This window comes from Felis catus, chromosome A1 (genome assembly GCF_018350175.1).
Source record: "Felis catus isolate Fca126 chromosome A1, F.catus_Fca126_mat1.0, whole genome shotgun sequence".
NCBI lineage: Eukaryota > Metazoa > Chordata > Mammalia > Carnivora > Felidae > Felis > Felis catus.
Genome location: NC_058368.1, coordinates 121,669,217 through 121,813,395, shown reverse-complemented (window position 1 = coordinate 121,813,395; position 144,179 = coordinate 121,669,217). Strand labels below are relative to the sequence as shown.

At 39.9% G+C, this 144,179-nt stretch overlaps 2 protein-coding genes, 1 long non-coding RNA gene and 1 other non-coding gene across 10 annotated transcripts; 1 reads left to right on the top strand and 3 right to left on the bottom strand.

The window, feature by feature from the left end:
- Nucleotides 1-56,379: 56,379 nt before the first annotated feature.
- On the top strand, nucleotides 56,380-57,639 carry GPR151 (G protein-coupled receptor 151). Its single transcript, XM_003980946.3, has one exon. The coding sequence runs from the start codon at nucleotides 56,380-56,382 to the stop codon at nucleotides 57,637-57,639; it is 1,260 nt and encodes a 419-aa protein (XP_003980995.1).
- A 3,045-nt stretch (nucleotides 57,640-60,684) lies between these two features.
- On the bottom strand, nucleotides 60,685-121,652 carry TCERG1 (transcription elongation regulator 1). Of its 6 annotated transcripts, XR_006600025.1 has the most exons (24): nucleotides 121,500-121,651; nucleotides 114,527-114,752; nucleotides 112,130-112,282; nucleotides 110,785-111,226; nucleotides 105,946-106,188; nucleotides 101,555-101,617; nucleotides 100,203-100,403; nucleotides 99,118-99,230; nucleotides 98,264-98,352; nucleotides 90,336-90,496; nucleotides 89,036-89,092; nucleotides 88,819-88,885; nucleotides 87,668-87,718; nucleotides 86,188-86,323; nucleotides 85,243-85,332; nucleotides 76,689-76,807; nucleotides 71,989-72,139; nucleotides 67,729-67,893; nucleotides 67,287-67,469; nucleotides 65,134-65,313; nucleotides 64,387-64,470; nucleotides 62,954-63,054; nucleotides 62,034-62,127; nucleotides 61,613-61,756 (listed from the first exon to the last, which is right to left on the bottom strand). XR_006600025.1 is itself a non-coding variant. In XM_045060560.1 (23 exons), the coding sequence occupies exons 1-23, from the start codon at nucleotides 121,556-121,558 to the stop codon at nucleotides 61,555-61,557; spliced, it is 3,252 nt and encodes a 1,083-aa protein (XP_044916495.1). In that variant the 5' UTR covers nucleotides 121,559-121,652; the 3' UTR covers nucleotides 60,685-61,554. The 6 variants fall into 6 exon arrangements, 5 of the variants coding, with proteins under 5 accessions (XP_044916495.1, XP_044916477.1, XP_004001552.2 ...); XM_045060560.1 differs by lacking the exon at nucleotides 62,034-62,127 and having other exon boundaries at nucleotides 60,685-61,756; nucleotides 105,946-106,104; nucleotides 121,500-121,652; XM_045060542.1 differs by lacking the exon at nucleotides 62,034-62,127 and having other exon boundaries at nucleotides 60,685-61,756.
- A 1,748-nt stretch (nucleotides 121,653-123,400) lies between these two features.
- LOC123384772 lies at nucleotides 123,401-133,726 on the bottom strand. 2 transcript variants are annotated; one of them, XR_006596306.1, is made up of 3 exons: nucleotides 133,598-133,726; nucleotides 131,434-131,640; nucleotides 123,401-125,110 (listed from the first exon to the last, which is right to left on the bottom strand). It is a non-coding gene; the product is annotated as an uncharacterized LOC123384772 (long non-coding RNA). The 2 variants fall into 2 exon arrangements; XR_006596326.1 differs by having other exon boundaries at nucleotides 133,602-133,725.
- A 9,133-nt stretch (nucleotides 133,727-142,859) lies between these two features.
- Nucleotides 142,860-142,963, bottom strand: LOC111556771. The gene has a single exon (XR_002736503.1). It is a non-coding gene; the product is annotated as a U6 spliceosomal RNA (small nuclear RNA).
- Nucleotides 142,964-144,179: the final 1,216 nt, after the last annotated feature.

Sequence of the window (144,179 nt, the reverse complement as noted above, 5' to 3'; positions counted from 1 at the left end):
TGAAGGAGCGCTGTTGTGCCTTCTTTTTCACAAGTAGCCCATGAAACAGCTCCAGCTGGGGCATAAAAACTCAGGTGTATAGGCACATAAACCATTTTCCTCACACATGTATTTGCCATTGAGTCAGTATTCCTGCTCCCAGTCTAAGCCTCAGCATGGCATATCAAGAGTCCTTGGGCCCTGTATGACAAGTGCCCACTTTTTTTCGTATGGCAGATGCATCTGGGCCAATACTTATAACCGCACATACATCAAACAGCATTGACACCAGTTATTTGGGCTTGGTAATTTGTGCCCAGCTGACCAAAGCCCCACTCTCTTGGTAGGATCGGACTTCTAACCAATCTTCATTGGGAGAGTACTGTGGGTCAAAGCAAGTGTAATGACTTTCCCGTTGGCAGATAGAATAGGTGGTCTTATTGTGTCTGCAGGTCCCCAGGACCTTACCCTGGCATGAGAAGTGGATATGGTATAGTAAGGTCCAAGTGACTCCCTGACCTGACCTGGTTATGCAAATACATGGGTCACATGATGAGGAATCTAGGTCTCCAGAATGGGTCCAGATTAGAAGCAATCAATACCAATGAAGCATCCTATCCACAAAGGGAAGATGAGTGCTGGGCAGTCAGGGAGGTACAGGAATTCACAGATGACTTCATGGCCGCCTAAATTGCATCGCCGAGGCAGCAGGAAGGGACAGCATGACCGACTGCCTGTGGCCCCACAATGGTGGCTTGTGAGAGGGGGCCACGGGTTGGGTCACCACTGAGTGTTCTGCCCCAGTATCTACCATGAACTCGATGGGCCAGCCCCCCACATTCATTCAGACCATAGGCTCTTGGGGGCCTAACAAAACAGAGCCTGGTCTGTCCTAGTCCTCCTCAGACTCCTCCATGGCAGTTAGCCCCACAAAATCACCTTTGGGGCCCCATGAGGCTGTGATGCTCGTTGGTACTGGCCCTGGACCACACGGCGTCTTTCTTTCTGCTTGGGGCCTTGCTGAGAATTACCCAGCTGCAGGGGGCACTCATTTTTCCAGTGGCCCTCCTGACGACACTGAGCACACTGGTTCCACCCTAACTTTGGTCCTGGGCAAGATGATCCTCCCCACCATTCCCCTTTTTGGCCCAGCCCCATTCCTGTGAGGTACCTTTCCAGGAGCATTCCAACTGCTCCACCAAGGCAGCAGCTTACAAGTCTGCCTTTTTCTGCATCTTCCAGCATTCTTCCCTCCATCCACCTGGTCACGGTTGACAAACACCTGAGTTGCTACATCCAGTGACTGACTGGCATTCATGCCAGTGAAACCCTCTAGTTTTTGCAGCTTGTGCCTGATGTCCCTTTGGTCCTGACCTATAAAAGCCACATTGACCATCCACTGGTTAATGGGCACCTCTGGATCAAAAGGGGTATAGAGACAAAATGCCTCACATAGTCTCTCATAGACCTGGCTCTGGCTCTCCTCGGGTCCCTGGAGCACTTCTGATGTTTTACTCATATTTATGGCCTTCCCCCCCCCCCCTTCATGTCATTTAGAAGGGCTTCTTCATACCGTTCAGTCCTTCCAAGCCCTCCATCTACACTTGAGTCATTTGGGTCCCACTGGGGTCCTCCCTAGGGAAGTTAGCCTGAGCATAAGCCTGGGTGTCTAGCATCCCAGCCGGGGCATTCCCCTCTAACCATTTTAGGGCCGCCTGGGTAATTTGGTAATGCTCCTCCGTGTTGAAGAGGGTCATAAGGAGCCTCTGTGATGGCAGCAGTCCATCTGGGTAGGTTTATAGGTTTGAATTAGGGACTGCATTAGTTCAATCATAGCCTGGGGCTTCTCCATATAGGAGGAAGTATGGTGCTTCCAATTTAGGAGGTCTATAGTGGTAAAGGGTTGGTACACAAAAACACACTGACCTCCTCAGATCTAGCCTTCATAATCATAATAGAGGGGTCCCCTAATTTCCCTCAGTGGCATTTGTAGGGCTCCCCGGTGTTGCTGCAGGGAGGGACTGTCTCTGCTGACCTGATCTTCTAATCACTTTCTGGGAGGGGCATATGGGGTTAGAACTGGTGGTCCGGGTAAGCCGGTCACATCCAGAGAGGCCAGAAGTGATGAGGCCTTGGGACTAGGGGCAGGATCCCATAGGGTTTTGGCAGCCAGAGTGGCTGGAGGTGCAGGTGGCAGTGAGGGGCATAGTGTCACAAATATGGTGGTGGGGTCCCCTCAGCCTCTCCCCACAGTATGGGTTTTTCAGTTTGGGGCCAGCATCTGGAAGAAGCCGTGACATGAGCCATCATAACTTTACAGTTCTCTTCAATACAGACTTTTAGCCAAGGCAGCCAGGATAGGACCAGGTCTTGCCAACAGTTAATGTAAGGAAATTGGTCAGGGTGGCCTGGATCCCCCACAATGACCCTGAATACTCAGCCAACTAGTTCCTTATCAAGTGAGCCCTGGGAGGGCCAGTCCACCCCGAACAATGGCCAATCAATCTCACAGAATGTCCAGAGCTTTCTGGGAGTTAATTTCACACCATAATCTCCTGTATATCCCCTTTTGAAATTCCTCAACATACACTCTAGTGTGGTTGGTTTACTCTACTTTCCACCCATTTCCTTCCCCTAACAGACAACTTTCACACACAAGAGAGGGAAAAGGGGGAAGGAAGGGACTAATTTGGAGAGGACGCACACTCACTTTGGCCATTTCTGGCCACTCTCCTCTCGGAGATATTTCAGACACCTCTTATCATTGGCAGGTTCAGTATCAAGCCCTGACCTGAATCAGACTCACAAAGAAGTCTGAAGCCACCCTAAGCCGTATGAGGTCACCATGGAACTGTGGATCAGGACTCTACACTTGCTTTGGCCCATTGGGCAGTTCCCATTTGTGTCTCATTCACAGTCACACAGCGACTCTAACCTACTGCCGAGCACCCAGCACCTTAGAGTTGGGTTTCTTTCCTTATGAAACTACTAGGGCAACTCTGGGAGGTGATCAGGCTCCCCTTCTGCTTCTTAGGAGCAGATCTACCAAAATGAACCAGGGTTCTTACCGGCCTGATGGGCAGTGCTCCCTGAGCTGGTCCCCAGGCCTCACCGTGTTCCTTTGTGCATGCCAGGGCCCTCCCGGTGCACGGAAAGGGGCTAATCTCCTACAGATCAAGAGATCTCCTGGCGCCAGGTGAGGTCACCTCTCCCAGTGCCCCGAGATTCATACCCCAGCGACAAGGGAGGTGAAACACCATCTCCACCTCCCAGGTGAGCGCCCACGAAATGTAGCAGTGCATCACACACAGAGAGTCAGTACACCAAGGCTTTTCTTTCCAGGAAGCAGCTTTATTCATGTTAGCATAGGTTTAGCAGGCTAAGACCAAAGGCTGAGCCCCAAGCGCAGCGGGGTGGGGGGGGGGGGGTTGCCTTCTATACAATTTTTGCTCCTTTGTCTTCCATATATGGTAATATACAGTCTTAATGGGCGGTCTATGTTACAGAGTCATGAGGAACTTCATTCACACACACAAAGCCAGGTTGTCTTCCCTTATCTTGAGGTTTTCACTGCGTTCCTTAGGGAGGGGCTGTACCACAATAGCTGCAGTATAGTAATGTTTGGGGGGTTTTAAAAAGAGAAGAAGAGGAATGCCTGGGTGGCTCAGTTGGTTAAGCGTCTAACTTCAGCTCAGGTCATGATCTCACCGTTCATGGGTTCAAACCCCACATCAGGCTCTGTGTTGACAGCTTAGAGCCTGGAGCCTGCTTCAGATTCTGTCTCCCTCTCTCTCTGCCCCTCCCCCACTCACCCTGTCTCTCTCTTTCAAAAATAAACACTAAAAATTAAAAAAAAGAGAGAAGAAATCCTACATATATATGCATTTATATGCTTATAATACCTCTGAAACTAGCTACCTCTAGGAAAGAAAACTGAGGTACTGGGGTCCTAGAGAAGACATTATTTTTTTACAGATTACCTATTCATAGTATTTAAATTTTTACCATGTATATATATTTATTTTTCAAAATTGTTTAAGGTAATCAGAAATAATTCTTTAGTTCAAGCATATTCTTCTCAATGAAGCAGTCCCAGTCTACTCCAGAACCTGGTTGTCTCTCCTTCTCTAAGCTTCCAGAGCCTTGTAGGCTCCCTTACACGCTCTCCCAATGCCCTGACCAACCACAAGGTACCAACCAATCAAGCCAACTTGATTACTGCTTGTAAAATCCTAACACAAAATTACAATGTCATATGGAAAATACTACAACATAAGCTCATGAATTTTTAAGTGTGCTTTCTAGAAAGCTGAAAAGCTGAAAAGCCTTTGGATTAATCACCCGTGATTTAAATTCTTGTGCCCTCAAGCTCAAATATTTGACATTCACTCTAAGACCTCATGAAGCAAAAGTAAATGATGCTTCTGGAGGTATCAGGTCCCTCTACCTTCCTTAATGGGACATTAGCTTCAAGGGCTTCAAGGGTCACTGGGATGACCCTCTCTTGCCTGTTCTACATTACTGACTCACAATATATCCATGCAGTGAGAAGAGAAAAAGAAAGAATTTCCTGCATCGCAAGACCTCTCTTGTTGGTAAACTAATGAGAATGAACAAGGATCCTTTCCTGGGGTATTAGCCTCTTTCCTGCTGCCGTGCTATGAAACAAAAACTCCAAGGGAAGTTCTCTAAGAAAACAAGAAAGTGACACCCAATCTGCCAGATCATTATTATCAAGACAGTTTTTTTTGTTTCTCTCTCAAACTATTCTTTGAGTTTTGTTTTTTAAAAAGGAAATTCCAGAACACCTGGTGGCTCAGTTCAGTTAGGCGTCTGACTCTTGATTTCAGCTCAGGTCATCATCTCACACTTCCTGAGATTGAGTCCCACGTCAGGCTCTGCACTGGCAGTGCGGAGCCTGCTTGGGATCCTCTCTCTCCCTCTCTCTCTCTCTGCCCCTCCCCAACTCGCTCTCTCTCTCTGTCTCTCTCAAAATAAATCAACTAAAAAAAAAAGGAAATTCCATTTTTTATCCTATTTCCACAGTTTTTGGTCTTATTTTTCAGCTCCATCCAAACTTCCCCCCAGCCCCCACCTCCCAACCACATGCTGATTCAGAGGACAAATTTCTCCAGGACCAGGGTGGGAGAATACAAGAAGGGTGCAGGATGAAGTGCAATTCATTTAGATCTGAAGTTCACCAATCAACCCTGTCTACCTTAAAAATAAAATAGCCAAAGAGCGCCTGGGTGGCTCAGTCAGTTAAGCATCTGACTTCGGCTCGGGTCACGATCTCACAGTTTGTGAAGTCAAGCCCCACATCGGGCTCTGTGCTGACAGCTCAGAATGGAGCCTGCCTTCAGTTTCTGTGTCTCCCTCTCTCTCTCTCTCTCTCTCTCTGCCCCTCCCCCACTCGCACTGTCTCTCTCAAAAATAACAAAATAAGCATTAAAAAATAAAATAACATAAATAAAACAGCCAGTTATTTTATTAGCAAAATGAGTTTACTTGGCAGCAAAGGAATTGCAGTTTGGGGCATGCACGCTATGGTGAACAATAGCCAAGTCCGAAGAGACAAATGAAGGTCAGATTTTTTTGAGGTTTCAGGAGGAAACTAGAGAGTTTAAGCCAAAGTTTACTGGAGAAGAACAAGACTTGGAGGTTGTGGTGGTTTCTCATTTGGCTGCAAGCAGTGGTTAGTGTGTAGTTACCGGGCAGGGAGGGATCTTCCTTCTTTTTCCTAAGAGCAGGAGACGAAGTTCACATGTGAAAGATATCCTTCCTTGTCAATGTAAGAGTGACCTTCTCTCCTCCTGCTAGTTGTGCAGGCTGCAAAGAGTGGTATGTGCTTCAGAGCTCCCTCCAGGGCTCCCCAGCTTCATTTTAAATGAGGTTTCTGGTATTTTCACAACCTTCATGGGCAGATGGTGCCTCCTCATTTGCAAAATTTCTCGAGTCCCAAGGGGTTCTTTTTCCTAAAATCCCTGCTGTTCAGAGCTTGATGAGAATGACCATGTCCCAGGTAAGTAGATGTTTGAAGTCTTAGGGGACCCAGGTGCTGCTGAGGAAGGGGAGGAGCGATCCTCAAACACTAATTGTCTCTCGGCACCAGGCTCTAGGCAGGAGAGGTTGCTGACATTTCTGCTTCTTCGAAATGTCTCAGCAAACCAAACCTGTTTGAAATGTGGCTTCCTTTCGCTGAACTAATGTCTCCAAGGGTGCACTAAGAAGGAACACATTCTACAGGATGAACTGGCTTATGGAAGAAAGATTTTTGTAGTCAAAGCCTAAAGTGGGAAGTGCTGTAATAAACAAGGACTGGCAGATTTCTTGATTACAGGACTCAGAGCCTTTATTATGCAGTTTATGAATCTACAAGAAGCAAATGTCACACGCAATATGTCTTGCCTATTGGGCCATGAAGTCTCTGAGCAGATCCTTGCATGGCTCGTATGACTCAAAACACCCTCTGAGAAGGATGCAGCCTCAAGAAATCAAAGGATCTTTCAAATGTGTCTGTCTAGTTACATCAAGGGACTGAGGAAAATGTTGTCTCAAGTCCTTGTCATCTCTGATTCTATGGCCAGCTGAACACGGCAAAATATTAGAATCCAGCATTTGGTGTTTCATTATAATGGGTCCAGGACTTCTTTATTCAAGTCAATAAAAATAGTAGGAATAACAGCAGCAGTAACCAGCTAATTTCCTTTGTACTGAGCGTGAATCTGCCAGGTCCTATATAGTGTCTTCTAAAATCTTCCTCAGTGCCCTAGGAAGGGGGTTTCCTGTTTTACAGATATGAAAGTAAACTTTCAAGATGTGAAGCAGCTTGCTCCAGCTCACAAAACCAAGTGGTGGCAGAGCCAAGAAACTGAGCCTAGAGCTCCTAATCAGCATGTGTTATGCAAAACCAGCACTGTGTCCAAGGAAACACAAGTCCCTCAGAGAAAGTCCTGGTGGCAAAGAGGAGGAGTTGTTCTTCCAAGGGGCATTAGCATAATGGATATAAGCATAATAACGGCCTTCAGAAGCCTTTCCACATTTCTATAGGGATTAGTACAGGTTTGGGCGCTCAGTAGACTATCTATAAAAAGCTCTAAATAATGTCACCTTCTGCTCAAAAATATTTCAGCCCTCAGAACAGAGCACACACAGAGAGAGAAGGAGAAAACCAGGGAGAAGGAAGAGAGGGACAGGAGGCCAGGGTCTATACATACACATAACCAGTGAAAAACTCCCCCAGGCAGGGAAAGACTGATCCATTTTGTGAGCCAAAATTGCTTTTTTTTTTGTAGGCTTGGGAACAGCCAAAACCTAAACCCTACAAAACACTTCAGAGTCATCCTCTCTCTCCCTCACTGGACCCTTGCTCACATTCAGTCCATCGGTAGAGTCTCTCAATATTCACAGGAACTGGTACCAAATTCCAGAGTCACCAGAGTAGCTCCTGAGCCCATTTATTTACTGACACCTCCCCACTGATACTACCCTTCTCCAAGCCACAATCATCTCCTGCCTCACCTACCACAGAGCCTATAACTACTCTTCCGTAACACATCCCTGCCTCACAATCTATTCCACACATAGCTACTGGAGTGACCTCCCCACCACAACCACAAATAAAAATATGCCATGCTCTCCTTAAAATCCTCCAGATGTACTAAATGCAATTCAAATTCCTTAATATGGCCTCCAAGTTCTAGACCTGCCTACTGCTCTTATCATCTCAGATCGCACTTTCCCGTCACACAGTCTTCCTTTCTGTTTCTAAAATGTCCACCTGTTTTGCTCATGTCAGGCTCAAACCTGCAGCCCCCTCTGCCTGAACAATGTTCCCTGAAGTGCCCACTAAACCAGCTCCCTCCTATACCTCAGGTTGTAGCTTTTCTCCCATCTCCTTAAAGGGGCCTTCCTTGAGCTCATATCCCACTGCACTCTCCATCACCTTCTCAGCACCTGTTACTACCTGAATTCCCTGTGCACTTTCTGGTGACTCACTTTTGGCACATCATTCCCCCTGGGATGTAGGCTCCAGCGAGCAAAGCCACTCATCTTGCTCACAACTGCTGCTCCATAGCACCTTCTAGGAACTCAAGGAGTATCTACTGAGTGGAAATAGACTGGAAGGATGGTCGCTGTGTTGGTATTTCTCTGAGAGAGTGAAATGAGGGATTTGTATCTAGTGGTGGGAACGAGGTTGGCAATGGGGAGCAGTGCCTCCAGGAGAAGGTGTGCACAGCATAGACCCCTACACAGGCATAAATGCGTCACCCCAGGAATCTTCAGAGACTCTGCAGAATGACTTAGTGGACCTTTCACAAAACATGGCATCAAGGAATGGCAGCTTCATGAGGTTGGGGGATTTGTAATTATGGGAGTTAGCTTATCTAATTTAATCTGAACTTGGTGTGATCCCTAAACTCACAAAATGAGTCTTTGGAAATGTTGAATCATATCATAGCCTAGTGGCAGAGTCCTTGAACCCTCACATTCTCTCTGTCCCCTGCTCTCTATGTTATGTGGATTCCTATTTACCTGTGGCATTTGCCACCTTCTCAGACACCCATTATTGATAGCATCTAAGAGTAGAGCAAATGCTTTACTGAGGAGTCAACAGAGAGAAAAATCTCATTTTTCTAACATATCAGAGTCTTGGTGGAGTCAGAATTCAAAAGAAGCTTAGGAGGATTATATTTATAGAGTTATCCAGCCCTTCTCCAGTTATGGGAAGTTGCCTCTTTGCTGGTGGGAAGTAAAGCTGGAAAAGAAACCTCTCTAAAAAGAAGCCTAACTCTCCTGCAGGCCAACAAGACCCCCCACAGAAGAGCTGGCACTGAATTCCAGAGCTGCCAGAAACTATGCCGGGTAGGAATTTATGACCTTTAGTTTTCCTGGCTCCTCCTAATATGATTTTTCCCTGCAATGATATCTCTGAGTGATGAATAATTGACATAATATTCAACACATTTGAAGATCGATGTGATCTTAAGGCTATCAATCTATCCATTTTAATGCTTCCTTTGCCCACATCCCTGATGGGCCCAGAGATGAATGGGGGAGGGGAGATCCTGCAAAGCCTGGGGGTGAAGGTGACAGAACAGCCTCAAATTATCGTGTTCCCAGGATTGTTTGGGGGAGGGGAGAAGAACTTGGACTCGGCAGCACCTTGTTAAGACTCCCTGGGGAGCCACTAGTCAGGCGGAGAGCAGACCCCAGTGATGAATGGACTTCTCATGCCCTTATTCTTAGTGTCTTTTCTCTTCTGAGCCACAAGATGACTGGAAAAGAATACAAATGCAGAAACATACACAAAATGCATTCGCACAGGCATGCACACACACACACACACACACACACACACACACACACACACACACGCAGAGGCTTGGCAAAATCCTACTTAGGTTCAGAAGCCCTGCTAAACTATTCACTGTTTAGGTTAAAAAACAATAAATGACTGTAGGATGACTTTTGTCTTTGGAGTAAGAAAGATAGGGAGAATGTGTCAAATTTGGGAAACATGGTTATTTTCAACAAATCTTGAGTGAATATGAATACTTGTAAGCTTTCTTTTAATTCTCAGGAATCATAAGACCAACCCAAGGACAAGCGTATTTTATAAAGTTAGGCAGTTTATCAGCTTGCTTTTATGAATGGGATCCCATTAACTGGTTTAACAGTAATAATAAAAAGCTTCTTAGGCTTGAGAAGACCAACATGTATAAATACAAGATGCTGAGGTTACTATTACAGTAATTATTCTGTTCCATAAACTTTAACATTTCTAGTAACCCTATGAAACCCATTTCCCCCCAGTGGCCAGTGGAACTCCAAGCACGTTTCTAACTATAATTGTGCCATTTGGCAATCATGATCTTGAACTCCTCAGCTAGTCTCAAGGTGATTAGATCACTTATCTTTCAAAATAATCATGAATAAGATAGAGATTCATCTGATACAATTCTGAAATATTAAGAATCTCAGTCATTGGGGCAGAATTGACAGAAAATACGTGATCTCTTATTCACACCAGACACTGTGCTTCATGCATTATCTCATGGAACCCTCACACCAAGCCAAAAGGTACACTGTTAACCTTACTTTATAGATTTAAAAGGCTAACAAGTATCAATTGTCCTATACTAAGTAAGTGGCAGAACACAGTTTAGATCTTACTCCCTTGTCCTCTGTCATTCTGACATAAAGCTCATGTCCTTGACAACCATATTTTTGCATATAATTTCCAAGTAGCCTAACATAAACCCATTATTTTAAAGGAAATGATGGAAGGAAATCATCTGTAAGTTTATACATTCTAACTTCTGCCCCCAAAAAGTTTCCATCAGCTTTTTTATTTACTACAGTTCCTAACATAATAAAAATGATAGGCTCGGTGCTAACAATCCTGAGGGATGGACAATTGATGAACACAATCTTCCTTTATTCCCCAGCTATATCAGAACTGACTGCTTCAAGAGATTTGGACCAATTAGCTTTGGGGATTCTATGACCCCTATCAAGTTAAAGTCAAATTTATCTATACCTACATGGAATTTTCTGGGATAAAAGGCCACAGCTTCGACCAGTTTCCAAAGGGCCTAGACACTAGAGACAGACAGTATTCAGATCCAGAACCAAGAAAAGATGCCTAGAATTCCATCTTCCTCAGAATGAAGGAGATAACCCACCAACAAAGTAACATTTTAGGGAATTAAAAAAGAAATTATATGAAACCTGCATGATTTCTAATTTAGTAATAACTGCACACTTTTACTCATTAAACAAGACAGCTCTTCCTTCTTGATTCCCTTCAAGCAATGCTTGAGACTTAGCCTTGTTCATAAAGATTCTTCTGTTAACACTTTTGGCCTTGGGCAATCTTGTAGCAACACTTAGCTTGCGCTAACCCACATTTATATTCTTGACCCCTTTGTTACTACTTCAGGAATAGGAGTAAAATTTCAAAGTAAATCCAAGTATATTGTGAAGTAGGAAAAGCATAGTACGGAACAGCACGCCTCCTGTGTTTCCATTTGTCTGCTTTAAAGAAAGAAGAAAAGGAGGGGGACCAGCTAGGAGCAAGGGAAGATAGACATATTTCCCTATTTTTGTATAGAACATCTCCTGAAGTTCACACAAGAAACTGTGGGGCGCCTGGGTGGCGCAGTCAGTTAAGCGTCCGACTTCAGCCAGGTCACGATCTTGCGGTCCGTGAGTTCGAGCCCCGCGTCAGGCTCTGGGCTGATGGCTCGGAGCCTGGAGCCTGTTTCCGATTCTGTGTCTCCCTCTCTCTCTGCCCCTCCCCCGTTCATGCTCTGTCTCTCTCTGTCCCAAAGATAAATAAATAAACGTTGAAAAAAAAAAAGAAAGGAAAAAAGAAACTGCTAAGAGTGGCCTCTCCCGAGGAAGAGAAATAAAGGACATATTTTACTATTTACTTTCAAAACTTGAATTTTACACCATGTACATGTGTACCTTAAAAAATACTTTCAAGGCAAATCAAAGAGCAGTAAAGTTTATCTTCATTTCCTATTCAGTTAAACTCTTATTTATGGTTTTCTTAACTGAAATACATGCCACTGGAGTCTAACTAAAACCCAGTCAGAGGAAGTTCAGGCACATGAACTATTATACCTGCTTCTTTGAGCTGAGAAAACTCCAATAAAGGACTCCAAAGCATTTAGAAAGTTCTGCCGTTGGTTGCAATGGGCGGCAATCTGTATATAAAACACCTTTTGTTTCAATGTTACAGGATAGTCTGATCTTTTTAAGACATTTTCACCAATAAAGAGATAGCCACATTTAATTTAGATTTACCCGAAATAGTGCTACCAAACAAATCTCTCAAGCAAGCTTACAATTGAACAGATTCCTTCTGTACACTCTAGGTTTGAATTTGAGGAGTCAGAGACAATTCTGATCTGTCATGACTCATTCATCTGCCAGGTAAATGTCTTTCTTTTGATATTAATTCTAAAAAGCATCTCAAATTCAGAAGTGTTAAAAGGGAGGTAAAGAGAAGAAGACAACATACCCACCAGAATAAAAAAGAATTTTTTTGAACATAGACAGAATCAAGTGTGGTCAAGGATACAGAGTAATTGGAACTCTCACATATTTCCAGTGGGAAAGTAAAACGGTACAATCACTGTAAAAACAGTTTGGCAGCTTCCAATCAAGTTAACTAACACCTACCCACTGACTCACAAATTTCACTCCAGGGTATATTCCTAAAAGAAATGAGTATATATGTTCACAAAAACACATGTACGTGAATGTCCACAGCATCATTATGCATAATAACCAAAGACAAAATGATTCAAATATCCACCAGCAAGAGAATAAAAGAACTATGGAATATCTGTACAAGAGAACACTTCTCAACAATAAAAAAGGACTTCTACAGGCAACTATTTGAGGATCAAAAACGTTATATTGAGTTAAAGAAATCAGTCACCAAAAAAAGAAGTGTAAAGCATATGTTTCTATTTATATGCGATTCAAATCTAGGCCAAAATCATTTCCAGTGATAGGTATCATAGTAGCAATTGCCTCTAGTGGAAAGGAGGGGGTGCCTGCAAAGGCAAATAAGTGAAGATTCTGAAGTGATGGAAAAATTCTGCATCTAAATCTGGGTGATGATTACTGAGATGTACTCATTTGTCAAAATTCATCAAGTAGTACATTTAAAATTTGTGCATTTTACTCTATGAAAATTATTCCTCAATAAAGTATTACTAGCATTGAAAAATCCAAAGAAATCTCACTTTACAATTGAGAGAATGTGTTATATAGTTATATAGTTTATGAATACCTAATCCCCCAAAAGTGAGACTGAAAAAGAGAGATCTGAGCAAACTTAAAAGCAATGAAATACGAATTCAGTAAATGCAATTATCACCTCAGTTATGAATTTACTTGACTCTGGCAAATTTCCTTCTTTTCTGTCTTTTGGAACAGCTGGACTACATTAGTAAGTTTGTCTGGAGATCCTAATCTTTGAGAATCTGATTCAAGTGATGACCCAAAGTCTAGAAAAATAACTATACATACACTACTTTGCAAAGGAGGGTCATAAATGATCTGAAGGCCATTTACAGATGTCAAGGTAGGCTAGAGAGATGTTTTTCAGACTCTTCAAAATTCAGAGGTTCTTTGTTAAAGCTCTTATCTTCTTTTTTTTTCAATATTTGTAATGTTTATGTTTTTTAATTTTTTTTAATGTTTATTTATTTTTGAGGGAGAGAAAGAGTGCGAGTGGGAAGGGGCAGAGAGAGAGGGAGACACAGAATCCAAAGCAGGCGCCAGGCTCCCAGCTGTCAGCACAAAGCCCAGTGCGGGGCTCAAACTTGTGAACCACGAGATTGTGACCTGAGCTGAAGTCAGTTGCCCAACTAACTGGGCCACCCAGGCACCCCTTAATGTTTATTTATTTTTGAAAGAGAGACAGAACATGAGCGGGGGAGGGGCAGAGAGAGAGGGAGACATAGAATCCAAAGCAGGCTCCAGGTTCAGAGCTGTCAGCACAGAGCCCGACACAGGGCTCAAACTCACAGACCGTGAGATCATGACCTGAGCTGAAGTCAGTCACTTAACCAATTGAGTCACCCAGGTGTCCCGAAGCTCTTATCTTCTAAACCGAACCAATGCCCTCTAAAATCCAAAATGGTCCATTGAAGTATGGAAATACATATTATTTTAGTTAAAAAAAAAAAAAACAGGCATTTGTGCCTTACTAATATTTGACCTATATGGAATCAGTACAAGACATACAGTTTATAAATAAATACATATAAGCTACAGTTTCCTGCTCAAACTTTTCGTATAAAAATATATGTCTAAAAGTATGGAACTTTTAGATCTTTGAATTTTTCAGACCTTTGAATTTCATGAAATGTACCAATCTAACTCCAAAATGGAGATCCACATGTTTGGAGGGATTTTTGTTGTTATTGTTGTGGGTTTTTTTTTTTTTTCTTTTCTGCATAATCCCTTACCTTTACTACAATTTTATTAAAACGGTAATAAGGGGCACCTGGCTGGCTCAGTTGGTAGAGAATTCTTGATCTCATGGATCATGAGTTTAATTTTTTTTTTTCAACGTTTATTTATTTTTGGGACAGAGAGAGACAGAGCATGAACGGGGGAGGGGCAGAGAGAGAGGGAGACACAGAATCAGAAACAGGCTCCAGGCTCTGAGCCATCAGCCCAGAGCCTGACGCGGGGCTCGAACTCACGGACCGCGAGATCGTGACCTGGCTGAAGTCGGACGCTTAACCGACTGCACCACCCAGGCGCCCCTCATGGATCATGAGCTTAAGCCCCACATTGGGCTTACTTAAAAATAATAATAAAATAAAATAAAATATAAAATAAGGTAGGAAGGACATAGTCTCTGTAATAAAGATATTTGCATGATATAGAGGAGCCTGGGAAGATGGCCAAGTAGGAGGATACTAAGCGAGTTTATTTATTTTTGAGGGAGAGAGAGACAGAGTGCGAGTGGGAAGGGGCAAAGAGAGAAGGAGACACAGAATCCAAAGCAGGCGCCAGGCTCCCAGCTGTCCAAGGTGCCGCAGGTGTCCAAGCTTACCTCCTCCCATGGATATATCTAGATAAAAGCCACATCAGGGCAACTAACCCAGAAAACTGCAAGACTGGCAGAACAGAGTCTCCACAGTTAACTGTGGAGAGAAGGCCAGATTGAAAATGGTATGAGAGGTGGAGATTCTATTGGAAACCAAACTCCCAGCAAGACTAACCACAAATGGGAAGGACACCACAAGCATGGAGAAGGAAGAGGAACAGACCTCATACCAGGCACCCCAGACACAGGGAATCTGCACTGGGAAGACAAGTCCCCATAGTATTTGGCTTTGAAAACCAGTGGGTCTTAACTTCTTGAGTTAATACAACCAATGGAGCTTACTAAATTCCAGGTACTTTAAAAATCAGCCAGCTTGGCTCTGGAAGAGCTATAGGGAGATAGGAAATGGAGTTTCTACCCTGAAAAAGACAGCATAACAAACAACTCCACTGAGATAGAGCATAGAAACAGTAGTATTAAAAGCACCTGGAGAATTCAGGAAAAATATTTATTTATTAATCTTGGAACATGTGCTGGAAGGTCAAGGATCTTTAGGAGCCTTCTCCAAGAACAAAAGAGTTGTCAGGTGCCATTCTCCCCACCCCCACAACCTAGATAAGGAGATACCTACAAGAGCCAGCTGAAACATTCTACCTAGCTTGCTAATGCCATATCACACCCCCATATTCTCCTGCAATCAACACCCTCCAACCCCTCCAAATCAATGCCCGACATAACTCATTCTACAAGCAACCATTACAGCAACCAGTGCCCCAAAGTGACTCCTACCCTGGGGAGAAAGGAAGGTAACCATACACACCAGTTCCTACTGCAACCACAGCAGCAGGGTGGAGGCAGACATCTGGTCTGATTGCAGGCCCCACCCACCAACAAAAGCCTTTCAGGAGATAATGCAGGGGAGAGTCATACAGTGGGTGTGACCACAGCCCCCACAAATGGGTTAAGGGCAAGCACCTGGTCTGACCCAACTATAAGCCCAAGGAGACCCAGACTGCCACCTTGACAGCATAGGGATCAAATTACAACCCTCAAGAGGCAAAGAGCCTTTGCAGGTGACCAGACCAAAGGCAAATGTGGCTCAGCCACAACAATAGAGTGCATGAAACACACATAGGAGACACCACTGAAGTAGCTGGTTTTGGTCAACAGGGGGCATTGTCTTACAGAGCACTACCAGATCTCTTCTTAATAAGGCCAGTACTTTCAAGATCAGGAGACATAGCTGACATTTCTAACACATAGAAACAAAAACAGAGTTAGACAAAATGAGGAGACAGAGGATTATGTCTCAAATGAAAGGAACAGGACAAAATCACAGCAAAGGAGCTAAACAAAATGAAGATAAGTAACATTCTCTGATAGAGAATACAAATAATAGTCACAAGGATACATACAGTCTTGAAAAAATAGTGGTGTCAGTGAGATCTTCAAACAAAAGATAAAAAATATAAAAAAGAATCCAAGATTAAGAACGCTAACCAGAGGGAATCAATAGTAGATTAAAGGAAGGAGAAAGTCATATTAGTGTTTGGAAGACAGTAATGAAAAGCAACCAAGCTGAACAGCAAAAAGAAAAAAGAATAATAAAAAATGAGAACAGGTTGAGGGAATTCAGTGACATCATCAAGTGGAAAAACATTCACATTATAGGGATCCTAGAAGAAGAGAGAGAAAAGGGGGCACAAAAATGATTTGAAGAAATAATAGCTGAAAATGTCCCTAATCTGGAGAAGGAAACAGACATCCAGATCAAGGAGTCACAGAAAGCCCCCCAAAAAATCAACCCAAGGAGGACCACATGAAGACACGTAATAACTAAAATGGCAAGAAGTTGTAAAAAAGAGGGAATTTTTAAAGCAGCAAGAGAAAGAATAGTTAAATACAAGAGAACTCCTATAAGGCTACCTGCTAGTTTTCAACAGAAACTTTGCAGGCCAGAAGGAAGCGTCATGATATATTCAAAGTGTCAAAATGAAAAAAACCTGCAATCAAAAATACTCTAGTCAGCAAGGCAATCATTCAGAATAGAAGGAGAGATAGAGTTCCTCAAATAGAAGCTGAAGGAGTTCATTACCACCAAACCACCTTACATGAAACATTAAAGGGAATTCTTTGAGTAGGAAAAAAAAAAAAAAACAGAATTAGGAATAAGAAAATAAGGAAAGGGAAAATTTCACAGGTAAATACTAATATAATAAAAGTAGTAGATTAACCACTTATAAAACCAGTACAGGGATTAAAGGACAAAAGGCATAAAATCAATTATGCCTACAAAAATCAGTCAAAGAATTCACAAAATGAAAGGATGTAAAGTATGGGGTGCCTGGCTGGCTCACTCACTAGAGCATGCAACTCTTGATCTCAGGATCCTGACTTTAGGGCCCACGTTGGGTATAGAGCTTACTTTAAAAAAAAGAAAGGAAAACAAAAGATGCAAAGTATGACATCATGTACATAAAACCTGGGGTTGGGGGAGGGAGTGAAAATTTAATGCTTTTACAATGGGTTCAAACTTGAGCAATCATCAACTTAATATAGACGGCTATATGCAAAGGATGTTATATATAAACTTAATGGTAACCACAAATCAAAAATCTGTAACATATATGGGAAAAAATAAAGAAAAAAAGCCTATCACTAAAGAAAGCCATCAAACCACAAGGCAAGAGAGCAAAAGAAAAAAATAACAGAACTACAAAAGCAACTATAAAATAAGTAACAAAATGGCATTAAGTACATAACTATCAATAATTACATTAAACGTAACTGAACTAAATGCTCCAATAAAACAACAAAGTGTGACTACATAGGTTTAAAAAAAAAACAGACTCATCCATATGCTGCCAACAAGAGATTCACTTCAGACATAGACAAATGAAGATTGAAATTGAGGGGATGGAAAAACATTTATCATGCAAAGTGAGGCTAAACTAAAGATAGGGTAGCCATACTTATGTAAGACAAAATAGACTTTAAATCAAAGACTGTAACAAACTGAATTCAAGAATACATTTAAAAAAGTTACAAACCATGATAAAATGAGGTTTATTCCAAGGATGCAAGAATGATTCAAAATTCACCAATCAGGGTCATCTGACTTGGTCAGTCCATAGAGCGTCGTGAGTTCAAGCTCCACCCACATTGGATGCAGAGATTACTTAAAAAAAATAAATCAAATAAATTAATTTTAAAAAACCCTCACAAATCAATGTGATACATGACATTAACAAAACCAAGGATAAAAACATGATGACCTCATTAGATGCAGAAAATGCATTTGACAAAGTACAACATCCATTCAGATTTAAAAAAAAAAAAACCCTCAACAAAGTAGGTTTAGAGGGAACATATCTAAACACAATAAAAGCCATATAGGAAAACCCACAACTAACATCATATTGAAAGGTGAAACAGGGGCGCCTGGGTGGCTTGGTTGGTTAAGCGTCCGACTTCGGCTCAGGTCATGATCTCGCGGTCCGTGAGTTCGAGCCCCGCGTCGGGCTCTGTGCTGACAGCTCAGAGCCTGAAGCCTGTTTCGGATTCTGTGTCTCCCTCTCTCTCTGCTCCTCCCCTGTTCATGCTCTGTCTCTCTCTGTCTCAAAAATAAATAAACGTTAAAAAAAAAATTAAAAAAAAAAAAGAAAGGTGAAACACTGAGAGCTTATCCCCTAAGATCAGGAACAAGACAAGGATATCCTCTTGCACCACTTTTATTTAGCCTAGTACTAGAAGTCCTAGCCACAGCAATCAGACAAGAAATAAAAATCATCCAAATTGGTAAGGAAAAAGGAAAACTTTTCCTATTTGCAGATGACATAACACTATATTTAAAAACCCTTGGGGCGCCTGGGTGGCACAGTCAGTTAAGCGTCTGACTTCAGCCAGGTCACGATCTCGCGGTCCGTGAGTTCGAGCCCCGCGTCAGGCTCTGGGCTGATGGCTCGGAGCCTGGAGCCTGTTTCTGATTCTGTGTCTCCCTCTCTCTCTGCCCCTCCCCCGTTCATGCTCTGTCTCTCTCTGTCCCAAAAATAAATAAACGTTGAAAAAAAATTTAAAAAAAAAAACCCTAAATACTCTATCGAAAACTACTAGAACTGATAAATGAATTTAGAAAAGTCACAGGATACAAAATCAATGTACAGAAATTCGTTCCATTTCTATACACTAATAATGAAGCAGCAGAAAGAGAAATTAAGAAAACAATCCCAATTGTAATCACACCAAAAATAATAAAATACGTAGGGATAAACTTAACCAAGGTGGTAAAAGACCAGTACTCAAAAAACTATACAATACTGATGAAGGAAACTGAAGATGACACAAACAAATGGAAAGAAATTCCATGGTCATGAATTACAGGAAAAAATATCGTTAAACTCCCCAAAGCAATCTATAGATTCAATACAATGTCTATTAAAATGCCAAAAGCATTTTTCATAGAACAAGAGCAAATAATCTTAAAATTTGTGTGGAACCACAAAAGACCCTGACAGCCAAAGCAATCTTGAGAAAGAACAACAAAGCTGGAGTTATCACAATCTCAGATTTCAAGATATACTACAAAGCCATAGTAATCAAAACAGTATGTACTGGCAGAAAAATAGACACAGAGGTAAAGAGAACAGAATATAGAGTCCAAAAATACACCAATACACCCACAATTATATGGTCAGTTAACCTCAACAAAAGAGGCAAGAATATGCAGTGGGAGAAAGTTTCTTCAACAAATGGTGCCAGGAAAACTGGACAGGTACATGACAAAGAAGGAAACTGGACCACTTTATTGCACCATACACAAAAATAAACTCAAAATAGATTAAAGTCCTAAATGTGAGACCCAAAACCGTCAAATTCCTAGAAGAAAACAAAGACAGAAATTTCTTTGACATCAACTGTAGAAATGTTTTTTGGATATGTTTCCTCTGGCAAGAGAAATAAAAGCAAAATCAAACTATTGTGGCTGTACTAAAATAAAAAGCTTTTGCATAAGAAACCAGCTGTAACAAACCATCAAAAAATGAAAAGGCAACGTAGTGAGTGAGAGAAAATATATGCAGATGATAGACCTGATTAGGGGTTAATACCCAAAATATATAAAGTCTTTATACACCTCAACACAAAAATAATCCTATTAAAAAACAGGCAGAGGACATGAATAGATATTTCTCCAAAGAAGATATACAGATGGCCAACAGACACATGAAAAGATGCTCAACATCACTCATTATCAGGGAAATGCAAATCAAAATACAGTGAGTTATCACCTCACACCTATCACAATGGCTAAAATCAAAAACACAAGAAATAACAAGTGTTGGCAAGGATGTGGAGAAAAAGGAACCCTCATGGACTGTTGGTGGGAGTGTAAACTGATGCAGCCCCTGTGGAAAACAGTTTCCTCAAAAAATTAAAAATTTAATACCCTGCAATCCCTATCAAAATACCAACAGCATTTTTCACAGAGCTAGAGCAAACAATCCCAAAATTTGTATGGAACCACAAAAGATCCCAAAAAACCAAAGTAACCCTAAGGAAAAAAAAAAAAGGCAGGAGACATCATAATTCTGGACTTCAAGTTACATTACAAAGCTGTAGTTAACATAACAGTATGGTACTGGCACAAAAATAGACACATAGATCAACAGAACAGAATAGAAAGCCCAGAAGTGAACCCACAACTATATGGTCAATTAATCTTCAGCAAAACAGGAAATAATATCCAATAGAAAAAAGATAGTCTCTTCCACAAATGGTGTTGGGAAAACTGGATAGCAACATGCAGAAGATTTAAACTGAACCACTTTCTCACACGATACACAAAAATAAATTCAAAATGGATGAAAGACCGAAATGTGAAACCTGAAAGATAAATATCCTAGAGAACACAGGCAGTGACTCCTTTGACAATGGCCAAAGCAACTTCTGTCTAGATAGGTCTCCTAAAGTAAGAGAAATAAAAGCAAAAAAAAAAAAAAAAATCCATTGAGACTACATCAGAATAAAAAGCTTCTGCAGAGTGAAGGAAACAGTCAACAAACCCAAAAGGAAACCTAAGGAAGGGGACAAGATATTTGCAAATGACATATCCAATAAAGGCTTAGTACCCAAAATATATAAAGAACTTATAAAACTCAACACCTCACAAAATGGATAATCCAACTTAAAAAAGGGCAGAAGACATGAACAGACATTGTTCCAAAGAAGACATCCAGATGGCAAACAGACACATGAAAAGTCACTCAACACCGCTCATCATCAGGGAAATGCAAATCAAAACCACAATGAGATATCACCTAACACCTGTCAGAATGGCTAAAATCAACAACACAAGAAACAAAAGGTGTTGGCAAGGATGTGGAGAAAGGGGGATCCTCTTACACTGTTGGTCAGAATGCAAACTGGGGCAGCCACTGCGGAAAACAGTATGGAAATTCCTCAAAAAGTTACAAGTAGAACTACTCTATTATCCAGCAATTGCACTTCTGGATATTTACCCAAAGATAAAGTCCACTGATTGATGACTGGATAAAGAAGATATGGTTACACACACACAGACACACACACACACACACACACACACACACACACACACACACACATATACTGACACTGGAATATTATTCAGCCCTAAAAAAGAATGAAATCTTGCCATTTGCAATGACATGGATGGAGCTGGAGAGTATTATGCTAAGTGAAATAAGTCAGTAAGAAAAAGACAAATACCATATGATTTCACTCATATGTGGAATTTAAGAAACAAAACAAACAAACAAAGGGGGAAGAAAGGAACAAACCAAAAAAACAGACTCTTAAGTGTGGAGAACAAACAGATGGTCACCAGAGGGGAAGCGGGTGGGGGGATGGGTGATATATGTGAAGGAGATTAAGAGCACACTTACCTTGATGAGCACTGAGAAACGCATAGAATTGTTGAATCACTATATTGTACACCTGAAACACGATTATACTATACATTAACTATACTTGAATTTTTTTACAAAGGTATTTTCAAGGTTCTTCTCCGGACTTGACTAGAGAAAGAAAAACATTGCAAAGCAGCTCTAGTGCATAGTCTTAAGTGCTGATCTTCGGGAAATCTCAGCACTTTTCATTTGCCTGCAACAATCTCACACACGTGGAAGAGAAAGAGCTCAAAGTTGTCAATGTAAAATATTATTTTTTTTTCTTGCAGAGTACCAAGAACTTTACTTTGACTATAGTTAAGAGTTGGAGAAGGAGTAGATCAAAGCATTCTTGCCTTCTTTCTGACTCCTGTGGTGATTTAGAAGACTGATCCGAAAGCAAGAAAATACTTGGTGATTGATTAAAGAGCCCTCCAGGACTTACAAAGCAGAGAAAATTAATAAGTGTGTCCAAAATAATATTCTGGACTGGCCACAAAAGCCCATTAAATACAAAACTGCTCACTGATACTTGGAAGTGAGTACCGCCACCCACTACTGGAGTAAATGCTCCTCACCTGGACTGCCCTACTTCCCCCTGCTACAGGTGATACAAGAGATAAATAAATCTGGCAATGGGGGGAAATGGGAGGACCTGGAAAATTTTTGTTTTTAACCTGTAGATCAGGGGTTAACCAAATGTAGCCTGCTGCCTGTTCTTATATGATCCGTGAGCTAGGAAATGGTTTTTACATTTTTCATCAGTTCAAGAAAAGCAAAAGAATATTCCATGACACATGAAAAATATACAATTCAAATCCATGTCCGCAAATAAAGTTTTCTTGGAAAGCAGCCATGCTCATTCATTTACCAATTGCCTAGGACTGTTTTATGCTCTAACAGCAGAGTGGAGTAGTGACCACATGGCCTAAAAAACATTTACTACCTGGACCTTTCCAGAGTATGCTGATCCCTACACCAGACTCTAAGTATCAGAAGGACAGAGACTATGTACTTGTTATCAACATTTGTTATTTGGCTGCTCGGCCTCCATCTACTTCCTTTGGAAGGTCCAGTCTGGTTCCTTTCAGAGTCAGGGGGTGGGGAGCCTTTCCTCACTCCCAGCACAGTCCTTTGGGTGGGGCTCACCTCTGTGAGACCAATCAGTAATGCCAGTCCCCTCAGGCTCAACAGTAGGGTTGGAGGCACTTGACTCAGATGGTCCAGAGTGAATCCTAGGACTTTAAAGAGTTCCCTCCCTTTTCCCAAGGACATCAACCTGAGAGGTAGAATCAGCATCACTGCTTTCATGTACAAATTGAGTTAACACAGAGTGAAAGAAACAACAGACATAGAAACAGATAGACATGCCAGGTGCCTGCAATATGATCTGAACCTGGATCGTGCAAAGTCTGAAGCCAAATCCACTCTTCAGTTCCAAGACAGTTTTGTTCATGTTTGTTTGAACTTGATTTCCTGTCACATGCAATAAGAAAAAAAAAAGAAGTAGTAGTCTTAGCCAATAATTCCATTTCCATTTGATTCCTGACAGCATCGAGGTCCACAACATTAATACCGGAAGGCTCTGTAAATGCCCATGAGTTGGAATGACAGTTTGAACAATTTAGAGCTAAGAAAAGGAATCCCTGCAGTTCTTTAGATATACAGAGGTAAATAAACACAAAGAATATAGAACCCTCAAAGGCAAGACAAGTTAAAAATAACAGCAGCAATATCAATGCCCACTGATTGTCAACACGTGCCCCACATTGGTTCAATCTTAACATGTCTTACAACAATGTATTAAAACCCCATGTAACAAAGACACAGACGCTGGGAAGTCTTTATCAGATGTTACACAGTTAGTTAGAGGAGACTGCAACCAGGTCTGCCTGATTTGAAAGCCCACACTCACAAATCCTTTGCCAATTAGAGCTCTTCTTCCTCAGACACAGGTCCTGTGAGGTAAGGCGGCCTGCCAAGGTCAACTTAAAAATCGGGTTCAAGTTGTACTGATCCCTTCCTATGTGACCTCCTGCAAGTGACCTTTCTGAATCCCCATTTCCTCACTTATAAAATGGGGTTATTGGGGCACCTGGATGACTCAGTTGGTTAAGTGTCTGACTTCAACTCAGGTCATGATCTCAACGATTCAAGAGTGTAAGCCCTACATCGGGCTCTCTGATGTCAGCACAGAGCTGATTTAGGATCTTCTGTCTCCCTGTGTCTCTGCCCCCATGTGCTTTCTCTCTCTCTCTCTCTTAAAAATAAAATAAAAACAAAAATTTAAAAAAATAATAAAACGGTGTTATTATCTGCCTGTATCTGCCTTGGGGCACTTGGGTGACTCAGTCAGTTAAGTGTCCTACTTTGACTCAGGTCATGATCTCACTTTCTGTGCTTCAAGCCCCACACTGGGCTCTGTGCTGACAGCTGGAGCCTGCTTCGAATTCTGTTGTCTCCCGCTCTCTCTGCCCCTCCCCTGCTTGTGCTCTCTCTCTCTCTCCTTCTCTCAAAAATAAATGAAGTATTAAAACAAAACTTAAAAGAAAAAGTTGCCTTGAGGATTCGTTGACCAAAACAAACCATAAAGCTCCTGGCACGTCAATTGACACATACTAGGAGCCTCAAAAGAGCTCATCTTCAGTTTCCATGCCTGGGCTAGGTCAGGGTGGCCCTGTAGAGCAGAAGTCTCTTCACAACCACGGTCTAGGAGAATTCATTCCAAGGGAACATGCACATGCTCAGCTGCTCTTATGGGACCCAGAAGCAGGCACTAAACGCTGTGAATGTACCCTTCACTGGCTCCTGGTAATGAATTGTGCTTTTAACCAGCCGGATGCAGCCAGACCTCACGTTCCCAAGCTGAAGCCCATTAGCATACACAGCCCCATTTACTGATAAATGCAAGTAATTTGTTTCTAGCGTGTCACTGTTTTATGGCTCCTTCCTGTCTTGGGGCTCAAGTGATGAAGTTTTATGCAGTTGTAGCTTTTTTTCCTTTTAATTGGAACTTCAGATTTCAAGAAACAAAAAATTCGTGTTTGATCTGAAATCTCTCACAGGTTTACAATCCTTTGGAGCATTTAAAGGGGAAAATGAAGGGGGAAAGAATGAGGGGGACGTCTAATTGATCAACCCAAGTAAAGAAAATCAAGGCAGCTTATCTTGTTAAATAAAGGAAATACCTAGTCACATGTCTTTTGTGAAAACTAGGCCATTCTGTTGTCTTTCCCAGCTGCTGTGACCATCTCTAGTTGACCAGGCAAGCAGAGGTACGAGTACCTTTTAACCTACACAATGGGTGTCAATGGAAGCAGCTACTCTGACACCCAACCCTTCACCATACTTGTTTGTACAGGACCTTGGTTAATGATTTGTGCAAGTTTCAGCTTCCTGTTCTATAAAGCAAGCATAAAAGTTCTCAATTCACAGATATGACCAGAAATGTGGTTGCAGTCAAGGAGACTGTATGAGAATCTACACAAGTACAGATGGGCACACAATGGAAGATCAGCAGGAGCCCCCAGTGCTCCGCAGACAGGGCAGGAAGTCTGTCCAAAATGATACTGCCAGCAGCTCAAACAGATTTCATCAGCCCCATCGCTGCCCTCTTGTCTCTTAGCTCACGCTAACATCCAGATAATCCAGCCTGAGGGTCTGCTTACCTAATTTGCTTGGTGGAGGCAGAGAGATTGAAAGTGTGGCAACCCTGAAGGGAGGCACTGCCCCACACCAGGGAGAGTCCCGTGAAGATACCCACCAAGGTAGCTCTCCCCCAGATGAGACATGTCTATGACAATAGGACGGTTTAAGAAGAATAAACAACCTAACACACAGAAAGCTCTTAGCAATCTCCTAGAATATAACAGATGGCCAATAAATGGCAGCTATTATTATTGCTGTAATTAGCATTATTTTTAGCTACTACCACTCTGGCCACCAGGGGTGATACAGGCAGGTGATAAAAATAGACTCATTTTTGATGAATTCATGATGAGGGATCATGGGGAGAAGGCAGAACTATAGACATAAAACATACAGGCCAATGCTTCTGAGAAATAATACCTAAGAATATCAAGGCCACTCATGAACTATTCTTTTTTTTTTTAGTTTATTTATTTATTTTGAGAAAGAGAGAGAGAATGTGCACACAAGCACAAGCAGGGGAGGCAGAGAGAGAGAGCGAGAGAGAATCCCAGCAGGCTCTGCACTGTCAGCACAGAGACCAACATCCGGCTTGATATCATGAACTGTGAGATCATGACCTGAGCCGAGATCAGGAGTTGAACACTTAACTAAAGGAGGCACACAGGAGTCCAAATGATCCTTGTTGGTATCACAATCCACCTGGACACTGGGTTATCATCTCCACCTCCACAGGAAAACTGGTGTTGTTATGCCAGGGCCCCCCTTCCATTTTGCATATTCCAGCACACCATGAGCAGGGTCTTCAGCTCTGCTCGTCAACTTTCTTCCATTTTAATGAACTGCCTCAAGTCCCACATGTAGGCAAGATAAACCTGAGGTCCTCCTAAGGTTAACATGTGGGCTCAAATTTTGTAATTTAAAAAGAACATGGGTATGCTTGCACATTGTTTGCATACAAAATACAGTTGAAGTCTAATTATGAGCCCCGTGGAACTAGGAAGAAAATGCAAGGTTGACATGGCAATTAATTCTTTGCATCTCTCTGCAGTGTACAATGGGGATTTTTATTTTTTAAGGAGAGAATTCTCACCAGGGGCTCAAGTCCTACTTGTCAGTGGCTTTGAACTAAAATCACAACTGAAGTAATACCTTGCAAATGGTCTATAAGTCATTCTGTTATTACAAGAAAGGGAATTATTTTCTGAAATGTATGATTTGAGTTGCTTCTGGGAATGCTAAGGAAACTTCGCACTGCTTGGTTCTTCTACATAGACAGGGTACATGATGGTGTATTAAAGATGTATCTGAGGACTTAGAGGGCTCAGAAGGGACACGGCACTTGAAAAAAAAAAAACACAGCAGTGCTTGGCTGGCTCAGTCAGTGGAGTGGCATTGTGAGTTCAAGCCTCACAGTGAGTATGGAGATTACTTTAATAAAATAAAATCTTAAAAAAAAAATCCCACATACTCAGTGTTGGGTAAGATTTAGTGAAACTAGTGAAAAATTAGTATTGGGTTTAAGGTCACTATCATCTAAAATATGTAATTATTACTCCATTTCCCACCATGCCAGATCTTTCACCCATCCCAATATGTTTAAAATATAATTCAAGTTAGGATAGTGACAATGCTAATAATTTAGCATTATCATTAATCAAATTTTATTTTATTTTTTTTAATATATGAAATTTATTGTCAAATTGGTTTCCATACAACACTCAGTGCTCATCCCAAAAGGTGCCCTCCTCAATCCCCATCTCCCACCCCCCACTGTTTATAGCAGCACTCTCAACAATAGCCAAATTATGGAAAGAGCCTAAATGTCCATCAACTGATGAATGGATAAAGAAATTGTGGTTTATATACACAATGGAATACTACGTGGCAATGAGAAAAAATCAAATTTTAGTTAAAAGTTAATGTACTGGGTAGTCATTCCTTCATCTGAACAGTAGCTATTCAATGCCTCCCATTTGGTGAAAGCAGTTCTGAGTTCCAGGGATGCTTTGAAGAGCAAAGGCAGTCAGGGAGTGCTGGAAGTTTCCTGACTTTTGTAAGAAAAAGACAGTGATTATAGAAAAATGCCAAGTGGTAAAAGCTATTAGTTCTAACAGAAGGGTAAGACAAATAAGGCTTCTCTAACCAAGTGCAGCAAACAAGCTGAGAAGTAAAGATTATGAGTTGGTACCCAGGTCAAGAGTGGATGGGACAGGTAGAGAGGAAAATGTTTTGTCAGACAATCATCCAACTTGCCTCATCATTCCTTCCAAGAAATTTCAAAGGTCTCTGAACATCCTTGTTACCTGAAAAGTATATAGGTCACTAGACCCATCCTTAGCGTGCCAACCAAATGAAAGACAAAAATTCTCAAATCCAGTGCTATTGTTTAAGCCACTATGAGTAAGACAATGAAGATTATACATACAACAATAAGGTGTGGCTCAGCCTTGCCCTCCATAATACCCAATCTCATTTTGAAGACAAATCTATAAATAAAAAATTAACTATGTTAAAAACCTAGTCATTAAAAATCTAACTCTCATGCATTGCTGGAGAGAATGCAAAAAGGTACAAGTTACTTTGGAAGACAGTTCCCAAAGTTGCAAAACAGGCAGTTTCTTTAAAAACTAAAATTATTCTTACCATATGATCCAGCAATCACATACCTTGGTATTTACCCAAAGGTATTGCAAACTTAAATACACACAAAATCTGCACCCAGATATTTATAGCAGTTTTATTCATAATTGCAAACACTTGGAAACAAGCAAGGTATCCTTGTAGATGAGTGGAAAATGCACTGATATATCAAGACAATGAAATATTATTTAGCGCTAAAAAGAAATGAGCTATCAAGCCGTGAAAAGACATGGAAAAACCTGAAAAGCATGTTACTAAGTGAAAGAAGCCAAGTTCAAAAGGCTACTTAAAAAAAATCTTACTATAGATAATTCCAACTATCTAACATTCTGGAGGAAAAGACAAAACTATGGAAACAATAAAAAGCTCACTGGTTGGGGGAAAGGCAGGGCAGGTGAACAAGTAGAACACAAAGGCATTTTTAGGGCCCTGAAAATGTTCTGAGTAATATAATGATGAGTACATGGCATTACACATTTATCCAAACCCATAAAATGTTCAACACCAAGAATAACCTCTAAGGTAAACTATGCACTTCAAGTGATTATAATTAACAGAGGTTCATCTGTGGTGAAACAATGCACATTCTGGTGGGGGTTGTTAATGCAGGAAGCTATACAAGCATGGGTGCAGTGTGTACTTAGCAAATATCTGTACCTTCCTCTCAATTTTGTTGTAAATCTAAAACTGGTCTAAAAAAAAAAAAGAAGTCTTTTTAAAAAGAAGAAACATAAGGTTTTCATCGGGTCTTTATGGGGAGTAGAAATTGATTGGTGAGAAAGTGAAGAAATACAGCCCAGGAAGATTTAATGGAGGAAATAAATTCATAGATAAGAGATTGAATGTCCAGTTCAGTTCTGGCTGAAAAATTGATCAAGTTGGCCAACTTCTGCCTAATCTGTACCCAAGGAAGACAATTATGACTGATTGATCCCCATTCTATTCCTATTCCTAAAAATTTTTCTTTCCAGGCAACCAATCCTGAGAAGTTGAAATATAAATCTTACCCAGAAAAATGGTGGCATGACTAACAGAAGCAAGGGAGAGAGGAAAGAGAGCTGAGATTTGAGGGAAACAGTAAAGATCAACTTAATTTGTCAGTAAGGGTGTGTCTAGGAGAAAACTAGTGAAATTCAGCAAGACATATTCATCTGGGAATCAGCCTCAGAAAGGTGCTTCCAGATTAACATTCACTCTCTTGAGGTCTCTTTGCTGTAGAAAAAACACAAACCCAGGCTACTTTGGATGGGGATGAATAAGCTCTCCACTGCAGAGGCACCAGAGTTGTGGAGACAAGGTTGCAAACTGAGTGACTGTAGAAATATGCTAGTGGACCGGATCAGGGTTTTTCAAACTTCCTTCATTCATGTAACTGTTAGTGTAAAAAAGGTAGTGATAGATATACTAGCAACTAACCAAGATTTTGTCCTTGAAATGCAAAGATAACTGCAAGAATATACCTATGTAAGTTAAAGGCTATCCATCGGATCATTTATGTCTCACATTGTCTAAACATTGGACAACATGTAATTGAGTAAAATTTACTGATCATGTATCAGCCACCATTCTAAAAGATTTATGCTCAGAATGACTCTCTTATACAAAAAATATCTCCATGGCACAAGAACAGACACTCAGATCAATGGAACAGAATAGAGAACCCAGAAATGGACCCACAAACATATGGCCAACTAATCTTTGACAAAGCAGGAAAGAATATCCAATGGAATAAAGACAGTCTCTTCAGCAAGTGGTGCTGGGAAAACTGGACAGCGACATGCAGAAGAATGAACCTGGACCACCTTCTTATACCAGACACAAAAATGAACTCAAAATGGATGAAAGACCTCAATGTAGGACAGGAAGCCATCAAAATCCTGAAGGAGAAAGCAGGCAAAAACCTCTTCGATGTTGCCCGCAGCAACTTCTTAGTCAACACGTCTCCAGTAGCAAGGGGAAAAAAAGGAAAAATGAACTACTGGGACCTCATCAAAATAAAAAGCTTCTGCACAGCAAAGGAAACAATCAGGAAAACTAAAAGGCAACCGACATAATGGGAGAAGATATTTGCAAATGACATATCAGATAAAGGGTTAGTATCCAAAATCTATAAAGAACTTATCAAACTCAATACCCAAAAAACAAATAATCCAGTGAAGAAATGGACAAAAGACATGAATAGACACTTCTCCAAAGAAGACATCCAGATGGCCAAACGACACATGAAAAAATGCTCCACATCACTCATCGTCAGGGAAATACAAATCAAAACCACAATGAGATACCACCTCACACCTGTCAGAATGGCTAACATTAACAACAACTCAGGCAACAACAGATGTTGGCAAGGATGCAGAGAAAGAGGATCTCTTTTGCATTGTTGGTGGGAATGCAAGCTAGTGCAGCCACTCTGGAAAACAGTGTGGAGGTTCCTCAAAAAACTAAAAATAGAACGACCCTACGACCCAGCAATTACACTACTAGGCATTTATCCACGGGATACAGGTGTGCTGTTTCGAAGGGACACATGCACCCCCAGGTTTATAGCAGCACTATCAACAATAGCCAAAGTATGGAAAGAGCCCAAATGTCCACAGATGGATGAATGGGTAAAGAAGATGTGGTATATATATATACAATGGAGTATTACTCGGCAATCAAAAAGAACGAAATCTTGCCATTTGCAACTATGCAGATGGAACTGGAGGGTATTACGCTAAGTGAAATTAGTCAGTCAGAGAAAGACAAATATCATATGACTTCACTCAAATGAGAACTTTAAGAGACAAAACATGAACATAAGGGAAAGGAAACAAAAATAATATACAAATAGGGAGGGGGACAAAACAGAAGAGACTCATAAATATGGAGAACAAACTGAGGGTTACTGGAGGGATTGTGGGAGGGGGGATGGGATAAATGGGTAAAGGGCACTAAGGAATCTACTCCTGAAATCACTGTTGCACTATATGGTAACTAATTTGGATGTAAATTTTAAAAAGTTAAAAATAAGATTAAAAAATATATCTCCAATTTATATACGAGAAAAAAAAGACACATGGACAGATTAAGAAATTTCCATGGGTCACACTACTGGAAATGGTAGAACTGGGATTGAAACCCCACCAGCCTCACTCCAGGCCCCACCCTCACTATCCGACTGTACTGGCTGGCCAGCCAGTGGAGCACTCTTCTGTAGAGTGAGGTCATGGGAGCTTGAGTTGAGAGGTTGCTAAAGGTTCATGGACAGAGGGAAGGGTCTCTGGAAATCCAGAGTTTTGATGGATGGTATGTACCCCATAGTTACACGAATATAACTAATAAGACTGTTAAGATGAGACCTCCACAGGTGAGAACATCACAGGATTAAGTATTTTCAAAGAAGATAATTTAATATAGTCTATAAACTAATACAAATTCAAGATAGTATATGTGTGTACATGAGTATATGGAAGAGAGAGGAAATAAGTGTAAGATGGTATTTATTTACTGGTCAGAGTTTAGTGCAGAAAACAAAAACTACTCTAGGTATCTTGGGAAGATTGGGACTTAATTCAGGGATTAGATGCTTGCAAAAATCACTCCAAGAGTTAGCTGAATGTAATTTAAAAGGCTGCCTCTAGGCTTCTGTGGGAGTCTTAAGTCCTGCTCATCAGGGAGTTCAGCTCTCCACTTCTGGGACCACTTCCTAACCCCTTGGTGAGTAGGTGAAACTTATGACTAGTTCTGATCACTGATTTCTGAGAGTAAGGGTCATGCATTGTTTCCAGGTCAGAGCATTTGACTCTCAGACAACGTGCCTCCAGTTCTCCATCCCTCTTCCATGGTACCCAGCAAAAACTGAGTGGATGGCTACTTCATGTGTCTCAAGGTTAGAGTGAGGAGACGCAAAGCACAGCTCCTCGCCCATCCATAGTGGGCATGTAGCATAAACAAGAAATAAACTTTTGTTGTGATAAGCCACTTAAGATTTTGAGATTGTTTGTTACCCAGCAGAACCTCACCTACACTGACTCAAACAGGTTCCGACTTAAAGATTATTAACTATCACAGCCACGATCTGGAGAGCAAGAACAATGATTGTCAGTGAGCTATCAAGCTCTAGCTGTTTCCATGGCTACCACCACTGTTGAAGCCAGAGCTTCCCCAGACTACAAAAGTAAAGAACAAATAGTAAACATGGAGTCTGGCTTCTACCAATATTCACATATATTGGCAGCACAAAATCTCAGAGCAAACAAAAAGAATGGTTTTTACCTCCCTACTACCTTCAAAATCTCAAGGTCACCTCCATGCCAGGACCTAAATTGTATCAAGAATCCTAAAAGCCAAAGAGTCAGGAGTATGTGATTTTTAGTCTTCTCATCCCCGTGGTGGAGTACAGGGACACAGAAGGTGATAGACACTAAGTGCCAAAGCACAGGATCCAGCACAAATTCTGGAAGCTTGCTCCAGGGACCCTCTGCATCAGAACCACTGGGGGTGCCTACAACCAGGTGCTAAAAATACATGGGCAGAATCCCAGGGAGCTAGGCATCTGTATTTTTTTTTAAGTTTATTTATTTATTTTGAGAGAGAGAGAGCACATGTGAGTGGGGGAGGGGCAGGGGGGGGAGAGAATCTCAAGCAGGCTCTGCACTGTCAGCGGAACCCAATCTCACACATCATGAGATCATGACGTGAGCCGAAATCAAAAGCCACGCATTTAACCAACTGAGCCACCCAGGCACCCCTGGGCATCTGCATTTTTACAAGAACCTCAAATTATCCTCATACACACTGAAGCTCAGGTCCTCTCAATTACGGCAAAAAAGAATTGCCTATAAAAGAGGCCAAAAAAAAAAAAAAAGTCCAAAGCAAAATGGCTCCTACATGAAAATTATTTTTCTATTTTAGTGACTCCTATAAGTTGCATATTTCCTACATCGTTTTAAGTCATCTTAAAATTGCAGATTTTGTAAGTTCGATTTAGTCCTCAAAAAAATAAATAAAACCCAACTCTTTTGTCTCACAAACGAGGATAATAAAGCACAGACAGGTTGACTATGTTCCTTACAACAAAATATTTTTAGTGAGAAAATTTTGTGGATCCAAGAAGTGATTGACAACCAAATAAATTAGATTTCATCTCAGAAGACAAGTTACCAGCCACCTGAGTATTACCTGCAGAGAAAACAGATCTTGGGAAACCCTTTATCCAGAAGCTACAAATGGATAGCTCAAGCCACAGAGATAATCTTTTGTTATATACTAGGTATCTCTTTAACATTTGAGCTAACATCTAAAATTTGGGAGATTTCACATAAAAATGCGTATATTCAATTGCTTTTGAAAAATTAAAAGAGCTGACCATTTGGGGCCCACATTCCCAACTGGCTCTTCTGTGAAGCAGCTGTCAAATGGCCATCCAACCTCCTGTGGTACACTCTCCAGTTTACTATAATCCCCACCAGTCCTTACTCTCTCCTGGAATTTCAGACTGAGGGTCAATGTCCATTTATCACCAGGCTTGCCGTTTTCGCTGTTCAGAAAGATTTCTTGTAACTCTCTGTGAACCAAAAGTACAGTAACAAATATAGACAGTGAGGCTGCATGAGTTCTCGGATCTTCCCATTTCATCAATTTTTATTGCCTGCCTGGCCATTGGGGACAATCTGCCACTGTGGCCTTAGTATCCGGTAGCATTTCCGTCCTGAGGACAAGTAAGCATGTGGCATACGGTCTGAATTCCAACTGAGGAGAGCCCCCGCCTGGTCACCTGCAGAACAGCACCCTGGAGAGCTCACTATTTTTCTATTCTGGCACGCAGAGCGGTTAGGCGTGCTTCTCCGTACAGAACACCACAGCGCTGTGTTTGAGGTAATTAGTTTGGCTCTAAAATTAGCAGTTAAATAAATGTTAATGAACAGCTGTTCCCAATAAACAGGATAAATTGAAATTAATAATTGCCGTATTCATTTAACTAATGAATTACCCACTTTTTAAACACACCGACATAACGTGTAATCTCCTGCCAAGCCAGGCCAGTCTAACGAAATTTATTTAGTGGCAAAATAGGGCAAACTGGGAACTGAGCAGGGCAGATACTGTGCCACCCGCTCTAAAGGTACCAAGAAAACAGAGGACCGCTTTGCTTCCATCTACTTTAAAAGGTAAAAATAGCTGATTGACTGTGATCCAAACACCAGGGAGAAGGGAGTAATTGCTTTTTGCTAAAAGTAGGATAAAGTTGTGCCACGTGTTTCCCAAAGGGCTTTGGTCCTGACACCCTCACCCTATCCCATCCCTTATTTTTTATTGAAGCTACAACTTGCCCATGACTCGTTAAGGAACCCAACCGGGTATTGCCAAAGAAGTAGAGAACCACTGGAAATCTTGAGTTCTCAAGCAGTGAGAAATCATGAGCTCGGGAGGGACGTGGGTAGTCCTGACGATGCCAATTACCTCCGTTTCCCCATATGCGCAATGCAAACATCAATATCCTCACGGGACTGTGGTGAGTTTCGCCTGAGGTCATACAGGTCAAACAGCATATCTATTTGCCACATAAACTGCTTATTACGGAGTCATTTCCCTCTACACCCCAAAGGAAAAAGCAGATTCCAAGAGGCCAACGTGCCAGTCAGGTAAACCTTGATTTGCCAGAGCCTCTGCATTCATCATTCACACAACCCTCATTTAGTGTGTCAGACTCTGTTGCAGGCAGAGATGCCAACGTGTACAAGGGCTCTGCTGGGTGGGGTTCACACACAATTGTCCTCAAAAGGGCAGACACACTGGTGATGCGCAAGGATTTCCAGGTGAGTAACCTCAGGGGACTTGAGAAGTGGCTACAAGGCTATAACTAGAATAACAGATGTGAGGAGAGACCTCCCTGAGAGGACCCCGAAGCCAGCCTTGGAAAGACCTCCAGGTAAAGAACAAATGTGAGGATCTTAAAATGGGAACATCTGGCATATTCCAGTTAGAAGATCAGTGTATAGTGACACTCTTTGAGTTTCATTTTTAAAAGCCCATTCCAGGTGATGTGAGACAAAGGCAGCAGGAATGAGAGAAGTAGGAGGCTCTTGCACAGTGGCTTCAACTGGAGTTCTCCATATACTGCCATGACCTACCTCCTGGCCCCCTTTTGCAAAAGGATCCTCACTGCCCCAGGAATTCCCCCAGCACACTTTGTTTGTTACACGATATAAGGTCAATATTGAAGGGGCGCCTGGGTGGCTCACTCAGTTAAGCATCCGACTTCGGCTCAGGTCATGATCTTGTGGTTCAAGGGTTCAAGCCCCGCATCGGGCTCTGTGCTGACAGCTCAGAGCCTGGAGCCTGCTTTGTAGATTCTGTCTTCCTGTCTCTCTGCCTCTCCCCGACTCGTACTCTGCCTCTCTCTCTCTCTCTCTCTCTCTCTCTCTCTCTCTCTCTCTCTCTCTCTCAAATAAATAAAACATTTAAAAATTAAAAAACAAAAACCAAGGTCAATATTGACAGAAGGTGTTATGGTGAGGACTACACTCTCTTCCTCACTAGGAACTGACCTTGAACAGAATGACCGGGCTGTCTGCACAACTCTTAACCACCACCCCTGTTCACTCCTTTGTCCCTCTTCCTACTCACAACATCCACACGCTTGTTATCAGAGTGCTGTGCAGATGGGGAGACTCAAAATGGTTGTGCTTAAAGTATTAAATAATCACAGGCATATGCAGTGTTTCAGATTGGCTTAGAAATAAATGCTAGCCAGCTTGGCTTGAATCCCAACACCGCAATTTCTACCTGGGAAACCCTGGCCACCTCCTTCTTGTGTTGGTTTCTCCATCTTTGGAAGTGGGGAGGAAGGTCCCTACCCCTGAGAAGGTCAATTGTAACACATGAGAAGGTCAATTGGACATAAGCATGTCAAGCATATAGAAAATGCTCAGTAAGTGTCAGTTGGTACTAACAGGCTTTCAGTACATGGAGTTCTTCCCTGATTAACACAAATTTGTTCCACCAGTGATCCAGGTGTGGCTATGTAAGAGACAGTTGAGGGGTGCCCCGGGTGGTTCAGTCGGTTGAGCATCCTACTCATCCTATTCTTGATTTCAGCTCAGGTCATGATCCCAGGGTCATGAGACTGAGCCCTACACCAGGCTCCACACTGAGCATGAAGCCTGCTTAAGATTCTCTCTCTCTCTCTCTCTCTCTCTCTCTCTCTCTCTCTGGACACCAGGGTGGCTTACTCAATTGAGTGTCCAACTCTTGATTTTGGCTCAGGTCATGATCTCATGGGTTCATGGAATCAAGCCCCATGTCAAGCTCTGCACTGGCAGTGTGGAACATGCTTGGGATTCTCTCTCTTCCTCTCTCTCTGCCCCTTCCCCAATTGTGTTCTCCCACCTCTCTCAAAGTAAATAAATAAACTTAAAAATATTTTTAAAAGATTCTCTCCCTCTCCCTCTGCCCCTCTCCCTCACTCTCTCTCTAATATTAAAAAAAAAAAGAGACAGTGGCCTTCAAAACTAGAAGCAAAGTTAGTGGTAACATTACTTAATCGACAGGAGGTTTGGAGTTTTAGATAACAACTAATTTATAGATCTACTGGCAAACTCTTTAGTCTCAGCAGGCATTTCTTTGAAGCCAGTACAAGGGGCCCAAAGCTTTACAGTAATCTAACATCAAGTGCAGGCAAAGTTAGGTGAGCCAGAACCCGCATACACAGATGGGGGAGGTATACAATAGGATCGCCATCTCAGAGGCAAATTTGGCCTTAACTGATATGTTCTGAATGTGCATAATTTTCAACTCACCATTTCACTTCCCAATCTCTCTTTTGGAGGATACCTGCTATGGTATGGATGTTTAAGTCCTCCCCAAAGCCACAAGTTGGAATCCTACCACCCAATCTGATGGTGTTAGGTGATGGGGCCTTTGAGAGGTCATCAATGGTTGGGTCATGAAGGTACAACCCTCATGAAGGTGTTAGTGCTCTGGAAGGTCAGGTGCCAGCATGGTCTGGTTCAGGTGAAGGCTCTCTTCCGGGTAGGCGGAGCTGAGGGGGCTCTGCACAGTACTACCCAACTGTGAAAGTCGACTTATGTATAGTGAAACACTACAATCCCTAAAACATATTGTACTAGAGAAAAACAAGATGAAAAGTTGTATACGTGGTATAATAAATAAAAATAATGGTTTGTACTTTTATACACACATTTGCATGAAAGAAATTGCCAGTTGCCTTTTCCCCTGTTTTTTCCTAACAGAACCATGATTTTATTTATTGTAGCAATGAACGTGGCTGAAAGACTACAATTCCCAGCATCCCTTGCAATTATACCCTAATGACTCAATTCTGGTCAGTGAGAGACAATCAGAAGTAAGTCCAAGCGAGACCTTCCTACATTCCTTCCACGTCTGGCCCCAGATGTGGACATAATGAATGTTTTTGCCCCAATATTGGACCAGGCGGGGACCCAGAGGATGGAGAAAATGAACCGGGGATGGCAGACTGGTGCCTGGATCCCTGATGACACGATGCCAGCCCCGGACTGCCTGCACCCAGACTTTCCTTCTGTGACAAAGAAACTTCTATCTTACTTAAGCTATTTTTATTTGAGTTTCCCTATCACAGGCAGCCAAATCTAAATCCTAAGCAACACAGAAGCCAAATCCAACAGTCTGCAAAGATACACTCGACTCATTTCAGTTATCATCTGAAAGGAGGGCACGCCTGCAATTCCAGAAAGAAGTCCAAGGAAAATACAGCTCTTTCTCCTATTTCAGTTCTTAGAATCCATTCATGTCTCTGTACATCTAAGAATGGAGGTTGAAATAAAAGGGTACCATGCATGTTAAATGAAAACGAGAGAATGAGGCAGAGTCTAAGGAAGCAGCAGCTGGCAGGGCTCAGGGCCCCAGGTGCTCTGGAGCCGCTTCTCACTGAGTTGCTGTATGGAAGCCACAGAAGGGCCTGGCCATTTCAGCAACCACCTTCCCAGGGGACGCTTACCCACACTGTCAGCTGAGGACCCCCTTCGGACACACTGCACCTGCGGACTGACCGCCAGAAACCACCCAGCAGGCAGCAAGCCTGGTTCCTTCCAGATAAAAATGAATCCCAGCTGAGATATTTGCAGGGCTTTGTAGTCACTGAATCATTAGATCCCAGAAGGTGAGAGTTAGATTCATTTGCTTTCCCTGTCAGAAGGGTTTTGTCTTTCACCACCACTATTTCTAAGTCAGGAGGGAGGCGTATGGATGTAACAAAGATGATGTCATGTCAGACTTCTCCTGTATAGTCAGAGCAATGCCTTCCAATGCCATCCTGAGTCAGCCAAGGGCTGAGGAAGAAAGCTTGACTTACATATTCTGCTGGTCTTATGGTATCTCGCCAACCAACAAAGATAAGAGAAGCTAACGGGTTATGTCACTAAGATTTCACATCCACATTCAACTCACATTCACCAACTTTGGTTTACGTATTAGCAAAATCAGCAAGAAGCCCCAGATGTCTCAACAATGGGGCAAAAATGAAGAGCAGTTTTTCCTGATTTCAACATGTCTGACCTCTTTTGTTCCAGATTTGGCAAAACCCCAACCCTGAACAGCCCAACCATCGACTCCCTCTATGCACACACCTGTAAAGCCTCGCTTGCACAGACCAGTATCCTAACAAATCAGCACCCCCTATCTCCAACAGGCATTAGACCAGACCCAATTCTGCTGTTCCAGAATGACCACATCTTCACTCGTCCGAATTCTCCCATCTTCCACCTTCGGTCCCCCTGTTGCTTGACAGTCTATATCAGGACAATAGTGCTAGACAGGAACTCCCACACCTGCCACCTCAAATGGAAAACCTCCATGTGTCTGCACCCATCTGTTCCTTCTGTCCTCTTACAAGAGCAGAGGACGGCCCGCCTCCTGTTTGAGGCCAGTCTGCCACACAGGATCTGGATTCCCTACATGCCTCGCTTTGCAAAGCAATTGCTCCGTCTCTGGTGTGATCCATCTTTCCTTGGCTTCTCCCAACCCACGTTTACTCTGGTGAAGTATAAGGTCTGATGTTGTTAATAGGAGATAGGGTCTCCTAAGAAATACCAGGGAAAGCTTCCCAGAAGAAGCAATGCTTGAAAGATCTGAAGGATGAGGAGCAGTTAGCTCGGGGGACAGGGGGGCAAGAATATTCCATGCAGTGGGACCTTGCATGTTCACAGGCCCTATGATAGAATAAAGAGAGCACACGGTGCTTTCAAATTAACCTGTTAGAATCACTCGTGTATTTTTACTGGCAAAAATAAATCCTGAAGAAGCAAAGTCTTCCTGACACATTCTGAACAACCAAGTAATCTTCATCTGGGAGCTATTTTAGTCTGCTCAGGCTGTTGTAACAAAATGCCACAGACTGGGTGGCTTGTAAACAGAAATTTATTTCTCACAGTTCTGGAGGCTGGTAATCCATTATCAGGGCACCCGCATGGTCAGATGAGGGCGCTCTTCCTGACCATAAACTTCTCATGGCTTCTCATGGTCATGGCAATAATCACATTCAGGAGGGTTTCACTCTCAGGACCCAATCACCTCCCCAAGGCCGTGCCTCCTAATACCCTCACCTTGGGAGTTAGGATTTCACCATGAGTTCGGGGGGACACAAACATTGATATCATAGCAGTAGCCAATAAATACATGTGGCTATTTTAATTAAAATTAGTGTAACTAAATTTAAACTATTTAACAATTAAAATTAAAACTTTAATTATAAATTAAAACTAAGTATCCAACTCCTTAATTGCACTAGCCCATTTATACTGGGCAATACAAATGTAGAACATTTCCATCATCACAGAAAGTACAATCAGACCTTGCTTGTCTAGACCACTGGGAACAAAAGAGTGGATACAAGATTCATAACAACGTTTATTTGATTTTATTTTTAACTGTATTGTTTGGGTTAATTATAGGAAGATTAGTAAACTAACGGTCTTTGGTTAATGTCACAAATTTAGTGATCCATATTCTTCTATAAACTTGTTAGCAAACGCAGTTTTCCCTACAAGTAGTTTCCCTCAAACACTTTCCAAGTTACAAATCCACAATCCTCAGAAGATAACTAAGCTGACCAACTCAGTATTACAAGTTCTTTGCCCATTTTGAGTGAACACTTGGAAATTCACCTTTATGCTGAAAAGATGATAGGTAGAGATTTCAGTCAAATTTTATATTTCCCAATGTTATTATTCTGTCCTTCCTCTTATGTCTCTAAAGGATAAAGAATAACCTGAATTCAAAAATACTTGTGTCAATATCCTCTTTACTCAATATTTCTCATCATGTGCCATAGAGCTCATTGCCTGTGGTTTCAACTTTAACTAAAGCTGTCTTGGGGGGTTTAAAATAGTTTTGTTCCAAAGCTGTGAGGTCAAGAAAATGTGGCAAATACATGGCCAGGTGGCTGGAGGGCAAAGCAGAGGCCATGGTTAAGATCAATCCAGAGAAGCAGGCATGGGCAGGACTCTGGAGAGTTTAACTTGAGCCTAATGGGCAGGAAGAAGCCACTCGAGTGTTTCAAGAGTAAGAAGGAACAAGGAAGAAGGAAAAACTTGATCAAATTCGAGTTTTCCAAAGAGGATTCTGGTTGTTGTGTGGAGAAAAAGAACAAATAAGAGTCTGGAACAGGCCGAAGTAAATGCACACAGACCTCTTGGGAGGCTGTACATCAGTACTTGAGGGCAGGCGCCGGCCGGGTCATCAGCCAGAGGGTCACGACATTTCCCCAGTCCTAAGTCAAGAAGTCACGGGGAAACAAGATAGAATATTTGAAAAACAACCTCACAAACCTGAGTGTGTGGTCATTCCCACAAGATTAGGCTTATTATAAATACTTACTACTTATTATAAATACTGATTGAGACTCAAAAAAAGAATTTGTTGAAGGAGAATTTTTTACTTATAGGCAGCCCAACTCCTATCTCAGGATTCCAAAACAAAAATTTATGATCACCTTGAAATTTTAACCCAAGCAGGATTAACGACTGCATGACTTTCCCCTGAAATACTAAAGCAATTCTACCTTTTTTTTTCCCCCTATATTCCACACTCCTCCCTTATAAAGACATATGATGGTAATTTCCTTTTCTAAGAAGAGACAAATAAGTGTGGGCCATTTATAATCCTAGGATTCTTGGCAGACCACAGGGCAAATTCAGTCTACTTATGTGTCTTTTTTATCTGAATGATGCTTTAGAAGAAATTAAGAACTATTTTCCAATCAGCAAATTTCACAGAGAAAATTGCAATACTTTCTTCTCTTGAAAAAATCTCAAGATCTGACAACAACGGAGCTTTCTTCAAATGAGGCAACCATCAGCTAGCAACAAATGCAAGCTGGTCCTTTCAGACCCAGAAAACCGCTCCAGGTCAGGAAGATCTCCACTACCCACACACAACCTAGGTATTTGAATTCACACCCCCATTTGAGCGGTCAGCAGCAAGGTACTTTATTCCCTCGCCCTCTGCTGGCAAATCAATGCAACTGCACAAAACTACCACATAAGTCCAGTCGGCTGATTACCATCTGCAATTATCAGGTCAGCCTCTCAAAAACAAAATTCTCCTCCACCATATTCCTGAACTTCTTCTACCATCCAAAGATATGCATTCAAGAAACACAAAGTGAATTTGACTTTAACAGACAACTATTTAGGAAGTGAACAAGCACTTCATGGGATCAAGCCCCTCCACCGCTCTATCGTGACAGCCCAGCGCCTGCTTAGGATTCTCTCTTTCCCTCTCTCTGTGTCCCTCCCCTACTCCTCCTTTTTCTTTATCTCTCAAAATAAACAAACAAACAAACAAACATTTTTTAAAAAGTGAACAGGAATGACAAACAGCAAATCCATTTAAACCATTCTCTTATTACAGTTAAGATTTGTATGGGGCACCTGGGTGGCTCAGTCGGTTAAGCGTCCGACTTCGGCTCAGGTCATGATCTCAACGGCTTGTGAGTTCGAGCCCCACGTTGGCCTCTGTGCTGACAGCTCAGAGCCTGGAGCCTGTTTCAGATTCTGTGTCTCCCTCTCTCTCTCTGACCCTCCCCCCGTTCATGCTCTGTCTCTCTCTCTGTCTCAAAAGTAAATAAACGTTAAAAAATAAAAAATAAAAAAAAAAGATTTGTGAAGAAAATGCAAAATTATTTCATTTGCATAACAAAGCCTTGATTTCCCCCCCCCCCCAAATAGTCAGAACAAAATAGCTACCCCCCACCTTCCTACATACGATTAAAGCCTATCAGTTTGGTCCTGAAGTTTTGAGAGCAACACTACATTTAGTCACTGTGATGCTCAACTTCTGGTCACAACATGATACTCAAAGTAGCCATCATGGAAAAGGGCTCAAAACGCAAGAGGCTCTTTGTCACTGAGCTGATGCCAATGCAACCACCGTCCAAGCAGGGGAAGTCACCAGGCCTGCCCAGTCTGCATGCAAACATTTTATAGCCCACTGCAACCTAACACACTTTGACAGCTCTATTTTGCTTTTTTTTTTAATTTGTATTTATTTATTATGTTTTTGAACTTCTCTGTGCATTGTGGTGCTTGAACTCATGATCCCAAGAGCAAGAGTCTCACGCTCCACCGACTGAGCCAGCCAGGCGCCCCTGACCGTTCTATTTTGAAAGACATTTATTTAATTAGAGATTTCTGCTCTATTTTTACCACCATTCTCCTCACTCTAGAAGATAAAATATGACAGGAAAGCCAAGCCCTGCTTTGATCCCACCCTGCAAGTTAATCACCACATTCCTAACTAGCAGCAGAACTGCCCGAGAATGTAAAATGCCAAGTATTTTGCAGCTGAACTGGAAATCGAAAGGTAATTGCCAAGTGTACCTAATCCAAGACTCTGGTGGAAATACGATAAACCCCACAGGTGTGTACAACCAATCCAAATTAGCAACGCTGAGAATTGTAATTCTTACAGAATTGTTTCAAGCCTTTCAAGTACAACCTGGGATCCCAGCAGAGCTCTGTCCCATTAAGCAATTAATTAATCTTAAAAAATTGTTTGCCTTCAACTACATCTATTTGCTTACAATGAATGTACTTTAGTCTTTTAAACTACCAGCTTCCTGGGAGTCCCGGAGACCCTCTCCAGAGGCCCATGAGATCGAAACTCTTTTCTATTAAGACTAAAATTTTATTTGCCTTTCTTACTCTCACACATTCATGAGTGCGCAGTGGAGTTTTCTAGAGTCTACATGATGAATGATACTTCAACAGACTGAATGAGAAGCAGATAGGAGAATCCAGCTCTCTTCTATTGAACCAGGTATTGAAAGAGATTTTCAAAAACATAGAACATCCCACAGTGCTCACTAGAATTTTGTCTTAGGAAGTGTGGTTATTTCTTAGGCGCCTGGGTGGCTGAGGCGGTTAAGCGCCCGACTCTTGATTTTGGCTCAGGTCATGATTCCAGGGTCGTGGGATTGAGCCCCTCACCAGACTCTGTGCTGAGTGTGGGGCCTGCTTAAGAATCTCTCTCGGGGTGCCTAGGTGGCTCAGTTGGTTAAGCATCTGACTTCAGCTCAGGTCATGATTTCATGGCTCCCGAGTTTGAGCCCTGCATCAGGTTCTGTGCTAAGAGCTCAGAGCCTGGAGCCCTGCTTCAGATTCTGTGTTTCCTCTCTCTCTGCCCCTTCCCTGCTTGTGCTCTGTCTCTGTCTCTGTCTCTCAAAAATAAATAAACATTAAAAAATTAAAAAAAAAAATCTCTCTCTCTCCCTCTACTCTTCCCCTGCGAGCACGTGTGCTCGTGTGCACACATGTGCTCTCTCCAAAAAAAAAATTTTTTAATGTAGTTATTTCTTATAAAAACTGTAACTTATGTTAATATGTTAATGGGCCATTACCTTTAAATGAATTAACATTTAAAATTTTTTCTCAGCTTTAGTTTCTAGTAAGGTCAATATAAGACAGGTATAATCCACACCAACAAAAACTCTGAGGGGGCCTCAATAACTTTTAAGAGTGTGAAGGGATCGGGACACCTGGGTGGCTCAGTCGGTTGAGTGTCTGACTTCAGCTCAGGTCATGATCTTATAGTCGGTGAGTTCAATCTCCGCATCTGGCTCTGTGCTGACAGCTCAGAGCCTGGAGCCTGCTTTGGATTCGGTGTCTCCCTCTCTCTCTGCTCCTCCCCCACTCACGCTCTGTCTCTCTGTCTCTCAAAAATAAATAAATGTTAAAAAAAAAAAAGTGTAAAGGGACCCTCAGATCAATAAGTTTCAGAACCACTGTGTTAAACAGATTTCCTGTTGTTTATTAGATTAAGCAAGCTCTCTGCAAGCTGGTTTCATCTTAAATAATCTTTTTTGCATCACTAATGAAAAGAGGGGTCAGGTTCAGAATTCAACCCTCAAATCTCCCTGCAGACCTCCGCACACTACCCCTACTTGCCAACCCTACAGTCTTCACGTCTCCCTTGGAGGCATTTCCATTCTGTCCAGTGGCTCAAGGACTGTGCCGTATGATGATTACAGTCATCACAACCCGTCATTTTTTCCACGGGTGAGCTTTTACCACGTGTCAGGCAGGGAGCCTTCAATATCTCATTAAGAGGAGCTTCGAACAGGGCCTGGAATGCGATAAGCCCTCATTCAGTGTTGGCAGCGATGGCTGCCTTACAATCATCTGAGGAGGAATGTATGCTAGTCTCCCTCATTTGCAGTTAGACACCTGTTACTTGCTCACGCACACACAGCTACCAAGCAGCAGAGCCAGGATTTCAACCCGGCTCCATCTCAGTCTCAAGTCCAAGGGCCAAACACTGCTGCTCATGCCAGTCTTTCTCACCCTTCGTGATATAGATAAACCCTCTAGGGTTCTTGGTAAATGCAGATTCTGACTCATGGAGTCTAGGGTACCTGGAAGTCTGCATTTCTTTTTTTTTTTTTTCTTTTTTTTCTAAATTTTTTTTAACCTTTATTTATTTTTGAGACAGAGAGAGACAGAGCATGAACAGGGGAGGGGCAGAGAGAGAGAGACACACAGAATCGGAAACAGGCTCCAGGCTCTGAGCCATCAGCCCAGAGCCCAAAGCGGGGCTCGAACTCACGGACCGCGAGATCGTGACCTGAGGTGAAGTTGGACGCCCAACCGACTGAGCCACCCAGGCACCCCTGGAAGTCTGCATTTCTAACAAGCTCCCAAGAAGGCCAAAGCTGCTGGTCCCCGACGTACAGCTTAGAAGACTGTGCCACTGCCCTCTCATAAGCATCTTTAACCTTTTTTTTCCCTCTGCGTTCATTTCCCTCTGTCTTTACTGAGATGTCTTTAGCCCAATTAAAAGCGTTTTTCATCTTTGCCCCATTCAACAAGAGTCCCTAACCTTCCTTCAACCCCTGTTTTTGTCAGTCGTTCACGGGCACTCAAACTACCACTTTCACTCTTTTCTCCATCAGCTGAGCCAGTATTTCGAGCTGTCACAAGGGGGCACCGTCTGCTCTTCGGTAGTTCAGGCTCAGCATCACAGTCTTGGTCTGGATGATCTATGGAATTGTGTGATTTCGCGAACTTATTATTAAAAACGGACGGGAACTGGGAAAATCAAATTGCAGGCGTTGACCAGAAGTATAGGTCTCAAACACAGCACAGATGAAATAGCAATAGACATTATGAAGGGTGCCAAGAGGCAATAAGAACTATCTGGCCTTAGTGCAGGCTTTATGACAGTCCACTGTGTTTGTCTGTGTAAGATAAAAACAAACAAACAAACAAACAAGATGAAGAACTTGCCTGAGTCCAGGGCGCCTGGCTGGCTCATCTGGGAAAGCAGGTAACTCTTGATCTCAGGGTCGTGAGTTCAAGCCCCATGTTGTGTGTAGCTCTTAATTGAAGAAAAAAAAAAAAAAAACTTGTCTGATTCCAGGAAATATGTCAAATATTAATTCTAAAGACAAGTTACTGGGTGTTTTATCATATTTATTAACTACACTTTGAACAGAGCTCTGCCTCATTTTCCATAGATCACCTCCATACACACTTCGGGTATAAAAGCCCCTTACGCCACTATGTTACACATATTACGTAGTAAGAAAGATTCACTGGTGATGGAATCTAGGAAAATCCCATTCGCAACTGTATACGTATACATAACTTATTTGTAAATATGCATAAAGAAATATGTCGAAGGGTCTTCAGCAAATAAGCAGGGCTGTTGTTGAAGGGGAAACTCCAAGAGAAAATGTTTAGACTCTGGTCGTCATCACAGGAGAAATAGCTAATTCATATCAAGCACGTAGACACTGCCTATTACACACACTTCTACCATTCCCCAGGAGCTGATCCCGTACCTTCCTTTGATAATTCATTACCTAGGGTTCCATTTATTAGAAAGAAAATTAACTTTGGGGACATATTAAGGCTTTGGAGCCAAAGACAGACAACCTGGGATCAAATCCCAGGCCTACCACTTACTGACCACATGACTTTGAATTAGTTGCTTCCTAAAATGCAATGCTCAGGATTGAGTGGGCAAAGGCCTGGTAGTGGAGGATGTGAAGAATTCAAGGATTCAATATTCAATTGTCCAGGTAATCCCAGTACCCACATAACACAGGAAATGCAAACGACCTTAGCAAGATTTAAGCCAGTTCAATGGTCTCCAGTGTCATTTGGCATTTATGGGCAAGGATGGCTCTTTCTAAATAACTGCTAATGCTGGCTCTAAGTAAGAAATATACCCGAGGTTGATGGGAATGGACTGACTTTGATCAGTGTCATGAGACCCTACATAAGTCCTTTCCTCCCAGACATGCGCTGTCCCATACAAACATAGAACAGAACACTCAGCAGCCATTTCAAAGATGTAGATCAACTGTTCAAGGTTAATTATGAGATAATATGAAAAAGCCAATTTACAAAGTCATCTGGTAGCATTTTGTCATATTACCTATGATATATCTTTGAAAATATACATATCAAGTTATCTGGGATGTGTCACATCTCACCCTTCCTGTGCAGCCTTCCTTAAGAAACCCAGAAACTCCCCTGCCTTTCAACTTTTAACCCCTTTTCTAGATTCTCTGAGTGAATGATATACTCTGGAGTTTCAGAGACCTACCTCACAGGCCTCAAGAGTAAGTGAGGGGTGCTCAGATAATAGAACTATGATTCACTCCCCTCCTGCTTCAAAAAGAGCTGCTTTCATCTTACCTGTTGCAGATATTGGGCTCCTGATCAAAGGTTTTCCACAGCTAAATTAAGAATCAGCCCTACTGACCACAGTATTAGCTTGGTACATGCTTTACATTCCCAGTGGTATCATCTTATGTGACACTATGGATGATCTTTCACCAAAGTGCATACTGTCTCCTCAAACAGCGGGCCTCAAAGACTTTACAAGACATTAGTCCTCCTCCCTTCATGTATCCACAATTATTAAAATGGCTTCATAGATTCCTGTTGAACAACTGAGAGTAGTTCCACTAGAACATCCATCTTTACAGAGGCGGTCAACTAACAACAACCAAGAGAGTTCCATCAAAGACTGGGACTCAATGGCTACAAATCTCCCCTGGCTTTTCTCATGACACCTGAAATCCTGTTTTACTGTCATCTCACACCCAAAAGCACGTCCTTCCCAGTGGCATTTTCGAAAGCTGTCAACAATTCCTCAAATAGACTTTTAAACCAAATACAGTGTTATGCTCAAAAGTAAAGTAATTACATGGAGGGATGCCTGGGTGGCTCAGTTGGATAAGCCTCTGACTTCAGCTCGGGTCATGATCTTGTGGTTCAACATCAGGCTCTGTGCTGACAGCTCAGAGCCTGGAGCCTGCTTCGGATTCTATGCCTCCCTCTCTCTCCCTCTGCCTCTCCCCCGCTCATGCTCTCTCTCTCTCTCTTTCTCCCTCAAAAATAAATTTTAAAAAATTAAAACAATAAAGAATAAATAAAGTAATTACATGAATCTGGACTTGGGTCAACTTGAACAATAGATATGAAAAAGCAGAGTTGTGCTGTCCAGTGTAGAAGCCAACAGCCATATGTAACTAACAGTCTATTTAAATACTTCAAATCAAATAAATTTTAAAATTCAGTCCCTCAGCTATCTTCACAGCATTTCAAGTGCTCAATCACTATATGGAGCTAGTGGCTACCATATTGGAAAGTATAAATATAGAATATTCCCTTCATCATAGAGAGTACTGTTGCATAACATTGATATCAAGGCAACCAAGTCTATCATTTCATAAAGTGTTCTGAAGGACACTAGCCTGGTAAGATGCTATAATCCTGTCTAAATTAATCTGGAAAATTCTGCCTCCACACCCCCTGCCTGACAATGTATCAGAGTATTAACATCCTGAAACCTCAAGACTGAAGCTCTAGCATCAGATCTGAGTTTGAATTCTAGCTCTGCCACTTATTAGCAGTGGGACCTTGACAGAGTTACTTACCATTAAACTTCAGTTTCTTCCTTTGATAAATGAACTCCTTTGAATTCATTTGAACTCCTTACTATTGTCATGATAATAAAATGAGATACTACATGTAAAATTTAGCAAGGTGCTTCACAAATACAAAAGCTTTAACAAATATAGCTCTAATAGTTGCTTTTTGAAGTGCAGAGAAGCCCTATTTAACTTTGTTTAGTCCTGCATTTCCCAAATTCACTACCACCAAACTTCTTTAAGAATACATGGAAGAGAGAATAATACCACCCCGCCCGCCCCCCCCCCAATAAAGAGGCCTGTGCCCTAGCAACCTGTGAATATTTACCTCACATGGAAAAAAAAAAAGACTTGTCAGATGTGATTGAGGAAAGGATTTTGAGATGAGATGACCCTGGATTATCCGGTGGGCCCAATGTAATCACAGGGGTCCTTTGTATGAGGGAGACAGTAGGCTCAGAGTCAGAGAAGGAGATGTGATAACAAAGCAGAAGTCACAGGGGGCACCTGGGAGCAGATGCTGTTCTGCTGGCTTTGCAGATGGAGGACAGCCCATGAGCCAAGGAGTGCAGGCACCTTCTAGAACCTGGCCAAGAGGAGGAAATGGAGTCTCCCCTAGAGCTCCTAGAAGGAATGCGGCCCTGCTGACACTTGACTTTAGGACTTTTAATCTCCAGGACTGTAAGATGGCTTGTATTGTTTTAAGGCAGTAAGTTCACGGTAACTTATTACAGCAGGAATAGGAAACTAATACAGAATACCCGAAAACATCTCTCAAGCGACTGATGTTCCGTTGCAAGTCTTATCTGGTGGGAAGAGCTGGATCCAGAATCAGGAATCCGGGGTCTAGCTCAGTTCAGCAACTAACAGTTTTCTAACTATTATCAGGTCAAAATCTCTAGGGCTTTTAAGTTTCTTCTACCAAATGATGACACTATCAACTCCTTTATCTAATTTAAAATTTTTTATGACAGTAAAAATGATAAACCTACTTCATGAAAGTAACTCCAACTTACTTATTTCAACTTTTGTCCATTCCAAGTATGGGGGGTGGGGGGGGGGGCAGGGTGGGATAAAATAATGCAGAAAGTAGAAAAGTTTTACAAGAATGTCCTGAACTTTCATCAGGGATTTAGAACGAGGGGCTGAACGAGCATATGTTAATGCGCTCAGCAGCAAAGCTACCTGAACCAACATTGTGTACCCAGGTTGAAATATTTGGAATCAAGTTCTTGCCTCTTTCCCTCTCTGTCCAAACATCTTTTCTTTCAAAGATGTGGAGTTATGATATTCAGTCATTAAGGACATTTAATTTAAAATTTTTTTAACTTTTTATCCCTCCCAAGGATAAAAATGCAAGGACAAAACTTATAGACCACAAGAGCTTCCTCTCCCATTTTAATTTTTTTTTTCAACGTTTATTTATTTTGGGGACAGAGAGAGACAGAGCATGAACGGGGGAGGGGCAGAGAGAGCGGGAGACACAGAATCGGAAACAGGCTCCAGGCTCTGAGCCATCAGCCCAGAGCCTGATGCGGGGCTCGAACTCACGGACCGCGAGATCGTGACCTGGCTGAAGTCGGACACTTAACCGACTGTGCCACCCAGGCGCCCCTCCCATTTTAAAAAGAAAAAAGAATCCCAGACTCAGGGGTGGCAATGTACTCTTCCTTTCTTAACACACCTCGGGGAAAGGATCTCAGCGCCACATCTCTGAATACCGCACATTTCCTCCCCCGTTCGGCTGGTGCACAGGTGACAGACGATGCCAGGCGCCACCTGCTGGATTCTGTGGACACAGCTCTCTAGTCCGTGCCGAAGAAACCATCCCATCAGGACCGGCAAGAAGGTGCAAAGAGTAAAATACAAGAAACCACTGAACTGTACAGATGGAGTAGGCCGTATGGTAGGTGAATCATAGCTCAACGGAGTTCTTTTTTTTAAAAGAAGGTAAAAGAAATGGACATGGCAATGGAATTTTGATTTTTTTTTTTATACTAGATTTTCGTCTGAATGATGAGACCTGTCATTCCTTAAGGACCCACAACAAATGATACCCTACAAGAACAAAGTAGCTGTAGCCAGGGATGGGCTGACTGTGTCCAAAGCAGGATTTTAACCATTCTGGGCCCAAATAAATATTTTAGTCTTTTTCTTGCTGAAAGGTTATTCCTTTTGTGCCCTTTTATAAAACAATGTGCCCTTATAAAAGAGAGAGAGAGAGAGAGAGACCTGTGTCATCTTCACTGGGATGAAATCAATCCCTGACATAGGGCTCTCCAGGATGTCTTTGACCAGGGCCTCTGGTTACATTATAACAAAAACCATAGCTACAATTATCATTCACATTGTAACAATGTAAGAAGCAAACTGTCAGGAAGGGAAAAAAAAGGTCAAATTAAATACACCTAATATCAACCACAGCTGTGTTTCCATGGGACTTGGAGTGATTTTTTTCAAAAGAAAGTTTCAAGTTCTGCCTAAGCAGCCAAGATGCACCAACCTCCTTATACTCTTACTGTCCTTCACATTTATGTCCAAATGTTATCCTCCATAAAATCAAAACATGAACCATTAACCAAAAAAAAAAAAAAAAAAAAAAATCCTTAGCAGGTAAAAGGGCAAGACAATGTGAAAAACAAGAAGCGTCAGCTGAGATTCATGGATCCCAGCCTGTGCCCTGCTACCCAGGATCCAGCGGCCTCAACAAGTCATGTCCACAGTTAGAGCATCAGTCTCCCTACCTGGAAAAGTTTTGACCCACACAGCGCAAAAGGGCTGCTTTCAGGTATAACAGTCTCACTTTTTAGGGGCAGGGTTCAGATCTCCCAGCTCCCAGTCTGCAGAATTTGAAATCTACAGGCTAGCCATCCCTACAGTGGACTTCAGAGGTACCTAACCAATAGCAGAAACAGGAGGGGGTGCTGTCTTGTAGGAGTGGCCACCCAGACCCGGCCAGACCCATTCACCACTCATAGACTGTCACTCAGCATGCACCTGCAGCCTGGAACAACAATCCAAGATGCTAGGCCCGAAGTAATGGGATGTGCCAGTCAGGAAGACCCCACAGCCAGAGCTACTCCACAGAAACAAGGTAACAGTAGTCCAAAAGATAGCACGACCCGTGGCCCTGGGAAAAGGGAGCCTCAATGAACCAAAGCCATCAGCAAAGAAGGAAACACCAACCATGTGTCGTGGCTCTTCCTCAACAGTGGAGTGGGAGAGAGGGGAGAGTAAGGAGTCGGGGTCCCTGAGGGCTAACCTAGAGAATGCCAGCACAGCCAGAGCTGGACACACTCAACGAGCTCACCAACTGCTGGTCGGCAAAGCCCAGCCCGATCCACTCTGCTCCTCCCAGAGCTTCCTGGGCAATGTTCAGAGCCTGCAAACCTACAGGCAGAAGGAGAAATTAACTCTCAGACACCCAAAGCAAACCCTGCTAACTCCTCTGATAAGAGATAGCTGTTTTCCGGTGTGTTTCATACAGGGAGACTGAATTCACAGCACTGATGAACTCAAAAAGGCTGTGGCAGAGATGAGCAGGTCGGGGCAGGGCTGAGACTTCCCATCTGTAGGAGGCCTCTGATGGTCAGACCCTCCCCCACCGGCTCTTAGTTTGCTTCAGGTGCTCACGATGGCCACCCCCCTGGTGGCACTGTCACTGAACTTTCCTGTCCATTCATCTCTCCAACTAGATTGCAGCTCCTTAAGAAAAGGAGCTCTCGCACCGCCTGCGGCCCCAAGGTTGAGCACAGATGTTTGGTGTTTGGCACAGAGGTGAAGTGGCTCAGTGAATATTTAACTGAAAGAAAAGTACACAAGCTTTGTATCCCCGGAGCCAAAGGGTTCAATACCTGTTGTTGGACTGAACTATACGAGTTTCACAATTGTGATCTTAAAGAACACTACCCCACAGCTTCTTTAGGGGTGCAGGATAGCACAGTACTTATGAACACCAGTTCTGGAACCCCAACTCTGGGGCCAGACCCACCGGGCTCGCGATCCCAACTCTGCCATCTATTGGCTGTGTGATCTACAGACCCATGGGAAAATCCTTTCAGGTCTCCATGCCTCAGCGTCAGCATCTGTAAGAGGAGGGTCTTAGCAGTAGCACCGTCCCCAGAAGCTGTCCCAAGGTTCAGTGCACAGGACGCTTAGCACTGGAGTTGGCACTTAGGACTCCTCCAATCAGTGATGTTATTATCACTATGCCCTGGACCTGAGCTATAGGGTAAACTTTGCCCAGCCCTGCTAAGAGATCCTACTTAGCTCTGCTTTTATCAAAAGCCACTTACGCACACCTAAAACTAATATAACACTGTAGGTTAACTACCCTGGATTTCTTTCTTTTCTTTCTTTTTTTTTTTTTAAGCCACTTAAAATCTTGCCCACCACTTTGCTTTGTCTGGGTTCTCTCTCTCTCTCTCTCTCTCTCTCTCTCTCTCTCTTCTTTTTTTTTTTTTTTTTTTTTTTTTTTTTTTTTTTTTTTTTTTTTTTTTTTTTTTTTTTTTTTTTTTTTTTTTAGCATTTATTCATTTTTGAGAGATAGAGCGTGAGCAGGGGAGGGGCAGAGAGGCAGAGAGACACAGAATTCGAAGCAGGCTCCAGGCTCTGGGCTGTCAGCTCAATGGAGCCTTGAAGCTGTCTGGGTTCCTTTGAAGTTTAAACTGGCTGAGGTCATTTGCAACTTAAAATTAAAAAAAAAAAAAAAAGTATATGGCTTATATTATCTGTTTTATTACTACAGCTCCATTTCCAGGGGGCTTCCTCTTAACGTCACCACCATGGGGGTGTCCCCATGGAAGAGCAGCCTGGGACCCATCTAGGCATTTGGGGGCGGGAATGGCGGTGGCATTGCTGCTGGGGGCTTAGCATGAGTATGGAGTGGAGGCAGAAGGCTGTGTTGGGAGTCCATTTCCAAGCTGGGGAACCAGCACCAGAGACAAATTCTGAAACTCTCCCTTTCTCTCTGCTGACCTCAGATGTCCTCCTTCCCTGGCCAGCACTTCCCTTTGGGTCCTTCTAAACTGCAATCTCTCCCTGGCTGCGTAATTTGTGTCTGTAAATCACAATCTCAGAATAGAATATCCCTTCTCCTGGAGCCAACTGAGCTTTCTAAGAGCAGGGACAGATCTGCTCTTTACCTTTTATTTCTCCCTCCCAAATGACCCCTAAAAAAAAAAAGAAAAGAAAAAAGCTTTATTGAGGTATAATTTGCATACCATAAAATCCACCCATGTTGAGTACACAAGAGTTTCCATACATTTAGAGTTGTGTAGCCATCCCCACAATCCACTTTCAACACACTTCCATGACCTCAAAAAGATCCTTTGTGCTTATCTGCACTCACCGCTCTTCCCACCCCAGCCCCAGCCCCAGGAAACCACTAATCTACTTTCTGTCTCCGTATTTTTGTCTTTTCTGGACATTTCATCTAAAAGGAAATTTACAGCATGCGGTCTCTGTGTCTGGCCTCTGTTCACTTAGCAGAGTATTTCTGAGGTTCACCTATGTATGCTGTAGCATGGGTCATTCCTTCATGTGGCTGAATAGTATTCCGCTGCATGAACGTAATTTACTTAGTCATTCACCAGTGTGGGCATTTGGTTTGTTTCCAGCATTTTGGGATGCGGAGGCTGCTTCCCCTTTTCATCCCAAATAACTACCCGTTTTATTTCTGTATTGTACTTGCTCAATCCACCTCCCTCTCAAAATTTCTCCCCACGATCCCTTCTATCAAACAGGAAAGGGGCTCAAATATGAGGCAACTTTCCAAAATAAATAAAAATAGGGAAACCTGTCAAATGTTCGCTATGCATACAACTTAGTCCTATATTTCAGTGAATATGTTATCAACAAAGATCAACTTACAAATAAGAAGAAATGCATATGGTGAGTTTTCTTCCTTTAGGTTTGCTAAGTTATATCTAGCCTTTAAATGGAAAGGATGTTAACATGAAGAAAAAGTGGATACAAGCTACATATAACACTTGCCAATACCTAGACGCACAAATGCTGATGTATCAAAAGAAAAGCAAAAACTTGGACTAGGTAATTCAGCTTGCCAATGGAGAAAATTCCTTTTTGCTGCAAGCATATAGTCTCTTTTTTTAATTTATTTTTTTAAAGTTTATTTATTTTGAGGTGGAGAGGGGCAGAGAGAAAGAGAGAGACAGGGAGAGAGAATCCCAAGCAGGCTCCACGCCATCAGCACAGAGCCTGATGTGGGTCTCCATCTCACATCTCCACAACTTTGAGATCGTGACCTGAGCCGAAGTCGAGTCGGATTGCAATTATTTCAAAATAAAAAGTTAAAATAAATTACCTCCAGAAAATGTGAAAAACTCAGGCTTGCAGTTCTTCAGGCCATACATTTGGTCTCTAGATGGACCACCAAATTCAATTAAAGATCAGACTTTGGAGATGTTAAAGCCTTCTCGAACTCATGTAGGTAGCTGTTTGTCTTACCGGTCTTCAGGAGCCTGGACCATCATAAGCTTGAAGCCATGATACAAAGGAGTATTTGTTTGTGGTCCCAAACCGCTGTCCTCCACATACTCCAGCTAGTGTATAATTCACACGATGTCCATTTGCTTCCAGCAGTGCTCAGTGAGTTTCTGTGCACCACCCCCCACGTTCCTCCCCATGAGATGGAGGGGGCCTCTTCGCCCCCCACAAGTGCTGCTGCTGTTGAGGCGTCTATTGTTTCACCGTCCAAAGCGCTAATTGGGGGTTACGGCGCACTGCTGGGACAAAGCACTGCCCCCCACTACTGTTTGCTTAAGCACCACGACTTTCCAGAAGGAAAGGGAAGGCAGACAGACAAGGAAAACCAGCACAGACAGCTTTCCCAATGTTCAGGAGCTGCTTATCCTGGCAGTGTAGAGCCGAGACGGCTCGGGCTTTGAGGAATTGTTCAATGTCATTCCCTTAGTTTCCAGAGACAAACTGATAGAAAACAGAGCTAGTACCAGAACCCAAAGGTCAGACTGCCAGCCCAGCACTTTTTGTGTCGGACACAAAGCATTCCTGGTTCCGCCAGGCTTAGAGTAGGGCGCGTCTTCGTGGCGATTCCACAAACCCCTTTGCCCGAATGACCCTAGCTCCTCAGATTCCTCCAGAGCACCTTTCCACTGGCCACCATAGAATGAATGTCAAGACTGGTTCTAGAATCATTTTTTTTCTGTGAAATTTTTTTTTCTACTTTAACATGTAACTTCCTTTAAAATGCCTAAGGCGCCTTCCCCACAGAAATTGTTTATTTTTCTTTTATTCCTCCCGTCTAGGTAACTCCTCTGGGAGTTCTGTCTGCAGAGCAGCCTAATTCATCATTTGGTTACCTTCATCATCGTCATCAGTTGCTGAAATGGTATTCAATGTGTTCTAGCTCAGAGTCTAACTATCATCACTTCTAAAGAAACTTGCAATTGTGCGACTAAATTTAGAGTCATTTGTAATTTGATTTTTCCGTAGGACTTCTTTGCAGTTTTTGTTTTCCTTCCTCAGCTCTGCGTGTTTGCTCTCAGCCGGCTGCCGGTGGGGTAGGATGGGTGAAGGCAGCAGCCCATCTCCGCAGGGGGAAAAGCAGAGGTCCTTGCTTCAGATCAACCCCTGACATCCGCATCCCCTGGGGACTTGTTAGAAATGCACATTCTTGGGCCCTGCTCCAGACCTGCTGCATCAAGTAAGCGGGTGATTCTGGTCCAGGTTTCTGTGCAAAAGACTGACTTGCTCAGATGTGGGCTTTACTGAGTTACAGACGGCAGTCAAGATTTTAGAAACAGCTGGCTGAAAACGATTGCCTGACTGGCGCGCGACACCCCTCCCCCCCCACCCCAGGAACAGAGCCCACTTACATGTATGTTGTCCTCATTTATCATTTATGAGTCTCTGCAGCTTTGACCCCACAGGGCTGCCGATCTGACATGAGGCTTGCTAATGAGAGGCACCCGAGCAGCCCTGCTGCTCACCATTCAGTGCAGCGGAGACGCGTCACATAAGGCAGAGTTGGGTCCACGTTCTTCCACATTCTGCTCTCAGGAAACAAGCAAGGGGAGGGTCCAGAGGTGTCATCTGACACGGATGACAGCCTATTTATTTCCTAGGCAAAAGAGCCGGGGCAGGAAGACAGAAAGAAGCTGACTTCTGTAAGGACGAGCCGCGTGAAAGAGGGGATGCTGGCAGCTGCCTCCACAGACTCCAACTCCAGCACCATGAACGTGTCGTCTGCTCACCTCCACTTTGCCGGAGGGTACCTGCCCTCTGACTCCAAGGACTGGAGGACCATCGTCCCAGCTCTCTTGGTGGCCGTCTGCCTGGTGGGCTTCATGGGGAACCTTTGCGTGATTGGCGTCCTCCTTCATAGCGCTTGGAAAGGGAAGCCATCCATGATCCACTCCCTGATTCTGAATCTAAGCCTGGCTGATCTCTCTCTCCTGCTGTTTTCTGCACCCGTCCGAGCGACAGCATACTTCAAAGGGGTTTGGGACCTAGGCTGGTTTGTCTGCAAGTCCTCTGACTGGTTCATCCACACGTGCATGGCAGCCAAGAGCCTGACGATCGTTGCCGTGGCCAAAGCATGCTTCATGTATGCGAGTGACCCAGCCAAGCAAGTAAGTATCCACAACTGCACCATCTGGTCAGTGCTGGTGGCCATCTGGGCTGTAGCTAGCCTGCTCCCCCTGCCAGAATGGTTCTTTAGCACCACCAGGCTTCACGCAGGTGTGGAAATGTGCCTCATGGACGTCCCCCCCATGGCCGAAAGGTTCATGGCAATGTTTGGCAAGCTCTACCCTCTCCTGGCGTTTTGTCTTCCATTACTCTCTGCCAGTTTTTATTTCTGGAGAGCTTATGGTCAGTGTAAGAAACGAGGCACTAAGACTCAAAATCTGAGAAACCAGATGCGCTCCAGACAGCTCACAGTGATGTTGCTGAGTATCGCTGTCACCTCTGCTGTGCTGTGGCTCCCCGACTGGATAGCGTGGCTGTGGACCTGGCACCTGAAGGCTGGAGGCCCAGCCCCACCACAAGGTTTCATAGCCCTGTCTCAAGTCCTTATGTTTTCCATCTCCTCGGCAAATCCCCTCATTTTCCTAGTGATGTCAGAAGAGTTCAAGGAAGGCCTGAAAGGCTTGTGGAAATGGATGATAACCAAAAAACCACCAACTGCCTCAGAGTCTCAGAAAACACCAGCTGGTAACTCAAATGTCCCTCCCGACAATGTCCCATCTCCAGAGTCCCCAGCACCCATACCAGAGACAGAGAAGCCTGGCTCTCCCTCCTCCAGTGTAGACAGAACGGAGAAGGCACAGATCCCCATCCTTCCTGATGTAGAGCAGTTTTGGCATGAGAGGGACACAGTCCCTTGTGTACAGGACAATGACCCTACCCCCTGGGAACATGATGATCAAGAGACGGGAGACTGTGATAAATAGGTTAATTTTCCAAGCAAAATAAATTGTGATTAATGTATTTACTTGCACTGCTGCTTGTCGATACTGCAGACTTTACGACATAAACCATGGTCCAGTTACTAGCTCTAGGAATTACAAAAATGCTTCACAGTATGCATTTTCAAAATGTGCCGTTTGGTAAGTAGAACACCGTGTTAGGAGTCATGGTGATGTTTCAGAATTATATCCTGGCTATCCAAAGAATTAACTCCAGTGTTGTGTGAAGATGCTTCCGTCACACGTGAATAGAAATCCCAGACACTCTCTGTCCCTTGTTCACAACTGCTCTTACTGGGTACTCCTTAGGACTACCCTGTACTGGCTGGAGTAGAGCTTATCTTTGTCAAAGGCTGGACTCCTTTACTTTTACTTTCTTCCTGAACCTGCTAGCCTTAACTTCACTTAGCAAACTTTGTTTCACTTACGCTCAAAACTTACTTTATGAAAAGCCACGTAGATTTTCCATGCCTGAAGGTTGCCAGAATAAGGATCACCACTTCATTGTGGGCTGATTTCAAACCGTGGCTTATTTTGGCTAAGCTTCGCCTTACACTAAAACCTGCTTCGCTAGTCTTTGTAAAGAGGTCTCCGTGGGTCTTCATTTGCGAAGTCAGAGGATTTTTGCAGCTTAATTAGCATGACATTCTAAATTCTGATATGGAGAAAGAACTTTAAAAACTGCCCTTTCTCTTCCCAATTACCTACGCTTCCAAGATGCAGGAGCAAAGTACTCTTCTACAAGCTGCTATCAATCTGTTCCTCCTGATACCTCCATTCTGTCAAGATAAATATAAACTGTAGTTAATGACAAAAGTATTAATTACTGAAGGCAATCCTCAAGTATAAAGAAGGAACGGAGATGGTGATCTTCCTTCTGTTAAATGGTACTAAATGTCCCCTGAACACTGAACTCACTGAACCCTGCCCAAGTTTTAAAATACCTCAGGGTCTTTGTTACAAAGATGATCAAGAGTAACAAGGGAAAAAAAAAAAATAATAGGAAAAGAAAAAATTCCATGGACACAGGACAGAATTTGGCTAAGAATAGAAAACAAACAGCACAAAGGCGATGGAGAAAGAAAAGCAATACTACTAAATTTTGTGTTCCCAAACACTTTACCAATATAATTCAAGTAAAAGGCAACAACTTCATTTTACAGCAAGGTAAATCATACCCAATAAAACAATCATTACGATACATTTCTTTCCCTATTAAACATAAGGACATTTATCCATGATTCTTGATTACTTCATAATGGAACTCTGGGGTATTTTCATTGTGGGGTTCCCTCAGAAAAAAAAAAAAAAAAACTGCCATTTTGCCAAGCCATGGGGAAGTTAAAATACAAAAATATGCTGTGGATGGAATTTGTATTTTTTAAAAAATGTCCAGTCTATGGGTTTTAGGGTATGTTTTTTTTGTCTTTACAAATGGTCGTGGTTTGCTTTTAACACAGAAGATAGGGCTGATTTCATTTTATCTGGTTCATTACAAATTTTTATTTTAAGGCTCACAAGATCACAAAGTACAATTTAACCCAAATACTATTTTGTGAGACAGTTATACAAAGGGATTACCTTGAAAACTGTGGTGAACTATTTGAATTAGATTGTTCACTATATAATATAGTAAATGCTGGATGTGAGCTTCCACTGTTTTGACATTTTAACTTGTAAACAAATAAAAACAATTGCTTTACTTGAGATAGTTTTGGAGACTTAGAGCTGTCTTTGTCTTGAATGCGCCTTTCAAAATCATCACTTGGCACAATGGGGCTTTATGGGGAGGTCAGACCTTAGTATTGACATAGGTCTCAGGGTAAACTGTATCACATATCTTTAAGGAGTTTGACAGTAAGCGCCAAGTCAAGATGCAGATACTGAAACACAGTGTAATTATGATGACCTTTTCATTAAAAACCTAATATACAGAGTCCTGACTTGGTCTTTTAAAGAAATCTGCATAGTAAAGCTTGATTTGCACCTTAAATGAACAGTCAATCCCAAATACTTTACAACAGAAGTAGGAAATTAGGATAGGTATCACCAAACCATTGTTTGTTTTTTTTTTTCCCACACTTTTCAACTGTGAGAAACAAAACAGTGAGTGGGCAAACAACACTACGTGGAATTCAGAACAAAATAAAGCATTCTAAGAGCTTTCACTTCTGCTGGCCAGTGATATTCCTACAACAGTTGTGCTCCTTTTGGCAAACACTTCAGTTTCATGCCTCACAGAACTTAAAAATCACTCAATGGGTTTATACAAATGACCTTCAAAAAAGGGGGGGAAAGGGGAAAAACTATCTTGTTCATTATCAAATTGTACAGGTTAGGACCTTAGTCCATTAATTCCAGTTTCTCACATACATGATTTCTGTAACAATTAATATATTTAAGCTAAGTACTAAGTAATGTTAAGTGTGAATGAGTCTGTATGCATGTGATCTGTGTCTGTGTGCACAGAACATTCAATCTACTGGTATTTCCTCATTTTAGGTTTTGCTGCAATCACAGGATATGGGAGAGAAAAGGGAAGATAAGTTATCCAATTAACCCATTTTTCTTAAACATGGATGTGGTACTCTGAAATGAGAAATCTATGAAGGAATGAGACAGGAATCTTTAAAGTGGGGAGGTACAGCTAGAAAGAGCGAGTGGAGGTCAAAGGTACGTTCCACGGTATGATGTGCAGGGCACACTGAAAGGGTGCCAAGAAGGCTTCACCATCAATGGTGTTAACATAGAGACAAAAACAAGAAAACACACAAACAAAAAACCAGCATCTTCTTGCTATGAGGCAGTAGGATATTGCTAAGAGACTGAGCACCAAAATGGTTCTTTACAAATTTCTTCCCTTTTATACTGCAAATAATTTATTATATTCAAGCCTTTAAAAACTATGTGATATATAGGATTGGAAGTCAACTTTCTCTGTGCCAAATTACAGTTGCTACTGCTTTAATGAACAGGTTTAAAAGATGTCTTTGTTATAGGTTCCACAACAATAATCATATACAATCCATATATATAAAAAGGGTTGGTTTATTGTAGTTCAAATACATAAACTGAACATTCAAACATCTTAAAATTAAACTTTAGAAACAAAAGTTTAACATTCAAACTGGAGTATAGTTTACAGGGAACACCCAAGAAAGATAATTTGTTGTCTAATCCAGAATATTTGATAAAGATCACTTAATGGTAAATAAAACGTGTTTAACCATCAGTCCTATTCTGGCCAACATGTTAGTTATGACCGTGGTTCCATACCTGAGAAGAAATTACTAAATAAATCTTCTCTTAGGCTAAACAAGACTTGGCCTAGAATTCAGAGGGGGTAATCAAAGCACGTAAGTGAACAAACAAAACTAAAGTGTTCTTTAGAGACAAAGGTAAAAGTATGTCCATTATAATAATCTTAGCCTCTGGAAGATAAGAATTCAATTTTCAGTGTTTTCTCTTTTACCCGCTTTAAAAAAGAAAATCAAAACAAAACAAACCCTAACTTAGGTTTTCTTGGAGTCTGTGGTATTTGCATCTTGCAAGTTCAAACCACAAATGCTCTTACGTCTTGCATGTTTAACACTGCTAGAAAGAACGTCACCAAAAGTCACTGACTTCCACACCTCATAAAAGGATGATTTTTAGCTTCAAGATTTTAGATTTACTAGAGACAGCCTATATTTGAGTATGTATGTCAGTCATGCCACACAAAGAAAAGCATAAATTATTTCCAAAGTGTTCTCTGTTCAGAAACTGTTCACGAATGCTTCTCCTTCTGTTCGTCAGATGGTTCTGCAATAGTCTGACTAATGCACATACATGTAAAAACCTGGAAACTGGCTCATGCAAGCGTTTTTGAATTAAGATACCCCTGTGGAAGAGTACTGAGAATTATTTTGTTGATCGTCTCGTGGGCTCTGATGCTGTGGGAGGTGGGGGTGGACCCCGGCGATCCAGGTCATCCACATAGGCCACAATCAGTTTACGCCTCTCTTCTGGCACACAGTCTAGTACTAGATACCGTTTGTCGTTCTGCAAAATTTTTTCTACATCTTTCAGGTGCTGATCAGATTCCTGGATTAGCTTTTTGGATCTGAAATAAGAAAACAAGTCCAAGAATTACTGACTGCTGTTCACAGGTCTTTCAGAAATGAGCTGGAAATGTCCATCTAGTTCCTAATTGTGTTTCCATTTTTTTTTTTTTTTTTTTTTAAGAAAAATTTCACTGCAGTGGTCACCTTTGTAAATCGCCTCAGCAAAGACTCCAAGGAGTGAAAGGGCCTCAGAAGCTGAATTACCCTCCCACCCCTACTGGTGGTCCCTCCAGATCAGGGCTGAGGGTGGGTGGGTAAATCTTGCCCGTGCTGTACCTGTTCTGTGGATGAACAGAGGACTTCAGTCTGCGGGGCTGCCAATCCCAGCATCTTTCACAAGCTTTCACTTTCACATCTTTCACTAAATTAACTATAAAAATGTAGAAAGAAGTCTTACTTCACATCTAATTTAAAAGCCCAAGCTGATGCAAAACATTAAGGATCCTGACCAAAAAATCCAATGACAAAATACCTAAAAACCACACCCTCAGCACTATCTATCCTCCCGTGCACATACCCTTCATTAAGATGTTTCCAATTTTTCTCTTAAAGGAAGAAAAGCTGGAGCATGAAACAAAATTGCTTTCCTGTGCACTGACTGCTAAGCATTGAGCATTGTAAACTTGTTTTCCTGATGGTAAAACGGTTGGGAATGTGGAACTACTGGGCACGTTACAGAGAAATCTTGTCTAGAAACTCTGATTTTTATCGTTTAAAATTTGTATTTAAAAGTATCCAGCAAATTGCTATCATCTGGAAAAAAAAAAAAGTTTTTGCTGAGCTTAAGATGATTTCAAGCTTAAGAAATGTTCCACAACACTGAATAGTCTTCACAGGAGGCAGAGACAATGGACAGTGAAGGACTGTTTAAGAAATCTCTTCACAAATACAACTCTTATCAAGCGGGGGGTACTCCTAAAAAAGCAGTGAAGTAAAAACAAAAGTGTGTTTAAAAAACTGGATGGGTGGGTAACACAAAATAAGAATTGACATCTGGGCCCTTTCTTTAAAAAAAAAAAAAAAAAAAAAAGTAAGGTAGACATGGGCTGTATTTGGCCTTTAATAAAATTGGCTTCTTCTTATTCCTAAAAATTAATAATGTCAACATGTGTGTGAATGCATAGAATGCTCTGGCCATTAGAGTAAGGACTAGTAAAGACAATGACTGCGGATATGAAACATTTCATTGCACACACCTATATGTTATAAATTTGGTCTCTTTCAAAAGCGTCCTGAAGTCAGCTTTGGCTGTGATGTACTTGTCTCTGATGTATTCTTCAAACTCTCTTTGTTTTTTCTGCAAAAGGACAGAAGATTTAAAAAAAAAAAAGTCACAAATTCCAAAATTACTATCAATTATTTATTAAACCGGTAATTTGTAAGTCATATCGTAAATAATTCCAAAGAAAAAGGCTAGAAAGTACATTTTTGTTCACGCAGCATTCATTAAACTGCAAAATATGCAATGTACATTTTTAAGGCAAAAAGAAGCCAAGAACAAGGAACCACTCAATATATTAGCAGTAGCTAAAGCCCGAGGGCTTGCAATGTGCTACACTGTGCTGAGGGTTTTATCAGGATATCTCCTTTTGTGTTCCTAACAACCTCAAGTGGTAGACACTCTTGAAAATAAAGAAATTAAGGGGGTATTTCCTGCAGACTATACTTCTATCTTCTAACACCAAGACAATAATGTGGTATAACTTATGGAGAACCCCAAATAACATTCATAACTTAGTACTAACTGATCCTGAGTATTTAGCTTTTCTAGTAAGGAACAGGCATAATGGGTATAAACTCTTTGGGCTAATATTAAAAATGACAATAATAATAATATTAAAAAGTATTATTGTCAATTTAAACAATCAGAAAAGTTAGAAACTAAGACTAGACCTGTCAGCTATCGGTCCACCACTCTTTCCCAGCCATGTGTACTTTGTGGTCCACACATCTACAATCCATCTTAAGGAAACAGGGGGAAGAATAATAGCTCTATGGGGTTGTGCACCCTAGACCTAGAGAAACCGACTGGGAAAGGAGAATGATGGGGAGAAGGAACAAATGAAAGGCCAAGGGATAAAATAAGACTGAGGTCAGCTACCCTATCCTTGGCATCATTCACTATTTCAGAACCCAGGGGAGTTCATTTTTCACACAGGAGTGAGAGCGTCCCAGAACAGGGCTCAGCTTCTATAAACTTCCCCCATCTGTAGTTCCTCTACTCCAGTCTCTGGGGCGTGTAACAACAAAAGATCACATTATGGCATTCTGCTAACTCGGCTCTGGTGCTCTGACAGCCTGGTATCCATGGCCAGGTTGAAAATGTCTATGTAGTGGGACCTGACTATACCAGAAACAAAAACTACAGCTTCAGTAAAGCTCTAACATCCCAGAACACAGGCTTAACCCCAAGGATGACATTTTTACAGTTCTACTTTGCTGTCTTATTAATGTATAGTACAAGATAAAAAAAATATGACCTTAAAATTCAGATTTACTTCTCATACTCTTAAGTTATTCACTTAAAACCATCAATGTCAGTTTAATCAAAATACATACTGGTGGTGCTGATTAAGCCCACATTTAATATTTATCAACTGACAGTAAATCTCAGACAAAATCCTCTTACCCTGTCACTGGAGGAGAACTTAATGCACCGAGGATCTTCCTTAATGATTTTTTTTACTTCTTTCCATGTGGATGTTAAGGTAATCTTTGAAAGGCAAGGAAAAAAAAACACAAATACAACTCACTTTCATCGCAAAGATCAAATGGCGGCAGCACATACGGTACACAGTATTGCACACTGACCTACAATCTCCTGTAATAATGCCCAAATGTAATTGGACTAGCTAGAGACAGGAAGCAGCTTTAATACAATTTCTTTTTGTTGTTGGCCACAAGAGTTATATTCATGGTCCTATTTCAAGGTGGCCTAAGACAATCACCTGCAAACCCTGGATCCCCATAGGCAACACTGTAACTTCTGAAGAAACCACCACCAAAAGGAGATCAGGTATCAGAAGAAAACGTGAACGACGGAGGGAAGAAAGGGACCATGGAACCAAACTGAAAATGGAGCAAAAGATGCAATCCACTCAGTCTATCATTCTATCATTAGGAGGGATCAATGATCACACAACAAAGCCCAATATCAATCACCAGGAATGTGAAAACTGCGACAGGAAGTAATTTCTAAATAGTTAAGAATGCCATTAACATTTTACTTAAAAAAGAAAAGAAAAGAAAAAAAAAAACAGAAAAGAAAGTGTATAAAACCCATGCATTCCAGTAAGAGATCTAAAGACCAAGACACTACGATGTTTTTGGAATTAAAGACCCGTCTAGATTAAAACAAGGAAAATAAGAGACTTACTGCAGAAGTTTCATCCAGAAGTTGCCTAAAGTGCTCCCTCTTCTTTTTGGTAAGTGCTTCAATGTGTTCATTAAAAAGCTTCTCTTTTTCCTCTCTTTCCAACAAGGATCCAGATTCCCAACGGTGATCTTTTCGGAGAGTCCTCCGAGTATCAGACCATGACACATCTGAAGAACGCACCTAAAAACGTACCAAAAAATTCTATCACCAAAGATCTCTTTTTTCACATTTCAACAATAAAAGGCTTATTTATCTAGTTTAGGAATGATACAATTAATAACGGAAGCCTCTGGTGACTCCACCTTAAACAGTCACTAAAAATCTGCTTCTTTAAACCAGAAATCCCACCTCTCAGAGCTCACCCAAGCAAGCTATCAAGTATGGATTCAGAGGTGTAGAAAGATGAAGAGAATTACTTTAATCGTACTTAGGCACTCTATTTAACATCTTACCAACCTTCAGTAGGAGAAATGGATAGAAATAAAACAGGAAATATCTTGCTAAAGGACTAAAGAGGTGACAGGAAAAAAAACCCACCAACAGATCTTGAGCTCAAATATGTACTTATCAACTACATACTGGAAGTGACATTTCAAAGCATAAGCAAGAATTAACATGGTCTAAGAGAAGACGTGACAGATCAGGCTGGTTCAACAACCAGCACAAGGCTATGCTTCACTGCTGGTAATGGCAATACAAGTTACTGCTAGTTACACCACTGCCAATGCTAAGAAATATGGGAGGCTAAAAAGACAGAAAGGTGAGAAAGAAGAAAAATATAAAAACATTTATTTAATCAACATTTATCAAGCACCGAAAAATGAGTCAGCTAAACACGGAGCTTGGTACTGGAAAAACAAAGTAAGACACTACCCCTTCCTTCAAAGGACTCAACTTTTTTAAGAGAAGAGAGGCAAGTAAGAAAGTAACGGCAAAAGCACATAATAAGTGCTGTGAGGTATATGCTGACCACAGGGCAGGCAAAGGGAACAGTGAAAACAAATCTGCCTTAGATGGGTCAAGATCAGTCTCACAGAAGAGATATTTGGGTGTGCTCTTGAAAAATGAGTTTTCAAGCGCACTCGAAGTATTCTAGGTGGAGGGATTAGCATGACTAATGCCAGAATTCATTAGGTGTAAATATGGTTCATTAGAACTAAGTGCAGAAAGGCTAGAGCTTAAAGGGGCAAGAGAGAAAACCAAAGAGGGTAACATAACATGAAGGTGGTGGGGGAGTTAAGGAATGAAGTCATATATTATGCTAAGACAACTGAATTTTAAATGTTTGCAACCACTATGAGTAGAGAAGCTTCTCTCTGTGAAAGCAACAGGGAGAGTGACAAAATCAGATTTGGTTTTTAGGATGATTTCTGTGACTGTGATAAAGAGAATGAATGTGGGGAAAAGTAAACGCAGGGAAAGAAATCAGTGAATGACTGTAACTAGCCAGAGAACAGAAAGAGGAAACTCAAAACATACGAGCAGAAGCAAGGGAAGAAATCCAAAGAACTGACAGTAGTAGTAACAACAAGAGTCCTTATGAAAGAGAGACAGGAAATACTAGGAGAGATGGTGACACAGAGAGGGGACAAAACATGTGGAACAGCAGAGTGGCCTCGGTGCACTGGCTATACAGACAAAACCCTACACACCTCAGCAACCCTGGGTGATGTGCAGAAGCGCTGGCAAGAAAATTCCAGAGTATCTATCTCCTGGGGTCAGTACACCTCCAGTCTAGACCTCATACCATTTACATGTACGATCATTCATCACCACAGTGGTGACCCTAAATCACCAGGCAAAAGGTTTAATTCTATTCAGCACATTTTGTTTATTATTATGGCATGTAAGTGAGTTATAATTTAAGATGACTTCCATCAAGAATAAAAAGTTATCTTTGAGACTAAAAGATTATACATTTTTATATGTACAAATAAACTTCTGAAAATGTTAAATAACAATGGTTTTCTTATTCTAGTGGGTGCTAATACTATTTTAAAACACTTTATGAAACTTACCAAATTATATCTCTCAGATTCCATTTAAAGAATATTAAAATTTGCACTAACAAGACAACCTAATAGATCTCTAATATCCAGTACTTAAGGGACAGGGCTGGGGGGGGAGGAGAGGGGAGTGAGAGGAATATATACCATGTCAGATAAAAGAGCCTTGAAATTCTGGATAGCTTCTTCTCGTTTGTGTTGCTCTCTCTCTCGATCTATTTCTTTTGTTTGTTCTGAACGTGCCTTTTGAACCTCTCTTTCTCGTTCTCGAAGGCTTGCCTCAATGCGGGCTTGCCTTTCAAGCTCCTTTTCTTTTTCTGAGTCCAAATTCTATAAAGTAAAATTACATTATCAAGATATGTTTCCAGAGTAAGTGGCTTGCCAAATACAGAATTTCAAACCTGGGTTTTACCAAGAATATACATTAACACTGTACCTCGTTTCCAAATCAACTACATGTGCTAGAGATCCTTATATTAATTATACTGACAGGAAAAATTCCAAATCCCAAACAGCAGCTAATACCTTTACGATGCAATTAAGAATTTTCTTATTCCATATTTATAGTATAAATAAACACAATAGTTACCTTGGCTATTTTTTCAATGTACTGTTTGAAAAGGTCTTCTCTCATTGAAGAACTATCCACTGCTTTGTAACGTGGATCACTTTCTACTTTGTCTTTTACTTTGCTCCATCGGGACTGACTGTCCAAGTGATGATTAGATAACAGTTCAAAGAAATCCGATTTAATCTGTATTTCAAAACATATCAGGGAATGGGGGGTGGGGGGAATCCACCATGAGAAATTCCTCATATGCAAATGTTTACAACCAGAAAAAATTGTTCACTTACCTTAAAGATGAGAATAATAACTTTTTAAATTCATTTATTTATAGTGGAATAAATTTTAGTCAAAAAGAGTATTAGAATTGCTCTTTCATGATAAATATAAAAATCAACAGACATAAACTCTCATTTAAAATCTACCAAACTCAAGATAAACCATTTTCTCCAAATTATTCAAATACAGAAAAAAAATTTTTTTAGGTTGTTAACTTTTTCATTTCAGCAATGCCACGTTTTTATAAGAGAGAAGAATTTATATTTATTTTTAGATAATAATCAGGCTTATGAACTGACAGTAAACTACATTTTAATATCAAGTTAATAATAATGACTTATTTTAAAAAGTAGATGAATATAATTTTTGTTTGTTACAATAGGGGAATTTAGAAATAGATGAGCACAAATAGCAAGTCTCATTCATTAGAAACTTGGAACGGTACTGCCAAATGTCTAAAAACAAGTAAAAAGCAGGGTAAATTTTTGTATTTTAATTAAAAAAAAATCAATGCCTGTACCCTTATATATAAATTATAGGATTTCTATGATCATAATTAATCATTACTTTAAAAACTATATTCACATTTTTGGTATTTTTTAGCATTAAACATGTATACCTTTATAACTCAAATCTGTTAATAAATTAACATTCTGAGCCAATCAAGTACCAACTCAGTAAAATTACACCAAGGTTATTAAAAGATATTAATCCTTTGGTAGCAACATGTACAATACTTAGAATCCTTCTCCCAGACTGTAATTCTTATTTTTTTAAATAGGGGATAAACAAATAAAGAAAGCGTTTATTTTTACATAACTTTGAGGACCTGTTTTAAAATTCAGTTATCATTCAAGTTATCTTGTACTCCTATGAGGGGAGACACCAGAGGCAGCCAGTCAATTCAATAGAGAAGTCAGACCATGTCAAGAACCTCTCTTCCCTGTAGGAATTAAACATGCTGGCTTCCCGCGTGACCAAAGGAATCAGAAATTAGAAATGGAATCACATTCTTTCTGCCTATTCCAAACTCTCATTTCCCCTAACAGAGAATTAAGAGAGGATAATGTCATTTCTGGAAAACACTAGTAAGATTATAAGAAAAGAGTTTCTTTCCTATTAGAGAATTTTTTAAAAACCAAGAGCTAATCAGCTGTGGATTTCTTTTACTACTGAACTTGGCTCTTGACTTTGTAGTAATAAGAAATACTCATAAATCCAGTATTTTCACACAATGAAAAAGCAACTACTTGATATAGTGATGTAACAATTTTTCTGTTCATCTTGTCTACTTTGTATCTGACATGATGAACACCAAATTCCTAGATGCCTGTGAAAACTAGAAAGCAAAATTTACAAAATTTATGTTAAATAAAACATGCAAGCTACTTTAAACAGGAATCTTTCCAAGCCAATTTCCAAGTCAATTTATATTGACTTTTTCAAATATTAGACAATTTTCAAATATTAGACACAAAGCCTACAAATGATTATCTTACAGTTTTAAAAATGTGTGATATATAAACAGTGAATTTTAAATAAAATTAAATTTTAACTTCCTCTCACTGTGGATATTACCATTACAGGCTATACATGGCTTACCAAAGCTGCCATTGGTATGAGAACTATCAACAACTGCATAAACGTCAAAAAATTTAAGTTACCCATTAGCAGCAATCCAAGACTCCACATTCCCAGTTTTCTTCTCTCCCCAAATCAAAGTACCTTACCATCTAGGCTGTTCACTTTAACAGGGAAAAACAGTCTCCTAAGCCTAATGTACTGTAACATACTTAACTTGTTCAGAAGAAAATTTAAGTGAGGAAAGAGAGAATAATGCACTTCATGAGAGGATTAACTCTATTGTGTGCAACTTCAAATGTGTTGTTCCAAAAGGTATCTTATTTGAACCACAGTTTAATAAAAATGGGTTATACAGTATAATAAAATTAAAAAAACCTTGAAGGTAGCTACTTTGGCAGACAAAACAGTCTAGCAAAAGTAAGCAGAATTTTAGGGGCATTTTTTATAAAATGGAAAATTACCAGTGAAAGCTACCTGCAAATGATTTTTCTCTTTAGCTTGAAAATGTCTACCAAAGGTGGGGGCTACTTCACCAAGAGTCAGTGTCCTTTACAGGTTTTTGACTTAGCAAAAAACTTTTATTATCTGGCTGTTAACTGCATTACCTCAATACTACACACAGCAATTAGAGAATCATAAGAATAAAGAAAGCAAACTCCAATAAACTAGCACCATGCTACGAGCACTAATCTTACTATTCAATTACATACAGCTAAAATGGGGTTTAAAAACAAACAGTATAGACAATATACTTCATAGGAATAATCATTAAAAGTCATGAAGAAAGTAATAAAACTTCATTAACCAGCTACTTCTCAGACCGTGAATATAAAATACACTGTATTTAAACTCTTAAAAATTTGTTCCCAGGGCCCAGTTAGTAAGTAATTTTGCATTCTTTAAATTGGCTGAGAAAGTTTCACTTATTTCCTGCCTCTTTTTTAAAAATTTAGTAAAGGTACAAAGCCAAACCTATAACTTAGAGAATTATTTTACAATCAAAAGAAAGTAAAGCTGAATACAGTAGGTTTATTTAGATGTAATATCTATTTAATTTACTTTAACACATTTTGGGCACAACTCTCATCACTTCATAAGGAAAAAAGACTAAAAAAATGTAAAGTACCGGAACTGCGGGAGGCTAAAGTCACCACACAGAGATACCAATTCTTTCCTCACTAGGGAATCCCATAATACTTTGCGTATCAGTGATTGACAGCTGTCAGACTGAACTGATTGACAGGCCGCACAGCACAAAACTGTAAAGTCTATCCACTTGTTATAAAACAAAATACACAAAATAGTTACAAAAAGAGTGTTTAGAAAAAGAACATTGGTTATAAATGCAAAGAGAAAAATATTCAATTTGTATAAAAGCAATCACACAGTATCGACTATTTATTTTACTTGGTATTCTTTAATCAAATAAGGTATTACCAAAAGTCAAAAGTAGCAAACAATACATTAACATGATTCTAATTCAGCATACACAATGTTTACACAGAACTCAATTCTGCACATTTCCTGAGAAGCATAATCATTTGCGGAAGAAAAAAAAAGTTAATGGTGAAATAATAATTCTGGAAGAATCTCCACTGAAGCCCAAGAAACCAAATAATCAGGAAATTTCAGATATTTCTGACAAAAGTTATTTCACCCAATACTGTTGCTATTTACAGTGCAGGAGGCTTGAGCCCATTAAGGATGGTATTACTTCCCTCATGACATTCCTTAATAGAATTTGTGATGTTTTAACTTTCTGGAATGAAAGCCCATTTTAAATGTCAAAAATGATTAGGCTTCAGAGGTTCTTCATCTCCATCCACAAAGCACACAGGGGGACTAAGGAGAGTGGCTGCGTATTCTGATGGCCCGCGCACCTCCGGTGCGGTCTCCACCCGCCTGCCTCCCCAGTGGTGGGCTCCTCTCCGCTCCTGACACCACTACCAAGTGACATTTGGAATTCATTAATCTTTCATAGCTGACCTTTATTTCTGATAAGCAATAATTTATATGTAAGATATGTTTACTAAAAGATTAGAAAGTCACTAAAATGCTATCTGTTAGAAGGCAAAAAAGGTAAAAAAGCTTTTTAAAATTTAAAGGTTACCGCTTATTAGGAATCTTGAATTTTAGCAGGCACCAGTGAGTAGAAAGATCTAACAGTCAGTTCCGGGTGTACTGGGCAAACTCAGTATTAATAAAATTTAAAGCAAATCTATGTACTTTAGTAAACTTATTAAAATAAGCATTATGGAAGTAAAGTGACTGAATACACACACGTAAACAACTGTAAAAGTGAACTTACAAAGCTAACCAGTCTGGGGGTGCTGTGATCTATGCCCATGAATGAGATCAGAAAAAACATGGCCCCAGCTTAGTCTCTTCCCATTCACGCTCCTGTCAATCACCTCATCTTACCTTCTCACCTCTGGTCTTCGAATCTTCTTTCTCTTTCTTCCTTGCAGCTGCCACAAATTCATTAAACAAGGCTTCTCGATCTTTCATCTTTTCAATTGCTTTGAATCTTGAATCTTTAGCATGCTTGGCTGCAAATTCACTAAAAGTAGCTCTGTAACAAAATGGCAAGTGTGCTAACTTTGGTAGAGCTATTTCTGCTTATAGAAAGGTATAGAAGAAGATACCATTTTTCCAGCCAGAATATGTGCCAAAGACTCACTAAGTCCCAACATTTGCCTAAAGAGTAAACAATGAGCTACAGAAAGGAGTACAAGAGGGCTAAAGGGTGAAAACGTGGTTGGTGATTTGTACGCTGTCAAGCATGACACTGGGGGATAACACATCAGAGAACAAAAAATGTATGTGCTTCAAGAGACTTAAGAGCTCATCTATTTCCACACTAAGAAGAGGCTGAGTCTTGCTTCTAGCCATGGTGGAGTTAACTACCGAATTAGATCTCCTTCCAGAAACAACTGTGAAAGAAGACAAATATATGAGGCAAATGATTCCAAAACAGTGCATAATAGGTAGGGTAGTAGTAAGACTGAGGAAAGGCCCACTGCCCTATGCCGCAGGACAATTTCCCAAGGTACAGACAGCTACAGTCCAAGCAGAGTACAGCAGTCCCAATAGCTACAAGTAGTAAAGATCAGAGTCTGGGTGTTAAAATGGCAAGGGAAGAAGCTCTAGAAAGATAGTACCCAGTAAATATACCACAAGGCGATTCCCCATGAATAGATGGCCAAGGCTGAAGGGTACAATAGCAGGGAAAAACCGCATCCCCTGCCAAAGTGCTACCTGGTTAAGAGCAAAAAACAAATGTTAGAAACTGAGTAGTGCAGAAAAAGAACAGCATTAGGACACTAAAGTCCACAAAAGCTGCACAATGGAGACAAAGCTGGACTGTTGAGAAACTTCCAACTTCTGAGACCCACACTAACAAAGCCTTAAATCAAAGCTATATTCAGGTGATCAGCCTGTAACTAAACTGCCTGTGAAAACAAAAATCCACTCTTCCGAGTAAGGGAACAGACTTTCAGAGTCTCTATAATCCACTATTTTCAATATTCAATCAGACAACACTAAACATACAAAGAATGTATAACCCAAATCAAAAAAATTTTTCAATCCACAGAAACTGAACTGAAAATGCTCAGACGCTGTTCTGGAAGAGACAAATCCTTTAAAAATATTGTAATTATACTGAAAGAATTTAAGAAAAATAGATTCAAAGAACTAAAAACATGGCCTTAATGAATGAATAAAAGGGAGTTTTAGTAAAGACACAGAAAATAGTAAAAAAGAACCTAAAACCAACTGAAAGGAAAAATTCATTGGGTGGGCTTAACAAAAGAGTAGACCTAGAATAAAGAGCTACTGACTCCAAATTAGATCAGTAACAGTTATCTAATCAAAAGAATACACACAAAAAAAATTGGGGGAGGAGGGGAATAGTCTCAGGGATTTGTCAGATAATTAGAATTCTAAAAGAGAAAAGAATCAGAACAGAAAAAATGCTGATCAAAAATTTTCCAAATTTGATGAAAACATCAATGCATAGATCCAAAAAGCAAAGCAAGCTGCCAAGAAGGCTACATAAAAAAATGAGGCCTACGAGGGATAATGAGGCTCAGTATAAAAAAAAAAAAACTTTCTCCACAAATAAAAGGCATTTATAATTCATACATTTGGATATATTTCAATATTTGAAGCTTTCACCTCACATAATAATTTGTCTTATAATAAATACTCCCATATTTAGCAAGTTTTTTTAGAAGGGAAAGCTAAATCTTACTCTCTCCCTTTAAAAACTGTTTATTTCAATACAAATATAGAACACATCTTCTTAGGTGTTAAAGCAAAGATATATTACAACTTTAATTGTAAATAAACTGGTTAACTTCAGAATTTAGTATTTAAAACATCAACTGAAGATTACGAGTACCATTCATAGCTAACATTTGCTATTTTGAAGCTTTGCTAACCAAACCCGGATTCTAAAAATCTTTTACATATAACTATCGTTACTCACAATACCTAATTTCATTAATTCAACACTTTTTAACAACAGGATACACTGCAAACCTGGTTTGAATAACGGATAGGTAAACTTAATAAAATTTTAAATAAAATAAAAACGTGTATCCCAGGAACAGGATGACATACACATAAGTCCACTAAATCTGTTTTGTTTTCACGATAAACTAAGCACCTTGCATTATAATTTTAAGAGAGAATTACTACTATGATTAAAGAATAAACCTGTTTTTAAATGTAAAATCGGGGCACCTGGGTGGCTCAGTCAGTTAAGCATCCAACTTCGGCTCAGGTCATGATCTCGCAGTTCATGGGTTGGAGCCCCACGTTGGGATCTGCACTGACAGCTCAGAGCCTGGAGCCTGCTTCAGATTCTGTGTCTCCTCTCTCTCTGCCCCTGGCCTGCTTGTGCTCATTCTCAATCTCTTTCTCTCAAAAATATACATTAAAGGGGTGCCTAGGTGGCTCAGTCAGTTAAGCATCTTGGCTTCGGCTCAGGTTGTGATCTCACGGTTTGTGGGTTGGAGCCCCACGTCGGCTCTGTGCTGACAGCTCAGAGACTACAGCCTGCTTTGGATTCTGTGTCTCCCTCTCTTTCTGCCCCTTCCTGCTCGCACTGTCTCTCTCTCTCTCTCTCTCAAAAATAAACACTAAAAAATAATTTCTTTAATAAAAACATTAAACTACAAATAAAATATAAAATCAATTTCTAAAAGTGAGAATTATTTTACACATATTTATATCATTTGTAATAAAATGGGTAAAATAATTATTTTTCACTAGAAAAGACTAAAATGAAATTTTAGCATTAGATTGTGATAGAGAAATTTTTATAGGACTCATCTCTCAACTCCAGAAAGTGCTGCTTGGTAAACAGACAGTCACTCTTTTCTCTCAGGGAGAGGTGAGGGTGGATAATAGTGGTAGGAGACTGGGAAGTGACCAGGAACTGACCCAAGAAGATATGCCTTGAAATTTCTTTCAATCCAAAAAGAAAAAAGACATAGAAATAGGCACTAAATTCTCCCCAGTCATTTTTTCCTTCAGAATAAGCTCCAATGTTTCTTATCTACAAAATCTAGTTATAATATATAGTCTCTTCCCATTTCAAAGAGAATTTAAGTTAGCGGACATATTTTCTCAATTTTAAGTTTTTCCTCCTCATTTTCTGCTTACTAAATTTGGTTCTAATCTCTAGGGTCACGTTAAATGCATCAATATAGCAATACAGCACAATGTCCCAAGTGCTAAGACTTCCAGTTATGTGTCTCATGGCTTTATTTTCTGAAGTAACCTGCAAGGTACAGCTTGCCCCACCAATTCTGTCAGCCCCAAAAGAGCACCCGCCAGGGTACTGGGATAGAGCAGTAACTTAATTTGTCAAATCCAAAAAATGGAAATCTCTTCAGAGTCTCAGTTATTGTCAGATCCATAAGGGTTTTAATAAATAAACGTATTTTGCTGAATCATTTGAAAATAAGCTGCAGACATCATGAGACTTCATCTATAACTATTTTAGCATGCATCTCCTCAGAGCAAATCCTTTTTCCTCTATAACCACCGTACCCAAGAAAATTGTGAATTCTCTAATACCATGTAATACCAATGCATCCATGCTCAAATCTCAACTGCCTCCCCAAATGTCTTTTATAACTGAGTCACAAGTACTGACCCATGAACTCAATGTTTTGATTAACCAAAAAGAAAGGACCAAGACCCCTCGGAGAGTCCGAAACTCTACCCTCCCCTGACAAATGTTACGTTCTTCAGAGCTCCAAATACTCTATTAACTTTGTTATCTGAGATGTGTATTAATGCCCTAGGTTTCTCTTCATGTTTCAAATATAAAATTATAATATTAAATATACTTTCTCAAACAACATTCTCTCCTCTACTTCCAATGACAAAAGTAACCGTTTCAACAAGATGAACTTTTATAAAAAGTGCCATTTAAACAAGACACTCCATAATTCTACCCTACAGTTTTAAAAATTATCCACGTTATGAGGTATTCACAGCAACCAAGTAACAAACACTGTTGCCAAAACTAAACCATAAATAAAAAGTAATTTTCTCTTGCCTAGACTATTCTGTATTAACACTGGAATCCAGTTGAAATCCTACATTCACTTGGGTAAGGTATGAGACAAGCATATAAATCTTACTGGCTGTTTTAGAAGACTGAGTGAGATAATGAGATAACGTGTGTATACGTATATGTGTTTCAAGTGCATGTATGTATGTATGTATAAGTTTGTACATACAACTTTTTAAGTGCACACAAGATATCCGCTAAATGATGCCAAATATTATTGTTTTTATGATGCTGGTCACGTAAGTTTTAAATGTCTCCTCTTCTACACCCCATTACACATACTCATTAACAATCAACTGAATCAACAATCAACTGAAAATATCAGACAAAAACATATCTAGACACTGCCTCTCAAAGAGCACAAGAGGTTCCTCTAAAGGAAATATATTAAGAATAAAGATTAGAAATGCATAACCAATAATGAAATAAACTTTTCATGTCCAATTATCCAAAAGATACATATTCTCTTAGCTGATCTTAGAAGAAAGCACATACATGTTTTGAAATGTTACAGTAATGAACCATATACCTTGGATTAAATTTTGCTTCTTCCATCATTTTTTTGAAATCTTCCTTGGCTTGCATTATTTTGTTTTTCTTTTCCCTGCGTTCTTCTTCTGCCCTCGTCTTTACATATTGATCAAATACCTATCACAAAAATAAACCAATTGGGCAAGTTAGTCTTCCATAGGAATAATTTAATTACCAAACTATGGAATCTGTAAGAAAATACTGAGTCAATGTCTTTGTCCAAACTATAATAGAAAAAAATGAATTAGATATCTCAATTGTATGCAGATTATCTGTAGCAAGTCTCACTTTAAAACTTCAGTTGACAGTGTTACAGAAGCACACAAGCCCTCTGCTGAGACTTCAGAACAAAGTTAAAAGCCCCTTTAATTTTCATTGTCCCTGATTACAAATTGAATACACGCATATTAAAAAAATTTCAGGGGATATAAAATATATAAATTACAATCCTTCCAAATCTCTTCTAGAAAAAAAACGTTAAGAGTATGGAACAGATAGTTTACAATTATTTCTGTGCTTCTTTTTAAGACATAATTATCTCGACCAAAATGTAATGCTTTACATCTATCCCATAATATTTTCCCCCACCTAATCATATACAGACAAGATAATAAACTGAACATGCACATCTATTTCCTTTCTTCCAATGCCAATACAATGACGAGAGGATTTCCCTTTTTAAGTCACAAACCAACAAGACCAGGCAAATGGGAAAAAGAGAGAGCAAGTCTTGAAGATGAAAAGCACAAGGATAAGCAGTAAAGGACTGGCAAAAATGAGAGAGCTGACCCAAATTCAACAGTCAAGAAACCAATTCTTTTTTTATTAGAGAATCCTCAAACAGTTCCAGAAGTGACAGCACCAGATATCCATGGAAGTGAGGGCAGAGTACAGCTACAATAAGGCTGTTTAAGAAGGAGTCCATCAGAAAATCTCCCTTGCCAACAGCATGTATCTGGGGGCTCTGCCACTCCTGAGCCTCAGTAAAAGGCAAGTGATTATTCTCTAGAACCAGGGTGGGCAATTCACAACCTGCTGGCCAAACTTGGCCTGCTGCCTATTTTTGTACAGCCCAGAAAGAGTTTTAACATTTTTTAAATAGTTACAGAATAGAGAATTTTGTAACATGTCATGACATGTGACAATTAAATGAAATCCAAATTTTAGTGTCCACAAGTAAAACTTTATTGGAATAGTCAGGCTCATTCCTTCACATCTATCTACCTGTGGGTGCTCCTTCGTTACAGTAGCAGAACTACACTACTATGACAGAGACCAAATGGCCCCCAAAGCTAAAACATTTATTGTCTGACCCTTTATTTTAAAATCTTGCTAATTCTTGCTCTAAAAGGTAAAGCAGTATCTCTCAAGGTAAAGGGGGGGCATACCTAATTTAACATACTAAAGTAAGTTTTATTTTCTAATAAAACTAAGAAAATATACTGTAATCATAAAACAAGAAAAACTTAAAGAACAAAAAGAAATCCTACAAATTAAAGGAAAAAAGGAAAACTCAATTAAAGGATTTGACAATAAAGTTGAGAAAGTCATCCAAAAGAAAGGGGCAGAGGTAGAAAATAGGTGAAAAGAGGGTGCCTGGGTGGCTCAGTAGGTTAACTGTCTGACTTCGGCTCAGGTCATGATCTTGCAGTTCTTGAGTTCGAGCCCCGCATCAGGATCTGGGCTGATAGCTCAGAGCCTGGAGCCTGCTTCAGATTCTATGTCTCCCTCTCTCTCTGGCCCTTCCCCTCTCGCATGCTGTCTCTCTCTCTCTCTCTCAAAAATAAACATTAAAAAAAGAAAAATTAAACAGGTGAAAAGAAAATTTAAGGACTAGACCAAAAGGGCAAATTCTCTGTCCCAGAATGAAAAAATAAACAGGTTGGAAACAAATTCAAAAAAGCAATATAAGAAAATCTCCCAGAACTGAAAGACAGGAGTTTACATACTAAAAGGACCACCAAGCACCCAGCATAATGGGCCCCTTCCCCCAAGGTACACAATCACGGTGAGATTTCAGAACGCTATACACTAAGAGGAGATCCTACACATCCACAAAGGAAAAATAAACAGGCCCATAAACAAAGGCCCATAAACTGATGGCTTCAAACACAACACTGAAAACTAGAAAAAGAGCAACGTCTTCAAAATCCTGAAAGAGAAAGATTTCCAATTTCAAATATCTTAAACAACCAAACAATTTCAAATTAAGGGTACAATGAATGTTTGCAAACACACAAGGCTCCAAAGTTTATCTCCCATGCATGTTCTCTCAAGAAGCTATTACAGGGATGGAATGGGTCAAAAGGGAGTAAACCAAGAAAGAAAAAGACTTATGATGAAGGAAACAGGTGAAGTCTCTACCCCCAAAAACAAGAGAGATGAGGGAAATCTCAGGATGATGGTAAAGACTGGTCACGCTCAAAAATAACAGCTGTATGTCGGGTGTAGAGGGTAACCAGTCCAAAATGAAGCAAGGCACACGCTCTGGAAGAAATGTCTTGAGAAAGATAAAACTGGGCAGCACTCTATTACTTTTCCTAGCATATTTTACAGAAATATTTGTCTCTTTAAAGGTGTGCATGTACATCTTTAGAAAAAGTCAAACAAAAAATGTTCTTTACAAAACTGAAAACTTTATTCCAGGTCAGGCCATGTCTGTCTACCAATCTTTAATAGCTGTACAGAGATACCTACAACCATCTCACCATCTCCCGCCAGGCACGGTGGCCATTTTCAGCACCATCCCAATACAGCACTGCAATAAATCCTGAAAGCATGTGCAGGCTGACCCATGTGGGAAAGAGGGTTCTTCTCAAGCCCTCTCTCCCTTTTTGGTATATACTTTCTTATTTGTAAAAGTAGTGAACTACAAATAAACCCAATGAATTTATATTAACTTTCTTTTCAGAGGCTGGAGAAAACTTCACAACGCTTCCTCTGGGATATCCGACACCAAAGTTAGGAATCGCTAGCTGAGATCACCTTCTCAAAGAAAATTAGGAGTTCTGGTAGCTTCCAAGCTTCTCCTAATTATTTGTGTCATGCTTCCCAATACACTTGAGCTTTTTAGGTCCCCTATTTTAAGCGGTTATTTTCTTAAAACATCAACTTGTGAATGTTACAATAAACACCACAAAAGTTAAGTTTTTATAAAAAATTTCTAGTAGACTTCTATAGATGTAATCAAAACATCCATATTAAAGAGCTACATTGTCTAAGCCAATGTAGCTTCTAGGGTGCTATATTCCATTTCTTTTCGTTTTTATTATTTTTTCAAACAATTTTTTTTGATGTTTATGTATGTTTGACAGAGACAGAGGGGGACAGAGGGCGAGCAGGAGAGGGGCAGAGAGAGAAGGAGACACAGAATCCAAAGCAGGCTCCAGGCTCTGAGCTGTCAGCACAGAGTCTGATGCAGGGCTTGAAACCATGTACTGCGAGATCATGACCTGAGTCAAAGTCGGATGCTCAACCAACTGAGCCACCCAGGAGCCCCTTCTTTTCGGTTTTAAACAACTTTATTGAGGTATAATTGATGTACAAAAAGTTGTTCATATTTAATGTATACAACTTGTGAGTTTGGAGATAAATATACATCTAGGAAACCACCACAGTCTATGACGTAAACCTATCCACCTCCAAAAGGTTCCTCGAGCCCTTTTAATTTATTCTTATTTTTAAGTGATATTAAAAACCCTTAACATAAGATCTATCGTCCTAGCAAAAATTTCAGTATACGATATAGTACTGCTAGCTATAGGCACTATGCTGTACAGACCTTCAGGACTTAGCCATCCTGCATAACCATTTCCATTTCTTAATCTACATAATTACACAGTATGCCCACTTTGTGAAATTTACGACGTTTAGATTTTAATGTGTGTATATTTTTCTTCAACATAGAAGTTTGTGAAAAGTATGGGTGTGATACTGTGTTTTAAGAAAATATATATATTTGCCATTTCCAACATGGATGGAGCTAGAGTATTATGCTAAGCAAAATAAATCAGAAAAAGACAAATATCGTATGATTTCACTCATGTGTGGAATTTAAGAAACACAACAAGGGGCGTCTGGGTGGCGCAGTCGGTTAAGCGCCCGACTTCAGCCAGGTCACGATCTCACGGTCCGTGAGTTCGAGCCCCGCGTCAGGCTCTGGGCTGATGGCTCAGAGGCTGGAGCCTGTTTCCGATTCTGTGTCTCCCTCTCTCTCTGCCCCTCCCCCGTTCATGCTCTGTCTCTCTCTGTCCCAAAAAATAAATAAACGTTGAAAAAAAAAATTAAAAAAAAAAAAAAGAAACACAACAAATGGCAAAGGGAAAACACAATGGCAAAGGGAAAAGAGAGAAGCAAACCAAGAAACACTCTTAAGTACAAAGAACAAATGGATGGTTACCAGAGGGTAGGTGGGTGGGGAGGTGGATTAAATAGGTGACAGGGATTAAGGAGTGCACTTGTGATGAGCACCGGGTATACCTGGAACTAATATTACAATATATGTGAAGTGGAATTTAAACTAAAAAGAAAAGAAGAAGAAGAAGAAGAAAAAAAAAAAAAAAATATATATATATATATATGGTCTCTGTCCTGGCTCCTGGCAAGAGCTCCTAAAACCCTTTTAATTTCCTAAGTGATAGGAGACAGGAGCCTCTACTGTTGTACCTGGCTTTTGTCCTGTCGCTGAATTAGATAAAGGAGAAAAGAGCAAGTTTATATTATTCATACCAAACCCCTTTCAACTACATCAAAGTTAGTGTCAGGAGGTGATTTCTGGAAAGTCTCTCTAGAAAACCACAGGATGGCAGACAGCTGCCAGTGGAATCAACCATGTGATTAGAACATTGGAACTTTCAATGGCTGGTGACTGAGTCCAATCACCAATGGTACATGATTTAATCAACCATGCCTATGTAAGCTGTCCCCATAAAAATCATAGCCAAAAGCGTTCAGAGAACTGAGAGCTTGGTGAACATATCCATGTACCAGGAGAATGGCACACTCCAACTTCACAGGGACAGAAGTTCAGGGACTCAGGACACTTCCAGACCTCATCCCACGTGTCTCATCATCTGCCATTCAACTGTACCCCTTATCATATCCTTTATTACATTATACACCAATAAACATAAGTGCTTCCCAGAGTTCTGTGAGCCATTATAGCAAATTATTAAAGCTGAGGAGGGGAACAGGGGAATCCCTGAGTTGTAGCTAAACTGAAGTGTGTAGAAGGTACTACTTGTGATAAGCATTTGAAGAGAGGGAAGGTCTTGTGGGTCTAAGCCTTTAATCTATGGGATATGATTCTAATTCCATGTAGTGTCAGAATTCAATTCAACGGTAGGACACCAGCTGGTATCAGAGAACTGACTGATATAGAAAAATCCCTAAACATTTGACGTCCAAGTATTCAATGTATAGAGGAACAGAGTTTTTCAAGACGCCTCTATTATTTCATTTCATTCTCATTTCAATTTAATTCAATTTATACTTTGATACTGATCCAGTAAAGAGTGGCCAAGACGGCCAGTTGACAATGAGTAACTATATTGGTAATGTATTACTATTTGTAATACATCGACCTTAAAAAGCTCTCAATAACACTTACTACATTAAAATGATTATTTTTGAAATAAGCTACCTTTTTTTTTTTTTTTTAAGGAGGCTTCATGCCCACCACTGAGCCCAACACAGGGACTGAACTCACAACCCTGAGATCAAAAGTCGGATGTTTAACCGATGGAGCCACCCAGGTGCCCCCAATTTTAAGTGTTAGCATAACTAGTCTCTACCTCAGAGTCTAATATCCTGCATGGAAATGGTCTGCTTCTGTTTAAAAATGTTATTCAGTTTAAAACTTTGTCAAAACAGGGGCACCTCAGTAGCTTCGTTGGTTAGGCATCCAACTTCAACTCAGGTTATGATCTCACAGTTCGTGAATTCAAGCCCCGAAGTGGACTCCCTGCTGTCAGCACAGAGCCCACTTCAGATTCTCTGTCTCCCTCTCTCTCTGCCCCTACCCCACTCTATCTCTCTCAAAAATAAACATTAAAAAAAAGGTCAAAACAAAAAAGGTCAAAACAAAAAAAACAAAACTATTTCTGACTCAAATGATCTTTTATCAAAAACAAGATTAAATAAAGAAAATCTTAAGTTAAAACTTATAGTTACAATTATATAAAATACTTCTAGAATGATGTAAAATATACATAAATGTACAGATATACATAAATCTACAGAGAGCTAGAAAAGTAAAAGAGATGCACTTGCAGACTGAGACATTTTCAATAAAATTGTTAGTTGTTTTAAATCAAAATACAAATTTCAGAAATGGAGTTACAAAGTGCAAATACACGACCTAGATACTTAATATGTAACTTAAATTAAACTTAAATATGTAACTTAACTGGTTTCTCCGTGATTTTACACTCTCATGCAAATAAAACTAAGTACTAAAAAAGTACACATATTAATTCCAAATGTTTGCTTCTCCTTTCATTTCTTACACTCCAGTTTTAAGAATTTTACTCAAAAAGGATGAGAACCTTTAAGTAGTCTTTATTTAAATGGAAAAATGCTTGATATTTTTCGTCTTTTTAAGTATTACTCTTAATAAGAGGTAACACCATCAGCTTACAAAATGCCTGTAAAATTGGGAAAGAATTTTAGCTCTCAATATGCACTTGTAATTTAACTCAGAAACTATAACACTCAGCAGCATGAGGAGTCACGTCACTAAGGTTTTAAAGTAACCCTTCAGGGATATTTAGGTTAAGCACTGCTGCAGGCGTTACACATATAGCAATGAACAAAGTTCCAGCCCTCAGAATTTATATTCTGCAGCCGGAGAAAACAGTAGATAATTTTAGATAATTAGAGCTGTGAGTGCTATAAAGGAAAGAAAGCAGAGACACATGGCTCAGAAGGCACTTGGACCAGCACCTGAATAAAATCATGGGGCATATGCAAACACCTAGGGGAAGAACACTCCAGACAGAGGAAGAGTCAAGTATCAGAATGTACCCAGCTTGTTCAAAGCACAACAAAGGAACTGTGGCCAGAATGAATGAATCTAAGACAAGACCTTCAAGAACTATGCAGATAAGAGTGTAAGTATAATCTTACAAGCCATGATAAAGAATTCCAGTTTTATCCTAAATGAAATGGTAAGCAATGTACATTTTTTGAGCAAGGGAACAGTAACAGTGCCTTAATTTGCCTCTTAAATGTAAAATTAGTCTGGCTGCTATGTGGAAAAAGAACTTGACTCCAAAAAGCAAGAACGGAAGGAAGCAAAGAGGTCAGTCAGGGGCTACACAGATGCTGAGAAATGGTAACGGTGCCCTGAACTACAGTGTTAGTGGGGGAAATGGTGAGTAAGTTGTATTTACAAACTTTTGGAGGTAGATTTTGCTGACAGACGTGAAATGCACAGAGGGGAGAAGTAAGGAATCAAGGATGATTTATACTTTTTGATACAGACCATTACACACAGTTTAAAACACACACACACACACACACACACACACACCCCTGTGTTTGAAATGCAGATGCAAGTGTCTTTGGAAAGTCATGCTTTTCTATTACGCAGACTAAAATACATGTCTGGCACAGTGTAAATTTCCTCTCTTTATAAAAAGTTTGTGATGAGACCTACATGCATAATGGCACAAACAGTGCAGAGAATTACGCCAACTATTAAATTACAAATCAAGAATAGACTACCAAATGAAATCTTGTCGTAGCTCAATAGCCCTCTAGCAAGTAGTTCAACATACTCACCATTCTACAGAGCTCAGTGTCAGGGTGATCCAGGTAATTCAGAAACTATGTAAGTTGGAAGTGTGCAAGGATTTAGAGGACGAAGCGATCACTGTGAGAGGATATGTACTGCTGAATCATCCCAGGAATAATGGCACTCAATAACATGGCAAGTCTAATTCATGTTGACACTAAATGAGCAGAGACCCTGAAGTGTCCATCAATTCTTTAAGCTTATGATGAAAAGACATTCTAACAGATGGTGCTTAGATGTAGACTTGTGTGCTTAAATGTAAACGGGTCTCTGAGTGTTGTCTACCTACCACACACACTCATGCATATATACTGGCACAAACAGGAAGGCTACAAGACCAGGGTCCAGTCATGGTCCAATCAGTCGGGTAGGATTGTAGGTGTTTCTTCTGCCTTTCTACTCATCTGTATATTGCTATTTTTCTACTATAAATCTGCAACATTTGCCCAGTAAAAAGTAAATTAATAAACGCATTTAAAATGAATTTTGAAAACTCCCTGATACGACATCAGCATATTATGAGGCACAAGGACAGGATACTCACGAAGCAATACCCACGTCCATAATAAAGGCAAAAATATGCAACTATTTCTGAGGCAGAAATGCCCAGAGAGGGTAAATGTGTTCTAAGATATGAGACTATGCGTTTTGAGTACTGTGTGTGTGGGGGGGAAAAGGATGGCATTTTGTTCCTTACGTTTTTAAATTATGCTGTTAAGGGATATACATTTTTTAAATAATGTTATTTTCCTTTTACCTGTTTTCTCTCTTTAGGATTGAGAAGTAAGTACCGAGGATCAAAAACTATCTTGTGCAACTCCTTCTCCCACGTTGAAAAAGCAGACACCTTTAAAATAAAAATGTATTGCCTCATAATTAAGTTGGCTCTAAAAACATAAAGGTCATATAATTTTCCTTGAAATCTACAGGACATCTGCTTAAAAAGGAGGCATAATAAAAACCATACTGAAGTTTCCATCACTAATAAATGACAAGCAGTGGGAGGCTAGCAACGGCAAATTTCCACACTAATTGGCTCTGAACATTTCTGTATTATATAGAAATAACACACACCTAATTACTCATTAAAATAACCACTACTGTGTGACATTTTAAAAATCAGTACATCAGAAAAAGCCTTGAAGATTTGCATTTTGATTTCCCATGCTTGCTCCAATCTTGTGAACAATGTTGCAATTTTAAACTGAACAGTTAAACTTATTCAAATGAATCTGTGAACATAACCAAAACGTCAAAACCCCTCTCAATTAAGCTCTATTAATAATATCATAAAGTACCAGTTCTCCTTTAACCAAAAGCCATTCTGAAAGTATTAAAAGAAAAATTACATATACCTTACCTATCCCATGTCGTCCGCCACTCTGTAATGTTAATACTCTGTTAATACTCATCTTATATTACTCACCAAAATTTAATGACCCAACAAATGTTGGGTCAACATTTGACCCAACAAATAACATTAAATGTTATTTGTATTTAAAAGGACAGTAAAAAGGCATTTAGTCAAACATGATATGATGAGCCAAGAAAAAGGCTGCTTGAGAGAGTACAGTAATTTGATAGGCTTCCCTTACCTCCCCCCCCAAACATGAGCACTAACCTTAGATTTGACCTTTTAGCAAGACATATTTATATTACTTATACAAAACAGAAATATCTCCCCCAAAGATTGTTTTCTGACCCCTCTCTCTAGCAGCATGTCCTTGAACTGCTTCATTCGGGCCTCCAGAGGGACAATGGCCCTTTCTCGGGCAGCTTTAATTTCAGCTTCCATGGCAGCTTCTTTCTCTGAATCAATGTCTTTATTATCGTCTCTCCTATAAAAAATAAAATATAAGGCATCAACTGACAAAATATTAACAAGGAATCTTACTAAAATCTTTAAATCAATGGAATATTCAAGACTCACTACTGAGCAGCATATTTTTGGCAAAAAAAAATTATATTGAGGGTTTCAAATGAACTCTAAGGGATAGGCAACTTTCATTATAATAAAGTTACATGAGCTTCTAATGATGTTACAATGGCTATATTGTGCTGTCTCTCTGTCTGATACACAAAATGAACTACCTTACTTTCAAAAACAAACAAAAAAAAACTAACATTGCAATAAAACTCTATGTGTTAGAAACAAACAGCACAAAACATAATTTTTAGTTCTTGAAATGATATAGGAAAAATAGTATTTTCCAGAATGTTTTACATTATAGATCCGTAAAATATTTTTATCTAATAAAAACTGGTATAAGTCTTAGTAATCTCAAATATTTATTTTGAAAATAAAATGCAAATATCTGCAAACTTGGCCAAGTGGTTATGTGAGATATATACCTTACCTACCTGACATCTTTTTTACTCACTTTCTGGGTGGTAAGTTGAGATTTAAGTTGAAGGACAGGTCCCAGAGAGCAACATAGGCCCAGGAGTAGTTAGATGGAATTAGAACTGTTCATCAATGACTAAACTACTTCTTTTTCCTCCAAAAATGCACCTCAGGGCTAAGGACAACCCTGTTGCTGTATGGTACTCAAGCAAGATTGTAAACATGAAATTGAGTCACCTCTCAAACATCTGCACTATGAAGAAGGCCCATTCATATGAATAATCCAAAAGAGAAAGTAATTCAATAATATTTGGGTGTGTCTGAGCAGATCTTCCTCCTTAAATATGATCTGCTAAGTATCAAAATAAAATTGGTTCATACTCCCTACACAAACTTAAGGGAATTGGGAAAAACAAAACATCACAAATTTCAAAAGCATGCTATATAGGGAAGTGAAGGTAGCCCAAGAGATTTAAATGGCTAACCCGCAAATATGGTTAAGTGAGAGGTAATTAGCAATTTAGGGAATGAATCAAAAGAAATAGAAGACATAGTCCGTGACCTGCAGGAACTTAGCGAGATAGTCTGTGACCTAAGATATGCACAAAACAAACAGGTAAAAGTAATTTGCCAAACAATATACCCTCTTATAATAATTTATTTAAGAACTATTTAAATAAAGAATTAAAAGACATCCAAGAAATATAACTAATGAAAACAAATAACCTTTACAGAATTATACTAAATGAAAATGTCACAATACAAACTATCACTATCTATCTCAATAAAAGAAAGAAAGAAAAACTAAGCCAGGAAAAATAGGCTTTTAACTTTGTACCTAAATAGAGAAGCTCGGGCAATCCACATAAAGGACTTCTTTGACATTCTCCTGATAAAAGCAGTTAAAAACCTTACAGAGTTGTCTATAAGAACAAACAATTAAAAACAACCTAAAAGTTTAACATTGTAGGAACATCCAAAATTATGGTTACATAAACAGAATGAATACAGTCATTTATAATAATTAAGAAAACAAATGTCTTATTCTAATTTTTTTTTTTAAAGCACACAAAGTCAGTTGATTACAACTAATAAAAGTATTTACATATTTGGTCAAGAACTAAAAAGTCAACTGCAAAAATGAAAATAGCTGTGTTACTTTGGTTGATTATGAGTGACTCTCTTTAACATCTTAATGTCTTTAATATTGTCACTAATGATTTTTTAAAAAGAACCACCCTTCCGAGGGTTTGTCTCACTGATTCCCTTGCCATAATTTGGCTGCATTCAATCTGTCCTTTTCAGATAAGGACTATGGATCATCCAGTTCCTAATAATGTCTTCAAACTTTCCGTTTTGCTGCTAAATAATGGTCCCATTCCTCCCCCACCTCCCGCCACAGCCAAATACCATCTACCCCCCACCTAATTAGTGATCCCCCTTAATTAGTAACATTCCTATTTCACCCAACTACAGAGCACTGGCCAATCTAATGCTCCCACTTATGGCAGTCTCTTTCTCTCAAAGCTCGTTCTAAGCTCACAGGTTCCCTCTACACCAGGTATTAATAACCAAAGACTCAAGGAAGAGCTAGGTGACAAGTACATAAAAAAAAGAGGGAAGTCTGTGTATCTATAACTATGAACTTTCTGAAATGGTGTCTGTTAGGGTCTACACTAAAGGAGGAAGTTCATTTTTTATAAAATTCCAGCTTAATGAATATCTGAAAATAATTTATCAACTAATTCCTAAAATGTCACTTGGCTTCATAATATACACTTAAATAATCAAATATTCTGCAAATCTAGCAACAGTAAGGACACCATTTCTACACTCTAAAGCAAAGCTTTCTAATATCAGGCCTTAGAGAGCAATCATGACTTCGGTCTCCTAACAACATACATATTAGCTGTCACATCCACAAACTGACTGTGACTTAATTAATAGCTATAATCTGCCTGAATTACATAAACTATAAGTATTACTTACTTCCGTTTTTTGGCTTTAACAGGTTCATCTTCATTAAGTTCTTCCATTAATTCCTGCTCTTCTTTAACTGTAAGATCAAGTTTAATTAAACCTTGTCAGAATATAAAAATAAGCAAGCAACAATTGAAATACTTAAGTACTCATCCTTCTGCTACCCACTACCAGAACACTTGCTTTAACAGTATGAAAAAGTAGGTACAATTTATAGTTCACTCACTTGCACTCATAGAGAATTGCCATTTTTGGATGGACAGCATTGTTGGGGTCGGGTGCCCTGGCAAAAACGTATCAGTTATTATTATGAAGTTACATGCACATATTACACAATCTTTTCTTTTAAAAAGTCACCGTTTCCATAACGTATCCATCCCATAATATTCTCTCCTCTATAAAACATTAAACAAAACACAATTCTATACTTCTTAAATTAATCTTCCCTTTATATTAAATTTCTAATTCACTTTGAAATGTTTATTCATGACACATGGGAAAAACTAATGCCTAGTGACTCTAGCGACAGACAGGGAAAGTTTCACTGATTTGAAAGTGACTCCTAAGCAAAAAATGTAGCACCAAATATACACAATCCATGAAGACTTCTCAATATTATAAATGACATGGATGAGAATTTATTTCATTGGAAGTATTATTCATTTATGCTTCTACATTTGATGAAGGGGGGCTCTATAAAAACAATCCTATCAAAATGAAGGCAAATTACCAATAAAAAATATGCAATCAAAATTATGTATAAATATTGGTGTTCATTATATACATTGAAATGCTGCCTGAACATGAGGCACCTTAAAAGATAATTTCTTAAAAAGGTTTGTCTTTATATTGTCAGAAATAAGGCTTGCCTTCCCTAAGTTTCAATTACTTTAAAAGACTAAGCTTTGGGGTGCCTGGGTGGTTTAAGTCAGTTAAGCATCTGACTCTTGATCTCAGCTCAGTCCTGATCTCTTGGCCAATATGGAGTACCACGTCAACCTGCTTAAGATTTTCTCTCCCTCTACCTCTACCCTGACCCTGTTCGCTTGCTCTCTCTCCAAATAAGTAAACAAATAAACAAAAGACTAAGCTTTCATAGTTTACCAAATTTTGTACTTTACAAAAGTTTAATAACCAGTATTTTAAAAATACTCTGTACAATTTTATTTCAAAAAATATTACTAGTTACAAAAGGTGCTAAAAGAACACTGAGAAATGTTTTAGTATTATTAATAAGCAAATAGCAAACCTTAGCAAAGCCAACATTATCTTGGACTAAAAATCTTGATGAGGCAATTAAAAAAACACACATATAAATATCTTACAAAAAAAACTGTCCAAATTCTCTATTTTTTTTTTTAATAACTCTGTTATTGAACTCAAACTAGCATCATGGACTATTTCCCATTTCTCAAATTTGTTATATTCCTTGAAAACAGCAAGCTTTCCTAAATGGCCTTATATTTTCTATAAAAATATTAAAAGAATGTTAAAATTAGAGGACAAATTTCTAATTGAAAACTTACTTAGTTTCTTTACTTCTTCCATTCCTTTTTTATGAGGTGGCTCCTGAATAATTTTGTCAACATCCGCCCTTCCAATCAGATCATCAGGTCGGTCCCACATAGAGAGACGGGTGGTAGGATTATAAAAGAAGACCCGCTCATCACCAGTCCAAACAACACACCTACGAATTGATTCAAATATCAGTTTCTCAGGTTATGGAACATATTTGACAGATAGGTCTCTTACTGTCATCCTGCTAAAGGAGAGGTGGTGGTGGTGGTGGGGACACCTCCAGACAGCAGGAGTTAGCCAAACATGACTTTTAAAGGAGAGAGCTGACTGGCAAAGGTTAAGAACAGCAGCTCAACACATTAGTGGATAAAACCAGGAAAAGCAAAGTAATTCATATAATTAGTAACTTGGTCTGGCTCACTCAATCTGAGAGTGCTGCATTTTTACCTACCACAAAAGATAAGTTCAATGGCAACAAACAAGAATGCTATCAAGCAGTTCTAAAGCTAAAGAACAGACCACAGCACAGTATCTATTACATAGTTCTTCTATATATTTCTTACCAAATCAGAATTTTACATACTCAAATGCAACCTGCTATGAAATCTTTAATATCTCATTATATCTAATACAAAAAATAAGAAAGTACTGACTGCACTATGACACCATAGCCCACTACAGTTCACTGTTCCTATTATAACAAGAAATTCAGACAAAATAGAAAAAATAAGAACATAAGGGCTCTGTACAGTTTTTAAAAAATAAATATTTAAGTTTGGAAGAGAGTCAATGTTTACAGCAGCAACTGCAAGGGTATAAATTTCCCACTTTTCCTCCCTGAAATCTCTGCCCCGAGAGCCCCGAGTCACACAGTAGCATGGTCAGAGTGGCAAAGACAGCAAAACTTCCAGTAGAAACCAGGTCTCTATGGTCAGATAATTAAAAGTTCATCAACAGCTGCCAAGCCAAGTTAATCCAGATGTTGAAATTATCAGACAAAACCTCTATTGCTGAAATAATCAAAGACTTTCAAGAAGCAATTATAACTGGAGTTCATGAGATGAAGAAAAAACCTGAATGAAAACATCGTTCTCATTACTGAAATAGAAACTGTAAAAAAAAAAAACAAAAACAAAAAACCCCAAAAATTATAGAGATAGAAAATACAGAAATGAAGCAAAGGAAAAAGACAAGCCAAGAAACTTAGTCTCATACCACAGAGAACAAACTGCTGGTTACCAGGGACACGGTGGGTGGGGAGAAGGGTGAAACGAGATAGAGATAAAGGAGTGCACCTGTGATGAGCACTGGTACTTTGTACACCTGAAACTAATAGAACATTGCAGGCTAACTATACTGGAATTAAAATAAAACGAAAACGAAAAAAAGAAAAATACACAATTGAAATTCAATTTCTCTAGCATAGAGATGAGAGGAAATGATCAGTGAACTAGAAAGTAGATCAGTAATTATCCCACCAGAAGAACAAAGGCAGTAAAAAGAAACAACAGAGATTCAGGAACTAAAGTGACTATGTCAAAATGCCTTATGTAAACGTCACTGGGATCCCAGGAGGAAAGGATATTGGGGCAGAAAAAATTTTGAAGACACAATGCCCCCCCCCCAAAAAAAGTCCAAATTTGGTAAAAGATACAAATATTAAAGAAGCTCAGCGAACCCCGAGCAGGATAAACTTCATGAAAACCATACTTAGAAACAACATAATCAACCTGGTGAAAATCAAAAATAAAGAAAAATCCTTGCTAGTTGCTAGTAGCTAAGAAAAACTATGGCACACTACAAACAGGGGAACAAGTCCAATGACCGTGGATTTCTTACCAGATATCCTAGAGACAAGAATACAGTAAAACAACATCCTTAAAGTGCTGGGGTGGAGGGAAAAAACACTGCCAACCCAGGATTCCCTATACAACATAAACATCCTTTGGGAACAAGGGCAAGAAAAGATATTCCCAGATGAATAAAAAATAAGAGACTTCATCTCCAGCTGACTAATAATGAGCATGGGGATTTTGGGGGGGGGGGGAATAATGAAAATGTTCTAAAATTGAATATGGTGATGGATGCACAATTCTGTGAATATATTTAAAATCAATGAGTTGTGCACTTTAAATGAAGGATGTGATTTATCTCAATACAGTTATATTTTTAAGAAATAGCTAGACAAAAAAAGTATATGCTACAGGATTCTCGACACGATATTCTATAAAATACAAAGTAATCTAAAATAACAGAAAGCAGAGGGACACTTAAGGATGGGATTAGAGGGAGGGATGAACTACAAAGGGATACAAGGAAACTTTCGGGATTACTAGAAATGTTTGATTGTGGGAATGAACTTGAACTATTTCAGCTCATTGTACTTCGATGATTGTACTTAACACACATAAAAATGAGAAATGTAACTTTTGATTTTGGGGTTTAAGTTTGAGCCCCATGTTGTGTAAAGAGATTACTTAAAAATAAAATCTTTTTTAAAAAACTGACAAAATGTGTAACGTACTACCAAACCAAAATCTTTTGTGGAAAGGGACTAGATACATTTTGTCACGGAATCCAACAAAAAAAGCAAGGCTCACTGATCCTAGGGAATACAAAATGCTTCTACTTCCGATCTCTCTTTACAATTAATTTTAAAAGCATAGGGGAAGATAAGTGTTATTATGTTCCATTAGACTAACCCTGAAAGGGGCACCTGGCTGGCTCTGTAGGGGGAGTTTGTGACTCCTGATTCTCAGGGTTGTGAGTTCAGGTCCTGTGATGGGTATAGAGATTATTTAAAAATAAAATCTTTAAAAAATAATTTTTTTTAAAGAATAATCCTGAGATACTTAAGCCATCTTGTTAGATGTTTAACTTTACTGGGAAAAAAACCTATCCTAAATTTTCTATGCCAGTTTCTAAAACACTATTTAACTGATATAAACAGTAGTAACTACTTTAAGACAGAGATTCTATTTTACTAATTGATGTTGGTTTCAAAATACCAAAGTGTGCCAATATAGCTCCAATATAGCTCCAACAGTACTAGCAGTAAATGTGCAGTGACGTTTCAGAATTAACAGGGGAAATAATGGACAAAGAATTGTGTCAAAAAACTGCCCTGTGCTAATAATATGAAAGATAAAATGTTTAAGGGTGAAGTATACTACTATCTGCAACTTTTAACCCATGAAAAAAATAAGAATGGTTGGAGATGCATTGAGGGATGAAGCAGATACGATAAAATGTTAGCTGTAAAAGTTAGGTGGTCAATATTTGGCGCTCGCTGTTCTAGAAACATTCAATGTTTCTCTCTGTTTCAACTTTTTCATAATCAAACCCCACCGTAAAAAAAGCTCTGGAAACAGCAACAACAAAAAACTTACAGAAACACAACAGTAAGCTAATTAATTAGTAGACCTGTGCCACTCTCAGTATATGCAGAAGAGAGTAAAAATTAAAAGATAAATTTTCCTAAGTTAAAACGCAACATGCACTACAACACAGATAAAGCATGGCAAATATAGGCAGCCCTCACTCTGCACTTTGTGGGACACTGTAAAAATAACTGCAAGTTAAATCTGTATGATGCAATCTTAGTAAGCAATGGAAAAAATTACAGTTAGTCCATGACCTTTAAAAACTTTTGTTGAAACATTAAAAATTCTCTTAGAACCAGAAACTAAAATTTACTGATCCTAAGGAATACAAAATACTAAATTTGACCTCTCTTACTTTAAAAGAAATAAACTAATGCTGTGAAATACCAGGGAAAAAAAATCCCAACATAAGTAAGGGAAATATGAAACTTCATGTTTTACATTTAGCTTAACTCTAAAAAACAGTTCTTCGAAGAGCAACATCTGAAGATACCAAGAGATAGATAAATTTGATTATCCAAATTAAGTGGCATACTCTGCTCAGCTGAGTAATTTGTTTTTTTCTTTTTTTAAGATTTTTAAATTTTTAAGTGTTCTCTAGACCCAGCTTGGGGCTTGAACTTACAACCTAAGATCACAGACCAACTGAGTCAGCCAGGCACCCCATGAGTAATTTGTTTTGCTTAAAGTTAGCACTTACCCATTTTATAAGATATAGAAAATAATTAATTAAGGAATTAAAGTTCTACTGACAATACATTCTTTCACTGACAAAACTTGGAAAATCATCTGGACAAGCAGGTATCCTTCATGTATTCAGATAGACTATAAAAGCACTAGGAACACATAGCTGCATATGGGGAGGTGGACTTCCTAAGAAAGACCTAGAAGCTGTAAACAGAAGATCAATAAATTTGATTTCATCAAAATATAAAATTTATGTATGAGAAGACAGCAAAACAAAAATGAACAAATAGGGAGAAGCTGTAATGTATGTAAAAGTCAAAGGCGTTAAGAGCATACATAATAAGCTCTCTCCTATCATTAAGAAAAAGACAAATCCACAAAAAAGATGAGGAAAACTGTGAAGAAGCTATCGACAGCCAATGAACATGAAATAAACTCAATTACACCATGTATTCTGGAAACATCCAATAGGACTCCTTTTCTTAAAAGGTTACCAAAGATTTAAATAGACTATCCCTACACTGGTGTGAGGGAGAGAACACTGGTAGGCTATTGCAGGGAATATTAACTGGCACAGTCCAGCCTGTCCCCCCAAAAAACCTTTCTGAGGTCAACTTAGCAGTACCTACCAAACTATTAAAGAGGAGTATCACTTGATTCAGCAACTTCACTTCTAGAAATCAATCCCAACAGAAATACTTGCAAGTGTTCACAAAGAGATATGTGTAAGGATATCCTAAATGTCAATTTTTGTAATGCTGGAGGGGTGGGGGAGGGAAGACAAACTAATCACCCATTTATAAAAAAAATTATACATTTATGGAAAATTATGCTATCACAAATATATTTGTACAAAAAGGGCAAAATTTCTGGGACATATTTAGTAAAAAAAAACATGGAAAATATATTGTTTTTAAGACACTATAATATGCATGCACACCACACATAAAACTCTATACACATGTATACAAACAACATAGCAAAGGGTCCAGAAATTGTATGAAATCAAATTTTTATTAATGAGAAGGCTTGGTGAAGGTGGAATTCTGTAATTTTTTACTTCCTGTAATTCGTTCATATTGTATGTTTTTACAGATTCACATATTCTTTTCTAATATATGAGACTGATGAGAAAATAACTCAAAGCAGGACACAAAAACTATAGATATAAAACAGAGAAAAAGAGGTTTAGAGGATAATAAATACAAGAGACCTGACATGCAGATAACATGTTCCAGAAAAGGAAAAAAACAGGTAAAAAGAAGCAATAATGAAACAAACTCCAAAAGACAATTTCACTCATCTGGAGAGAAACCCAAACTTGAAAACTGATGAGGCCCACAAAGCTTCAGCCTGGTGCGGTTTGAAGTTGGTTATCAGCTTTTCATGTACAATACTCAAACTCAGAAACCACAACCTAGGAATATATTCGTTGAATAGACTCTTTCCATAACTTTGATTATGGATCCATGGCAGATATTTTGCATAATTATTTTTAAAAATGAGGGTGTGTATCACATTGGTAAAGTGAAATATACAGAAAACAATTATTCCAAATGCCTTTAAAACACAGTAATTTGACTACACATCCCTGGAGGGACATATCCTGAACACAAAAATTAGGGGGAGAAAAAAAAGCCTGAACGATCTTCAGTATCGCACTGTTAATGACAGTGTCAGTACTGTTATTGTGTGACCTGTTGTGGGAGCAAAGCAAATGAGGGGCACCTGGGTGGCTGAGTCAGTTAAGCATCTGACTCTTGATTTCAGCTCAGGTCATGATCTTAGAGATCCTGAGATTAAGCCCCATGCTGGGCTCTGGCTGGACAGCATGGAGCCTGCTTGGGATTCTTTCTCTCCTCCTTTCCCTGCCCCTTCCCCGCTCAGAGGCCCACAAGCTCCCTCTCTTTCTCTTTCAAAATACATAAATATTCAAAACAAACAAAACAACAAAAGAAAAGAAGTAAATATGTCACTATTACTCAGAAACAGGATCTTCAGCAGAAAAGGGGATACTGAATTAAAACAGATGATGAGATTCAGTAAAAATCTTGTACTAAACCTGAACTGCAAGTAATGATATGAACTAAAGATGTATCTTTAAATGTGTGCATGTTCAGTCTGTGTCTCCCAAAGAGACTTAATAATGACTTATTCAGTAATAACACCTATCCCTAGATCCTATAAATGCCACTTCCCACAAAAGGAAACCAGGCTCCACAGCAAAATGGCCGAATCTAGGTCTGAGACAGGAAATACATGAGGAAAGCCAGGAACATCTTTGCCAAACACAAAGTAAGGAAGGTATCAAAAACAGGGTTGTAACAAAAAACCCTGGAGTCAACCTTAAGAGGTTTCACCCAGCCAAAGATGAAACAACTGAACTTCAATAAGGATATTAACTGTAATGGATAGAAGCATATAAAATATATTGAGGGGTGCCTGGGTGGCTCAGTTGGTTAAGTATCTGACTCTTGGTTTCAGCTTGGGTCATGATCTCACATCTCGTGAGATCAAGCCCCACATCGGGCTCTGCACTGACAATGCAGAGGCTGTTTGTGATTCTCTCTCTCTCTCCCTCTCTCTGCCCCTCCCAAGCACACGCTCTCTCTCTCAAAATAACCTTTAAATATATATATATATATTTAAATGTATGAATTTACAATACTCAAACCAACTCATTATTCTGAAAACTTCAGCACTATTGACATTTGGGGCCAAATAATTAACTCTTGTAGGGAGCTGTCCTGCACATGGTAGGACATTTAGGAGTATCACATCCCTGCCCTCTAACGACTAGATGCTATACACTATTAACACCTCCCTTGTCATGACAACCAAAAAACATCCCCAGACACTGCCAAACATCCCCTTATGAACTATTCTTGCCAAAAAGATCAAATCTGAATCTGATCGTTTCTTCTGTATCTACTTGATAGTTTGCAGGAAAATCAGGAACAGAAGACTCAAAGAGTACCATCAGGATGCAACAATAAAATCCAGACTGTGAGTCTCCATATAACAAATATATTTATCTTTTAAATGACAAAAATGAGAAAGAAAAAGCAATGAAGATACAATGGAGGGGAACCTATAGATTACAAGACTTAAACAATTCACTACAACATGTGGACTGTATATGGATTACATAGGCTGGAGCAGGAACAGGAGAGAGAGCATTGATGCAGGTAGAAGAAGGGCAAATCAAACAAAAGAAGGAAAGAAAAAGTCCACCATTCAACTCTTCAATTAGAAGTCAACTTTATACAGCTCTATAAATGTAATCATGGATGTGGGTATACACACAAAATCAATTTACAAGTATTTTAAACAATAAAAAATAGATTCAGAATCTCACAGGGGCTCAAGTCTGTAACTATGTATGATAAACATTAATGAACAGTACCATGAAAGGAGGAAGACAATGTAGCAAATGAGTTTTAGGTTTGAACACCAAAATATTCATTAGATAAAAACATCTACTTGACATGTTTTTTAAAGCATCTTTTCTTTCTAGATGATAAAGTATGTAACAATCAAATATGGTAATTAAGAAAAAAATAATTAAATGGGGTGCCTGGGTGACTTAGTTGGTTAAGCGACCGACTTCTGCTCAGGTCACGATCTCACAGTTTGTGAGTCTGAGCCCCACGTCAGACTCTGTGCTGACAGCTCGGAGCCTGGAGCCTGCTTTGGATTCTGTGTCTCCCCCTCTCTCTGCCACTCCCCTGCTCATGCTCTGTCTCTCTCTCTCTCAATAATAAATAAACGTTAAAAAAAATTTTTTTTTTAATTAATAAAAAAAAAAAGAAAGAAAGAAAAAATAATTAAATAAAGTAACTTACTAAAGTAAGCCAAGTACATACCACGGAGTACCAGGAATAGGGGTAGTAGCTACTGGCTTTGCCTTCTGGGCAGCCTTTTCTTCTTCGGTCATCTCCTCTTCTTTGGGCTCCTATAGGAAATGATGTTACTCCCATTTATTTAGTATCACAAAACTATACTGAATTACTACACAATACAAGTAACACTGCAAACACCTCAAAGTGCAACCAACATAAGATTGGTTAGTAGCACATGGAGTACAGACTCTGAGTAAGAATTTCTAAGAAAGTTCTAACTCCTTGCTCCCTAGACAGAGCGCATTCTACAACAGCAGATGCCAGCAACAGCAGATGGTTCTATCTTACAAACTCACTGACCAGCTGCTTAGGAGCAGAAATGGAGAACATAGTATAGAAAATTAGAGAAGACCTCTTCATTTAAGGTTATGTCTTTCTTCTGCTAACTTCCTTACTAATAAACAAGACTACCTCTGGTCCCTGACCGAATATAGGAAGCTTTGAAAAAGCAGAGCTCTTTCAGTACTGTATAGAGATCATTCCATGCCAGAAGACAGATAAAATATAACATTCCCCAAATGTAAAACTGTACTTATAATTTTACCATGTACCAGTCTATAAATAATCAGGAGGCTAGAGACTGGGTCCATGCTCTGGTCCAAGGCCCTTTCTTTCTAGGGGCCGTGGTTTATTATAAGAAGTAATTTAACACAATTTTCAAAGGAAAAACTATATGACAAACTTCAAAGAACCCTAAAATTTCAGAAATAGGATTATAACAATTAAGTGAAACTGTATCAGATACGTTTTCAAATTACAAGTAAATTGTACCCAACAATTAATTCTGGCTCCCAGATTAACGGGTCGTGGACCTTTACCTCCTTTATCTCCTTTATTGGCTCTTCCTTAGGGTCTTCCTCCTCCGTCTCCATTGGCAGAGGTTCTTCAGAAGGTTCTTTAATTGGCTCTTTAATCTTCTCCTCTAATTTTTCTATTACAAAGTTAAGACAATGTCACTTGTTGGTTTTTGGTGTAACTTTCCAAGAACTTTCAGAGACTAAGCAGGTAAGATATTCAGAACTAGGGGCACCTGGGAGGCTCGGTGGGTTAAGCAACTGACTTCGTCTCAGGTCATGATCTCACGATTTGTGGGTTCAAGCCCCACACCGGGCTCTGTGCTGACAGCTCAGAGCCTGGAGCCTGCTTCGGATTCTGTGTCTCCCGCTCTCTGCCCCTCCCCCACTTGTGTTCTTGCTCTCTCTCTCTCTCTCTCTCTCTCTCTCAAAAATAAATATAAAATGTTAAAAAAAATTTTTAAAAAAAGGATATTCAGAACTAGAAGTTATTAACCACAAAGATGAAATGTTCTTCTCTGTATCATCATCAATTTCAACCTAAAGCACTGGTAAACTTCAAACTCCTCACTATACCATGAGAAAACTGTCACTCAAAAAGAACCACTCATTTCAGAGAGATATGAAGTCTTTCAAGTCATTCACGTATCATTTGTAGCAATGAGTCACTCTGTTGAAAGGGATGAGATACTAAGATACTTAGAAACAGGAACTGGTGGTAAGAAAATTTTGAGTCTTCTTCATCCAAGACTTCAAGGGCCTCCTGTTTTCTTCAGGACACATACAATATACATATTTCAATATACTACCAATGTCAGTAATTACACAACGGAATAATTATGTAATTCCTGACAACAGAAAAAAAAAAATCTATGTGTGTGTATGTATGTATAATTTAAGATGGATGGAAAAATCACAAACATGGAAGTGGAACTGGCTTTTTAAATAAATACATGCTTATGAATTCGGTAAAAATAAAGAATCCAACAACTACAGAATTAGCAAATCCTGCAAATGTGCTAAAAAGGAAGTAACTCAGAATTTCAAACAGCACTCTATTAATAGCATCCCAGTTTTTACTACGTCTCAGCAAGTCATGAAAACTATACCTTTTTCCTTTAGTTCTTGGGGTTTTTCCCAGGTTGATTCTAATGTTCTATTATTATAATAGTATGTCTTTCCATCGGCTGTTTTATATTCAGTCCACTCAGAAACTGCTGTTGCTCCAGCTAAGGTAGCAGGTGAAGCCGCAATAGCAACCTGGGGATGGATCATAGGTACGATAGGAGGGGCCATTCCTGGCAATACACCTAAAAGAAGAAGCAGCAGCAGTTAGGTCCAAGCATCACACTGCAATGCAAAATAAAACTCTAAGATACGAGCTAAATCTTTCTATTAAATATTAATAAATGAATGAGCACGCTGGAACAAAAACAAATCATATAAAACGTGAATCACTTAATGCTATTTCCCTGTTCAGTTCTAAAGTCTAAATTCAGTTAGATTCAGAAAATCAACTCAAGAAGTAACTTAAGAACAGTCAAAAATTCGGGTCACATTTAAGATGAAGTCTTAACCATAAACTATAAAAATCATGACACATTCTCTACATGTGACTAGAAATGTATTTTTATAAAGGATTTCTCAAATTGTAATGAGATCAAGGTAACAAGCATATCTCCTGAGCATATTTCCTGAAGCAAAATTATTTCCTAGTTCTAAGGTACCTAGAAGGGTACGAATAAAATTCTCAGTTTTAAAGTAAAAGACTGAGTTCATTATCAAATCTACTTCAACAGATAAGTGATTAAGTCCAATGTCCTTTTTAAGTGTTTTGTCAGTTTAGTCTTTTCCTTAAAAAAGGTCATTTCTTCTATTTTTTTAAAAGATAAGCCAAGGTTAATATTCTTTTACAATACAGCTAAACAAGCTGATATTACACAAATAATTAAGGATATATGAATCCAAATTGAACAAAAACCCTCAAAGCCTCTTCTAGGATTTAAGTTTCAGGCAGCTATCTTCAATAACTTTACAATGTAAATTTATACTACACACACAAATATTCACACACATATACTCACTAGCATGCAAGCATAATCACATCACTTTACACATGGAAATGATTTTTTTATATTTAACTTAAAAACACAGATCAAAATAACAAAATTAAATGTTATGAGTATGAGAATGAAGTTGTTTACACTTATTACAAAAATTAAGATATAAAGTGATCTGACCTTATTTGCTTTTGTGAACCAAAGAAGCTAATACTACAGGCAATCGGGAAAATTAAGTGTTGGCCAAATATGACAACTGCATTTATACTGCTCATTAAAAAGAAAAATATAAAAAAATCCACTCACTTGGGCAAAAGTAAATAAATAAAAAGGATAAACAACAACATTCACTACCATGCCAACTTACAGACAAAACAAACTAAGATGGTTTTAAAAATTACCGGTCTTGGTGGTAGCGACTGTCTTTACATACGGGCAGCTGACTATTTGCATCATTGCTACACCTGTAAAATGGATAAGCAAGCATACGTTGGAAAGCTGCCATGGTATGTCGGCTACCACTGGGATTCAGGGAAATAATTGACCACTACAATTTAGGATGCTATTTCCAATGAAAAAGACCAAGAATGGAGTAAAATTTCTTTGTGTGTGACATTTTGTGGGAAGTAGTGCCAAATCTAAGGATAACTAATTCTAAATTATAGCATCAATTACCTTTTTATCAAACCAGCTCTGACAATATTTGAAGGAGTCTCAAGAGTTTAAATTCAATGAAGGAAGCCCCTTCATTATACAGACGTAACAAGTTCTCACGTGGGACATTCCCCCACAGGACATCAAACCCATGCTGCTGTTGCTTAGATACCAGTGAAAGGCAGATGCAGCATGACACTGACAAGACACTTTCTCTGTGCTGCTAAGTGGGAACTACATGCAGAAGCTGAGGCACGGAGCGTAACCATGCAGAAGTAGAACAAGAGTAAGATAGGACAAAGAGGGGTGCGAGAGAAAGGAAGACAGTAAGGTATGAGATGGATTCAAATATTCCACTGCAAATAACATTTTAAATAAATGGGCATAGATGAAGAGAAGGGTAGCATTCAGCTAATGACAAAATATCCATGTTTACTGCCTGCTCTGGGGAACGTCACAGGCTTGAAACAATGTTGAAGCAGGCTAACTGTAAACATAAAGAGAGCCCCTTTAGTATCATTAATGACTACATGGGCTGATTGCTTCAGAAACCTCTATTATTTAAGCCAACTAAAGGAGTAGCACTTGTATTAAAGAATGGAAATTACGTACAGTTCTTAGAAGAATGAAGACTCATCATGATGCATTACAATGGTGATAAAAAGGGAATGAAAGGGAAAGCTGGAAAACTAAGACTGATTAATTGAAGAAATCCAAAATGAAGTGTGAATTTAAAAAATTTTTTAAAAGAAAAGGCCAAAGGCAGGAGGAAAGGGGGTTCAGGGATTGAATTATAATTTCTATTTGTTTTGGCTGAAAAAACTAAACCTAGTTTGGTACCAATAAAAATTCAAAATAATACACTATTTGCCCCACTAAAGTACAGGAAAAGAAATTTCTCTTAACTTAGAGGTGAAAATTGAAATTAAACCCCTGGGTTTGTAAATAATGTACCTAAGTTCACGCACACACACACAAAAATACTGCCAATTTTCGAAAAATGTCTTTAATTTCTTAATTACTATTTTAAATAAAGAATATTAAAGCTAAACTTTCTATTAACTCTGAAATGAAAACAAAAGCACTGGATCATAAAAGCATGCTGAGTTAAGTTATATGTGTAATTTTGTTTTCCCTGATGTTGTAAGAAAGCAATGGAAAAATTCATTTGGTTAAGGAAGTTACAGCACATATTAAGTTTAAATTAGTATAAATACTGCCATCTGCAGGACGACTGAAACTATTAAGCAAGCACTGGAAATTTAATTCTTAGACTATATGAACTTTATTCTCAAAAAATGTTCTCCAAAACCATCCCCCAAAAAGTAATTTTAACTATTCAACTTAAACAGAAGAAAACCAAATCTATTCATATTTAGGCCTAACCGCCATTGTTAAACATAAATTGGGCCAACACAAAACTCCTGTATTTGACTAACAACACATAAACCATACTGAAAGGTCATATTATGTTTCTTCTCATGCTAAAAACATAAGATAAACTTCACGCTTTCTTTGAGGGTGATTACATACAAAAGAGTCACAAAATTACCACATATCTAAATGTTTAACCTTCTATTTCAAGGGAACATCTGTTCAATTTTCCTGTAACTTTATCCTCAAACTGTGTTCTACTAGGAAATTAGAATATTCCATTTAGCATTTTGAATAGTTCTGATGTCACTGACAGTAAGTTTCTTAAATTCCAAATTAAGATTTTATAGTCTTAGAAGACGTGCTAGAATTCTAATCCAATTTACTATCCCCAATTCCAAATCTTATTCCTGTACTTCACCTACAATTCTTCCACTCCTTTCCTTTATCTTGTTTGACGATCCCTTCCTTAATCATTCTCAGTAGAGCCATACATTGCTATTACAGATAGAACTTAAAACTCCAAGATAAATTATATCTAAATCTTTCCTGTCACCTTACTGCCAAATTGATAAAAAGAAAAAAAATGATAGAAAAAGAGATCAATCCCATCATATATGAAAGATTTGGGAAGGAAAAAAAAACAAGTATTCCCTTTCTTTCTTTTTCACTAAAGCACCTTGGAGAACCGAATTAAAAGGAATAGGAGAGGCACCTGGCTGGCTCTGTCAGTACAGCGTACGACTCTTGATCTTGGGGTGTGAGTTCAAACCTCACATTGGGTGTAGAGATTACTTAAAAATAAAAATAAAATCTTTAAAAAAAAAAAAAAAGGGAGAATGAGAAAATGAACATTAGTATCAAAGATGACTTACTATATAAACAAATATTATGATTACTTTCTAAAAGACATTAACTCTCTTTAAAGAATCTTTGGCAACCTGGACAAAATTTTACAGATTATCTAACTCAAGGTCTCTTCCAAATGACCTACAAAATGACATTAGTGGCTGCCATTAACTAAATGCCTGTTACTGCCAAACTTCATAGGTACCACCTCATGTGCTCAAATGGTCACCACCATCTGTTCTAAACTTTAAAGTGGGGGTAAGGGTCAGAGAAGACCATGACATCAAAACAGAGATATAAGTGAAGGGATTTTATTGTAACAAAATTCAACATTCTATAGAAATGAATTTTTGCTACTCTGACCTTTCACCCACTGGTCCTGTTGAGAAACTTCAAAGCAAAACAAAGTCCTTTTAGTAAGCCTCTCAATTTCTTCAGCAACATTACTATGCTACCTCTCAATCTCCTCTCTACAGAATTAACAACCCCATGCTCCTTGAGATCATTCAGAATCCAGTATCTGGTCTGAATACTATCCCTGACCAAGACTGTGAGAAGCTATGACCAATGTCAAGCTATTCTCCATGTATCACTTAGTTTTCTACAAAAAGTATATCCAAAGGGTACCCAAAAGCTTGTCTTAAATTTAATTTAGAAAAAGGGTAATCCCTAGTATGAGGAAACTTTTTGGTTTCCCTCTTACTTTCTTTCAAGTGATATGAGTTTCTTAAAACATCACATATTGAGCATTATCTGACACTACATTAACAATGTGCAAAAGGTTTTCCTATAGGGAAAAAAAAACACCACTAATTCTTAGAATTTTGGTTTTTCTTTCTTGCTAAGGTATAAAATCTAAGTGACTGCCTCTTTTCCAAGCAGGCACAAGGAAGAAGACAATTAGAAAAGCGGTTATAATTAAAATATGTGCAAATCTAAGAAACGGATGTAGTACAACCCTCTTCTTACATAAAAACTAGTACAATAAAGTGGCAATAATAGTGGGAGGAATGTGAAAATGGGAGACAAGAGGCCTACATTCTATTCATCTTTGCCACAACTTCACAGCAAAAACTGTGAACACGAGGTCTCTATGTCAAAAGCTTCCAGTTGTAATACTAGAAGAACAGACATGGATTAAGGGATAAACGTGTTTGTCAACAACAAATGCATTCAAATTAGGATGCCCAACACTGTCACTGTTTAATCCCTACAGGGAAAATTCTACTCCACAATCTCACTAGAATTGCTTAAATGTTTACACGGTGCAGGTTATACTTCCCTTCACAACTGTTACAAGGGTTAAGTTCTGGCTTTGCTTTAGATCAATTTCTTATAGTTAGGTGACTAACACTTTCCTCCCAGTAAAACAGTTATTAAGAGCATGGTATTTGGGTCTGGAGCACCCAGCTCAAATCCCAACACCATCACTCATTAGCTATGCGTCAACGGCAAGTAATTTAGCCTGTCTATGTACCTACCTCCTAGGATAATTGCAAAAATTAAACTGAGTTATCACATGTAAAGTGCTTAGAACAGGGCACAATATAGAAAATCACTTAGTATCAGCTATTAATAACTTGTAATTTCTCAACTTTACAGACTCAATCCTTTAAAAAAATTGCATTTGAACATAGTTACAGGAAAAGATGATCATTTTTAATTCATTGAGGCCATTATCCAAAAATGAGTGTAGCTTCAAATGTGGCTCTAATTTTAAGACATGTAAACAACAACAAAAAAAGGACATTTACCAAAACTGAAGAGAAAATATTGCCGTTAGCCATGAATCTTTTAAAAACATTTCAAACAGGTGAGATTCAAGGCAAATTTCAAATGCAACAGACACATGAGAACAAACTAACTGACAATATGAAAACATAGCTAGAAGGACTATTCTCATCCATTGATTTACCTGGAAGCGGAATTGGCATGCCAGGAAGGGGAACACGAAACGGAGGTACCATGACTGGTGGAAAAGCAGGTATTGCTGCTGCTGGCTGAGGTACTGAGTGAGGAACAGCAGGAGGTAACGTCTGGGGGTGCGGCTGGGGAACAGTTTGCACAGGTGTGGCTGTAGGAGCAGGAGTTGAAACACTAACTGTAGGCGTGGCAACTGAAACAGCAGAACTTGGGGTCTGATCTTGTGTTGTGGGTGCTGATAAAAGATAAAACAAAAATATGTATCATTCCTTCATAAACCATTTCACTATATTCATTCATCATTCACTCATTCAGTTAAGTATTTAAGAGCCCATTCCATGCACTGCAAGAAATTTGTAAAAAGGTCTCTGTCTTCAAGAAGCTTGAAGATAGTTAAATGAAATATAAAAATTAACTAAAATATAAAGTGAAATGCGATAAATGTATAGTAGTACAAATCAAGACGCAAAGACCATTTCTAACTGTGAGAGGGTACAGAAAAAATTATATAGTGTGATGATAGGCCTTGAGAGATTAGGATTTCAACAAGGACAATGACAGAGTGGAAGGAGAAAATAAGTAAGTGGTGGGAAAAGTGAGTAAAAAACCAAGAGGAGGTAGCAAAAGGGAATTGTTTGAAAAATACAAGGCAAGCAGTCAACTAGTAAAACAACAGGCATACCAAAAGAACCAGTGAGTTATGGCTGGAAAGCAGACCAGAGGCATAAAGGAGAAGGCTTTGACAGAAGGCTAAGGAGTCTGCACTTTACTGGGTAGGGAAAGGAAGAAATTATGTAAATGTAGAGAAACGACCTAGAAGAATGCACACCAACATATATGTACTCATTACATCTGTGCATGCCTTTCACATTTTGCTACATATCCTTCATTAGAGTTTAATTTTTTTATAAGAATGCATTCATGTGTTATTTGTGCGACTTCATGAATGTAAAAGGGGTGCAGGGGAGGCAAAATGAAGGTTTCTGTATGGAAGAGAATTAATCAGTGTTCATTTGATGAATTAACCTGGCAGATGAACAGGAAGGAAAGCAAGAACAGAGGTGGGAAAATCAATTTCAACCTATCTGGAATTGTCCAAACAAGGAAGAACAGAGAGAAAAAGATATGCAGTGACTAATGACTGACTATGAACAAATGGAGTAAAAAACAAGTTGGGTTTCTCTACAGTTATTTCAAAATAAGAAGGTAAAAAAAAAAAATAATAATAATAATAATAATAACAACTCAGGTTTCCAGTGTGAGAGACCAGGAGAATGTGAAATTTGGGATAATTTATTTCCAATATGTTCTTTTTAAATATCAAAAATAAAACATTTCATCTTTAGTTATCACATTTAAAATCAAACTGTGACCAAAAAATATGTATTTTATACTTCAGAAGTTATAGTACTCAAATATTACAAAACAGTTTTTTAATTTTATAACCCATTTAGTTCTAACACAAAACTCATTTTTGGTAATTCATTGGTAACAAATATTTCATGGGTTTTTGTTTTGTTTTGTTTTGTTTTTGATGTAGAGAAAAATTTCAAACTACCTGTACTGGACTAAGAATGAATTTATCAAATCAAATCAAATCAAACAGTGCATTCCCAATCTGTATGCCAATTTTATCCTAAGGGAAAGCGCACTGTTTAATACAAGCCACCCAATACTCCAACTGACAAAATTTGTATCTTTTTTCAGCTCCTAATAATGAAAAACTCACTTAGGCTGGGAAGATGTGAGCAATTTCATACTTGTTAATGAGGGACTCACCTTGGCTAAATAGACAGCAGGGCCAAACAAGTATCTTCAGGGGCCCAGGAATGAATTGTTGGTCTAGCATAGACCTAGCCTTAGGGTACAGTATCATATTAATATAATTTTATAACAGTGTGAAAAATACAAATTACATGCAACATTTGCCCAGTCCCATAAATATACCACTTAGCATTTGTAATCTACTGTAATGGCTGAAAATATATCTAGTTATTCTTCCCAACTTCCCTGAGAAGCAGGATTTCATCAGCATTTTTCACAAACTTGCACCGGATAAAATGAGTTTATGCTCAACTGGGGCTAAAATATAAATTTCTTAATTTTTATTTTCATTTACCCACAGGTCTATACTGCAGTTCGTACAGTTACATTTTTTTTTTATGTTATGGTAATAATATTTAGATATAATTACTAGAGGTAATCTTACCAGAGGTAAGATAAAAAAATACTGTAGTCAGGAAAGAACAGGAGTTACAAAAGCATCAAATTTCAAGCAGAAAAGAACACCAATGGAGATGGCAAAAATTTATTCACTCAACCCATTCCTCCTGCTGACACAGGATTTTCTAAATTTGATTAGTGGCCATGAGTCATGAAAGGACAGAGATAAAGGCAATGAAAGAATTCAATGGGAAACTAGTGAGAATGGTAGCTAGGACTTAATGCTCAGAAAAATTCCTACCAACTCCTTTTGCTAAAATAACTAGTAAAATGCTAGGCCTCAAAATATACTACTTATCCAGCCTCAGATCTTAATGAAAAAAGACAAGCGAGTGCAACAGATGGAGAAATACTAAGATTGTAGTAGGACAACACTTCAGGATACTGAACCAAGTGAAATAAAAACAGACGTCAGGAATACTCAGAAAGAACATCAAAATTAATGTTTAAAGGCAGTAAAAAGAACACCCTTTTGCTATTCTGTTCTTAGAATAAAGGCCTCCCAATCACTGAAGCGCAGTGCAAAAAAGGACAAAAAGGAGTTCTGAATAGAACAGCTCATAACAGCAAGACAGCTATGGGCCTATAAGGACAGACCATTCCAACACAGAAATGGAATATAGGACAGTTAAATTATTTCACCTCCAACCTTCCTTAAAACAAAGTACTACTATTTCTCCTTCCTAAGAAGAAAGGGAACAAAGCATAAACAACACAGAGCCTCCACATAGAACTGCAACGCTTTTATTAATCCCTTTCTGCCATTACCACAACAGGTACTCCATAAAAACTGGCAGTTTCCTGCCTTACCACACAGGTTTTTAGAAGCACTAGCCTCTAAAATGGCAAAGCCCCTCAGTCAGCTGGCTATGGTCACCGTTACGCTTCTCTATCAGAATTCACCTTAGCTAAGAAAGAAAAGACTTTTATAAAGCATTATTTAATCTCCCTACTAAGTGCATTTTCCCCCAAGCTGTTAAAAAAATATCAAGTGCAGCCATTAAAAAACTGTCTCCAGGGGCGCCTGGGTGGCTCAGTCGGTTGAGCATCCAACTTCGGCTCAGGTCATGATCTCGCGGTTTGTGAGTTCGAACCCCGTGTCAGGCTCTGTGCTGACAGCTCAGAGCCTGGAGCCTGCTTCAGATTCTGTGTCTCCCTCTCTTTATGCTCCTCTCCTGCTCACATCCTGTCTCTCTCTCAAGAATAAATAAAGATCAAAAAAAAAAAAATTTTTTTTAATTGTCTCCATATTAGGTATACCTTACTTCCTCAGTTACTTTTTCTATCAATCAAATGCGATAAAATTTGAATCTACTATGAATCTCTCTCATTTACAAATTTCTTTCAGGATAAAATACACTAATAATTCCCAAGTCCCTGAAGCTAGGGCACTTTTCTTATTCTCATCTATTATCGAGGTAGCAAGATAATCCAACTTCTAATCACCTATAGGGATAACTATGCATCTTCATACCAGTATCATAACAAATAATCATATCAATAAAATCATTATTTAAATATTTTGGACTTCAATCTCAGCCTATAAATTAAAAAGATACATAAAAATATATAAAACATATAAACAAAAATCTCCCAAAGCTAATAGCATACATATTAATGACAATTGTTTCAAACAAATTAATAAAATCTTCTCTCCCCATTCCTAAAATCTATTAATCCCTCTCATCTTTTTAGAAAAAGTCTAACCTTGAGGCCTCTGTGACATTATACCTGAAAATTCTCTTACCCTTCTGACTGCTTCTATCTCCACTCCTCATTCATCTGCCCGTATCCCATTCTAAAACCTACCTACCTCTAAATGAGATTACTGAAAAGTTGCTACTTATTTCAATACTACCCCTCACCCAAAAAAAAGAACACCAGAAAAATCTTCCAGAACACTTATGCTAGACCCTGGAACCTGCTCACCTCACCCATTTGCCTGGTTCTTAAAACTCTCTGTAACCTGGTCTCACTCTTACTCAATCTGTTAACCAATATAACTCCCCCTCCCCACCTCAGAAGAGCTTCTTAACAATCCAATAAACTGCATTTATCCTCATCTCCTGACCTTTGTTTATGATGTTCCCCTTACCTGAAAGACCGGTCTTTACTTTCAAATCCACTCAAATCCTACTGCACATCCTTCACGATCAACCTCAATACCCACAGTCCACCCACTTACTTGTCTCTCCCTTTTCTTGAATTCCTGCATCTTCTATTTTCACTGTATAGCTGTGCACACTACTCTCTAATTGTTTCACATGCATTATTCTTGCCTCAATTAGAAAAACTGGAAGCCCTGTGAGACAGGAACCAAGACTTCTACTTATGTTACAAACCCCACAGCACCCAGCGTTATTACTTGGTCAAGATGGATAGCTACTCTGCACTTCCTAGTTTAGCTTTGTGAATTCCAACAGGACAAATAATTTCTTCTACTAATGGAAATTTCTGTTCTTTTTTAACCCAAAAGGCTTAATGTCAAAAATGTATTTTAAGTAACATGAAGGATAATACCTGAAACACTAGGATCATTTTGCAATGCAGTCCCTACCTGTCCATTTCTCTAACCCCTAAATGAAAACACATGCTGGCTGGTACTCACTTGATACTGTCTGCGAAACCGAAGAGGCAGTTGTTGTGGTAGAAGTGGTAGAGGATGGGGTGGATGATGATGTTGAAGTGGACACTGCAGGTGCTGGGCTACTGGTTGTAGGGGTGGAAGCTCCTACTGCTTGTGCTTGTACTTGCGCCTGCACCTGTGCCTGCGCCTGCGCCTGAGCCTGTGCTTGTGCCTGGGCCTGGGCCTGGGCCTGGGCCTGAGCCTGGGCCTGGGCCTGGGCCTGCGCCTGCGCTTGAGCTTGTGCTTGTGCCTGCGCCTGAGCCTGCGCTTGAGCCTGGGCCTGCGCCTGGGCCTGCGCCTGGGCTTGGGCCTGAACCTGAGCCTGGGCTGCAAGCATAGGTGTCAGTTCTGACTGCTGAATAACCTTAACTCCATCTGGTTTGGTCCATGCAGATTCACGTGTCCGAGCATTATAATAATAAACCTGCAGAGGAAGCAAAATCATTGGTATCCCAGAATCTGTCAACTATCATTAAAAAACACTAACGCAACTATACCTTCTCTTAAGAAGTATTAAAAAAACAAACAAAAAAAAACTTAGAGAAGAGGGAAAAAAAACTTAGAGAAGAGAAACTGGCTGTTGAAACCATAGGTAATAATAGGTATGAAACTAAGTAATTTTCCCCTTCTCCCCCTTCCCCTAATTTTCTATAATGAGCACACTATATTTTTAACACAAAAAGGAAAATCGAGGTTCTATTTTATGCGGAAAGTTAAAAGCAGGCCTTAGAATGCTCTCTTCAGAAAGCCCTGCTTGCAAAGCTGGCGTGTGACTGGCATTTGGAAACCTGAATTTTAAGAGGGTTCCCATCATTCCCTGAAAACCCACAACCACCTTGGCTCAGGTGAGCTTCCTTGGTAGACAACACTTCACACGTGTTGTAACCATTCCATGCTGGAGGAATTAAACATGTCCTATGTAATTCCACTGACAGGATTCTTAGAAGCTTGTGCTTGGTCTCCTCCAGTCTTTGCCCCATGTACCTTTTTTCCTTTGCTGGTTTTGCTTTGGATCCTTTCACTGTAATTAGTCTTAGCTGTGAGTACTCTTATATGCTGAGTTCCAGAAGTCCTCCTGGCAAACACTAAACCTCAGAGTTACTTTGGGGACTCAGAATCACAGATGAACATATACAAGCACTCCAGACAACCTTATGTCTGTGCAGAAGTCTAATCCAGTGAGCCTTTCTTGAGTTCTACCCTATCCAGTGCTTATCTGAGACTCATTTTAATTGGCAAGGATACTGTCGTTGATCTCCACCTGCCAGAACTCTTAACTTTTACTCCTGTCACCAAGATCACAACCTAAATATACTTTATAATTTACCTTCCCATCTGGAGTTTTATTTTCAACCCATATCTCCTCAGTAGGAGGCAGTGCTGGAGTACCAGGAGCAGTCACAGGAGGCATTCCTGGTGGAAACATCATACCCGGAGGAGGAGGCATGGTTCCCATGGGTGGAGGCATAAAAGGTGGTCTCTGTTAATTAACAACAATAATAATGGTCATTTGTACTTCTCTTTTTTACCTTCAAATTAGTAAATTCTACCCAAGCATCAAGTACTATAATTGAAACTAGTTTCACTCTAGTAGTAAAAACTAGTCCATGCAAATATATTCACCAAGGTTATAGAAGTTACTCTTTAACAAAGATGACTACTAAACACACTAGAAGGAAATATATGAAAATACTAACAGGGTGAATAGCATTACGGGTGAATCTTGCTTTATTCTTTACACTTTAACTGCATATTTCATACAGTGGGCACTGGCTACTTTTCAAAAGGAAAAAAATGAGTCATAGATCTTGTTTAACACTAGGCACACCAATGCCTCCATAGGTCACCTATCGCAGGAACCAACCATAACAGAAACATTATTTTATAAATAATTTTCTAAGAAAAGAAAAATCGGCTCTACCTAACCCTTTTATTCTCTTTTCCCGTAAGAAGCAACTATAAGCTAGGAAAATATTCGTCATTTTCTATTTTTTGAAGCAATACTAATAACGTAGCTCAAACACATAAACATCAGTAACTTTAAAAGACACAATCAAATAGTTACCCATTTTACTTTTAGTGGAAAATAAGAATTTAAATGACATAACATTATAATTAAAAAAAATCCTGGAGCCATTACTGATCCAATCCTATCTCTGATAATTCCTTCACTGTCATTCTTCAATGACTGCTGACACAAGACCCTCAACCAAACAATTTAACTGAAACTGCTATATCTTAGCAGAAAAGTGGCCTGACATTTAAAAACAGATTCTGAAAAGGAACTAAAAAGATTTCCTCTATAATTTATGAGTAACATTAAAATTCAATTATTCAAAGCATCTTATTCTGTGTCATGCAATGGACATTATAATAATGTGAAAATGCATTTCCTTTTCCTAAAAATGTCTTCTTTTCCATACTCCAGGTTTTTCTGGATTCAGTTTCATGTCTTTCCAGCATCAGCACACAGACCCATGTTCTCTGAAATAACCACCCCAAATAGGTCTCATGCACCGTTAGCTGGAAATCATTTGGATTTAAAGTACAACCACACAATTATCCATGGAGAACAAGAAAAGCTTCACAACATTAGAAAGTATCGCATTACAACATCTGATTTATTTCCATTAGAGGGTTACATCAGTCCATTACATTTTACAATATTCTACAAGTAGATTTAACTCTTGAAAGCACAAATAAGAAAAAATCCACCTATAACAAGTTATACCACAGTCAGTAGGTCAAAAAGTGATTTCTTCTAATCTTCAAGGAAATATAAAAGCCTCATAACATTTTGTTTAAGGGTGGGGGGTAGGAACTATTCATTACTTGGAAGGCAATACAATTATTAAGCAAAATATTAAAATTTTGTGTCTCTTCCATAAATATAACCCTATCTACACTGAGTTAACATCGCTTAAATGCTACATCATTACCCTTTTCTATTTTTAGTAAGTTCATTCTTGATTATCCAAGCAAATGGAGGACAGATGACAGCACTGTATTTATTTGGTTTCAGGGGTGTGCAGACTGGATAAAGTAAGAAAACAAAGATATATACTCAAACAAAAAGAATACATTCTCAAAAGTAGACATTTGAGACTTGATACCTTCAGGACATCATTTCAGACAGATAACTGAGTCTACATAAACTAGAGTAGAATATTATGCTTCAGGTTAAAATACCAGAAAAGTTTTTATTTAAGGAAATCCCACAATAATTCTATTTCTAAAATTGTAAGATAACCCTACTTTTCCCCCAGGGAGACAAAATCTAAATTCTATCCTAGGCATCATTTTCCTGGGAGAACTGCTCGGAAATACAAATACTTCATAATATTTAAATACTTACTGGCAACATTTATCACTGAAAACATATTACTCCCCACTCTACGTATTAATATTTCAAACTTCGTTTCCCATAAAGACAGATTACTAGAGACAATTCTCAAGATATAAGGCAGGTAAGAACTACCCTACTGATTCCTAGTTTTGTATGTATGTTTTTCTATGGTTTTTCACCATCTAATAAATTCCCGTTCAGAATTTCTATACTAATTATGTTGTTACTACTGCTTTTGGAGCAACACATTTACATATGGATGTTCTCTTTAGCTCCCATTTTCCTATAAATGAAACTAAGAACAAGTTTTTAAGCAAAACTCATACACAATATCAATACTGACATTGACAAACAAATGACAACTTCTACATTCTTTACCTGGAGGTGTGGAGGGCCCATTGGTGGAGGAATCCCTCCTGGAGGAGGCATTGGCGGCATATTGGGATCAAAAGGAGGACGTCCAAAGGGGGGCCGAGGTGGTGGTGGAGGGCCTCGCATCATACCAAAAGGGGGAGGAGGTCGCATGAGAGGTGGTGGGCCTCGCATCACTGCATTTGGTGGGGGAGCCGGGCCTCGGAACCTCAAGGCCTGCTGTTGAGCCATCCTGTGTGGGAAAGCAATGTATAAATTTTTCCTTCTCAAACATATAAAATATAGCTATTCATCTCTAAAATCAAACTTAAGAGGCCCTTAAGATCAAGTGGAGCTGGAAAGTCATCATTTCACAACCATCGTGGTAAAAAGTGCATCAGTAAGAATGATCAGTGGTCACCAAATCCAGGAGGAAATCTGGATAAGGATGATATCTGATGGTCTTAAAATGTCTCCCCACATGCTATGTTCAGTTGCAGGGCAGGATGAAGAAACATCAACTACATATTAGGGAAACTGGGCAACACCCTGACCAAGTGATCAAAATTATTATCACCTAAAAAGAATAAATGGGGGCGCACCTGGCTGGCTCAGTCAGTTGAGCTTTGGACTCTGGATTTTGGCTCAGGTCATGATCTCAAGGTAGTGAGATGGAGCCCCACGTCCACCTCCTCGCAGGATGTGGAGCCTACAGATTCTCTCTTCCTCTCCCTCTGCCCTCCGGGCTCATGCGAGCACGCTCTCGCTCTCTCGCTGTCTCTCTCTCATAAATAGATAGGTAAATGGACAAATGGACACCAAGTGACTGAGAGGGATACACAATCACCTATTCCGAGCACCTGAATCTAATAATGAGGAAATATTAGACAAATGCAAAATGAGGAATGTTCCATTACAAAGGGAGAATGAGGGCTGTATTCTTCACAAATGTCAAAGTTACACATAAAAGACAAAAGAAGGCTGTGGAAATGTCGTAGATTTTAAATGACGCTAAAGAGATGACAACACAATACTAACTCTAGACTGGATTCGGTACTAGAGAGAAGACTTGCTAATAGGATATAGTGAAGTAATGGGCAACGCTGGGATATGGAGAGTAAGTACTGTTATATGTGTAAATTTATGAAGTTGATAATTTATCATTAGAGAGGAGAGTATGTCCATTCTTAGAAAACAGACACTTAACTATATCTTACCCTCAAATGGTTCAGGGTAAAAGAGAACATGCATAAGTGCAAATAATAAGGCAGAGAGGTAAAATATTAACCCTAAGTGTATTAACTTCATTTTTGCAACTTTTGGAAATTACTTCCAAGTACAAAGTTTTTACAGGGGGTGGGGGGTAGCAGCTTAAGAGATCATGAATATTCTTTAACTAAAGGACAAACCCTTCGCTACACTGAACCCCATCCCATCCTTCAACCTCTAGGTCATCACCTGGTTTATTTTTCCCATGGCATTTAAACAGATAGGAAGTATCACATACATGGTATTACCTATCTCCTCTCACAAGTGCTTTTTTTAAAAAACAAAATTTTTAAAAATATTTTATGCTACCATGTATCAGGCAGTGCTCTAAGCTCTTTTTAAGTCATTTAACCATCTTTTTTTTTTAAATTTTTTTAACGTTTATTGATTTTTGAGACAGAGAGAGACACAGAGCATGAACGGGGGAGGGTCAGAGAGAGGGAGACACAGAATCTGAAACAGGCTCCAGGCTCTGAGCTGTCAGCACAGAGCCCGACGCAGGGCTCGAACTCACGGACCACGAGATCATGACCTGAGCCAAAGTCGGACGCTTAACCAACTGAGCCACCCAGGTGCCCCTCATTTAACCATCTTAACGCCATGAGATGGATGCTACAGGTGACCCTTGAACAAAAGAGGTTTGAGCTGCACGGGCCCACTTACAGGCAAATTTTTTTCAATAAATTCAGTACAGTACTAAATTATGTTCTCTTCCTTGTGATTTAACATTTTTTCTCTAGCTTATTTTACTGTAAGAATACAGTATATAATACATTTAACATACAAAATACATGTTAATCAACTGCTTATGTTATGGGTAAGGGGTCCCAGACAAGAGTAAGCTATTAATAGTTAAGTCTTGGGGAAGTCAAAAGCTATATTTCAATTCTCAAATTGTGGGGGGTGGGACAGCATCCCTAACCTCCACATTGTTCAAGGGTCAACTGCATTATCAACTTCATTTTAAAGATGAGGACACTAAGGCACAGAGAAGTATCACTTGCCCAAGACTTCACAGCTGGTTCAGCAGTAAAACCAGGATTTGAACACAGGCAAACAGTTCTTAAACACTACACCATGCTGTTTATGTAAGCCTCTCTAGAGCAGGAATTCTGTCTTGCTCTCCTGTATATTCCCAGCACATAGTAGGTCTCAATATTCGTTGAATAAGCCAATATTTAGGCACTATTGTACCTAAGTTACCTTACAAGTAGGTACATTATAAAAATTATTATTATTATTTTTTTTCAACGTTTATTTATTTTTGGGACAGAGAGAGACAGAGCATGAATGGGGGAGGGGCAGAGAGAGAGGGAGACACAGAATCGGAAACAGGCTCCAGGCTCTGAGCCATCAGCCCAGAGCCTGACGCGGGACTCAAACTCACGGACCGCGAGATCGTGACCTGGCTGAAGTCGGACGCTTAACCGACTGCGCCACCCAGGCGCGCCCCTAAAAATTATTTTTAACATAATTTCCTTATTCTTCTCAAAAGCTACTATAACTCTCTTTATATATGAAATTTACATTTTTGTGCCCATGAGATTAATAGTTACATTCCTTATGCATATCTGAAAATAATCATTTTCATACTCTCTTCTCACCAGGCTCTTCCAACTTTCCTACATCCTTCAACCCTCTGCTTAAGATCATCCTTTGAACTTTCTCTAAATTTTCCACACTGTAGTTCAATTCTGTCACAAAAAAATCCTAAGAACCAGTATGACTTCCATGAGAACACTAGGATTGTAAACACATCCAAGAGCTACTATTCCAAGAGTATTTAACCAAATTTGCAAATTATCCTGCACTCGGGATTGCAAAGTATGAGGTAATAATGGTGACAGCAAAAAGAAGTAAGGATGGGATCAAAATAATCAGTCTTCATATTATACACACTCCCTAAAGACAGACAGGAAAGTCTTAACCCCCGGGCAGAAAAAAAGTGAACCACCAAGGAAAGATACTGTGTTTCAGTCTCAAGTTAATAATGTACCTTAATCTTCTGATTTCCTTTGAATCTGCCTCTCCCTTTTCAGAAAAATTTACAGTAATTCTTTCTTTAGATTTTCACTTCCTAGTTACAGGCTGAAGTTAAGCGGTGAGGCTTTTGAATCACAAAAAAGTCAAATCAGGACTCTGCCTTTTGTTGTTAGGCTAGTTACATAATTTCTGAGCCTGAGTATACTCAGTATTAGTATACTAATGTAAATTAGCAGGGGCAGAGAAATAAGAGCTATCTCCTATCTCACTGTTCAGTGAGATAATCCCTGTGAAGCATTTAGGATAGCATATGCTACCCAGTAAATTATCATTACCTCGCACAGTGCTCAACTTCAAAAAGCAATGTCCATTTGACTAGACAGCTTAACTTTCAAGTCTGCCACTAAAAATGGTGACAAAATTCACAGAATTTCCTCCATCAACAGCCTAAAGGTGCCACCTTCTGATGTCAGATATGTATAGCACATGTGTTGAGCTCTCTGTACACGCAGTTGCATCCCAACAACCTCACCAGAAACTTCAAGTTGGAGTAAATGAACTAATAAAGTACTTGGAAGAGCACCTAACACTTAAGCCCCCTGTAAGCAGGAGCTATTATTACTGTGGCCATAACATTAGTGTAACAGTAGTAAGTGTTAAATGGTATTAATGTGAGAAAGCTAGCTATACTGTAGTGTTAGCTACATTACTATAATTACTATTATTAGAATCTATATAACCTGACCTCTACCGACCTATTTTTTGATCAAATACTTTAAATAAAAGTTCATTACCTTGAAGCCTGTGCACTTGTTCCCTCGGCCTGGCATGCTTTAGCCCAGATGTCTACCTAACTGGCTCCTTCTCATTCGGCCTCACTTCAGATGTTACCTCAAACTCTTTTCTCACCCCAAACCCAGTCCCTCTCTGGCTCGTAACCCAATTTGCGTTTTCAATTATGATACATGTTACTAAGAAATCTTTCACTTGTTTACTTCTGGGTTCTCTCCACCCGCTAGTATATAAGATCCTCTTTGGCATACTGCTGCATCCCAGGGCCCAGGACGGTAACTGTTCAAGCATTACTCTTGCAATGGTCATGTAAACTGGGTACTTCCTATATACCAAGCACGGTTACACGGACGGTGTTTGTACTAATTCTTGTAGTCCTCACAATCCTCATAAACTTACTAGTTAGGTAAGTTTGGCACCATTTTTACAAAGGAAACTATGGCACAGAAAAATACCTTGTTTAAGGCAGCTGGCTAGTGGTAGCACCAGTGTATTCTTATTCCCATTTTACAGTTGAGGAAATTGAGACTCCCAAGTACCTTGTCATCAGACAAAGTATTAACAGGTAAACAAAGGCCTTGGATAAAAGATCTAGACAAATACGACTCTACAAAAGCGTTGTTAATGGTCTTCAACCATTAAGGGACGGGTGGCATTTGGACCTCTAAATAAATTTTGTCTACTGTAGGTTATTTGCATCCCTGCCACTTCTAACCTTTTTGGAAAACAGAAAGCTCCTTACAAGAATAGAAGACTTTTTTTTTTTTTTTTTTTTTTTTTACAAGAACAAATGTCTCTCCCTAGGATATACAATCTCCCCAGTGGTAAAGACAATGCTGCAAATACTTTAATAGGAAGGACAAAAATAGAGAGATGCTACATCATGATATATGGGAGTCAAATTATGTGGTAAGACTGTGAGGAGACCTAGACCCTACCAATTACTCAGTGACCTTGAATAAGTCTCTTCACACTTGGGAGGTTGATCTCATTTGATATGAGGTTAGTCCAGTTTAGAAATTTAGATCAATCTTAATTAGCATGGAAGCTCCTTGAGGACAAAAGTTTTTGGTCTGGTTCAAGGCTCCCCTGCCAGCAGGTACCTAGGTCAGTGACTGTCACAAAGCACACACTAAATGTAGGTCCATAAGTAAACCATCTGTAATCTCCTATATTCTTTTATTTACCATATATCCATCCAACACCTCCCTTGCCAGGCACTATGGCAGACACAACATGATACACATTAAGAATACAAATACAAAAATAAGCCTCAATTTGTACCATCAAAGAAGCCACATAAACAGGTAATTTCTCTTACACCATGAGAAATGCTATAGTCAGTTATTTTATATAAGTAAAAGTTTTTACAATATGCTCTGGAAACAATTTCCAACCCAGGAGGCTAAGATCTAAAATATTTGCAAGAGAACACCTAATTTACAACCCTATTCCAATCACTTTTACAACAATGTCTAGACTACTAATAACAAAGTCTAAAAGGCTACTCTGTAAAGTACTAAAATGCAAAGTAATGTTCCCAATAACGAGGTAAGTAACTGTTCCCTTGGGATCACAATCAGTAATAAACTTTCCATCACTAATACTGAACCACCCTGACAATGCACTTTGATCACTCATTACTAACGTACATATGGGGTTTAAAGGACATGAAATTCGCCCCTGAAAGAAAACAAGATTTTACTCCTGTCAAGTAAGGATTTCTCTGTGTGACAATTCAGAATTGAGAAGACAATTTTTTCCTCAACACTTGAGTAACAATACCCATTTCTTTCTACAATTTCATCTTGAGCTCCAGACAATACTAAAGAGTCCTCATAACCTACACTGCTCTTTTTCATTTTCAAATGCTGACAATGGCACAATTCAGAATGAGAGCTGAACATCTGAAATGACATTTTCCCTTATCCAGAAAAAAAAAAAAAAGTACCAAACATACATAAAGCTCAGGATCTCTTTTCCTCAAAAACCACTAAAACTAAAGAATTTTACTTTATCAAGACACTTTTACTGCACCAGATCTTAATTACAAATCCCATAGGCACTAAGATACCAACGGAAGAAAGGTCACTGCACTCTTTAGGGCAATGGCGTAAGCACGAGAATGGAACAGCGATCCAGACTGCTGGCTCTGGAGCCTGACTGCCTGGGTTCAAGCCACTTCCTGGAGCCACAATTCCATCAATGCGACCTTGTCCTACTTCCTCGACCCCTACGAGGTTCAGTTTCCTCACCTGTACGATGGGCCAGTAACTTAACTGAAGAGGGCTCTGGTCTGTGGCCTGCAAAAATGACAATAGCCAACTACCCCAAAGGCACACAGAAACACGTACCAAACGGCTGTCGCTATTGCTGTTATTCACAAATGCGGCATGAGGCATAAACGGATGAGAGAGAAAGGAAGAAAACACACAGGAAGTTCAGAAAAAGAAGCGATGAGGCGAAGAAGGAACAGGACAGACGTGGGGACCCCCGAGGGCCGCGGAGGGCGTGGGGAAGGCTGAGCCAGAAGTGGCGAGGGATCCCGAGGAGTTAAGTGCGAGTGGAAGGAGTCGATGGGGGAAAGCCCGGCCCTCAGCGGAGCTGAGCCGGGAGGAAGGTTGAGGTGGGCCGAGGCGGAGGCGGCACGAGGCTGAGGCGGGGCCCCAAGGCGGGAAGCCGGACCCGGCCCGCAGGCCGCAGGCCGCGAGGGGCGCTGGGGCCCAGGGAAAACCGCAGGGCGCGCCCGGAGAGGGCACAGGAGGCCGCGGCCCAGGCCCGGCTCGGCTCTCTCATTCAAGCCACCTTCCCCTTCCCCCTTCGCCAACCCCATGCGGTCCTGGCCCCGAGCCGCTGCGCCTCCTCCGCCCACCCCCCGACCGCGGATCTCCGCGCGGCAGGCCTAGCCCCTGGGGCCCCACTATGCTGAAATGTAAGGGAGGACAGCGCCCCTTACCTGAGCTCCCCCGGGTTGAATCGCTCACCGTCCCCCCCGTCCCCGCCACGCTCCGCCATTACAGAGGGCCGCGTTCATCCACCCGCCGACTGAGCGTCCCCGATTGGCCGGTCGGATCGTCAATCCCGTGCGAGGGCGGGGGAGATCGCAGAGATCAATGAAATTATTGGTGAAGCTTTCCATCAATCTTCAGGCTGAGGAAGGTATCTGCCTTGCGATTGGCGAAATGGCCCGCCGACTTTGAAAGCGGTATCCAGACAGCCAGGTGATTGGTTACTCGGAGGCTTTATGGGAAATGAGACTAGAGCAACGAGAAGCCGCCGGCGCCCTCTGGCGGTAAGCAAAATTAGGTCCTCCCACGTACTGCCGGGCCTGCGGTAGCCACGTGTCTGCCGGCTTCCAGGAAAGCCAATTGTGGAGCCATGTTGGCCGCTTATGGGTAATAGTGGCTCAGGCAGAGACCCTTTCCATTGCGAGAGCCAATCAAAAATCGACCTGAATTGGACCTAAGCCAATCACAGAGTTGCTGTGGAAATCAGCTATTTCCCAGCTTTTCAGAATCGCGTGTTAAGCGACCACCCGTTGATAGCCACGTTATTAATAAAAGATTACTAACTACCAAAGTGTCTCCTAAAGTGTATCGTCATCTGATGAGTGTTATAAGTTGCCGTATTAAGACAAGTGGGAGATGGCAAACCTCTGCGCAATTTACAGTAGAAAGCATCTGCCCTTCATGCCTCTCTGAATTCAGCACACCTTGGTACCCAGAAGGAAGTCTGTTTATTGCTCTTTTTATTAAAGGGAAAATGTAAATAAATAAATAAATAAATGGAAAATTTTTAAATAAAGCTGTAGGCTCTAGGGTATTAAATGCATAAAGATGATGAGCCCTATCTATCATGAAGGAATTCAAAATATTAAAATAATAATACATAATTTTTAGTCAGACCTAACCACATGTACGAGGCACTGTCCTGAGTACTCTCCATGTACTAGCTCTTTTAAGTCTCATAAACACTGAGAGGTGGGCACTGTGAATGGCTACAGTTTATACATGAAACTGAGACACAGAGAACTTAGGTAACTTCACAAACTCGCAAATGGCAGAGCGTAATAAGGGCTCTCTCCTCTCTTTCTCTCTCTCTCTCTCTCTCTCTCTCTCTCTCTCTCTGTGTCTCTCTCTCAAAAATAAACATTAAAAAAATGTTTTTTAATGTAGTAAGAGCTAAACACAGCTTCAACTGGTGAAGGAAAAGAATGCAGAGCGCCTGGGTGGCTCAGTCGGTTGAGCGTCTAACCTCAGCTCAGGTCATGATCTCTCCGTTTGTGAGTTTGAGGCCCGCATTGGGCCCTGTGCTGACAGCTTGGAGCCTGGAGCCTGCTGATTCTGTCTCCTCCTATCTTTGCGCCTCCCCCACTTGTTCTCTCTCTCTCTCTCTCTCTCTCTCTCTCTGAGAAATAAATAAACATTAAAAGAAAGGTTTTTTTTAAAGAAAAGAATGCTTAAAATTTCACTAACTATATGACATTCAAACAAACTGGAGCCTAAGAGTGGGAGTTAGATCCCTTTTTCAGTAGCAGCATACATCCCCAAATCATGCCAAACTATTCTGAGAATAATACTGATATAGATGGCTCATGACAAACTATTCCCCAGTGCTGAGGGGAAATAAAGCATCCCAAAATAGATACCTTATAGAAAGCAAATCAGTGGCATGTATAAAAGATGAAAACAAACTGTCAGTTTGAATGAATGGAAGAAACACTCTGCTGTTGTAATGAAAGTTTTATCATTTGATAGTTTTATTACTTATATCTATCTATAGAGAGACAGACATTAAGATATTTATATCTAATTTTATCATCTTTTTTTTTAGATACGTAGAGCAGGCATACCTATATATATGTATCATATGTATATGATTTTATGTTTAAGTATTTCATTGTTTCATTGCCATAGCTTATTCACATAAACATGAGCTTGAAATTTGCATATTTTGCACTCAACAGTTACACAAAATATACAGCAAATATCTCATCTGAGCTGCATCTACAGTGAGCCATTTTATTGAATCAATGTGAAAATATAAAGGGGCTCAGTGCATCTTGCAAGAGACCAAATGCAGTTCCCTGTGGCCAAAGCATGATAACTCAGGTTACTGAAAACGTGCATAGCTGCACAGAACAGAACAACAAATACTACCGTTGCCAAATTGGCAACAATTGAATTACAGAGCCTGAAACTTAGTCTGTCAAAGTGAGGTAAAGAGACAGTGTTTGTTTAAGACTAGTTAATATCATCAGGGCTTTAAGTTTTGGCTATGAAGTCATCCTGCAGAAGTGACTCTTGAAACGTGGTTCCAATGCAGAATCAGGCATTTCTGAACACCTATCTTAAACCTATCGTAGGTACTTTGCATACACTATGGTTAATCCCCTCAGCAGCCCTACAGGCAGACGTATTGTCACCAGTTTATATGTGGAGAAACGAAGGCTGACGGAGATTTCATAGCTTGTGCAAAGTGACATTCACACAGCCAATAAAAAGTGAAACTAGGGTTTCAAGCACAGATGTATCTCACACCAAAGCCAACTGGGGACTGCTAAATCCCACCCAAACCAGAAAGATAGCATAGTTAACAGACCATTTCTGCCTCTTCCCTCTAGACTGAAATACTTTGAAAGGACTCTATTTTCTTCACTGAATCCCCAACATCTAGCAGAGTCTTCATTCACCCGAGAGGCCAGTGTTGTCTACTGGGCTGTGCAGCTATATTATTCCTCGTTGGGGGAAATAATGGTCTTTGAAACATTGGAAGAGAACTCAGTAATGGAGATACACCTGCTGGCTACCTAAGAGGCAATATGGATAGCTGATTGATGAAATGAGATCGGGATTCTAGTCCTGACTCTATGAATTACTGGCAGCATAATCCTGGGCAAATTACTTGACTTTCCATAGCTTCAGCTTCTCTATTTGGAAAATAAAAGAGCTGCCATAAGGTTTCATAAGTGACCATTTACCATGGCCTAGGCAGCAACGAACAGGCCTCAATAAGTAATATTTGTTAACTGAGTTGCTTTGGGGCATTTTGCTAGCTGATGCTTTACCTAAACGGTTAAAATCAAGATAATTTTCAGCTTTTTGCACATGTCTACATGAAGACATTGAGCTATCAGCCAAGAAACTAGAACAATATTACTCTATGAAGAGTAAACATCATACTAAATCAACATGTGGGTCAGAGCAGCAAATAAGAATAGTAGCTTACCCCTGCTTTCTTTCTTATCTGTGTCTAGTTGTCTATATCTGGGCAACAAGTTGCCCCCGAATTTAACAGCTTAAAGCAACAAAATTTCTTATTTCACAGTTTCCATGGGTCAGGAATCCAAGCTCAGCCTCTAGCTGGAGGTCTCTTGTGAGGCGGCAATCAGGTTGTCAGCCAAGGGGGAAGATTCACATGAAGTTCAAGGAACTGCTTCTAAGTGCTCTCATCTGGTTGTTGGCATGTGTCACTTCCTTGCAGGTTCTTAAAAACTGAGGACACCCCCTGGATGTCTCCATGGGGCTGATGACAACATGGCAATTTGCCTCTCCTACCATAAGCAATCTAAAAGAGAAAGAGACAGAATGCCCAAGACAGAAGCGACAGATTTTTTGTAACTTAATGTTGGCAGTGAAATTCCATCACTGCTGCCCATATTCTGTTCACTAGAAGCAAATTGGTAAGTCCAGCTCACGCTCAAGGGGAGGAGATTACCCAAGAGTTGCATGCCATCGCCAGGGGTCATCTTTTAGCTCTCAACTTGCACCTTACTTCTCCAGAAAGCAGTGTTCAGAGAGAAAACCTGACTTCCTGCTATTTCCCCTTTTAGATTCTTTTCCTGTAACACCACTCATGTCTCTGTAACATTCCAATCACTTGTTACTACATATTGTAACAATGAGCAGTGTGTATATGATATGTTTTACATATATTGTCTTATTTCTTTTCCTGTCAACTTTTTTTGTTTTTAACGCTGAAGTACTTTAAATTATAAACATCGTAACATTCTACCACTAAATACATCAGTATGTATCTCTTAAAAAAATACATAGTTTTCTATGTATCAAATATAACATTTTCACACCTAACAAAATTAAGGGTAATGCCAAGTCTATATTCACATTTCCCCAGCTGTCTCTAAGATGTCATTTTTAGCTGGTTTGGCCAAAGCAAGATCCAATTCAGAACCATGCAATGCATCTGGTTGCTATGTTGCTTAGGTCACTTTTAACCTACAAGAGTTCCTTTTATCAGGACACTGACTTGCTGAAGATACCAGGCCAGTTCCACCCTCTGGATCTCTCTGATTGTTTCCTCTAACCCTTGTATTTCTGGAAGCTGGAACTTAGATCCGAAGACTTGGTTAGATATAAGTTGAACATTTTTATGAAAAGAACTTCATAAGTAGTGCTGTTTATTTCAGTTATAACACACCCAGAAATACAGGCATATCTGATTATCCCACCCTTAATGATGCTGAGAGTGACACTGGGTTACAGCAGTGACAGCTCTATCCTTCCACCATAACCAGTGTACTAGCTGCACTATTAATAGTTACGCCTGGACTCTGGTCAGAAACCAGGACTATTTTGGGCAAAATTGGTTGAACGGTAATCCTACCTATCAACCATTAATTTAAACGGTTTAATGGTTTTATCTTTCCCTGAATCAATATTTCCTCGGGGTGGCAAAATAACAAGTTTCTAATTATATGTTACCGTCTATGTTTACTACCTAACAATTCTGCAAATTGGAGATTTCCCTGAACAAGAGGAGCTATTTACTTACCCAAAAATTCAGTGTGTATTTTAAAAGGTAGATAAATGTGTGATTCTTTCCCTTTATTTGTGAACTTTCAAAATAAAAAGGTGTTTTGATAGCCGACTCAACTAGAGACAAATTGGGTGTTTTTCGAATTCCTTTCTTTAAGTTTAACATAGACTCATGGGTTGTCAATAGATTCATTCCCTTTCAATGAACTAAAATCAATAATAATTTTTCACGCTCAAATTTCCATAGATTATCCATTTGTTCTTCACAACAATCTTCTTTTTTTTAAGTTTATTTATTTATTTATGTTGAGAGAGAGTGAAAGAGAGAGAGAGAGACAGAGAGAGAGAGAGAGAGTGTGTGAGCGGGGAGCAGCAGAGGGAGAGGGAAGGAGAGAATCCCAAGTAGGCTCTGCACTGACAGTAGGGGCTCAATCCCATGAACACTGAGATCATGACCCGAGCTGCAATCAAGAGTTGGAGACACAAATGACTGAGCCACCCAGGCTCAACAATCGTCTAAGTAAGGTATCATTACTATCCCCTTTTACATATCAAGAAACTGGGACAAAGGGAAGTTAAGTAACTAAGAAAGGAAGTAACTAAGCTGGCTCAGAGAGTAACTTCAATGTCCAATTGAATCTAGATTCCAAGACACTAGGGAATGAATTCATGTTTTTTCAGTTCATTTCTCTTGAATGTAGCTCAGTGCCAGTCAATAAATCAGTCAATGAGCAAACTGATTAATTGATGATCATTTCTAATTGACTCCCAAAAAAAGTTATAATACCAACTGAAGACTTTCAGATTAAATAACGTAATGACTGGGATTAACTTCAAAATAAACAAGCATATGGGAATGCAAGCTGGTGCAGCCACTCTGGAAAACAGTATGGAGGCTCCTCAAAAAACTAAAAATAGAATTCACCCTATGACTCTGCAATTGCACTACTAGGCATTTATCCAAGGGATACAGGTGTGCTGTTTTGAAGGGACACATGCACCCCATGTTTATAGCAGCACTATCAACAATAACCAAAGAATGGAAAGAGCCCAAATGTCCATCGATGGATGAATGGATAAAGAAGATGTGGTATATATATATATATATATATATATATATATATATATATATACACACACACACACACACACACACACAATGGAGTATTACTCGGCAATCAAAAAGAATGAAATCTTGCCATTTGCAACTACATGGATGGAACTGGAGGGTATTATGCTAAGTGAAATTAGTCAGTCAGAGAAAGACAAAAATCATATGACTTCACTCATATGAGGACTTTTAGAGATAAAACAGATGAACCTAAGGGAAGGGAAACAAAAATAATATAAAAACAGGGAGGGGGACAAAACAGAACAGACTCACAAATATGGAGAACAAACTGAGGGTTACTGGAGGGGTTGTGGGAGGGGGGATGAGCTAAATGGGTAAGGGGCACTAAGGAATCTACTCCTGAAGTCATTGTTGCACTATATGCTAACTAATTTGGATGTAACTTAAAAAAATTAATAAAAAATAAAAATAAAAAAATAAACAAGCGTAGGGAAGTACAAGGCAGGAGAGAGGGTCATAGATGAAACAGGGCTGACTGTACCTTGATAACTGTTGAAGCTGGGTCATAGGGAAGTGATAGTTTATGATGCTATCCTCTCTACTTTTTAATAGTTGAAATTTTCCGCTAACCAAGAAAATAGTCTAAGCCTTGAAACATTGAAATGTAGGGAACTACATAAAAGAATGTTTAAACTGGTACACAGCAAAGTGTAGCTGCTTACATTTTTAGTCTATAGTCTGACAAAAGATAAGAGAATAAAAGCAAACTGATGATACCAACTATCCCAACACAAGCTAAAGTAGATAGGTAAAGAGTAAGGTCTCCTCTGTAGTCATAATGGTCACTATACTTATCATAGCGAGCTTTGCATAATGTATAAACTTGTCAAATCACTTTGTTATGCACCTGAAACTAATGTAACATTATATGTCAACTATACTAAAATAATAAAAATAAAATTAGAAAGAGTAAGAGCATCCTATTAAACAGATTAAGGTAACAGAAATCTCCTGTCTGACTTTTTCATTGGAAAGCTGATAATGATGGTATGTATAATATTGTTTAAATGCCAAAACGTAGAGAAAGTCTGATCACTACAAAAGGAAAAACCTGTGAATCTCTCTTCTAGAAGAAAAGATATTCTCAAGAGAAGGATTTAGCCACAGAAGCCAAACTGAAGAGGCAGATGAAAAGATGCCAGGTCACAAAACACACTGGAGTTTTGACATCCATTAAAAATATTGTTTCTAATAAATGTAGAAGCAACGAAGAAAACAGAAAATCACCGTTAGGATACCAAAGTAATCATGCTGCAGGCAAGTTCTTCTGATGCATGCCTAAATTAGTGGATGAAACTGTGAAGACAAAGAAGATACTGCATAGGCTCAAAATATCTCCACCCAAAATTTATAAAATACTGCAGTGGTTTTAAGATATGCCAATGAATTCTTTGAGACTCCTCCCTCCAAAAGGTGGAGGTTGATGTTCTTCTCCTTGAGTGTAGGCTGAACTTAGGGACTCTACCTAACAGAGTTTACACTTAGAGTGAAGAAATATGGCACAAACGATCTCAACCAAGTGCTCAGGGTTAATATCTTTAGTGAAGGTGTGCACCCCTGATACGATGTGATGAGGAGGTCTCTTCACCTCCGTGGCATTCCTCCCCAAAATCCATAACATCAGTCTAAACCTGAGGAAACATTAAACAAATAGCAATTAAGGGCATTCTACAAAATACCTGACCGATATTCTCCAAAAGTGTGTAAGTCATGACAGAAGGGGAAGGACTGAGAAACTATCACAGCTTTAAGGCAGCAGAGGAAATGTAACAACTAAATGCAATGTGGTATCTTGGATTGCATCCTGGAACAGAAAAAGGACACTTGTGGGAAAACAACTGAGGAGATTTGAATAAAGCTGGTAGTTCAGTTAGAATTGTACCTTTTGGTTTTGATAAATGTACTATGGTTGCATAATAGGTTAACATTAGGGTATCTCTGTGGTAACTTTGTGTCTCTTCTGTAAATTCAAAATTATTTCAAAATGAAAAGATTTCAAAATGCGTCATAAGCTTCCAGACAACTAGCTTTCAGTGGTGCTAACCAAGGACAGAGGGTACAAACCACAGCCATATTATGATGTTTACCTTAATTTATCCATCTACAAACTGAGAAGACGAGATGAGACACTTATCCAATGATGAGGGCAAGTAACGCAAAGAGATGTCCCTAGAAAAGTCTCAGCTACCTAAGTGCCGAGTCCTCCCAAGATGCCCTTGATCTTGGGAAATACTTGTGGTTAAGGATTGCACTCCTAGCTTTGCAGTCTCCCCAACAGATTTTGTTGGCACAATAAGACCAGAACCAAAGTCAAAACACTCACTTTAAAGTGAGCACGTAAAGACCCATCTCCACAAACCAGAATGCCAGTTTATTTACAGAGAATTACAATAGTCAGGTGAGCTAGATGTCCCTGTCCTCCCTGTGGGCCAACTTACAGAGCCAGCGAAATTATCAGAAAACAGCTCAATGAGATTGGAAGTAGAACAAGGGCAGTAAGTTATCTGATTTGAATTTTTAATAACAGTGGGTCATGACGGACTGATAATTCACTATTCCAAATAGAGATATACCTTCCATTTAGACCACCTCTGTATGCTCTTGTATTGGGGATCTCTCTGCTCTTCCTCTCATGTGCACCAAAGCCTACTTCCCTAACTAGAAGGGCATTTTATTTATTTATTTTTTAATGTTCATTTATTTTTGAGAGAGAAAGAGAGACACAGTGTGAGCAGGGGAGGAGCAGAGAGAGAGAGGGAGACACAGAATCCGAAGCAGGCTCCAGGCTCTGACCTGCCAGCACAGGGCCCGACACGGGGCTCGAACCCATGAACCATGAGATCATGACCTGAGCCAAAGTCGGACACTTAACCGACTGAGCCACCCAGGCACCCCTAGAAGGACATTTTAAAAAGAAATGTGTTCTTTTCCATTCTGCTCTGTAGGGAACAAACAGAAAGGAAGTCATTTTTATCATTAACATAATTGATTGATTCAGTCAACAGACAATAAGTGGTTGACAAGCTCATGAATTTGTAGACCCTTAAGATAGTTCCACTGACCACCTGGGATCTATGAATCACAGAGTAGAAGACACCTGCACTAAGACAACTATCTATGTTTCGTTTCCACAATTTTTCCTCAGTTGGATACCATGTGATTACTTAGGCCTCCGCTTATTAAATGGTAATCGCATTCCCTAAGATTACCCTCATTTGGATTTGTCCTGGAATAGTCACCTAGTCATCTGCAAGCTTTGGTTTCATTAACACAGATGACTGGATCTAAGTCCACTGTGTATGCATTTTGCTAGAACCTTTGGATTTGTCCCCAGAATACTCAATGACACATTTACAACATCTTGCTTATTGATCCAAACAGTACACCAAATCCACTGTGTAAAGTAAACACTATTTCTTTTACTGAATTGGTCAAAGGGAGCCCTTCTCTTTCTTTTATTAACAACAATCCTGTCTTTTATGGCTCATTCCAGCCCCCAAATCATACTATTAAGATTTTGTTCCTCAAAATTAAAACAACATCATCTCAGGAATCCTTGTTGAAAGTTAATATTTAAGACTTGTTTTAAGACTGTCACTTGTTATTATATTATATGTTATATTACACTTGTTTTATAGACTATCTGTCAGATACAAATTCCCTACATTGCTACCTGAGAAGTTACAAAAGGAGTTTACTGGAGAGCTGAAAGGAATCTCATCTGGTCCAACATTCTTTGTCTACGGATGAGGAAATAGAGACCCTGAGAGATTATTAACTTTGTCGTGGTCATATATCCAGTTAGTGGCAGACACAGGACTAGAACCCAAGTCTCTACGACTTTACTTCCTTGGTTAAATCTGACAGAAAGTTCGGTCTCTCAAAATTTATAAAACTCAACACCTGCAGTGTCTCATTAAGCTTCACACAAGTGTCAGGACAGATTGAGGCAATCACTGTTTATTGCTCAAGTAATAACTCACCATTTTAGAAGTTACTTGAACTCTTCTTCATTACACAAAATGTATCAGACCAAGGGTTCTAATTTTGGATTCAGAAGATAATTAACTTGTCCATTTGGCAAATCCATTCATTTGTCCCTTCTAGCAAACATGTAATGAACATTCATTTTGTGTGAGGAACTATCATAGCTGCTAACGATGCGAGATTCATTGTCCATGGAGTACAGTCTAGAAAAGGGGTAAATAAGCCAAATCTTAGCCAAGACAAATGACTAATATTTACCGAGTGATTACTACATGCAAGCACTTTACATGGAACTTCGCACGTAACTCCTCATGACAGTGAAACGCAGCTGTGACTTATCATCTCCGCTTTGCAGATGACATTACAAAGGTTAACTGAGTGGCCCGAACTCCTACAGTAAGTGCCCTATTCAGTCAATGCCACACTACTACACTTGCTTCCAACGTTTATGCCATACGGCTTGGAACTCAGGCAGAAATACAGAAGGGGCAACTATATTTGGAGGGAGAATGCGCTGTGGAGGTGGAAACTGAGGCAGCAGAAAGGACTAGGAAAGGATGTATTAAGGACAGTGTTTTGGAAGTAATTTTAGGAACTACGTGACGGAAGGACTAACATATAGGGGAGTGGCAGGCAGCAGGACTGAAAAGGTGGGTGAGGTTCTATTTTATTCTGCAGGTGATAAATTATTTGAGAATTCCAAGCTGGGGAGTGACAGGATCAGATCTGCTTCTTAAAATGATCGCTTGGATTACAGTGCAGATAAGGAGTTGAAACACAGCAAACTTGAAGTCAGGGAGACCTAGAAAGCTTTTGTTTTTGACCACGATGGGACTTTGAGCTGAAACAATGACAGTGAGATGGAGAAGAGGGAGCAGGTTCAGAAACTATTTAAAAGATAGGATCCAGAGCCAGGCAATTGGGCAACCAACTTCCGCTCCTGTCATGATCTCTCAGTTCACATGTTCGGCCCCAGCGTGGGGCTCTGTGTGCTGACAGCTCAGAGCCCGGAGCCTGCTTCAGATTTTGTGTCCTCCTCTCTCTCTCTGTCCCTTCCCCACTCACACTCTGTGTCTCTCTTTCTCTCTGGAAAATAAATAAACATTAAAAAAATAAAAATAAAAAATAAAAGAATCAGGGCGCCAGTGTGGCTCAGTCAGTTAAGCGTCCAACTCTCGGTTTCAGCAGACGTCGTGATCTTACGGTTTCTGAGATGGAGCCCTGTGTCGAACTCTGTGCTGACAGCCTGGAGCCTGCTTGGGATTCTCCCAACCCTCTCTCCCGGCCCCTCGCCCACTGGTGCGCTCTCTCTCTCAAAATAAATAAATAAAGCCTTAAAAAAAAATAAAAGAATCAACAAAACTCAGTGATGGGTTGGATTTGAGTGTGGGACAGGTGGGGAGTTTTAGGCAACATTAAGATTTCTGACTTGCAGGGGTGCCTGGGTGGCTCGGTCGGTTAAGCATCTGACTTCGGCTCAGGTCATGATCTCGCGGTCTGTGAGTTCGAGCCCCGCGTCGGGCTCTGGGCTGACAGCTCAGAGTCTGGAACCTGTTTCGGATTCTGTGTCTCCCTCTCTCTCTGCCCCTCCCCTGTTCATGCTCTGTCTCTCTCTGTCTCAAAAATAAATAAACGTTAAAAAAAAAAAAGATTTCTGGGGCGCCTGGGTGGCGCAGTCGGTTAAGCGTCCGACTTCAGCCAGGTCACGATCTCGCGGTCTGGGAGTTCGAGCCCCGCGTCGGGCTCTGGGCTGATGGCTCAGAGCCTGGAGCCTGTTTCCGATTCTGTGTCTCCCTCTCTCTCTGCCCCTCCCCCGTTCATGCTCTGTCTCTCTCTGTCCCAAAAATAAATAAAAAATGTTGAAAAAAAAAATTAAAAAAAAAAAAGATTTCTGACTTGGACAGCCTAGGTAATACACAGGGATAACTTCTCCAACTTTACAGATCAAGTATTAAGTACTAACACACACACACACACACACACACACACACACACATATACACCTATATATGCAGTATAGTACAGATGTATATTCTCAACAGACTGGTTTTAGACTTTGATTCACTCTGCTATATTCAAATTCCCTTGCTAATGAAATCTGTTATCACCAGATACTGTAGGGTTTTTAGAACAAAATAGAAACCAGTAGAAATAATTTACCCACAGCCCAGTCACTTGCGCAGAACATCAAGACTCCACGAGCTTTTAATTAGCAAGCTTCCAGGACTGTCATGAAAGGTCACAGCTCCCTTTATGCAGAAGAACCTGTTAGGCCAAAGTATTTGCACTAAAAAGTAAACCACAAAGCAAATCACTATTAGTGGAAGTCACTATTAGTGAAATGACACACTCACTCATTGGAGAAATTTCACAGCCTTTCTAATGCGTACTAGCCCTACACTAGGGACATGGAAACAAACCAACTCCTGTCCTTAAGGAGCTGGTGGTCTAAGGAGGAAGACTAAGAAACAAAATTGGCAACACAGATGATAAGACCTCCAGCAAGGATTAGCTCAGATCCTGGGGAGCCCAGCAGAGGGAGAGGGGCAAGAGACCCAGCCCTGTGGGCAGGGGGCTCCTCGTCGCTGAGGTCAGGCCAGCTCCTATGTAAGAAGCATGTGACTACACTGGGCACAGATAATGTGGGGAGGCATTTTGGGTGGCCAAAAAGCATGGGGTGAAAGAAGGGCATTTTGACTCATGGCACCATTTTGTTCTAGAGGACATTTTGATGCTGCAATATTGAGAAGTAAGCAATCAAGGCACAAGGACCGCTGTGGCTTCTCTGCTGCAGGCTGCCTGGGTTTGAATCCTGGATCTGCCTCCTGCCGGCTGTGTATTTTGGGATAATTCACTTTCAGTCTTTGTGCCAAAGCTTCCCCATCATAAACTGGAAATAACAATTATATCTCTGCAAAGAGTTATTGTAACAGTGAAGTGAATATAAGCCCATTTAAAGAGTTTAGAACAGTGCTCATAGTAAGTGCTCAATAAACGATACCTATTACCATTACTATAAATATAATTTTTATTCTTTTTTAATGTTTATTTATTTTTGAGAGAGAGACAGAGACAGAGCCCAAGCCGGCTCTGCACTAACAGTGCAGACGTGGGGCTCAAACTCACAAACTGTGAGATCATGACCTGAACCGAAATCAAAAGTCAGGTGCTTAATCAACTGAGCCACCCAGGCACCCCTAAATTTTATTCTTTTTACTTGATCTCCGCTTGCTTTATTTATCTCTCCATGCCTGGATCCTTCTCTCTGTTTTATCTAGCTCTCTCTGTTGCATAAAATGCTCCCAACTTTCTCACAGGTAACCAAGAAATAAATATAAACTATTAGTCTAGTGTCCAGTTCATAATGGATATTTCTGGTAAAAAATAACCAACACAAATTAAACCTAAGAACGGCTATGGTTGTGTGTGGCAAAATATGGTTGCTGACTAAAAACTGACCCAAAGGTCAAATCTTCAAGTGCTAATTTGCAAAATTTGTCTCGGAAAAGTTGGGTCTGGCAGAACTAACAGTCACTGAAGGACCCTCATGAAAACAATATAAAAATTGGTAAAATTTGATATAGATAAAACTGCTGGCTGATTCAAATCTTCCCTCTGAAATTTAAGTGAACACTCAATTCTGTCTGAAAGACAGTATTGTCAGTTTATTATTATTTATTATTAACTTAGTAAATGAAAAATCAATAGCAAAAATGGTAAAAAAAAATATTTCATAATATAGAAAGTTGACCCACAAATTGGTTGATGTTTTAGGGGCTTTATTAGTATTGGAGTTTGTTGGAAGGTATGGGGGCTAGCGGTGTTTGCTCCTGAAAAAGCTTTCTCAGTGAACATATAATAATGTCAGTGTAGGGGCACCTGGGTGGCGCAGTCGGTTAAGCGTCCGACTTCAGCCAGGTCACGATCTCGCGGTCCGTGGGTTCGAGCCCCGCGTCGGGCCCTGGGCTGATGGCTCAGAGCCTGGAGCCTGTTTCTGATTCTGTGTCTCCCTCTCTCTCTGCCCCTCCCCCGTTCATGCTCTGTCTCTCTCTCTCCCAAAAAAATAAATAAAATTAAAAAATAATAATAATAATGTCAGTGTAATTTTGATTCAATGTCAAAATGCCACTAGGGCCCAAGGGTTGGGATGGGCATATAGGTGAAGACGTGTGTGGGTGGGAGGGTGGGAGAGGGTGTGCGCACACACAGATGTGTAGAGGGAAAGTTAGGGGAAAAAAAAAAAAAACAAAGGCAGCATGGCTTCAACAAAAAAACAGAGCAGAATATCCCTCATGCCATTAGGAATCTCATGTTATCCTAACTGATGGGCCAGAGACAGAGCAGTGCACAGACTTCAAGATCAGACTTGCATTGAAAAAGGGTCCTACCACTTACCAGCGCTCACCCTGCAGAAGTCACCACCTCCCCAGACCCCAGCTTCCTCATATGAAAACGAAAATAGCAGTTGTACTCACCGCCTAAGGTTATTATAAGGCCCACCTGAGTTAAGGCCATCGGGGCAGGTGCCTGGCGCGCAGTCAGGCCTCAGTATAGACGTCAGCTACCATTGTTTTTATGTGACTTTTTCAGCGTGTATGTGCTCCCCGAAGTTACTCATCCAGCTGGCAGTCAGCTCTGAGTAGCTTCTTCTGAGAGGGGCCTTCAGATCCTGTTTCTAGGCCCCTGAGCCCAGTTTCCAGGCCCTCAGCACAATTGCCACGCTTATCATCTGATCCCAGCGATGTTGAGCCGTATGTTGAACACGGAGCAAAGAGAGAGAAATAAAAGAGGAGAAATAAAGGGCACTAGGGTCGTGGCTGTTAGACATATGGGGTACATCAAAGGATTGTCAGGCAGATGGTGAGCAGGGCAGCGGCTCAGGGCAGGAAAACACCTGGGTAACATGCACTAATTAGCTGACAGGTGGGTCAAGGACTGGAAGAGGCGGGAAACAGTATGTTGTTTATTCCCCAGAATCAGAGGCTGCCTGAGGCCAGATTCCCTAATACCCCTACTCCTCCCGGCTGAGTTAGTAAGAATAGTTACAAAGAGCTGGTAGTAACATTAACTCTCCGTTCAGACTAATTCGTTCCAAGTAAGAAGCAGTTAAGAACATGTTCTGCTTCACCTTGAAAAAGCCCCGGCCGGGTGCAGAGAAGCTTTGCTGACAGGTTTGATAACTGGGCCTTTCAAGAAGGGCTGGGAGCCACTGTGGCCTCACTAGTACTCCGCTTCCTCCGGTCATATCTCCCCCGAAACTAAAATACAGCTTGGAAAGACAGCTTGGTGCCCTCACAGTCGCTGTGGCTTCCTCAAGCCACGACACGCTCTCTCTTTTATGAGGCTGCGGGGCTATAATTCTCATCCCCTGACATTTATGGGAGGCTTCATATTAGCAAAAGGCTTTACGGCCATTTTTATGAGGGATGCCTCCCCGGGAACTGTCGGGTACAATCACCCAGACTGAGGCAAAGGAAAGAGAGCAAAGCACACACGTGTACAGCCCTCGCCTGCTGGCCCGCAAGGAGCCAGGGTCGGAGCCTGCAAACGCCACTTCTCTTCAGCCGCGTGTCAGACCTGATTTTCTTGCCTTTGGCAGCTCTCTCTATCTATCACCATCTTCCATCTGTGGCCAGTCCCCAGGTCCTGAAGGTGCACCTCCCGGCCTCCGTTTCTGTCCATCTCCGCACGGTCGCTCCGGCCCAGCGTGACTCCCGCACGGCCCCATCTGGCTCGGCATCCCAGTCCCGTCCCCTTCCTTTAACCACACACGAGAGACAAAGTATATTTACCTATTAGATGCTTACTCACTTGTTTAACGTATGCACCTTTGTGAACTTTCTCCTACTTCTGGAAACATCTGTATTGATACCCTGTAGCAAATATGTTGCATCATAAAGAATAATGTTTTAAAAACAAAAATAGCAAACTTCAATAGCTTCCTCTACAGAGTAAGATTTACTCTGAATAAAATCCAAGTTCCTTTGCAGACCACAGGGTCCCTTCATGACCTGGTCTTTCCTCCACTCTGTCCCCTGCTCCACCCTGGATTCAGGACCCGCCAAGCTCTTTCCTGCCTCCAGAGTTGACACCCCCTCCTCAATCTGCCTGGAAAGCCTTTGGTCCTGTTCTCAGCACTGCCAGCTTTGTCTCCCTTCCAGTCTCAGCTCACACGTCACCTTCCCAGCCCATCCGATCTTAAAGTGTTCTTTCTCCCCTGTTTCCCTGGTAATTATTTTCAGAGTACTTTGAACAACCTTAAAATATTTATGTGTTGCCACATACACAGTCTATCCGCTTTGCTAGAATGTACATCGCATGAGAACAGGGTGTATTTCTCACTACTGGATTTAATGCCTAGCCCGGTGTCTGCACAGAGGATAAGCTCAGTAAATACCTACTGAGAAATTAGATGAAGTAATAAAGCAATGTACTGAAAAGCCTCTCTCCTTCTCTGAACCCCCTGCTAGTCTTCATTATTGCCACTAGAGGGCAGCAGAGACCCTGAGTTATCTACTCTCTGATGTTTATGCTGGGAAACCTCCAGAAAACTTTGCCAAATAGCAGACGCGAGTTTATCAGGAATTTCAGGAAAATGTCCAGGTTTACAAAATCTTTCTTCTCCTTGTTCCTGAAGCCTTCTATGCTCTGTACCATTTATAGAATTTTATTTTTATTTTTAAATTTCAGGCTGACAACACTTCTCGGGAAATGAAAGCAGATGTTGTATTGCCTAAGCCAAAAAGAAACCCAGTGGCCTGGAGCCTGTCCCTTCCTGCCTGACAAGTTAGTGTGGGGAGAAAAAAAGACACGCCGATCCTGACTGGCAGCTGTTTGGGACTTAAGGATTTACAGCTCTCCCTTATGGTGTGTGGGGAGGAGCAGGTACCAGCTAGGCAGCTGCTGCTTGTGTTTTGAGCACTTGCAAGGGCTGTGTGTGTGTGTGTGTGTGTGTGTTTATGGTTCTGTCTTCTGCTTGTATGTCTCCTCTTTTTGTTTAACAATCCCCCCACCCAGGGCAAGAACCTCACAGTCTTTGTGGGCTTTGTGGGCTCCTTCACTAAGAATGCCCACTGAACCCAGGTAATCAGCAGCAGAAATGGCGTCCACACACCCTTAGAACAGTGTTTTCATTCACTGTCTGTCCAACAAATACTGACCGAGTCCTATTCTGTTCTCTGTGGGTACAGATATTCCATTTGATGGAAAGAACAGTCACTAGAATCAAAAGGGAGGCAGGGGTTCTCAATCTCAGCAATATTGACATTTGGGACTAGATAATTTTTTGTTGTGGGAGCATCCTAGGGTGTTTAACCACATCCCTAGCCTCTGCCCATTAGATGCAGGTAACACCGACCCCCTAAATTGTGATAACCAAAAATGTTTCCTGACATTGCTAAATGTCCTCCTGGGGGGCCAATCTTCACCGAAACCTTGCAAACCACTATCTTGAAGATCATGACGGATAACTTTGGGGATATCTTTCCAGCCTGGGTCAATGACCCCTTTCTCCTAGCACTGTTCCTCCTCCCTGTCCCATGCTTGCAAGTGCTGTGACCTGAAGCTTAGAGACTTGGTATATTGGTCATCTGACCCAACTTAGGCCTCTCAGCTTCTCTCCTCTGGGAATTTGAAACTAGGACCTAGGTACTGACTACCGCCTGGGTTCTTTGTGGGGCCAAAACTTTAGGGCAAATTTAGAAGGTGTGGGTGAATGTTTGATAACATAGGGCCAGCAAGCAGAGACATTCTACTGCAGAGATAAGAATGAAATCGACTCCACAGAAACACAGAGGAAGAGTCAGAGACAAGCCACCTAGTTCTAGCATTTTCCGGACAGGCCAAACTTCCTACCTTGGGTAGTTTAAGAAATTCCTGTACATTTATAAGTACTTGCTCTTTCATGCTGGGACAGTTTCTTGTTTGTTTGTTCTGTTACTGGCAAATGAGTCCTAACTGCTATATTCTCCGTGACCTGGAACAGAAATCATAACCAGGAAACGAGGGACCTAGGCAGTTGAAGAGCAGTATTTAGCCCTCAAGGCAGCTCCGCTCTCCTCAGCACAGGTGCTGTTTTCTCCTTTCTCTCCCAAATGGCTTCCTCACCCTCTCTGGAGGGTTTTCTCTTGTCTTAACCTTACCTTGTACACAGCCTGCTGTGCCATGGCCTTGACTTAGCTTCTGGTTGTCCATTCGTCACCAGCTTGAGTGCTAACAGCAAACCCAGGCCAGGTTTCTTGGCTCAGATTGCTGACCAAGTGAGTCTGATTGGCTCATGTGGCAAACATGGTTGGCTGGCCCTCCAACAACCGTCGCTCTCAATCAGTTTTATTCAGGTGAACAACCCCAAGTGGCAAACTAAATTAATTTGTAAAGCAAAAGATATAAGAGGAATCTTTAGGAAGGGGAGGCTTATGGGAAAGAATTTTATCCTTGATGTAAGAAGGCAAAGCCAATGGAAGAGTTAGCCCATGTCCTTCCTGCTGGGTTTGGACATGTCATGTGAGGACGTGATACTTGAAGCCATGGCAGCCATTTTGCAACCATGAATTAAAGCCAAGAAAACTGCAGAGAAACTGACAGGGCTGTAACATCCTTGAGCTGACGAATCAACCAACCCTTGGAGCCATTTACCTTTAGACTTCTTGTTACATGAGAGAATTAGATGCCCTTACAGTTTTAGCTACTTTGACTCAGGTATCCTGTTACTTGAAGCCAAAAGGATCCCAACAGATACAGGACAGCTCATCTTTTCAGGCCAGGTCACTCAGGTCCTAGGTCACTAGCTGGCTATCCTGCAGATTTATTGCCTTGCAGTCATGCCCCAACCTCCGGACCGTATGTTCGTCCCTCACCCTAGCCTTTTATGATGAAAATTTAAAAACCAACAGAAAAGTTGAGAAAATAATACAATGAACACTCAAATATACTTCACCCATATTCATCAGTTGTTAACATTTAGCTCCGTACATTCACTGCACGTAATCCCCTCTATGAGGTTATTTTTTAACTGAATCATTTGAAAGGTGGTTAGAGACTACGAAGCTTCACCCCATAGTATTTCACCATATATCTCGTAAGACACAAGGACATTCTCCTACATAACCGGTAATGTCCTTTGGAGCTTTTTTGGGTTTGCCTTTGTTTTTATTTTCATTCTTATCCAGGATTTGTCAAGAATCACATGCTGGTTTAGATGAACATAAGGGAAGGGAAACAAAAATAATATAAAAACATGGAGGGGGACAAAACATAAGAGACTCATAAATATGGAGGACAAACAGAGGGTTACTGAAGGAGGTGTGGGAGGGGGGATGGGCTAAATGGGTTAGGGGCACTAAGAAATCTATTCCTGAAATCATTGTTGCACTATATGCTAACTAATTTGGATGTAAATTTAAAAAAAAATTAAATAAAAAAAAGAATCACATGCTATTTTAAAGTCATCTCTCTCTCTCTCTCTCTTTCTTGGGGTGCCTGGGTGGCTCAGTGTGTTAAGTGTCCACTTCAGCTCAGGTCATGATCTCACAGCTCGTGAGTTTGAGCCCTGCATCAGACTCTGTGCTGACAGCTCGGAGCCTGGAGCCTGCTTCAGATTCTGTGTCTCCCTCTCTCTCTGCTCCTCCCCTGCTCATTCTCTCTCTCTCTCTCTCTCTCTCTCTCTCTCTCTCTCTCAAAAATAAACATTAAAAAAAATAATAATAAAGTCATCTCTCTCTCAAAAGTCTCTCCTTTATTCTAAAAAAATTATCCTGCCCTTCCCGTTTTTTGTTTTTTCTTTTATTGGTCTTTCCTGTCATTGACTTTCAGGGCAGTTCTTTTATACAATGTCCACAATTTGGGTTGTCTGGTTATTTCTTCTATAATTCTTCAGAATTATATCTAGTTAAGATTTTTAGCATAACTCCACAGAGGTGAGGCTGGGACCATCTCAGCGCATCACAACACAAATGCCTTTCTGTCCTTTTATTGGTTACACTAAGCTGAATTAGTCGATTGAGGTGCTATCTGTCTGCTAGCACTCCTCACTGTAAAGGCATCTTTGCCCTTAGTGATGAATGAGTAATCTGCGGGATGGTACTTTGAAAATATGAGAGTATCTGGTGTCCCCAACATTTTCAGCGACTGTTTTAACAATCATTAATGAGGCTTGCCTGAATCAACTATGATATTAGTGATTGCAAAAATCACAATTAAAAAAGCTTTATCATTTTTCCATGTGTTTTAGCTGTCATTCCACTGTTCAAGAAGAGCTTTCTCTTCCGTCACACACACTTCTGCAATTCTCTTGAATATCATGATGAACTCAGAATATTCATTACCACTGATTTTCTTTTTAATTTTCATTTTGTCCCAAATTTGTCCCCTCCCAAATGGGAGCACCTTCAAATTGGTTTCTGGGTCCTTCTGACACATCCCTATCTGTTTTTGAGCACTTCCTTGCTCTTCCATCAGTGAAAGTCCCAAGCTCATCTTCTACTTTCCTTGACCCAGACCTGGAATCAGACCTGGGTCCTTTCAGTGAGAAAAGTTTGCTAGAAGCCAAGAACTGAGTGATAAGAGTGCTCATTGTAAGTGGGGTGTCACTGCTTCTAGGCCCTTTCAGTAGACACAGCCAGGAAGTGTATTTTATTTTAGATCATTAATTTATCTCAATCCCCCCAATTCTTTTTTTTTTTTTCAACGTTTATTTATTTTTGGGACAGAGAGAGACAGAGCATGAACGGGGGAGGGGCAGAGAGAGAGAGAGACACAGAATCGGAAGCAGGCTCCAGGCTCTGAGCCATCAGCCCAGGGCCCGACGCAGGGCTCGAACCCACGGACCGCGAGATCGTGACCTGGCTGAAGTCGGACGCTTAACCGACTGTGCCACCCAGGCGCCCCATCAATCCCCCCAATTCTAATAGAACATCACAGGGTTCTTCCTCCTTTCCCCACGTCCCTATTTTATCTCCTTTCTCTCACATTGAAAACTCTAATTTTCACCAACATCAGCATAGCTATTCATTTACTGCTCGTTATAATACACCCAATAGTTTCAGAATTATTATGTCAATACCACTACCAACAAACTTACTAATGAAGTACAAGATTGTTTGAAGCTTTTATTTTATCCTTAGAGTCTAGCCCCCTAAAAGTAACGGTGTGTCTAAAGACCTTTAACCTTGACATAAGTTCATTTGTTTATCTTCAAATTAGGATTTTCCTGTCCATGTTGATTTCTTTTAATTTTTTTCTTTGTGGCAGTGGGTTTTTTATTATCTTTTTTTTTTAAAGATTTTATTATTTTTATTTTTAAAAATTTTATTGAGACATAACTGATATATAGCATTGTGTAAGTTTCAGGTGAATCACATAGTGATTTGATATATGTATGTATTGCAACATAAGTACAACAGTAAGTTTAGTTAACATCCATCATTAAAATATGGAATACCTCATGAATTTGCGGGTCATGTTTGTATAAGGGCCCTGCTAATCTTCTCTGTATCATTCCAGTTTTAGTGTATGTGCTGCTAAAGGTAGCGGTCAAATAACTTTATGAATATGTAAAATGTTCTGTAGTTCAAAAGTTAAAATCATATGAAAAGGTAACCCAGAGAAGTTTTCTTCAATCCCCATATGCGTGAATTTTATTAGTTTCTGGTTTATCCTCTCTTATTTGCAAAAAAAGAAACAAATATACACGTGTATGTGTATACCTATGTATGTCCTTTTTTGCCTTTCTTTTAATTCACATGGTAGTATTTGGTATACACTCCTTTGCACTGTATTCTTTTCACTCATATTACTCTCTGTTGTGTATACACAAGTCTTTCATAACACTAATTTTTCACTATACGGTCTATTTTATTTGCCCTATCAAATATATTTGTACTCACTTTATTTTAAGGGTTAGTTTTATATTAAAGCTAAAATAACCTTAGTCCCCCTCTCTTACTTTTTTTAAAATTTTTTTAACATTTTATTTATTTTTGAGACAGTGAGAGACACAGCATGAATAGGGGAGGGTCAGAGAGAGGGAGACACAGAATCCGAAACAGGCTCCAGGCTCTGAGCTGTCAGCACAGAGCCCGACGCGGGGCTCGAACTCACAGACTGCGAGATCATGACCTGAGCCGAAGTTGGCCGCTTAACCGACTGAGCCACCCAGGCACCCCCCCCTCTTATTTTTGTTATTTTCTATTGGTTTCCTAACAATATTTAAATTAGTTAATAATTTATTTTCTCTTATCCCAATGCACCAGTTTGTCACGTGAATAAATATCCTTTTACCCTCACCAGTAACTATAAAATAATCAACAAGTATATTCTGTTTTATATCTCCGTTACCCTTCTGGCCCTTTAATTATTGTATAATATCTGCTGGGTATGTACTCTTCTCATAACCATCATAGTTTTATGGGTGATTACATAGTTATGCTCATCATTAGTCCTCTTGTCAATGCCCTTCCCTTTTGGTGGTCTACAGCACCTTTCCTTAGGAAATTCCTCAGGATGGGCACATGGAAGCAACAGTCTCTGGTTCCATCATGTTCATAACTTTTGACATATTGGCTAGATGTAAAACCTTTGCCTTAGGACTTCTTTCTTTGAATCTTTTCAGTATGCTACTTTATGTATTCTGGGATAAAGCCAAAGACAGTCACTTAAGTCATCTGGTATTTTGACTAAACGCCCAAATCTTTTTTTTTTTTTTTGTAAACTTCAGACATCTCTTAGAATATACCTTGACAATCTT

Bases quoted from the DNA above. Each gene is read 5' to 3' on its own strand.
- GPR151 (XM_003980946.3), top strand. From the start codon at position 56,380: ATGCTGGCAGCTGCCTCCACAGACTCCAACTCCAGCACCATGAACGTG.
- TCERG1 (XM_045060542.1), bottom strand. From the start codon at position 121,558: ATGGCGGAGCGTGGCGGGGACGGGGGGGACGGTGAGCGATTCAACCCG. The intron at 65,314-67,286 runs GTATATATTCCT...GTACGTTTTTAG, and splicing joins AGGCTCTTTTATCTGACATG to GTGCGTTCTTCAGATGTGTC. The intron at 64,471-65,133 runs GTAAGTCTCTTA...TGCCTTTCAAAG, and splicing joins TTCTGGATGAAACTTCTGCA to ATTACCTTAACATCCACATG.